This window comes from Artemia sp. Qi Xiang Cuo, chromosome 11 (genome assembly GCF_049724085.1).
Source record: "Artemia sp. Qi Xiang Cuo chromosome 11, ASM4972408v1, whole genome shotgun sequence".
Classification (NCBI taxonomy): Eukaryota; Metazoa; Arthropoda; class Branchiopoda; order Anostraca; family Artemiidae; genus Artemia; species Artemia sp. Qi Xiang Cuo.
In genome coordinates this window covers 24,196,189-24,334,594 of record NC_142804.1, presented here as the reverse complement: position 1 = coordinate 24,334,594, position 138,406 = coordinate 24,196,189, and the positions used below count along the sequence as shown (strand labels likewise).

At 38.2% G+C, this 138,406-nt stretch overlaps 2 protein-coding genes across 2 annotated transcripts in view; both read left to right on the top strand.

The window, feature by feature from the left end:
• Pex23 (tectonin beta-propeller repeat-containing peroxin 23) overlaps window positions 1-5,201 on the top strand; it is a 112,016-nt gene extending 106,815 nt beyond the window's left edge. Inside the window, exon 22 of the mRNA XM_089096602.1 lies at window positions 3,339-5,201. Coding sequence (XP_088952728.1) covers window positions 3,339-3,380 — 42 coding nt within the window. The 3' untranslated portion in view covers window positions 3,381-5,201. The remainder of the gene's footprint in view (window positions 1-3,338) is intronic.
• Window positions 5,202-26,644: 21,443 nt separating this feature from the next.
• Window positions 26,645-114,548, top strand: LOC148946785 (peroxisomal membrane protein 4-like). Its single transcript, XM_089097143.1, has 5 exons — window positions 26,645-26,930; window positions 65,213-65,348; window positions 70,414-70,476; window positions 88,608-88,806; window positions 114,235-114,548. Exons 2-5 carry the CDS (start codon window positions 65,254-65,256, stop codon window positions 114,481-114,483), a joined length of 606 nt encoding a protein of 201 aa, XP_088953269.1. The 5' UTR covers window positions 26,645-26,930; window positions 65,213-65,253; the 3' UTR covers window positions 114,484-114,548.
• Window positions 114,549-138,406: the final 23,858 nt, after the last annotated feature.

The window sequence follows — 138,406 nt, the reverse complement described above, 5'->3', positions numbered from 1 at the left end:
GAGTTTCTGGACATTTCTTATTCAAATTACCAAACACAATTTTTGTGTATCATTGCCTGCCCCTGATAAATTTCTGCTTACGTGACTGAATGCAATTTAATGATATGTTAAAAAAATTAGTCATTTTGAATTAGTCATTTTGAAAATTAGTCTTTTTTAATAAGTCATTTTGAAAATTAGTCAATATAAAATAGAAAATTAGTCATTTCGAATTAATCATTAGCCAAAAACTTAATTATTTGAAATCAGGAATTTGCATAAGCTAGGGTCACTTCCCCGAAACGTCTCTTGAAATACCTGAAATCCTCTAGACCAAATAGCCGAGCTCTTGACCAAACCCTGAGTTCAGTAATGTATAACAAGCCTACCAATCTTCGAATGTTTATTAATAAATCCTTCTATGTAAAATAAATGATTCTTCTCACCTTGATCCCTTGCCCCGGTGGCTACACGGATCGTGCTACCTTTGAAGAACGTTGTTTTTTACATTTCAATCTCCGATGAAAATGGCTACATTGAAGTTTGACGCGACGAAATTTGTTTCCGTGATTGGTTCCGAGAAAATGGGGTGGAAGGATGCTTAGTTGCCCCTTTTCACTTTTGGCTCTTATAAAGGGTACTAGAACTTGCAATTTCCAGTCAAATAAGACTTCTCCTAAAATTCTTCTACAATTCAGCTAGATATAATCACCCCCTGATGAAACAAAAAGCAAATAAACGTGCTCGCATGATGAAAACACAAAATCTTATAGATTAGTAGTTAGAAGATTGAAAATTCTCTTGCGGATGTTCCTAGGCATTCAGAATTTGAGGATGTAATTTACATCAGGATCGAATCCCTCTTGGTGGGACTTCCTTTTTCTGAAATTATGCAAATTTACTTATTCTACAAACTTTTTTGGAACTTTCAAACTTGACCATTTGTTTTCACATTTGGAATGAGCAGAAAGTGGAGATTCTTTTGAAGTATATATTGTTTCTAAAATTCTATTTTTTAGAGTTGTTGTTACTATTACATTTTTTTTTACCTCTAACTGTTTGACTAGCAGTGAACATGGCTTAGCAGAGGTTAATGAAACCTTTCACTGGCTGTAAATATTTCTCGTTTGAATTTTTCTTTTCTTTTCGCGAATCGTTTTTTTTTTTTTGTCCAGTAAAATCTGGCCAATGTGGTTTTGAATTTTGTTTCTTGTAATTTATGTTACCCCTGATAAGGACGATTCGTGAAAATAGCTGTGGCTATACCGTTTGGTAAATATAACTTACTTGTTTTACCCTACCAGCGTATTACAGCGCATATGGGGAATTGTTTTTTCCCCAGTACATGTCAACGAAAAATTGCGGTTTGGTTATAATGTGTTCTATAAGATATTACGTTCGGAAAAATTAGGGATAGTCATATTATTAATCTTGGGATGCTGTCACTCTAAAATAATTTGTAGTAGACGCGTGCCTAGTTAAGAAATTACATATTTTGATGTATATGTTTTCCTATGTCACATATTTATAACCTTATGTTGTTTCTCGTTTTTTCACTGACAAAGAAGCTCATGTAATGATGTTGTTTGGTTTTACTTGGGTCAATGCAGAGCTTTTTTACTTTGACTTTTTTGTGTTTCTCCTAGGTTTAATGTGACGACATCAATAAGCTTTCTTTTCTGTTAAAAGCTTACTTGTTGGCGGAGACGCTATTCCATTTCTTTTTGTAAAATTTAAGAGCCAAGGATTATGCTTGGGGCCCCCACGCATAATCCTGGGGCCCCCAAGCATAATCCCCCCCCAAGTTGGGGGGGGGGATAAGATTACAGAAATTTTTTTCTATATATTTTTATTTATCGCATGATCTGAATAATATTTTGGACAACAACACACTGGCTCTCTCCAAAATATTGTTCAGGTTGGTCCACCCTGGTTTGGCTGCTGTTGAGCTTTAAAGGTACAAATATATAAGAACATTTGGGTCTTTTTTCCTTCAGTTTTACATGTTTAGCAACTCCTTATTAGTAAATAGTTATGATAAATATGCATTCTTTTTTATTCGAAGAAAGCTCTTCGAATCATTTTTTATTATAGCCCCCCCCCTTACCCAATTTTTTTTATACCCCCCCCCCCCCCCAGAAAAATGTCTTTACCTGGCTGATGTGGGTGTTAAGAATGTAGCCGACTAGTGTCAGCTGCTAGCCAATATTTAAACCTTTTTTTTTTCAGTGTTAAAAAATAGATGTCAAGTGAACTATAGATATTTGAAAATGAAGCTAGAATACAAAGAAATGGTTCAATTTTTATTTATTTATTGTTATTATTCCTACTCTACAGAGCGGCTTAAAGCAAAAGAGTATTTCTTGACTTTGTTGATTCTGCGAGTAAAATGAGACACTAAAAACCCTAGATGTTTCGGGCTTTCCGGGACCAGAACATATCAATACATAATAAAAACATAACAGACTATATCTAAACAACACCAATAAAAAAGAAAAGCCTTAGGAGGTAGAAGGGAAGATTTTCTTCATTTTCAGCCTTCGATGCCTTAAGGCACTGATGACTTTGTGGTAGTAGTCTACCTGAAACAGTAATTCGTTCAATTCAATAATTTAAATTTTCATCATTTTGTGAAGCGAGTGGATGGAGGCAGGGTACTCAAAATGTAAAAGTTTGTATGACTTTTAGCTTGATAGTTCATATGAGGTAAGGGGTATGTTCAATTTTGATAGAGTTTTGAATTGTAACTTTTCAACAAAAATTCGTAGTTGTGTAAGTATTGTGAATTTTCGTCTTTTTTACTCAACCAGTTCGTATAGATGTCGGTTAAAACTTTATGAAATTAATCTACACCTATGCAGAGGGGGAGGGAGGCTAGAAAATATTTTTTTATAAACACGAGGCAGGGGCGTCCCAAGGGGGACGGAGAGGGGCGTGCCGCCCCCCATCTTTTTCGGCATTCGGTAAAATTTTCGCCGAAGGTGAAATTTTCGGCAGAAAATTTTGCAAAATCGGCCGAAATTTAGCAAAATTCTTGATCTCTGCAAAAAATTCGGCATAAATCAGCTAGCGATTCGGTAAAATTTACGAAGAGCCCCCCCCCCAATAAAATGAGCCCGGGACGCCCCTGACACGAGGTGATTTGGATATTGCATGGTAAGAATGTACAAGAGTGGCTATTTTGAAGACGAACGAGAACCCAAAGGATAATAAGATATTCCTCATTTGATCTTTGTCTTTTAATTTGTATGTATAAGTCTGCATTAAATATCGTTCAGAGGTACATTAGAGCCTGATCGTTCCGCAATTGACTAACCGAATTAACTGTAAAGTCCTCAGTATATTCTTTTCTTTTCCAGGGCTACTGGACTGCTATTTGCACGAAAGGTGATATTGTTTGATTACCTGGTCTACTTTGCCTGAAAATTAGGCTTGACATCTATAGCTGTTGCCTTTGGGAATTTTGTTTACTGGAGCTGTTCAATTTTGAAGTGCTCTATAATTTTAATCTTTGTTTGCAGTTTGTTGTACTCTATACTTTCCCACATTGCTTGAGCTCTTTTTTTTCATTTTTGAATTATTACGGTGAAATTTGGTTTAAACTAACATTGATTCGTACAATATTAATTCTTTTTCTTATTATTTGATGGCGTCGCCATTCTCTAAGTTATTTCTCTATCAACTGGGTTTAATTCTGTTTATTTCGGGAGTGAGGGGGGGTTGATGGTTACACTAGCCCAAACTCAATTTGTATTGATCAATATCAATTTCGATACTGGCTCTGGTATAGAATATGCCTTCATAAATGCTATGGCGAGTAATATTTTCATATGGTTCAAATTCAATTCTAAACTAAAATTAAAATTTAATTCTGAATTAAAATTAAATTCAATTTAATTGCTGTCTATAAGCTTTTGTGTGTCCTCCCTATTTGAAACGAAAAGCGATACCAGTGGAGTGACGACCGGTTTTACTACATAAAGATTAAATTTAATGAACTTTAAAAAGAACCAAAACATTGATAAGACACAGTTTTAAAATTTTACAGAAGAAGCTGCTGCTCTTAGAAAAAGTGTGGTTACAGATACTAAAGTAGTGTAAAAACAAATATGATTAAGCATAATGAGTAGTTAAATTTGATTCTATAAAAGAATAAAAATGCCCAAATTCAGCAAAAATAGAGTTTTAAACAATTTTTGTGGAAAAATTTGGTTGTACTTAAATCAACGTAAAACTGTTAATTAAAGTTTAAAAAATATGTTCAAACTCACTGCTTAGCGCTATTAGTAAAGGAATCTTTTTTTTATTGGTAACAGAAATGTTGTACTTGTGTTATGTATTCCATAAAATTTCGGGAGATAGTGTAGAATCATACTTCCGTTGTTTCGGTGTAGCTCATTGCCTATGAACTAAGTTCAAAAACCTTTTCTAGTCTTTTTATTTCTGATTCCATTGTCATTTTATTGCAGCTTTATGTCCTACGCTATTACATTTCATTGATTTTTTCTTTTATTTAAGAGTATATATTCATCTACTTTATTTCGCTAGCAGTTTGGAAATTTGATTTGTTTTAAATTGTTTCTTTACCTAAACTGTTCTTGATGTCTGTCTGCTTAATATATTAAATCACAGCCGAACTTATTTCCTTTTTCAGGTAGAGAAATTTTTTAGGACACACCTGACCAGCAAGTCCAGATATGTTATTTACCCGCTTTACCCGGCTCACATCCATCGGGTGCCAAATGAAAATCATGTTGTCTCCGAATGGGGTTGAAATATTTCTGTAGAAATAATTTAAAGGAAGTTTGAACTTCATAGGCGAGGGCATAGAGCGAATCTTAATGGATTGGGTTGGCCTCTGATGGGTTGGTGTTGCGGTTGGTTGTTAGGAGTAGTACTAGTAGCAACTGGTACTTGAGAGTTTTTGATATTTTGAACAGTAAAAAATAAGAAATAATGTTCAGTACAGGTCTTAAGAATTTTTTTTTTGTTTACTAACTTGAAACTTTGTTGGTAATTTTTATTTGTGCAACCTTAGCATAGTATCTCCCGAGCAGAGGAAAAAAGTTGACTTTTGTAAAAAAAAAAAAAAAAAATAATGAACAGAAGAGAAAAAAAGCAAATTTTTAGATTTATTCTCTGAGGAAATGAACAGATTGGCTATTCCTTTTCATAGGCTAGGAGTTTTGCTGAAGGAAGAAAAAACTGCAAATCACCTAAACCTTTATTCGCACAAGATTTATTCGTCTAAACCTTTATTCGCAAACTTTTTTTGTTAGTTTCTGTAGAGATGATGTATAAAAATTCATTTTGATTTTTACCTTATCAACAGAATAAAAAGTTTCTTCCAGTTAAAAAATTGAGTTTGTATCAAATTTTGTTTTTATTTCCTCGCTGTCTAACCTAGTGCTTTCTAACCTCGCTTTCTAAATGTTTTGTTTTTGAAAAATAGATATAGCGTTTTTTTTTTGTTTTTTTAAGCTGAAATACGCAGTGGTATTGTCTCAAAAATCGGGAAAGCATCGGGCTCAACAATTACCATAAAATTTCTTGTACATTTTCGAGTAAACCTTGGGGAGGGGTATAATTTCATATTTATGATGACTTCGGAGAGAAGCGATTACCTTTGTGGACTATTGAGGGATTCAAAAAACTCGATTTTCTTTCTTGGAAATCAACAAATTTCGAGGACTCTCTGAAAACTTGGGGGTGGTAGAAGCACTAATCTAAATTCTGGGTCCGTTTTCATTTTTTAGCAATTGTGCAAGATAATCTACATCATAAAGCTCCTTAGGGATACATTAGAACTTGATTGTTCCTATGAAAACCAGCCAAAGTGACTGACAAGTCCTCAGAATGTTCTTTCATTTTCTTGGAGGAAAAGTGGATTACTATTTGTAGGATAGGTGACATTGTTTGGTTATGCATCCGTCTTTGCCTGAAAACCAGTCTTGACATCTTTAGTAGTCGCCTTGTAGAAATAGAGAGACGAAATGAGAAACAGCAGTGTCGAAAAAAACAAGAGGAAAAAACAAAGGTTTCTGAATGTTCCTACGGTATGTCTATGCTTAAAGATAGCAAACATAAAAGACAATTTTTAACAATAGCCGGGGCAAAACATAGTTGAAAACATACTTGGGGAATAACGGTAGAATGACATAATGGGATAGATTTTATTTTTATTTTTTGAAAGGCTTGTGCCTTAACTTTGTGAATAAGAATAGAATAATGATTTTTGGTAAAATTCTAGTTTAGGGCCTGTTTACTATGTTGAAATAAAACTCTCAGGAATGTCTCCAGAGTCTTAATGATTATCTGGGAATATATTTTTAAGCACCTATGTCCACTCATTCTTCCTCCAGAGGGTATTGGCCTTTCATGACCTTTAAAAGTCGTTGTGTTATAAAAGTATAGATGTAGACATGTAATGTATGCAGTCTTCTAAGCCGTAGAACTCGGAAGAGGGCAAACATAGCAGCTCGACAACAGATCCCTGAAGTGTATTTTTGGACATGGGTTCATTCCTGAAAGTTTCATTCGCTTAACTCGACTGTTCTTCAAGATAGCAAGTAGCCGCTAAACTAGGATTTTACCATGAATTTTTAATGAGTTAATAATTATTAACGAGAAGTGATCAGTAAATTCATACTTTCCGCAGTCCAGTTACTTGCACTCTGAAAATACTTGTGTGTCGAAGGCACTCTTTTTGGGCATCCAAAAAGATGCCCAAAAAGAGTTCTCGGGTTCTTAGGGCATCCAAGAAAAGTCGCCTCATCACTGCGGCCGCCCAGACATCCTCCTATTCAGGTTGAAGTAGATGCTTCGGTAGCTGCTTTGCAAGGTGTTTTTTAGGCGGCCTTTGGCAGTTGAGTTTTGGGCATGTGAATCACATGGCTGATGTATCTTTACTTCCGGTATTTGATAACTTCAGTAATCAGTGCAGGGTTTCCACCCCTAGTGATTTATCACTATTTCTAGTGATATTTTATATTGCCTAAACAAAAAAAACGACTAAATCAACAAGAAAAATAACTAAAATCTAGTAATTTTTTTCCTCACTGGGTGGCGACCTTGAATCAGCGACTGATGCATCTTGTGTCGTACAGTAGTGTTCGTTATTTTTTGGGTCCAATTGACATTTAGAATACGCTTTAAACGCGTATTTTCGAACGCTAAGAGCTTACCTGTTAATAATGAAAGGTCTTAAAATAAGTATGCATATATATGTTCCCTGTTTCATCTATCTTTATCCTAGGTATGGTAAGTTGCATTCACAATTTAAAGAAAAAAACATATACGAACAAATAGCAACCTAGTTTGGTACTTCCTATTCAAAAACTAAACTAAACTGCATATAAGATGACAATAAATCGAATATTCGTTGACTGAATACATGGAGATTATTTTATCCCAAAGCTATTAAAATTAATGTTCAAACTACCCATTAAGATATTATTTTGGCGGATAAAATGTACCGGAAGACGAAAGAGAAACAACGGTTCAAGGGAAAAATAATAGTTTTCATAAAAATTAATGCTAAGTTTGAACATTTTAATCAATAGCGATGATAAAAAAAAATAAAAGTTTTCGAAATATAGTCATAATCAATGCAATAGCTTTGAATTAGTAAGGGGCGATGTGCTTTCCAATATATTTTGTTTTCTTGGTCCCTCGGAAAATGACAAATACTCCCATTTATAGTTGGTAACGAAAAAGCTCCTGATTGCTCTTGCCCCTACTCCTTTTCCCGGGGCGCTCATTGTCCATATGCAACAAAGGCTTCATAGATATAGTATATTTCAGAAGATTAATTAAAAAAACTTTCCGAAAAAATAAGTTTTTCAAAGAAAAGTAAAGGTAATTTTAAAATTAAGCTCAGAAGATAAAAATACCTTTTAAAATTAAAACTCTAAACGACCAGAAATTACTATTAAAGAATAAATGAAACCCAAAACGAACAGAAATTAAATAAACAATCATAGCAAAAACATACAATAAGTAATGATATATATGAATAAATAGATCTTAAAGCGAGTAATGCTTAGATTGAATATGAAAATCAAGGTTAAAACGAAAAAAATATTTTCTTATTGAAGTACAAATGAAACTTAAAACGAACAGAAATTAAATAAACAATAAAGCAAACAAACATACAATAGATATTAGTGTAAAGTAACAAATAAATCTTAAAACGGGTGAAACTTAAATTGAATATGCAAGTTAAGCTTGAAACAAACAAAAATCACCACAAACAAGAGTTTGGGTATGACCTTCTCTCACTGTAAAAGTCTAAAACCTACTGCGTCATTGGCGCTTCACTAAAAACCAATTTTGTGACAAATATTTTCTTTTGTACTTATCTCTGAAAATAAACATTAAAATTATAGTAACATTTTGAACTGATGGGCTTTCAGCAATTAATATCATTATACATCAAATATTCAGTTTAATTTATTAGTTCTTTTTAAAGCTGTTAAAGACAAATATAGTTTCTCTACAAACAAGTGATTGGATACTGCCTCCTTTCCTGACTGTAAATAAAAACCAAAAGCCTACTGCGTCATTGGCGCTTAACTGAAAACGGATTATATTAAAAATACTTTCTTTTCCTGTTATTACAGCATTGAAAATACAATAACAGCGAAATAAATTCTTGAACTGATGAATCTTTCAACAACTAATATCATTATACATCAAATATTCAATTTGATGTTGTTACTACTTTCCAAGACTGTTCAAGACGCATATAAATTTCAGTAAAGCGCCAATGACGCAGTAGGTTTTAGACTTTTACAGTGAGAGAAGGAGGTCATACTCAAACTCTTGTTCGTGGTGATTTTTGTTTGTTTCAAGCTTAATTTGCATATTCAATTTAAGTTTCACTCGTTTTAAGATTTATTTGTTAATTTACATTAATATCTATTGTATATTTGTTTGCATTGATTGTTTATTTAATTTCTGTTCGTTTTAAGTTTCATTTGTACTTCAATAGGAAAATATTTTTTTCGTCTTAACCTTGATTTTAATATTCAATCTAAGCATTACTCGCTTTAAGATCTATTTATTCATTTATATCATTACTTATTGTATGTTTTTGCTATGATTATTTGAAAAAAACTACGTTTTCGAAAGAGTTAAAGAGGCTGAGTCACAAGTTCGAACCTTAAAACGTACAGGGATTAGGAGGTTCAGTTGGGAGGCTGCCGCAGAAATCAAGGCTGCCGTCCCCCAAACCCCCCGCTTTTGCAGCCTCTTTTGTTAATGTTTTTTTTAAGTCCTGTAGCCTGCAATCAGTTTGTCGTACCAACACGAATGAAACTGTTTCAACGGCATTTTTTTTAAATCTTCAGAGAATTTGGCAATGACAACTCAGTCTAGACCCTGGCGCCGCGCCGGCGGATCGACCGAACGCTGCCGACGAGAGGCCTGGTCGAACGCCGCCGAAGTGTCGTAACGCCGTCGGCGCGCCAAAGGCGCGCCGCCGCCGCCAGAGGCGGCGGAGTTCGGTCGACTTTAAATTAATTGTTCGGCAATTCTTTATTGCCTCGACCGCAAAGTCAGAACTTTACCTTCTAATGTGGTTTAGTATTTCGATTTTCTGGATTAGAAATCAAGCAGGGCTTGCACTATTTCCGAATTTTCGAGTATTCTACCAATAATCTGTGCGTTACCCCGAAAAAAAAATTAGTTCCCTGAAAATCACCCAATCACGGTGACACCCCTAGCGATTTATCACCAGTGACTTTCCCTGCCCAATATTTCTTTGCATACCATAAATATTCTCTACTCTCTTGTTCATTAATTTTCGTCTCTTTTGTTACTTTGCACAAAAACCAAACTTATGCAATATGAAATTGCAGATATTGCAATATAGACAGTTCTTCGTATGCTGACAAAAACAGTATCGTCTTTATTAAATGAGTTTAAATCATTTCGAATGCAGTTTCCCAATCGCTATTTCTAACATCGTTCGTAGTCAAGAATTATATTTTCAAGTTGAATATAATTATAGAACGAATTCACTACTATACAGCTTCAGCCTTCATTTGTACTTTGAAATTGACAGCCGACATAGTGTTTCTACACCTTAATTGTAAGTTAGCAGATTTTTTTTTTTTTTTTTTGCTGTTTTTAGATAAGATTTTCTTAATGTTTAATACTCAATTGTTGAAGGCCTGAATGTTTAATACTCAATTGTTCGGAAGCAACCCCAAAAATATGACTCATAAATAAATTGTAAATTATTGCCTATTGGGGGATATAGGGGGCTATCATTTTTAAGTGATAATACCTTTTTTTTTTATTGAAAGCAGGGATGCCAAAAGGATAATTATTTTTTTCATTTAAAGTGGAGACAGAAGAAAATGATATCAAAGTCCCTGGGAAACCATTGAAATATTCTGATAGACCCAGGGCCCCCATTAAGGCGTGTTCATTGTCTTGGGTATTTTGCAATTTTTCATAGGCTACTGGGCTAATTTGGATTTTATGTGTGCTCCCTTTAAATTAGATTCTTTGTATCTTGTTGAATGCCATGGCGAATCTATGACTCAGTTTTTCAATAATTTGAAGTATATCTGAATAATTTCGACATTTTTGTTGTCTTTGTACCCCTTTACTCATACCCTCAATTTTTTTCGAGGAACACAAAGCTGTTTAACGTTATTTTGTGTGTTTGTTTGAACCATATGAACCATATGTTTGTTTGTGACCTAGTTAATTATTAAGTAACTTATTTTTCTAATGGCATCTGAGACGGTTTCCTATCAAGGTGGTATCCAGAGGGGGGGGGTTCGGGGGGTATTACATTTAAATGATAATATCTCGAATTTTTTTTTTTTTGAAAACAGGGATCCCAAAAAGTTTTTTTTTTTAATTTAAAGCAGAGACGGCATTTTATCAAGGTGGTATCCAGGGAGGGGGGGGGGTAGTGAGCTATCATATTTAAATGATAATACCTCGACTTATTTTTAAATCAGGGGTGCCAATAAGTTAATTATTTTTTTTTTTTTTTAAAGAAGAGACGGTGTCCTATCAAGATAGTATCCATAGAGGGGGGGCCATAGGGAGTTATTATATTTAAGTGATAGTACCTTGATTTTTTTTTTTTTGAAAGCAGGGATGCCAAAAATTTGAAAAGTTGACACAAATAAACAAGATTTTCGTGAGTTATACTTGATACAGCACTTGCATGGTTTTATCGGCCAAAGGAAAAGGGACATATGCGTCCAACCCGTTTTTTTTCCTTATTGATGAAGCGGGTTTAATTTGAAAACATTCATTCATAAGTACCAGGCAGATTCACACTAAAACGAATTGGTGTGACGAAAGCGATATCGACATCCCCACCTAACGTTGCGCTCGAGTGACAATGGCGCCCTTGGTACAGTGCCCAAGTTACATTAAAAGGCCAGGTCATATTAAAAGCTTTCAATTTGGGAGGCTCATGGAGGAGTCTTTGACAGTCTTATGACCTCAGGGTACTAGATGTTGCAACGTTCATACGTATCTACATTGGTTTAAAAAATTCGATCACCGCACAAATGATTACCAAAAATATGCACAAATATAAAAAATGTAACATTTGGAATATTATAACTTTTTTTTAAAGCTTTGAAGAAAAGCAAAAAAGGCTAAATACCCCTAATTACGCTTTAAAGCTATTTTAAAAAGAAAATCTTTGGAGATTTCCATGGAAATCACCATAACAGAAGCTTTGAGCCTGGGTGGGAATCTAAGAGGAGTTTAAGTATTTTGACGACAGGTGACTTATTGTTGCGACTTTCTTAAAATTTGGTAATTTTTGCAAGCATTTGGAAATCAAAGCTTAAACTCAACAACTGATACTAAGTTTCCAAACATTTTGCTTTAAATAAAAGGGACGAACTAGGAGAGAAATCTCAACATCTTCCTGGAGCTTCTTCAGTCTGCATATTATTTCATTTAATTACAATAAGAAAAGATACATTTAGAGCTTTTCATTTTTTACCAGAAAATAGCTGGCATTTACTTTTTCTTCATACCGAATAAACTAGTAAGTGTTTTTTGGTTCATTGTAATTGAAGTGTTCTCACGTGGTGTTTATCATGTATTTTTCAATTTGATATATTTAATCATTTTAGATGCAGTTTATAATTTGACTGATATTAAATATTTATGAGTTTATAGTTTGGAATGAATCCCCAAAAGAAAAAAAACGAATAATATCCAAAAGAGCAGAAGTTCAGCCTTAGCCTACATGACACATATTCTATAAAGAAGCCAAAAAACTTTAAAATGTTTTTTTTTTAAATTGTAATTAAAAACCAGTTTTTAATACAAGAAGTCTTTTTAAGAATCCAAAAGAGCAAAAAAAACAATCAATATCAAAGTCGACCATTTCAACTGTTTTAAAGGGGACAAAACAGATTTAGGCAAAGGGCATTAAGAAAAAACTAAGCTAAGTTCAAAGTTATACTCAAAGTTTTTACCCATGATAACTGAAGAATTTTGTGATACGGTATTTGAAGTTGTATATGCAGTAATGCTCGATGATAAAACTACTAATTTTGATAATTATTTATGTTAAGAATACATAACTAATAGATAATTCAACTACTCGTATTATGCAAGGGTTTTGAAACGCCACAGCCATTTCGTTTCTACCACATTTCTACTTCTCTCGATGAGTAACAAAGAAGACCAGTTTCCAGCCAGTGACTTGTGCATTTTTGAACTCATGAATAGGGTCGAATCTGCTGTAAATTTAAGCATGTGATTTCAGAAAGTCTTAAGAAAATATTAATGTTTGAGGTTAGCATTGATCGTGCCAGTGTCACGCCGACGCCCACTTACCGGCGGCGCGGCGCGGCGTGCTGTTTTTGGCCCCGCCGCCGCCGGTCTTCCCTCATCGGCGCGGCACCGGGGTCTAACTCAGTCTGTTACAGTTATAACTACAAACTTGTCTCTGTGCAAGGTATAGTTATGTATTCAGTGTGATTATGTATGATTAAAAAATAGATGAACCTGAACCTACCTGAACCTAAACTGCTTGTTTATGCTGAGCCCTTCTTCTGTTCCCTGTTTTTTCTGTCCAAAATTGTTAAGTTCATCACATTATAGCTTGTTATCGGTTAGGGAAAAATCTCCTGTAAAAAATCCAGCAAATAGGCTCAGTACTGTTTCTAATCAAAGAGATGCAATAGGATGTTCTTACGGTAAAAAATTCAAGCAGACTTCGTTCGTGTTGCAAAGCATTTCTTTACAAGGGAAAAAGCGGGGGTTGAGGGGGGCGGCAGACCCCCAAAATAGAAATCGTAACAAAAGAGGCTGCAAAAGCGGGGGGTTTGGGGGGCGGCAGCCCCCCAACTGTACCTCCTAATCCCTGTACGTTTTAAGGTTCGAACTTGTGACTCAGCCTTTTTAAATCTTTCGAAAACGTAGTTTTTTTCAAATAATTTGTGCACGTTTTTGTACAGTTTATTACTTATTATTGCTTGACTAACTGTTAGCTGATCGAGTCGGGAGTTAAAGTTGGGGGGCTTCCGCCCCCCAAACCCCCCGCTTTTGAAGACTCTTGTGTTAAGGCTTTTAATTCCTGAATACTCAAATCAAATGCACAGTAAGATTTTCTTTTTTCAACTTTTCTTCGAGCATGCGTGCATACGGCATGTTATCAAAGCAGTGGAGACTTACCTGTAAGCTGAAGGCCGACTGTGATATTCTTCTGGAGACGTCTGTTGAGCCAAAAGATTTAATAGATTGGATTTAAAAAAGGAACTGAGTTTCTTTTTTAAACTTTAAATTTAAGAGATACTACTTTAAATTCAATATATAAAAAATTTACTCTGACGGGGAATTCAACGCGGGTCTTCCGCATGACAGACAGCAATATTGACCACTGTACTATCAGAGACTGTTGATAAATTATTTTTAGTCTCTGCAATGTATTTTCGACGCAAGCAAATACAAAGCAATATTTTCGTTTTTCGACAAAAAAAATTTCTGGGAAAGAGCTGGAATTTTTGGAAGCTTGCAGTCGGTCTTGTCAGGTTAAGAGGACTATTTTGATCTAATTTAATAATGAAATACCATGCTATTAGGAATTTCAAAAATTAACCTGGGCTCTTATAGGAAAACGAGGTTTTTCATAAATGTAAATTCGGGGGATAATTTCGGTCTGATCAAAAGGCCCTAACAGGTCGAATTGTTGTTCGAATGAGTCCTCATTCACCCGGATCCGTTGCCAACTGTGGCCTGTAGGCGTGGCTGATAAAAAAAAAAACTTGATGAACATTAAGTGGCTATATTTGGTTTTTGGAAAACAGGGAAGGAGTGATCGGATTGAGCTGAAATTTTGAGGATAAGCTCCCAGGTCCTAGGAAAGCTTATCCTCTAAATTTCAGTCCGATCAGACAACGTTAAAGGGGGGCTGTGGTGAGAGGGTCGAAACTTTCCGCCCACTTTCCTCCATGAAGAACACGTCGGAGGGGGGGGGTGAAATTTGGCATGTTTCTTAGTTTGAGCTTATGCTACAAAATGCGATAACCGCCGTCTCTCTGCGACCGCTAGGACCGGAAGCCGCTTAACATTGTGGTGGGTCGCCTCTTGAAAGAGGCACAAGTGTGCCTCCTTGATTGTTTATTTAGTTTCTGTTCGTTTTGGGTTTCATTTATTCTTTAATAGTAATTTCTGGTCGTTTTAAGTTTGAATTTTAAAAGGTATTTGTATCTGCTGAGCTTAAGTTTAAAATGGCCTTTACTTTTCTTTGAAAAACTTTTTTTCGGAAAATTTTTTTTAATCAATTTTTGTTTGTTTTTTATTGCAAAAAAATTCAAGTTTTAAAAAATCCTTTATTTCAAAATCAAACTTTTTTTTAAAAAATCAAATATTCATCAAAGTATCAAAACTGATATCAAAGTAACAATATCAAAATGAAAAAATGGGTTTGTGTCAACCTCGGATTTGTTATTATCTGATGTTGGAACTATTTTTAACAAAATTACTATCTCAAAATTTTTATCGGATGGGTTTGGGGAAAAAGGGCGTGGGGGGACTAGTTTAAGCTTCGGTCTCTTTCGACTCTTTAAAAGTGAACTAGAACTTTCTATTTTCAATAAATTGAGCCCTCTCTGAAGTTTATACAAGTACCCCTTCTAGAAAAACCATATAAATCCCCAAAGTATAAGAGGCCCTGGGAGGTTGTGTCGACCCTGGAGTTTCAATGTCTGATGGTTGAACTATTTTTAACAAAATGGTCATCCGAAACTTTTATCTGATGGGTTTATCCATCCGATACGCCCAAAGGCATGGAGGGTGGGAGGCGCTAGCTGCCCTCCGATCTTTTTCACTCTGAGAAAATGAACTACAACTTTTATTTTCCATTCAAATGAACCCTCTCTGAAGTTTATACGAGTATACCTTCCATAAGAACCATATATGCCCCCAGAGCAATACTTAAACCCCCGGCCCCGGCCCTGGGGGGGGGGGGTTGTGTCGACACAGGAGTTTTTTTTATCTGACCTTTGAACTATTTTTAACGAAATGAACGTACGTAAAGGACTTTTGTTATATGATCTTTGAATTATTTTTAACAAAATGGCTACCTCAAATTTTTTATCAGATGCATTTGGGAGAAAAGGGCTTGGGGGGCCAGTTGCCCTCTGATCACTTTTGACTCTTTAAAAGGGCTGGATTTCAATATCCAATCAAATGAGCCCTCTCTGAAGTTTATAAGAGCATCCCTTTCATACGAACAATATATGCCCAAGGGCATAACTTACAACGCCTGCCCCCAGGCCCTGGTGGGTTGTGTCAACATCGGAATTTTTGCTATATAATCTTTGAACTATTTTTAACAAAATAGCTAACTTAAAATTTTTATTGGATGCTCTTGGGAAAATAGGGTTTAGGGGGGGAGCTGGATACCCTCCGATATATTTTGACACTTACAAAATGAACTAGAACTTTCAATTTCCAATTAAATGAGCCCTCTATTAAGTTTATAAGACAATGTAGTCTATACAAAACCTTATTTGCCCCCAGGGCAAAACTTACAACCCTTGCCCTAAGGGCTGTGGAGGAGTTGTCATCCTCAAAGACCTAATTTCCAGAACTTAAAACTATGTTTAATAAAAAGGCTGTCTCAAAATTTTGATTGGATGTGTTTGGGGAAAAGGTGGGCGTGAGAGGGGGGTTAGTTGCCCTCAAATCACTTTAGATTATTAAAAAGGGACTAGCCCTTTGAATTTCCAATCGAATGAGTCTTTTTTGAAGTTTCTACGACACCGCCTTCTATAAAAACCTTATATGCCCCCAGGGCATAACTTCAAACCCTTGGCTTGAGGGTTTTGGGGGAGTGTCCTCCTCAAAATCATAATTTCTATCAGGAAATCAACTACGCTGAGAAAAATGGCTATTTCAAAATTTTGATTGGATGTGTTTGGGGGAAGGATGGGCGTGGGGGGGGGGGAGGCTAGTTGCCCTCCCATCACTTTTGACTATTAAAAACGGCACTACCCTTTGTACTTCTAATCGAATGAGCTTTTTTTTTAGAAGTTTCTACGACAACAAGTTCTTTAAAAACCTTATATGCCCCCATGGCATAACTTAAAACCCTTGCCTTGAGGGCTGTAGAGGAGTGTCCTCCTTTAGAAAAACCTATTGTCTATTTGGAAATCAACTACGCTGAACAAAATGGCTATCTCAAAATTTTGATTGTATGTGTTTGGGGAAATGATGGGCGTGGGAGGGGGGGGGGCTAGTTGCCCTCCAATCACTCTCGACTATTAGAAAGGGCACTATCCCTTTGAATTTCCAATCAAATGAGCCTTTTTTAAAGTTTCTACGACAACGCCTTCTGTAAAAACCTTATATGCCCCCAGGGTATAGCTTAAAACTCTTGCCCTGAGGGTTGTGGGGGAGTGTCCTCCTCAAAAATATATTTTCTATCTGGAAATCAACTAAGCTGAACAAAATGGCTATCTAAAAATTTTGATTTGATGTGTTTGGGGGAATGATGGGTATGGGGGGGGGGCTTGTTGCCCTCCAATCACTTTCGATTTTTAAAAAGGGCACCAGCCCTTTGAATTTCTAATCGAATGAACCATTTTTGAAGTTTCTACGACAACACATTCTATAAAAAACCTTACATGCCCCCAGGGCATAACTTAAAACCCTAGCCCTGAGGGTTGTGGGGGATTGTGTTCCTCAAAAATATTTTCTATCTGGAAATCAACTACGCTGAATGAAATGGCTATCTCAAAATTTTGATTGGATGTGTTTGAAGGAATGATGGGCGTGGGGGGGGGGGGCTAGTTGCCCCCCAATCACTTTCGACAATTAAAAAAGGCACTAGCCCTTTGAATTTCCAATCAAATGAGCCTTTTTTGAAGTTTCTACGACAACGACTTCTATAAATACCTTATATGCCCCCAGGGCATAACTTAAAACCCTTGCCCCGAGGGTTGTGGGTTGAGCGTCCTCCTCAAAAACATATTTTCTGTCTTGAATTCAATTACACTGAACAAAATTGCTATCTCAAAATTTTGATTGGATGCGTTTGGGGAAATGATGGGCGTGGGGGGGGGGGCTAGTTGCCCTCCAATCACTTTCAACTATTAAAAGGGCACTAACCCTTTGAATTTCTAATCGATTGAGCTTTTTTTGAAGTTTCTACGACAACGCTTTCTATAAAAACCTTATATGCCCCCAAGGCATAACTTACAACCCTTGCCCTGAGGGTTGTGGGGGAGTGTCCTTCTCAAATATATATTTTCTATCTGGAAATTAACTATGCTGAACAAAATGGCTATCTCAAAATTTTGAATGGATGTGTTGGGGGGAATGATGGGCGTGGAGGGGGGCTTGTTGCCCTCCAATCACTTTCGACTTTTAAAATGGGCACCAGCCCATTGAATTTCTAATCGAATGAACCTTTTTCGAAGTTTCTACGATAATGCATTCTATAAAAAACCTTATATGCCCCCAGGGCATAACTTACAACCCTTGCCCAGAGGGTTGTGGGGGAGTGTCCTCCTCAAAAAAATATTTTCTATCTGCAAATCAACTACGCTGAACAAAATGGATATATCCAAATTTTGATTGGATGTGTTTGGGGGAATGATGGGCGTGGGGAGGGGGGGGGGCTAGTTGCCCTTCAATCACTTTTGACTACTAAAAAGGGCACTATCCCTTTGAATTTTCAATCGAATAAGCCTTTTTTGAAGTTTCTACGACAACGCATTCTATAAAAACCTTATATGCCCCAGGGCATAACTTAAAACCCTTGCCCTGAGGGTTGAGTGTCCTCCTCAAAAACATATTTTTTATCTGGAAATCAACTACGCTGAACAAAATGGCTATCTCAAAATTTTGATTGGATGTGTTTGGGGAAAGGATGGGTGTAGGGGGGGGGGGCGAGTTGCCCTCCAATCACTTTCGACTATTAAAAAGGGCAGTAGCCCTTTGAATTTCCAATCGAATGAGCCTGTTTCTAAGTTTCTACCACAACGACTTCTGTAAAAACCTTATATGCCCCCAGGGCATAGCTTAAAACTCTTGTCCTTAGGGTTGTGGGGGAGTGGCCTCCTCAAAAATATATTTTCTATCTGGAAATCAACTACGCTGAACAAAATGGCTATCTCAAAATTTTGATTGGATATGTTTGGGGGAATGATGGGCGTTAGTTGCCCTCCAATCATTTTCAATTATTAAAAAGGGCAATAGAACTCTCGATTTCCAATCGAATGAGCCCCCTTTGAAGTTTCTACGACGACCCCTTCTGTAGGTGTAGGGGGTCCTACACCTTCTGATACCCCCCCCCCCCCGTATACACGAGTCCTGTGCTCAGCTTTTCTAGACATCTTGGAGTCCTGATCCATTCCTAGATAGGATAAGTTATCTTTCAAACAAAAATCATTCAATAGTTCCCTACAAATACTCCGTGGCCTGTAAAAGAAGAGGATCATGAAACAAACTTTTAAACATTAAACTATTGATTTAAACTTGTGCTTTTTCAAGAATTTACTCATAAGAAAGAACAGAGGGAGAGGTGAAGAGTTCATTTAATTATAACAAACCTACAACTTGAATCAGGCGATGCAGAACTCAGATTGAAAATCCTTCCATTAGTATTATTTCAATAAGATGTGGCATGCCACTTATTTGTTACTGGAGGGGTTTAACGTTTACTTAACGTCTTCTATTTGGGAAAAATTATTTAGAAAACTTTTATTGAATCTAATGGAAATTTGCCTGTTGATTTTGGATTACTTCAAGTTTTAATTCTAGGTCTAATTTTGGTTTGCAGTTTACATTTCAAACTAGTTGGTTGTGCCCAGTATACATTCAAATAGTGACCACGTAACAATTATCACTATTTTGTATATATTCACAATTTTAAATGCTCAAAATATTTTTAAAGTGTTTTGCTATTTTAAAGATTTTTAAATTTTTATAAAAACATATTTTCTATCTGAAAATCAACTACGCTGAACAAAATGGCTATTTCAAAATTTTGAATGGATGTGTTTGGGGGAATGATGGGCGGGGGGGGGGGGGGAGGCTAGTTGCCCTCCAATCACTTTCGACTATTAAAAACGGCACTAGCCCTTTGAATCTCTAATCGAATGAGCCTTTTTGAAGTTTCTACGACAACGAGTTCTATAAAAACCTTATATGCCCCCAGGGCATAACTTAAAACCCTTGCCCTGAGGGTTGTGGGGGATTGTCCTCCTCAAAAACATTTTTTATACCTGGATATCAACTACACTGCACAAAATGGCTAACTCAAAATTTTGAGTGGATGCGTTTGGGGGAATGATGGGCGTGGGGGGGGGGCTAGTTGACCTCCAATCACTTTTGACTATTAGGAAGGGCACTATCCCTTCGAATTTCTAATCAAATAAGCCTTTTTTGAAGTTTCTACGACAATGCCTTCTATAAAAACCTTATATGCCCCCAGGGTATAACTTAAAACCCTTGCCCTGAGGGTTGTGGGGGAGTATCCTCCTCAAAAACATATTTTCAATTTGGAAATCAACTAAGCTGAACAAAATGGCTATATAAAAATTTTGAGTTGTTGTGTTGGGGGGAATGATGGGCGTGGGGGGCGGCTAGTTGCCCATCAATCAATTTCGACTATTAAAGAGGGCACTAGCCCTTTGAATTTCTAATCGAATGAACCTTTTTTGAAGTTTCTACGACAACGCCTTCTATTAAAACCTTATATGCCCCCAGGGCATAACTTAAAACCCTTGCCCGGAGGGTTGTGGGGGAGTGTCCTCCTCAAAAATATATTTTCAATCTGGAAATCAACTACGCTGAACAAAATGGCTATCTAAAAATTTTGAATGGATATGTTGGGGGGAATGATGGGCGGGGCGGGGGGGCTTGGTGCCCTCCAATCACTTTCGACTTTTAAAAAGGGCACCAGCCCATTGAACTTCTAATCGAATGAACCTTTTTTGAAGTTTCTACGACAATGCATTCTATAAAAAACCTTATATGCCCCCAGGGCATAACTTAAAACCCTTGCCGTGAGGGTTGTGGGGGATTGTCCTCCTCAAAAACATATTTTCTATCTGGAAATCAACTACGCTGAACAAAATGGATATCTCAAAATTTTGATTGGATGTGTTTGGGGGAATGATGGGCGTGGGGAGGGGGGGGGGGCTAGTTGCCCTCCAATCACTTTTGACTACTAAAAAGGGCACTATCCCTTTGAATTTTCAATCGAATAAGCATTTTTTGAAGTTTCTACGACAACGCCTTCTATAAAAACCTTATATGCCCCAGGGCATAAATTAAAACCCTTGCCCTGAGGGTTGAGTGTCCTCCTCAAAAACATATTTTTTATCTGGAAATCAACTACGCTGAACAAAATGGCTATCTCAAAATTTTGATTGGATGTGTTTGGGGAAATGATGGGTGTAGGAGGGGGGCTAGTTGCCTTCCAATCACTTTCGACTATTAAAAGGGCACTAACCCTTTGAATTTCTAATCGAATGAACTTTTTTTTAAGTTTCTACGACAACGGCTTCTATAAAAACCTTATATGCCTCCAGGGCATAACTTAAAACTCTTGCCCTGAGGGTTGTGGGGGAGTGTCCTCCTCAAAAATATATTTTCAATCTGGAAATTAACTACGCTGAACAAAATGGCTATCTAAAAATTTTGAATGGATGTGTTGGGGGGAATGATGGGCGTGGAGGGGGGCTTGTTGCCCTCCAATCACTTTCGACTTTTAAAATGGGCACCAGCCCATTGAATTTCTAATCGAATGAACCTTTTTTGAAGTTTCTACGACAATGCATTCTATAAAAAACCTTATATTCCCCCAGGGCATAACTTAAAACCCTTGCCGAGAGGGTTGAGGGGGAGTGTCCTCCTCCAAAAGATATTTTATCTGAGGAAATCAACTACGCTGAACAAAATAGCTATCTCAAAATTTTGATTGTATGTGTTTGGGGGAATGATGCGCGTGGGGAGGGGGGGAGGGGCTAGTTGCCCTTCAATCACTTTTGACTACTAAAAAGGGCACTATCCCTTTGAATTTTCAATCGAATAAGCCTTTTTTGAAGTTTCTACGACAACGCCTTCTATAAAAACCTTATATGCCCCAGGGCATAAATTAAAACCCTTGCCCTGAGGGTTGAGTGTCCTCCTCAAAAACATATTTTTTATCTGGAAATCAACTACGCTGAACAAAATGGCTATCTCAAAATTTTGATTGGATGTGTTTGGGGTAATGATGGGTGTAGGGGGGGGGCTAGTGGCCCTCCAATCACTTTCGACTATGAAAAAGGGCAGTAGCCCTTTGAATTTCCAATCGAATGAGCCTGTTTCTAAGTTTCTACCACAACAACTTCTGTAAAAACCTTATATGCCCCCAGGGCATAGCTTAAAACTCTTGTCCTTAGGGTTGTGGGGGAGTGGCCTCCTCAAAAATATATTTTCTATCTGGAAATCAACTACGCTGAACAAAATGGCTATCTCAAAATTTTGATTGGATATGTTTGGGGGAATGATGGGCGTTAGTTGCCCTCCAATCATTTTCAATTATTAAAAAGGGCAATAGAACTCTCGATTTCCAATCGAATGAGCCCCCTTTGAAGTTTCTACGACGACCCCTTCTGTATGAAGTGCCTCTGGGAAAAAACAAATAAAACATTGGAGCCGTATGGCCTTTACTACCGGCAACGCTACTGCTTTGCCTATAGTAACGACCCCAACGCAACGGCCCCAAGCGAAGATATGGGGGTCCTATACCTTCTGATACCCCCCTCCCGTATACACGAGTCCTGTGCTCAGCTTTTCTAGACATCTTGGAGTCCTGATCCATTCCTAGATAGGATAAGTTATCTTTCAAACAAAAATCATTCAATAGTTCCCTACAAATACTCCGTGGCCTGTAAAAGAAGAGGATCATGAAACAAACTTTTAAACATTAAACTATTGATTTAAACTTGTGCTTTTTCAAGAATTTACTCATAAGAAAGAACAGAGGGAGAGGTGAAGAGTTCATTTAATTATAACAAACCTACAACTTGAATCAGGCGATGCAGAACTCCACAAACCCAGCCAAAAATAATATAAAGAAAAAACACACACACATATATTAAACCACCCATAATTGGTCGAAGGTCAGTTAGAATGAGGTAAGGTCTATCTAGAAAGGGCTTTAAGAATTTTACTAGCTCTAGTCAAGTGTGCATCCATTAACAAATAATTATCCTTGATTGCTATGGAGAGGGGGGGAGAAACAGATTATTGCCCACTTATTAAATGTATTTCAAATAAAATTAGGAACTTTAAACTAGCTTGAGAAAAGAGAATAAAAAAGCGGATCCCCATATTTGGCCTCCGATCCTACAGATTGAAAATCCTTCCATTAGTATTATTTCAATAAGATGTGGCATGCCACTTATTTGTTACTGGAGGGATTTAACGTTTACTTAACGTCTTCTATTTGGGAAAAATTACGTATTTAGAAAACTTTTATTGAATCTAATGGAAATTTGCCTGTTGATTTTGGATTACTTCAAGTTTTAATTCTAGGTCTAATTTTGGTTTGCAGTTTACATTTCAACTAGTTGGTTGTGCCCAGTATACATTCAAATAGTGACCACATAACAATTATCACTATTTTGCAAATATTCACAATTTTAAATGCTCAAAATATTTTAAAAGTGTTTTGCTATTTTAAAGATTTTGATTTAAATGTTAAACTATTTTTATAAAGCATGTAAGTATTAAATAAAAATAAAAAAAAAAATCTAGAAGAATCTTTGCTGAAAAAAGTAAGTTTGCCAAACCTATGAAAAATAAATGAATTGTACCGAAAATGGTGGGAAAATCGTAACAATAAAGACAATTGGGAATACATACTAGAAGAACGTTTTACCCCATCTTTCTTATGAGGCTGGTAACGTCTGTTGCTGATTTTAGGACAGAAGCTTGCAGATAGTAAAATTGTTGCATCGATCAATTTGTTTATTTCAGAAAATAAAATTATAAACAAATTAATTATATTGCCACCTTCCACAAAGCTTCATAGCTCCACTTCCTGCCTTTTTTGACTCACAATCATTTAGAGACTGCTTAAAGAATGGTTTAAAACTATTGAATATTTTATATAAAAATCATGAAGATCGAAGCATGGATGTCCAGATCAAAAGATATTTAGTATATATTTCAGAAATAGTGCTTGGTATTCATCATTAGTATTGTTTAAAGGCTTTTGAGCTTGCTGATTGTAAAACTGATTACAGTGTCAATTCTAGCATAGAAAAAAAATTCAGAAGCTTCAAGTGCCTGTTCAAATAATGGAGAAATCATATGTTAAAATCAGAGTCAAGCAACATAAAAGATTTTTTGCATTAAAAGAGCGTCCAAACTGGAATCCTAAGACCCACTGGTGTTTGTGGGCTTGCTGATTATCAATCTGACGCTAAAGGTGCAACATTTGTCGACGCCTATCAGAACACATTAAACACATATTATCCAAAACAGTCTGATCTTAGCCAAAGTAGGTATGCATGTATATCTGAGCTTGTTGGTCACACACATATAAAAAAAGGTAAAGGAATCGGCATTGGATTTTACAATCCCTACCGGCAGTGCTGATCTCAGTTTGATAGCCCTTCAGCCAGGAAGTGCAGTGGGGGCCAGTCATCCTCTGCTTTGGCAAACCCTTCCTATTTACCTTCCCCAGGTTTCTCCAGGTACCTATTTGAAGCTGACTGAGCTTAGAAAGTCATGCCACTGACCCCCGTTCAAACCAAATAACCAGACCAGTACTCGATCCCCTGTCCTCTCGGACAAAAGGTCTCAGGTTTAGTGTGCTATCCACTCGGCCCGGCCAATATCATACGGTAAATAAGCCAGCTATTCTGTAAATGGCAGTTGATTTCCACCAATTGTGTGTTTAAGGACTTTTAATGTCTTTGAATACGTATATGAAGCTAATATTCCAATATAGAGGTCCTAAACTAAAATAGAGCAATTATTTAAAGATTGTTTATTTTCCCCAAAGCGAAGATCACCTTTTCTGCTCCTACTACTACTACTTCTTCTATAGCTGCTCACAATCTGATTTTTCGGAATGCGACTACTTTTATTACGACTATCCTAGCAAAAACGTTCTGTCACGACTACTACTACCAAATTTCTACTATTGATTATTATACTGCAGGTGTAACACTTTCAGTTTTTTTCTTAGCCATCGATGAATGCCATATTTGTTAATACCTCAAATCTTCAAAATGGAGTGACTCAAGTTGAAATTTTCTTAAAAAAAAGAAAAAAATATAATGCCACGCTCCTGAAGAAGAGTCTCAAAATGCGCTCTATATTCAAAACTAACTTCATGCTCTGTTTAGTGACTCCCGATTCATGTCGTTAGTTTTTAAATGCATACGTGCGCAAGCTAAGGCCTTATAGCTTAGTTTTAGGACATAAAACCTGCCAAAACCTGTGTTGTCATCTCTAAAATTTCACTATGTGAAAGCTAGGGTTCTGCTAGTTGGCTCAAACCGTATTATGATTAATTATTTTCTATGTAATTGATGACAACAATAATCTGACTACGTGTATCACCGAATGATTGCCACATACATGCTTACTAACAAGGCAAAACTAGAGACTTTTTTTGTGTAACCACTAGCATGAAGACCAATTTCCCCACCCTAAAATGTATCGTAAACTAATAAAAGGCAAATTATTTTTTAAGAGTATATAATCCCACGTTCCTGAGGGTGAACGAGGCTTACGATTCTTGCTTTCAAGTCACTTTTTGTTCCCTACGGAAGGCAGGTGAGATTCAGAGCTGATGAAATCTCTAAAAATTAATCAGCTCTGTTCCCTTGGAGCAAAATAACTTATCCTTTGTGCTTTAAGGAGATTACAGGTGGGAGAAGCAGAGTACACCTCTAAATATCATCATCATCAAGTCCCATTTGGTCTGGACACTTTTTATGTAAATTTCAATCAGGTCAGTAAAATCGAAAAAAAAAATAGAGTAAAAAGAAAATGCCTGCCTAAATTTCTTCTGAAAAATTTATGGTGGTACGCGGTCTTGGAGATATTAAAGGATCCTTTGTGCCTCAAATCATACAGCCAAAGTTTCATGTCTGATTCTTCTGCAAATGGTACGCAACATGCAAAGTTATCCGCCAAAAACCTGGTATTTAGAGTGAAAGGGCTATTCAAGGGGTTACAACCTTTTTATCTGCCTCAAATTATTTAGATTTATAATTAATGCTTGTTTTTGATTTAACCAAACCACAACATTCCTATCTTTCACTTAAAATCTTTGAATAAAACCTTGAAGACTTCATCTTCAAGAGCCGAGCTGCCAAGAGAGCTGACAGACTTTGTCTTTGATAAATCAATTCTCCTAAGTTCTCTCGCAGGGTGAATGTCACGATCGGGTCTGATCCTTCTGCGTAAAAAAAGCTGGTTTCAATTTTGAGTTCTAAGGCCTGTTACCGTTTAGCCTGATTCCTCTTCAGTACAAGTCATGCATTAAGTTTATTATTTACTTTATACAGGGCGCCCATTCTTATACCCCTCCGGAGGATCCAAAATAAGGCCTAAAGGGCAAGTTATAATATCCATCTAATACCTTTGCAACCTCTAAGTAAGAGAAAACTTTGCGGTGTCTATGACTGTTTCTAGAAGTACATCTCCCGCCCTCCTTCTGATGAGCTATCTCTAAGCGTAATATAAATCAATACATCGGCTAATTCAAAAAAGCAAACACACAGCAAGATGATGTGATACGGCTGGATTACCCATTAGAAGTTACACCCCTCATCTAGTGCTTGAAAAAGAGATTTATAAGAAGCTGTACCTCCATTTTGAAAGATCTATCAAATAACACTATACCTGGCCCCGCCTATCGATTCCTTCAAAAGAAATTTCAACAAACATACTTTTTTTTTGGGGGGGGGGGAATTGTAATTGGTTAAGTAGAGGCATATCAACCCCTAAAGCATTAGCGGACTAGCCTGTTAAAATTATCATTTAGAAAAAAACAGAGTTAGGTGGAGAGGGGGGGGGGGGGGTGCTCGAGGGAGTAGCATAGACGTATTATTAAGAATTATAAAAAAAAACTGAAAATTATATCAGCTAAAAAGTTTTCTGAAAAAAAAAGTTTTCTAGACAACGCCGAATGTAGACAGGGGTTAAAGTGGTTAAACTATTTAAAACACTTTCAATACTATACTATAGCTTTTTTAACACTTTTCAATACTATAGCTTTCCACTTTGCTTCAGTATTCTGTGTTCGTTTTATAGGGGATAGAGACAAAAGCGTACCCTAAACCCTACCTGTTAACCTCAACTTAACACGCAGAGACTTTGAATATGCAAGGTGTGCATATCAGGCCTTCTAACAATTTTTAGTATAGGCTAGGTCTATTTTAGTGGTTATTGAGAAGGAAGCACATTAAGAAGACAGTTCTTTTAAGGTAAGATGTTGTTTTGTCAAAATTTCAATAGGTATAGACCTGTCATGTAGGCAAATTTCATGACCCTCTAGAGGGAAAGAGTGGAGGTAGGTAGGCTACTTCAAAATACCTTCCCAGGACATACTTTAGCCTGTAGGCTAGATCCATCCCTAAAAGTTTCATTATCCTAATGTAACCCCTTTCTAAGATAGCCTAAAGTAGAATTTTACCATGGTTTCTATTTAAAAAAATATTGAATCCAGATTGCTGAACAACCAACAATTTCTATGGAATTTGTGAATCAAACTTGATGAAATTCTAATTTAATGGCTTCTTGCTATCTTAGGAAATAATTGAGCTAGGTGAATAAAGCGTTCAGAATCAATCTAAGGCCAAAGCTGTTCCATGTGGGAAAAAATTACCAAGCCACCCTTCTATATTTATATATTTTTCTAGGGAGTAGAAGATAATAAGTTTTTGAATTCAGTGGTTATTGAAATGGCTATGAAATAACATACCTTCAGAATCAGAAGTTTATCTCCAATCAAAATATAACATTTATTTCTGTTAAAAATTTATTTTACCTGCTTTACTCATCAGATATATACCCTGAATTGTATAGCCTATATGTAGTAAATTACCCATCATGTTGATAAAACACCATAAAATCAATTTGATGAAAATAGTGATGTATAGGATATAGATATATATAGATATAGATATAGGATATAGAATTGTATATAGGCTATGCAGTATATTGCCCATCACTTTGATAAAATACCATAAAATCAATTTGAAGAAAATAATGGTGTATAGGCTATGTCTGACCATAACAGAGGGGGTGAAGTAAATTTGTGATCAAAATAAATATTAAATTTGAATGTAGGGCAAAATCCTGATTCTAAAGTTTAAGCATATCTATTTCTTAGCTATCCAATAATCTGTGAATCAAAAAATTTACCCAGACAAATATATATGTGACCTATTTTTATCTTATTGATAAAACTGATAAAAATTACTTTACCTTAATTTTGAGTTTCTAATCTTTTTCATTGGCTTTATTTTTTCAGAGTGCAATGCATGTTGTTTCAAAATTTGAACTAGCATCACCTCAACAGTCAGTAAAATCCTTGAAGGAATTGTGAATACTGCTGTTATGAAACACCTGATTGACAACAAACTACTTACCAATAGCCAACAGGGATTCAGATCTGGATGCTCAGTTGAGAGGCCCTACCAATGTAAAATTTTACTCATGTGGGAAATTTTACATTGGTAGGACCCATCAACAGCTAGGTGAATGTTTGCATGAACACATAATTTCAATAGATAAGTCCCTGAGATTGAAAAATAACAATGAAAACTTTGATTCAGCATTGGCCCTGCATATTTTCAAAAATCTGACCCATCTGGTTCTTTTTGACAAGGCAACCTTAATATCTACTGTAAATGGCCTACCACAAACTTTTAAAGAGGTAATTGAGACAAAAAAAAGTACATAAACCAAAATTTAGCAATAAATAGAGATACTTGAGACATTTCATTAAGTCTAATTTATGACAGTTTAATTTTGAAGGACTCAATCAATATTTTTGCCCGGTATAACTTGAGAGAACCTATTTGCACATCAAATGATGAACGAATTTGTATACCAGCTAAAGCAAAACAAAGGATTATTGCTTAATCATCTTGATAGATTTCTTTTTTATTGATTCCAACCTGGTTCCTATTTAGTTTTTGCTCTGTTGTTATCAAGTAAACTTTGAAAGGTTTGATTTTTGTTGGTTTCTTTTTTCTTTAGCACTGAGGACGACTTGGCAGAGGTCCTTCTTCTTATTCTATTTCAAACAGGCAGTCTTTTCAGTTGATACTATTTAGCCCTTTTCTTTTGCTTCACTCTGTGGGCTACAGAGCTACTGGATTGTTTGCCTCTTACTTATTAGATATCCTCAGATATCTTTCAGTAGATCTTTTGACTCAAGGGGTTCAAATATAAGATGATAGATATTGATTTCTGTGCTCTGTGTGCAGGTACAGTTGGCTAGGCTCTTGGCTGATAGTGAGATTTTGTGGTGTTTGAAGCACTTTAACAGTTTAGAATGCAAGGTATGCTGTGCAGACATCAGCATATTACATTCAAATAGGCAGTGGTCAATTCTTTCATTATTCATAATACAATACTGTACCTGCAAAGAGGGGACAGGGGAACTGAACCACTTGAATTAGGAAACTGAGAGGAGAATGCAAGAAAATTTAGTCCATTTGTTCCAGAACAAATTCTATGATAAAGTTTAGAAAAATCCTTATTGGGAAAGGGGGAATGAATAGGATTGTTCTTATTAAACATAATATCTGATAGTCTCCATTGATAAATACCTCTAATGGGGATTGGTCTCCCACTTGGCTGGTCAATATGTATAGCATTTTTTGCTATTTCATCAACCTGATGATTACCACTTATACCAGAGTGGCTAGGAATATACTGAAGACAGGGCCATATCCAGGATTTTTGTTTGGGGGGAGGGGTTTGCCTGATTTTTTCCTGTGGACTTTGTCTAACATCCCTAGGCATACTTTTGTATCTTTAAGGGGCATTTGTTTTTGTTATTATTAACACAAAAACAAGACAAGTATTTAAATACAGTTAAATACTACAAGCTGATTTTTTTTTTTTTTTGGAGACAGCAAAAACAGTTAATGCAAAAAGAAGCCAAATAGTATAATTAGTGTATATATTTTTAGTTTTTTTTTTTTTTTTTTTTTTTTAGATAAAAGTAAGGGCGAATATCTATAAAACGAAATACAGGTGACGATTTTTATTCCCTGCAAAAATGTCGATGACCTTCTCAGGGCAGATGTCAACATCCCTATGGACTGCAAGGAGGGCTAAGCCACTCAATTGTTCTTCTCCTGTTGAATTTCTCAGCCAGGTTTTGAGCCTTCTGAGCATTGAGAAACTTCTTTCCAGAGTAGCAGTGCTAACAGGTAACACCAGCCAGCAGAAGGAAAACATTTGGAAAAAAGGTGGTGTTGCATGCCTGAAGTGAAGACACAGCACAAGTAGGCCTCTCTGATATCAGAACATTCTCCCACTTCATGTGCCATAGCTCAATTTCTTGCTTCAGACAGTCTGGCTTGGGAAGAATATTGCCATACAATTCAACTCCACGTTTAATGCCTTCAGATCAACAGAAACAATTTTGACAGGAGAAAGGATGCTGAGATTTGACAGCAGTTTCTGGTGAAGCACAAATTGTTGTTTCAGCTCAGAAGTGAAGTGGTCCAGGAAAGGAATAAAGAGCGAGGTTCTATAGTGGTTGAGAAGGTCTGGATCGTTTGCATGCATACTCCGGCCACCTCTTGTCCATGGACAAATCATCTCCAGTCCTAAGTTGCTGGCAAAACGCTGAGCTTCATCGAAAATAGACGTGAAAGCAGTAGCAGCCTTTCCTTGCATTTCCTTTGTTTTTGAAAGGACAGTTTCCATGTGCCTTCATGCAGCTGCCAAATCACAGTCAACTGACTGAAGAGTCTTGCACAGTGGAAGCATAAGGCAGAAAAGCTCTTTGACCACATGGAGACACACAACAAATTGCGGCTGGTTCATCATGTCCAGCAACTGCGCCACTTTTGCAGAAGTTTCTGCATTTCCGTTCTGCTACAAGAGCTTCCTTACAGCCCCAGGATGTGTAAAGAAGTCTTTTTAGTATACTTGTTTTTCTATAGCATTTTTTTATTGTGTTTGAAATGTGGAGGTGGAAGTTAAGTTTTTGGTCAAGCATATGACCTAGGTAATTAATATGATTATCTTCTGGAATAGTTGTTCCATTAGGGTTTGTCTTACATTAACATGATTTTGCTTTTGGTGAAACTGGATTATTTTTGCCTAGGTGGGTCCATATGACCATAGTACCAGATCATCGGAATATTGTAGATTCGTGTGGGGGAAGTTCATGTCCTTCATGCAGCTGCCAAATCACAGTCAACTGACTGAAGAGTCTTGCACAGTGGAAGCATAAGGCAGAAAAGCTCTTTGACCACATGGAGACACACAACAAATTGCGGCTGGTTCATCATGTCCAGCAACTGCGCCACTTTCGCAGAAGTTTCTGCATTTCCGTTCTCTACAAGAGCTTCCAGGGATTGCAGGATTGGTTGGTACAGCTCAAGAAAACACACAACTGAATCGTGACGTTCCACCCATCTTGTTTTGCAGAGTCCGGTTAAAGTATGTTTCCTCAAATCAGGTAGTATTTTGTTGATTTTCTCTTTAAATTCTGTGTCCTGAGTGGGGAAGTATGGTAAAAACTGCAGACTTGTGACAAGACCCCAAAGAAATGCTTAAACGCCAGAACAGAGTATACAGAAGAGATGACCAAGTTGAGACTGTGCACACTACAATGGACGTAAAGCGCCTTCGGATACTTTTCACATATAAATTGCTCTTCTCTTATCCAAGTCCAAAATTGAACTGAACTGAACTGACAATCTTGCACTCTCTTATAACATTTACCTGGAGCCCCCATTAATCCTAATTTACTATGCAAGGTCTGACCTAATTAAAATCCTAATTTACCTCAAGCCCCCATTAATCCTAATTTACTATGCAAGGTCTGACCTTGCATAGTACCCTGTTTGAGTGACCTCAAACAGGGTAACCCCCCGCCCCCCCCGGGATACAGCCTTGACTAAAGTTAAATTCTTGTACCACTTGAAGCAAGATTACCTATAATACTAAGACAATGATAAGTTGTCAATATCCAACTTATACTGAGGAGCTGAAGACAGCAACTCAAGGCTTGACAAAGAGTCAGAATAAACTTTGACATAGCAATCAATGGTTGATTATTCACAAGATGTTCTAATGCCATGATTATAGCACTTAACTCTGCTGACGTTATAGAGACATTATGAAATAGTCTCTCACCCATTGCAATATTGAGGTGAGGAAGGAAATCACCACTTGCTACCTTCTCATTCAGTTTGGACCTATCAACAAAAATTTGGAAATGGTTTTTATAAGTAATTGTATTAAGTTCAGCGAATTTTTCTGGACAAAAGCAATGGGGGTTAAATCTTCAGTTCAATTTGAGAAATCAGTATTTATTATGGGAATTGACCAATTCCATGGAGGGTATTGGGGGAAAGGAGGTGCAATAGACTTTGCGGGTACAGGGAACTTCTTCTGAATATTGGTATACTCTTCTTCAATGCCTCTATACATGGCTGGATTTCTTAGCCAATTATGTAGAGTGTGTAAGCTATTTGCTTCAATTTTTTGAGATATATTATCAAGAGAAAGCTATGTCTCTCCCTTATTGTTGTTAATCCACTCTCCATAAGCAGAAACTTGGTGCTTGTGGGTTTCCTAAGACCAAATACGAGACGTATTGTATCATTTTGTATTGTTTCAATTTTTCGCATCTGGGTCTTTGCACATGCACCGTAGTTGATGAGCCCATAGTCAATATGGGGTCTTATATGTGACTTATAAAACTGGAGTAAGGTTTTCTCCTTACAGCCCCAGGGTGTGGAAAGAAGTCTTTTTGGTATACTTGTTTTTTTATAGCATTTTTTTTATTGTGTTTGAAATATGGAGGTGGAAGTTAAGTTTTTGGTCAAGCATGAGACCTAGGTAATTAATATGATTATCTTCTGGAATAGTTGTTCCATTTAGAGTTTGTCTTACATTAACATGATTTCGCTTTTGGTGAAACTGGATTATTTTTGCCTTGGTGGGTGCAATGGGTAAATCTGAACATTGAGAAATTTTTTCAAATTGTAAATGTGACTTTTGCAGCTTTGACTGTGCAATCTCATAGGTGTTGGCATATGACCATAGTACCAGATCATCGGAATATTGTAGATTCGTGTGGGGGAAGTTCATGTCCCAGATATATAGGGCAAAGAGGAGGCAGTTGAGGACTGCTCACTGAGGAAGGCCTTTGGTTATTGTCTTTTGGGGTGAAGAGGCTGAACCCACACAAACAATGAAACTTCGCAATTCTATGAAAGATTTTATAAAAGACACTAGCTTGGGGGGTAGTCCAAGGTTTGCAAGTTTAGTTGAAAGGATTTGGTGGTTCAAATTGTCATATGCCCCTTCAAAATCTAGGAAAGCTGCAACTAGGACATTATTTTTTGAGAATGATTCATTTTTTGCATTTGTTAACAATATGGAAGCATCTGTTGAGGAATGGTGTTTCCTGAAACCAGTTTGAGTGTGAAGGATCATATATTTTTTTTCAACAAACCAGAGGAGTCGACAATAGATCATTTTCTCCATTATTTTTCCCATCACAGGAGTAATCATTGGTAGGAGGGACGAACATTTCCAGATATTGGGGAACATAGATGAAGCCCAAGCATGATTATAACAATTCAGAAGTTCCTGTTTGTATGAAGGGGTGAGATTCTTTATCCATGTAGGGTGTATATTGTCATAGCTGCTGTTAGTCTTGGTCCTAATATGATGTATTGCATTACTCATTTCCTGGATTGAAAATGAGCTGGTTATATACTCGGATCCTGGGCGAGGTTGGTAACTTGGGTTCATAGGAATTGGAGAGGTTTTGCTGCGATTATTTGATGTTAGCTTATCATAGGCAGCGTGCTAGCGCTGCCTGAGTAAAGAACAATGTGGGCACAACGTGTTTTTTTTGGTTCTCCATAAGCGAGCACTTTGTATCAAAGGAGTTGTTGTAGAAACTTCGAAAAGGGCTCATTCGATTGGAAATTGAAATGATTAGAGCTATTGGAGGGGCTAGTGCCCTTTTTAATAGTCGAAAGTGATTGGAAGGCAACTAGCCCCCCCCACGCCCATCTTTCCCCCAAACACACCCAATAAACATTTTGAGATAGCCATTTTCTTCAGCGTTGTTTATTTCCAGATCGAAAATGTTTTTTTGAGGAGGACACTCCCCCACAACCCTAAGGGCAAGGGTTTTAAGTTATGCCCTGGGGGCATATAAGGTTTTTATAGAAGGCGTTGTCGTAGAAACTTCAAAAGTGGCTCATTCGATTGGAAATTCGAAGGGATAGTATCCTTTTTAATAGTCAAAAGTGATTGGAGGGTAACTAGCCCCCCCACGCCCATCATTCCCCCAAACACACCCAATAAAAATTTTGAGATAGTCATTTTGTTCAGCATAGTTGATTTTCAGATAGAAAATATGCTTTTGAGGAGGACATTCGACCACAACCCTCAGGGCAAGGGTTTTAAGTTATGCCCTGGGGGCATATAAGGTTTTTATAGAAGGCGTTGCCATAGAAACTTCAAAAAATGCTCATTCGATTGAAAATTCAAAGAGCTAGGGCAACTAGCCCCCCCCCACGTCCATCATTTCCCCAAACATCCGATCAATATTTTGAGATAGCCATTTTGTTCAGCATAGTTGATTTCCACATAGAAAATATGTTTTTGAGAAGGACACTCCCCCACAGCTCTAAGGGCAAGGGTTTTAAGTAATGCCCTGGGGGCATATAAGATTTTTACTGAAGGCGTTGTCGTAGAAACTTAAAAAAGGCTCATTCGATTGGAAATTCAAAGGGCTAGTGCCCTTTTTAATGGTTGAAAGTGTTTGGAGGGTAACTAGGCCCCCCGCCCCTCATTCCCCCCGACACAACCAGTTAAAATTTTGAGATAGCCATTTTGTTCAGCATAATTGATTCCTGATAGAAATTATGTTTTTGAGAAAGACACTCCCCCACAACTCTCAGGGCAAGGGTTTTAAGTTATGCCCTGGGCGCATATAAGGTTTTTATAGGAGGCGTTGTCGTAGAAACTTCATAAAGGCTGTTTCGATTGGAAATTCAAAGGGCTAGTGCCCTTTGTAATAGTCGAAAGTGATTGGAGGGCCACTAGCCCCACCCCCCCCTCCCATCATTCCCCCAAACACATCCAATAAATATTTTGAGATAGCCATTTTGTTCAGCGTAGTTGATTTCCAAGTAGAAAATATTTTTTTGAGGAGGACACTCCCCCACAACCCTCAGGGTAAGGGTTTTAAGTTATGCCCAGGGGGCATATAATATTTTTATAGAAGGCGTTGTCGTAGAAATTTCAAAAAAGCTCATTCGATTGGAAATTCAAAGGGCTAGTCGAAAGTGATTGGAGGGCAACTAGCCCCTATTTTTGAGGAGGACACTCCCACACAACCCTCTGGGCGAGGATTTTAAGTTATGCCCTGGGGGCATATAAGGTTTTTATTGAAATCTTTGTCGTAGAATCTTGAAAAAGGGCTCATTTGATTTGAAATTCAATGGGCTAGTACCCTTTCAAATAGTCGAAAGTGGTTTGAGGGCAACTAACCCCCTTGTCATGCTCACCTTTCCCCCAAACGCATCCAATCAAAATTTTAAGCAAGGGTTGTAAGTTACACCCTGGGGGCATATAAAGTTTTTATTGAAAGCGTTGTCATAGAAACTTCAAAAGGGCTCATTCAATTGGAAATTGAAAGGGTAATACCGTTTTTTAATAGTTGAAAGTGATTGGATAACAACTAACGCCCCTCTCACGCTCACTATTTTCCCAAACACATCGAATTAAAATTTTGAGATAACCCATTTTGTTCAACGGAGTTGAAAGTTCTGGAAATTAGGTCTTTTAGGATGATAACCCCCTCAGAGCCCTCAATGCAAGGGTTGAAGTTATGCCCTGGGGCATATAAAGTTTTTTATTGAAAGCGCTGTCGCAGAAACCTCAAAAGAGCTCAGGCAATTGGAAATTGAAAAGGCTAGTGCCTTTTTTAATAGTGGAATGGTATTGGATAGCGACTAACGCCCCTCTCACGCCCACCATTTTCCAAAACACATCCAATCAGAATTTTGAGATATCCATTTTGTTCAACGTAACTGAAGTTTCTAAAAAATAGGTATTTTAGGATGATAGCCCCCTCAGAGCGCTAAGTGCAAGGGTTGTAAGTTATGCCCTGGGGCCATATAAGTTTTATATAGAAATTTGTTGCATAAATCGTAGGCAGCGCAATCGCGCGGCCTAAGTAAAGAACGGGGAAACTCGAGAACGAGACAAGAAACGGGGACTAAGTAGAGAGGAGGACACTCCCCCACAGTCCTCAGGGCAAGGGTTTTAAGTTATGCCCTGGGGGCATATAAGAACGATGTTGGCACAATGTATTATTTATTAATTCTTTCCTTTAGAGCAGGGCACTTCGTATTGAAGAAGTTGTCATAGAAACTTCGAAAAGCGCTCATGCAATTGGAAAATGGAGTGGCTTGTGCCCTTTTTGATAGTCGAAAGTGATTGGAAGTTGACTAACACCCCTTCCACGCCCACCATTTACCAAAACACTTCCAATCAAAATTATGAGATAGCCATTTTGTTCAGCATAGTTGATTTCAAGATAGAAATTATGTCTTTGAGGACAGTTCCCCTTAGGGAAAGGGTTGTAAGTTATGCCCTGGGGGCATATAAGGTTTCTTATAGAAGGCTTTGTCATAGAAACTTTAAAAAAGGCTCATTCGATTGGAAATTCAAAGGGCTAGTGCCCTTTTAAATAGTCAAAAGTGATTAGAGGGCAACTAACCCGCCTTTCACACCCACCTTTTCCCTAAACACATCTAATCAGAACTTTGAGATAGCCATTTTGTTCAACGTAGTTTTAAGTTCTGGAAATTAGGTCTTTGAGGATGACCACCCCCCCCCCCCTCCCACAGCCCTCAGGACGAGGGTTGTAAATTATGCCCTGTGGGCATATAAGGTTTTTATATAACGCACTTTAATAGAAACTTCAAAAAAGGCTCATTCGATTGTAAATAGAAGTGGCTAGTCCCCTTTTTGATAGTCGAAAGCGATTGGAAGGCAATTAACACCCTTTCCAGGCCCACCATTTCCCCAAACACATCCAATAAAGATTTTGAGATAGCCATTTTGTTCCACGCAGTTCAAAGTTCAGGAAATTATACCTTTGAGCAGCACATTCCCCCCACAGTCTTCAGTGCAAGGGCTGTAAGTTATGCCCTGGGGCTATATAAGGTTTTTATTAAAATCTTTGTCGTGAAAACTTGAAAAAGGGCTCATGCGATTGAAAACTGAAAGGGCTAGTGCTCTTTTTAATAGTCGAAAGTGATTTGAAGGCAACTAACACACCTCTTACGCCATTCTTTTTTCCAAACACATCCGATCAATATTTTAGGTAGCCATTTTCTTCAGCGTAGTTGATTCCCAGATAGAAAATATGTTTTTGAGGAGGACACTCCCCCACTACCCTCGGGTCAAGGGTTTTAAGTTATTCCCTGGGGGCATATAAGGTTTTTATAGAAAGCGTTGTCGTAGAAACTTCAAAAAAGGCTCATTCGATTAGAAATTCAAAGGGCTAGTGCCCTTTTTAATAGTCGAAAGTGATTGGAGGGCAACTAGCCCCGCCCCCCACGCCCATCATCTTCCAAACACATCCAATCAAAATTTTTAGATAGCCATTTTTAGTTATGCCCTGGGGGCATATAAGGTTTTTATAGAAGGCGTTGTCGTAGAAACTTCAAAACATGCTCTTTTGAGCATGTTTTGAGCATTAGGGGGTTTAGTTGATTTGAAGGCAACTAAACCCCCTCTTACGCCCATCTTTTCATAGGCAGCACGCTAGTGCTGCCTAAGTAAAAAATGATGTGAGCACAATGTGTTTTTGTTTTTTATCCATACCCGGGTATTTCGTATCGAAGGTTTTTATAGAAAGTGTTGTCGTAGAAACTTCAAAGCAGGCTCATTCGATTGAAAATTTGAAGGGCTAGTACCCTTTTTAATAGTTGAAAGTGATTGAAGGGCAACTAGCTTCCCCCACGCCCATCATTCTCCCAAACACATCCCATCAAATTTTGAGATAGCCATTGTGTTCGGCGCAATTACTTTCCAGATATAAAATATGTTTTTGAGGAGGACACTCCCCCACAGCCCTCAGGGTAAGGGTTGTAATTTATGCCCTGGGGCAAATGAGGTTTTTATAGAAGGCGTTGTCTTAGAAACTTCAAAAAAGACTCATTTGATTTGAAATTCAAAGAGCCAGGTCACTTTTTTATAGTCGACAGTTATTGGGGGGCACCTAGCCCCCCCCCACGCCAATCCTTCCCCCCAACACATACAATCAAAATTTTGAGACAGACATTTTATTCAGCGTATTTGATTTCCAATTATAAAATATGTTTTTGATGAGTACACTCCCCCACATCCGTCAGGGCAAGGGTTTTAAGTTATGCCCTGGGGGCATATAAGGTTTTTATAGAATGTCTTGTCGTAGAAACTTCAAAACAGGCCCATTCGATTTGGATTTCAAAGGGCTAGTGTCCTTTTTAATAGTTGAAAGTGATTGGAGGGCAACTAGCCCCCCACGCCCATCATTCCCCCAAACACATCCAATCAGAACTTTGAGATTGCCATTTTATTCAGCGTAGGCTAGTTGATTTCCAGATAGAAAATATATTTTTTACGAGGACACTCCCCCAGAGGACACTCCCCAACAACCCTCAGGGCATGGGTTTTAAGTTATGCCCTGGAGGCATATAAGGTTTTTATAAGAAGGCGTTGTCGTAGAAACTTCAAAGCCAGCTCATTCGATTGAAAATGCAAAGGGCTAGTTCCCTTCTTAACAGTCGAAAGTGATTGGATGGGAACTAGACCCTCCCGCACGCCCATCATTCACCCAAACACATCCAAACAAAATTTTGAGCTAGCCATTTTGTTCAGCATAGTTGATTTCCAGATAGAAATTATGTTTTTGAGGACTGTTCCCCTTAGCGGAAGGGTTGTAAGTTATGCCCTGGGGGCATATAAGGTTTCTTATAGAAGGCTTTGTCATAGAAACTTTAAAAAGGCTCATTCGATCGGAAATTCAAAGGGCTAGTGCCCTTTTAAATAGTCAAAAGTTATTAAAGGGCAACTAACCCGCCTCTCACGCCCACCTTTTCCCCAAACACATCTAATCAAAACTTTGAGATAGCCATTTTATTCAACGTAGTTTTAAGGTCTGGAAATAAGGTCTTTGAGGATGACAACCCCCCCACAGCCCTCAGGGCAAGGGTTGTAAATTATGCCAGAAGGGGAATATAAGGTTTTTATATAACGCGTTGTCGTAGAAACTTCTTAAAGGGCTCATTCGATTGGAAATTGAAATGGCTAGTGCCCTTTTCAATGGTCGAAAGTGATTGGAAAGCAACTAACATCCCTTTCACGCCGACCATCTCCCCAAACACATCCAATAAAGACTTTGAGAAAGCCATTTTGTTTAACGCAGTTCAAAGTTCAGGTAATTATACCTTATGAGCAGGACACTCCCCCCACAGTCTTCAGGGCAAGGGTTGTAAGGTTTGCCCTGGGGCTATATAAGGTTTTTATTAAAATCTTTGTCGTGAAAACTTGAAAAAGGGCTCATTCGATTGGAAATTCAAAGGGCTAGTGCTCTTTTAAATAGTCGAAAGTGATTTGAAGTTAACTAACCCCCCTCTCACGCCATTCTTTTCTCCAAACACATCCAATCAATATTTTAGATAGCCATTTTGTTCAGCGTAGTTGATTTCCAAAAAGAAATTACGTTTTTGAGGAGGAGAGTCCCCCAAAAGCCTAAGGGAAAGGGAATGAGGTAATGCCATGGGAGTATACAAGTTTTTTATAGAAAGCGTTGCTGTAGACGCTTAAAAACAATTCATTCGATTGGAAATTCAAAGGGCTAGTGGCTTTTTAATAGTCGAAAGTGATTGGAGGGCAACTAGCCCCCCCCCCCACGTCAATCATTTCGCCAAACACATCCAATCAAAATTTTGAGATACCCACTTTGTTCAGCGTAGTTGATTTCCAGATAGAAAATATGTTTTTGAGGAGGACACTCCCCCTGCATTAGGGGGTTTAGTTGATTTGAAGGCAACTAAACCCCCTCTTACGCCCATCTTTTCATAGGCAGCGCGCTAGCGCTGCCTAAGTAAAACTCATCCCAGCACCAAGCCGCTAGAGGCCAACACAGCTACGCACGCTCCTCCTCCACCCCAATCTATTCAAAGCCTCCCTTTTTACACCCGCCCACGAAGTTCCCATTTCCTTTAAATCTTTCTTTATGACGTCCTCCCACCCCAGACGGGGACGACCTGCTTTCCGTTTAGCCCTAGATGGTTGGCCGAAAAGAACAATCTTCGGCAATCTGTCATCCTTCATCCGCACAACATGCCCTTACCACCTCAACCTTTCTTTCATTATAGACCTAGAAAGCGGTATTGAACCACATTTTTCGTGTAGCCTATTGTTTGAAATACGGTCAGTCAGCCGGGTACCCAGAACAATCCTTAAGCAATTTCTCTGGAAGACATCTAGCAATTCTTCATCCGCTTTTCGGAGCGTCCATGCTTCAGAGCCATATTTGACCACTGTCATCACTGTAGCTTCTAATATTATAATCTTGGTTTGCAGACTTATCTTCCTATTCTTCCAGACTTTTTTTAACTGTGAAAAAACATACTGAGCCTTGGCTATTCTACTTTTAACATCTTCACTACTCCCACCATCTTTACTAATAATACTACCAAGGTAAGTGAAGCTGCCCACCTGATCAATCTTTTCATTACCCAACGTCACCTTTTCATCTTCACTTATTCCTAGCCTTAGTGACTTAGTTTTCTTAACATTAATTTTTAAACCAATACTAGCACCCTGAACTCGCAAAACCTCTAAAACTTCATTCATTTTGCTCAAATTTTCATCTAGGATGCTTAAATCATCAGCATAATCCTAGTCCAGGAGACTTTTTCCTCCCCATTTGATTCCGTGGTCTCCCATTGCCTTTCCTGTGCTCCTTAAAACAAAGGCCATCAAAATAATCTATAAAAAGTGGGTGGTACACAATCCTACTTAACTCCTTATTCAATACAAAACCAGCTGCTAATCTTATTTCCTACCCTATCTGTAGTAGGATTATTCTCGTACTTTTCACTAATCACTTTAATATATTTGTTTGGTATACCATACAAGGATAAAACCTTTACTAAAGCTCCTCTATATACAGAATCGAACGCTTGCTCATAATCTATAAAACTGAGGACCAAAGGTGTTTGAAAACTTAGGCACTTCTCAATTATTAGTCTAAGAGTGAAAATTCGGTCAACACATCCTCTACCTTTTCTAAAACCGCACTGCTCTTCTCTTAAAACTTTGTCTACGGCATCTCTCAGTCTAAAAAGTATCATATTACTAAGCAATTTGCTACCTATAGAGACCAGACTAATGCCTCGATAATTACCAGACTCACTTTTATCACCTTTCTTATAAAGTGGCTTATTTAAGGTTTTCCTAAAATCGTTAGGTATTTCTCCTTTTTCAAAAATAACATTCATAATCTTCAATAACTTATTTCTAATCTCTGGTCCACCATATTTAAGAAACTCATTTACCACACTATCTGCACCAGGAGCCTTATTATTCTTTAATCCTTTTAGAAGTGTTACTAATTCTTCCTCACAAAACAACTATTCCTTCACATCCAAGGTATCACAAATTTTTTCATGTTCCTCTATATTTTTTCCTGCAACTCTATATCGGTTTAGCAAGTTCTCAAAATATTTTACCCATCTCGCTATAGCTTTTTCTTTGTCGCTAATTGCCACCCCTTTCCTATCTTTAACTGGGACAAGTCCGGATTGACAACTACCTCTCAATTTGTTAACTTGCCAGTACAATATTTTACTATTATGCCGTCTAGCTGCTTCTTCTAAATCCTCGGCAATATTATCCATGGCTTCCACTTCACACCTTCTTAGTTCATATTTCAATGCTTTCTCCACTTTCTTTACATTTCTTTTGTTTTCATGCGATCTATCACTCAGATAATTCTTGTACAAGTCCTTTCTCCTTTCTATTAAACATAAAGCTTTTTCACTAATATCCTTAGCTGCAGTTCTAGCTTTCTTCCCTAATACACCTTCAGCAACTTCACAAATTATTTTTCTAAAATTATTCCAACCATCTTCCACATTATCAAATTTTAAACTCTCAAGTTTAGTATTCAACTGTTCCTGGAAAGTTTCTCTCAAATTCTCATCCTGGAGTCTACTAACATCATAACTTTTCGGGAGGTAATTACCGTTCCGATATTTCAGCTTTAAATTAACCCTTGACACTACTAAATGGTGATCTTTACTTTTAACATCAATAACAGCACTCCTATATGCCCTAGTATTTTGTATTGATCCTGCCAGTCTTCGGTTTACTGTAACATAATCAATAAGGTTTGCTGGCCTACCATCACGTGAATATCATGTTAACTTATGAGCCATTTTATGACCAAACACCGTATTGGTTATAACTAGATTGTTATACCTACAAAATTGCAAAAGTCTGTATCCAATACTGTTTTCTTTTCCTACACCAAATTTACCTAAGCTGGGATACCATCTATCCTTATTTCTACCAACCTGGGCGTTAAAATCTCCCAGTAATAACATCATATTTCTACCTGGGACCTTGTCTATTTGCTCCTGTAACTGTAACTAAAATTCATTTGAGTCCCTAGTAACTCCGTCAGTCGGTTCTACAGGGGCGTATACTACTATAACTGATGCCCTAAACTTATTAGTTATAAAATGAGCCATTATTATTCTATTATTAATGCCTTCCCAGCCTAAACAAGTCTTAGCAGTTTCCTTATTCATCATGCGCCCTACTCCCTGTCTATGTACCCCATCCTTCCTGCCTGAGTAAACAAATTCTATCTCACCTAATTTCATGCTTCCTACCCCTGGGATATGAGTTTCTGAAACTCCGAATAAATTCAGTTCGAATCGTCTGAATTCGTCAGTCAAAATGTCGAGACGATAGTCATTTTTTAATGTCGTAACAGTCCAAGTGCCAATTTTCATGTTCTTTAAATCATTGAAATTATTTTGGCCTCAGGAAAAGCAATGATACCGGATACCAGTGCAGGACGGGGATCAACATATCTTCTCAAGTCTACACCGAAGCGCTTAAGCCAGCTTAGAACTGGACAGCAGGCAGTCCCTGGGACCTCCATGAATGGAGGTTTTGTGCAATCCTGGGCCCATCTTGGTCACAACATGCTTTTTAGTACTTGGCGATGCTCTTCTATTAAGAAGAGAGTCGAAATCATGCACAGACAATCTCGAACCTATTACCTCCGACTCTTTATAAATTCATACTTACAAACATTATGCTGCTGCGGGGTGGAAACCCGTAATTGATAAATTAGCTAGGAATAGGTTTTTCAGCCCAAGGACGCCCATCAAAACATACCAATCCCAGAAGAATTGTCCATTAGTCAGAAACCCATGCGAAAGCTGTGTCATTTACTAGGCTCTAATTTTCTCGAGGGGCGCCACTCCTCAAGTAGGAATAGAGTTGACCGCAAGGTCCCCAGTCTTGCAGGTATCGCGAAAGGGTTGAGGCAGCCCTTTGCAGAGGCTGTTGTCCATAGATCTGGATCTTACGTCCTGCCACAGTTGTCCTCCTATAGAGAATCCTCCCGTGATCGTGTTCTGCATCACCAAGCAATTTAACCCATTACTGGGAGAAGGTTTGCAACTCATGGAACTTGTGGACAAACCAGTGGTCCCTTTTGAGTGTACATTTGAGGGGCCTTCTTCCTCCTCCGCCTGTATTTATGACCCCGGGCGAGGGTGCCTAAGATTCTATTATGGACCCCCAGGGACAAGGTCCCCCCTTGGTCCGAGCCTCCTATGGAGGTACCCTAAATATCTGTAGAGCGTTCCACTATCACAAACTGGGGACACGCTGAATGGCCTAGGGGAGGCCAGATAAATGGATCACTTTTGTTTTGTAAAGACAATAACTCAGTGACAAATTAAGCTTACTACCTATAGATATACATAAATCACTGACTAGGCCTATATAAGTTATATACAGCAATATATAACTCAGTGACATATTTAACCTACTACTTATAAATATGTGTAACTCACTGACTAGGCCTATATAAGTTATATACAGAAATATATAACTCAGTGACATATTTAGCCTACTACTTATAAATATGTGTAACTCACTGACTAGGCCTGTATAATTTAAATACAGAAATATCTAATCTAATCTTTAGAGACAAACTTACAAAGTGCAATATTATTGAAGAAAATCCTATTTTCTTGACGCCCTATGAGCCATCAATGGCTCTAGAAGATCTTTGTCCTTTTATCCATGAGAATTGATACAGAAAATCGTACAACCAATTATAAAGGTGAGTAAAAGAGTGCCTTGCCCTAGACCTTAAATCTACGATGTGAGCACAATGTGTTTTTGGTTTTTTCTCCATACCCGGGTATTTCGTATCGAAGGCTTTTATAGAAGGCGTTGTCGTAGAAACTTCAAAGCAGGCTCATTCGATTGAAAATTTGAAGGGCTAGTACCCTTTTTAATAGTCGAAAGTGATTGGAGGGCAACTAGCCCCCCCCCCCCACGCCCATCATTCTCCCAAACACATCTCAGCAAAATTTTGAGATAGCCATTTTGTTTGGCGCAGTTACTTTCCAGGTAGAAAATATCTTTTTGAGGAGGACACTCCCCCACAACCCTCAGGGCAAGGGTTTTAAGTTATGCCCTGGGGTCATATAAGGTTTTTTTTAGAAGGCGTTGTCGTAGAAACTTCAAAAAAGACTCATTCGATTGAAAATTCAAAGGGCTAGTGCCCTTTTTATTAGTCGAAAGTGATTGGAGGGTAACTAGCCCCCCACGCCCGTCATTTCTCCAAACACATCCAATCAAAATTTTGAGATAGCCATTTTATTCAGCGTAGTTGTTTTCCGGCTATAAAATATGTTTTTGAGGAGGAAATTCCCCTACACCCCTCAGGGCAAGGGTTGTAAGTTATGCCCTGGGGACATATAAGGTTTTTATAGAAGGCGTTGTCGTAGAAACTTCAAAACATGCTCTTTTGATTGGAAATCCAAAGGGCTAGTGGCCTTTTTCAAAGTCGAAAGTGATTACTAGCACCCCCACGCCAATCATTCCCCCAAACACATCCAATAAAAATTTTGAGATAGCCATTTTGTTCAGCGTAGTTGATTTCTAGGTAGAAAATGTTTTTGAGAAGGACACTCGCCCACAACCCTCAGGGCAAAGGTTTTAAGTTAAGCCCTGGGGGCATATAAGGTTTTTATAGAAGGTATTGTCGTAGAAACTTCAAAACAGGTTCATTCGATTGGGATTTCAAAGGGCTAGTGTCCCTTTTAATAGTTGAAAGTGATTGGAGGGCAACTAGCCCCCCACGCCCACCATTCCCCCAAACACATCCAATCAGAATTTTGAGATTTCCATTTTATTCAGTGTAGGCTAGTTGATTTCCAGATAGAAAATATATTTTTTAGGAGGACACTCCCCCAGAGTACACTCCCCCACAACCCTCAGGGCAAGGGTTTTAAGTTAAGCCCTGGAGGCATATAAGGTTTTTATAAGAAAGCATTGTCGTAGAAACTTCAAAGCAGGCTCATTCGATTGAAAATTTAAAGGGCTAGTCCCCTTCTTAACAGTCGAAAGTGATTGGATGGGAACTAGACCCTCCCTTACGCCCATCATTCACCCAAACACATCCAAACAGAATTTTGAGATAACCATTTTGTTTAGCGGAGGCTAGTTGATTTCCAGATAGAAAATATGTTTTTTAGAAGGACACTCCCCCACAACTCTCAGGGCAAGGGTTTTAAGTTATGCCCTGGGGGCATATAAGTTTTTTATAGAAGGCGTTGTCGGAGAAACTTCAAAAAAGGCTCTTTCTATTGGAAATTCAAAGGGCTAGTGCCCTTTTTAATAGTCGAAAGTAATTGGAGGGCAACTAGCCCCCCTCCCACGCCCATCATTCCCCCAAACACATCCAATCAAAATTTTAAGATAGCCATTTTGTTCAGCGTAGTTGATTTCCGGATAGAAAATATGTTTTTTAGGGGGACACTCCCCCACATCCCTCAGGGCAAGGGTTTTAAGTTATGCCCTGGGGGCATGTAAGTTTTTTTTTAGAAGACGTTGTCGTAGAAACTTCAGAAAAGACTCATTCGGTTGGAAGCTCAAAGGGCTAGTGCCCATTTTAATGGTCGAAAGTGATTGGAGGGCAACTAGCCCCCCCCCACGCCCATCATTCCCCAAAAACATCCAATAAAAATTTTGAGATAGCCATTTTTTTCAGCGAAGTAGATTTCCAGATAGAAAATATGTTTTTGAGGAAGATACTCCGCCACGGCCCTCAAGGTAAGGGTTTTAAGTTATACCCTGGGGGCATATAAGGTTTTTATAGAAGACGTTGTCTTAGAATCTTCAGAAAAGGGCTCATTTGATTTGAAATTCAAAGGGCTGGTGTCCTTTTTAGTGGTCCAAAGTAATTAGTAATATTTTGTTGTTCTTGTTGTTGTTTAGACCAGGGCACGTCATATCGAAGGAGTTGTCATAAGAACTTCGAAAGGGGCTCATTCAATTGAAAATAGAAAGGATTGATGCCCTTTTCAATATTCGAAAGTAATTAGAGGGCAACTAATCCCCCTTCCACTCCCACCCTCCCATTGGCCCAATATGTTTAAAAACTAAATACTGCCTTAAGTTTGAATCAAAATGCACTGTGATAATACTAATTCCCAATAAGGCATCTCAGCAGTATCCCAAGAATGACTAAGGGTATTATGTTCAAACTTTCCAGGCTACTTCTGCTCTTAAAATTTAGCCAAATCAAAATAGTGTAAATGTATCCAAGCTATCAAAGAAAGTAAACAGATTTTTTTGCGAATGGTATTAAGTTTTCCATTTCAGGTCAACTAGAGGAGGCTTGAAACTAAATTAAAAAGTACTATTTGTGTCCAGATTTTTAAAAGGGTGTATGTTGTTAAAAATTGCTGAAAATTTTCCTCCAGCTTACAAATAGAAGGCCAAACTATAAAGTCTTAAAAAACAAAAAGATTTAAAGTGTTATTTTCTTTTTCCCTGGAAAGACTATGTCAATGTAAAACGAACAGAAATTAATTAAAAAAACTTTTTCCACAAAATAAGTTTTTCAAGGAAAAGTAAAAAAATTAAACAAAAAATGAGCAAAAATAAAATCAAATAATCTACCAAGCTCGAAATTACCCCAAATCAGCATTGATAAATAAATGAAACCCAAAACGAACAGAAATTACAATAAATAACTAAGTGAAACTCAAAAGGAGCAGAAATTAACATAAGTTGGGCGCAAAACCCCTATGCCTTCCCAAGGCCAGAACAAAATTTGCACTTTACTGAAAAAATACAAATGAATGTGCATTTTAAGTTTAATATACATATACTGATATTTAGTAATCAAAATGTTAAAATTATTTGATTTATTAAAGTTATAAAAGTAAAAACATTTATATTTTTTCATGTGAGCTTTGTGATAGTGAGCTTGACCAGCCAAGATGGGGCATGAATGGATCAATTTCATTAGTATTTGGGGTGGGATCCGGGGGACTTTTTTTAGGGGGAGTTCTTTGCATTGCCTATTGAATAAGCTTTAAGCTAAACAAGAAAGGATATTACTATGATACCAGAGCGTCTGCACTCTACTGTGGGGATACTTCACCATCCACAAAAGAAACACCACAGTATGACCCTGAGGAGGATTTTGAGCACGATTGGTTCGGTACAACTACTGATAAATCGAGACAAATAATTCACAAGAAATTTCATTGTAAATTTCTTAAAGTGTTGCTGTTGCTGAGTCTTTGTCGAAATATTTGCATATTTCTTCTTCTTCATGTTTCGCCACTGGCTGACAAAATCCTCATTTTTTCACCTTTTTTGATTTTATTTTTCATTTTGTTATTTTCTTTCCTCTCTGAGTTTCATTTGTCAATTAGTTCTTTGGCAGTTTGAAAATATTTGGGAATAGTTGTCAATGAAGAATTAAAATTTGACAAACACACACATACAGTGGTTGCCAAAGCATCTCAGACCCTTGGAATAATTAAGAATACAGTACATAGCAGATTATCCAAAGTCATGACAAAGCTGTATAAGAGTCTTGTGCAACAATTGCTGGAATTTGGGATGTGTGTTGCCATGCCCCTGAATAAGGGCGAAAAACAGAAAATAGAGTTTGTTCAAAGGCATGTAACCAAAGCTGTTGATGGATGCAAGAACATCAACTATCCATCTCGCCTGAACAAACTACAGCTCCCAACACTCGTCTACAGACAACAGAGGGGCAATGTCATCATGGCTTACAAGCTACTGTATGCTGATTCCTCTACTCAGAAGCCTTTCCAACTTGACAAATCATCCAGGACAAGAGGGCATAGTAAGAAGCTGCTCCAGAAGAGAGCTCACAGCAGACTCTGCAACCACTATTTCTCCAATAGAGTGGTGGCCCCTGGAACAGTCTTTCCAATGCAGCTGTCACTACCCCCTCTGTCAATGCACTCAAGATTGCTGTTGATAAGAATTGGTCCACCAAAAAATGGGAAACAGAGTGGGATGCTGCTGAATCAATGACTCCCCATTGTCACTGACCAGCTACTCTACAGTTTTTTTTCCTTATTTTGCTGGACAATGCAATTAAAGGTAATGTCACTTAATTTGAATTCATTGCTTTTCACCCTCTGGTTGGATTATTCCCAATCACATGTAGAAATTAATTTCCAATTTGCCTATGTCAAAGGTAATTGTTAAAAGGAAATCAAACTAAAAAAAAACAATGAGAGAAAATATTTTATGGTGAATTAACAATTGTACAAAACTCAAAGATCTAATGCATGAGTTGTATCCATGATACTTTGAAACTTCTGCTTAGTTTTCATACAAATTCCTGTTTCTATGATTTTTTGTTTTACCAAGCTGTTGATTATCAAAAATTGTTTTCATCAAGCAGTAGGATTTTGATGCTTGCAAACTTTATTTACAAGAAAGATGACATTAAAAGCAACTATAATACCTCTTCTGGTACAGCTGCATACCAGTCCCACCACCTCATGGGTCCAGTTGTAAAGTAGCCTAATGGATCTTTAGCCAACTGGGTCACTGCCTACCAGGGGCTATCTTACCCATATTTTTATTATACCTAAACGAATTTATTGGATATTCTTTCTTGGATATTGGATATTATTGGAAGCTTTAATTATGTGTTTTTCCCCCTTAGCATAAGTTCAGAATTTAAGGGCCTTCTTTTATGAAACAACATCAGTACTAAATGAAGTCTATCATTAATCAAACATTGAAATGCAAGTTTTAGGAATCCAGAATTCTGATACACTGATGGCATCTACTTTAGAACAATTAAAAATTATGTGATATCATTTTGTGTATTAATATTGTAAATTTTCAAATTCCTCAGTGCGTCAATTTTGAAACAATATGAATTCCTTGAATTTTAGTGCTCTGTAACTTAGCCTATTTATAATTACCTTACCTTACCTTAAATCGCATGTCCAGCGAGATAAGGTGGTGTTGAGCCTCCTGTAGAAATCTCGCTTGTGGTGTTTCAAGGTTATGATTTGACATCCCGGTTCAGCCTCCATTTGACGTTGGCCCGGTCTTGATCAACTCCTTTCTTGAAGGCATCTAGGGTTTTAGATTGCACGGTGGCTTTAAATAGGCTGTTCCAGAGTGGGACAGAACGGACTGAGAAGAACTGTTGGCGCTCTCACTTGATGCAACGGGGGGCCAGCTGCTTCTTGGTGTGTCCTCTTGTGATAGTCGAGAGGGACAGGGAAAAGACATGACTTAATAGGTCATTTTCTAGCAACTTACAAGTTGCTATTACGTCTCCTCTTTTCCTACGTTATACTAAGGTAGGGAGTTTGAGCGAGTTGAGGCGTTCCTTGTAGGATTTGTCTTGCAATGCAGAGGTGCTCTTCTTTGGACACTCCCAAGTACTTTTACATCCATCTTATAGTAGGGAGAGGCTACGGTCATGCCAAATTCCAGGTGTGGATGGACCATGGCTTTGTACAGTTTCGTAATCACTCCTGACTTCCTGGTGGTAAATGTTTGCTTTATGAGGGCAAGGGCTTGGTTTGCTTTTGCAACTTGAGCTTGTGTCTGGCAGTGAAACTTCAGCTCATTGTCAACAATAACCCCCAGGTCCTTCTCCTCACTGACTGCCTCAAGCTGGGCGTCTCCTATGGGATATGCAAGTTTTGGATTATTGCGTCCAAGATGTAAAACTTTACATTTTAAGGCATTGAACTATAGACACCAATCCGATGACCATCTAGATAGTCTGTCCAGATCTTCTTGTATAGTTGACAGATTTAGGTCGTTCTGGGCCAGTCCTAGGAGCTTGCAGTCATCAGCATATAGCGTCAAAGGATTCTTTAGGTTTCTTGTACAGTCATTGATGTACATGCTGATTAATGTGGGCCCCAGGATGGTGCCCTGTTGCACTCCACTTGTGACTGGTAGCGGTTCAGAATAGACAGCATTGCCATTGCTGTTGTACACCAACACCCTGAGTCCTGCCAGTTAGAAAGGCTTCTATCCAAGCTACTATATCTTCATGCACTCCTTATGCCTTTAATTTCAAAATTAGTAGTTGGCGTTGAACTTTGTTAAAGGCTTTGGCTTGGTTGAGCAATATGACATCCACTGGCTGACCAGTATCTAAAAGTCTAGTCACAAAATGATATGACTCAATTAGATTAGTATCAATTGAATGGCCTTTTCGAAAACCATATTGGTTTTTGCTAACCAATTGTTTTTTCTCGAGGTGGGAGACCAGTGCATTGTTTATGATGCCCTCAAGTACTTTACATACAACTGGTGTGAGAATTATAGGCCAATAATTACTAGCAAGATCCCTTCTTCCTTTCTTGTGTATTGGCTTGATGTTGGCTTGCTTCCAATCATTTGGAAGTGAGTGACATCTCAAACATAGCAATTTGTTCGGCAAAGTATTCAGCAGTTTCTTTAAACAGTCTTGGGCGTAGGTTATCGGGTCCAGCAGCTTTGTTAGCCTCAGTATTTTTTAGCCTCTTCTTAATGTACACTTTACAAATAATTGGCATGACCATTGGTTCTGGGATTAATTGTTCTGGTAGAGGAGGTGGTGTGTTGGCTATGGGTAGGGCAGAGAAATTGGTACTAAAACTGGAATTCAGGTGGTATGCTTTTTCTTTTGTATCTGAAGCTTTTTTACCATCCTCTCTCATTAGATCTGGGATATCTCGTCTAGACGAGTTAGCTGCAGAGACATGACGCCAAAACATCTTTGGGTCCTGTTTTGAGTCAGCTGCAATTGCATCTTTGTGGTCCCTCATAACCTTCCGAGTCAAATTTCTTAGTCTGTTTCTACATTTCTTAAACCTGTCATGGTGGTTATCACATTTACATTTTACATACTTGGCCCAAGCTCTTTTCTTTTTCTTCATTGCTCTTTTTACTTCTTTTGGCAGGTATGGGAGTGTTTTAGGCGGTAGACACCAATATTCTTGGGTGTTTTTCTTTTCAGTATCTAAGACTGTTACCTTAAACGTTTCCCAGCTTTTCTCAATGTCCCCACTATTGACTATACCCTCCCATTTAATCCTGGATAGGTCCTGCCTTATCTGCTAGTAGTCTGTAAAGGATTTCTTTATCATGTTCTCCTTCTTGTTGTTTATCTGTATCTCAGTCAAGATACAGCCATGGTCACTGCTTCCTAGAGCAGGATGGTAAGAAATAGAGAGAACTCGTTCAGGATCATTTGTGATAACTAAGTCAAGTAAGGAGGGTTGTTGTTGGTGCCTGAACCGTGTTGGTTGGTCTACAATCTGTATCAGTAGGTTGTCAGAAAGGGAATTGTTGTGACACAGGATGGGCTACTTTCAGGGGAGTATCCTATTCCTTCAAACCAATCAACATCAGGCATATTAAAATCTTAAAACATAAAGACAGTTGAGTGCTCATTGGTACTCATTCTAGACACCAGGTCAGATATGGATAGATGTGAAATAAATTGATCAGGGGCTGATAGATTCCGGTACATTACACCTATCATAAATGATTCAGATCCAATATGGAGTTTTAAACAAACATTTTCAACCCAACTTCTAGTGGAATGAATAAGAGGGTAACTCACAGTTTTAGCTTTCAGTCCAGTTCTGCAGTATATTGCCACTCCTCTACGACATTCAGAGTTATCCAAATTGCTACACAAGTTGAATCCAAGGATTTGAATGTGAGATTCCTCCAGCTTGTGCACCGAGTTTTGTGGGTAAATTTCACAAACACAAATAATGTCCACATTAAGATCAAAATAAAAAGCTTTCATGTCAGTAACTTTTGGGGGCAAGAGTATCAGAATTTGTGTAAAGCACACGAAATGCTTTTTCGGATTTATTTATCTTTGTAGCACTGTTGCCAATACCAGGAATTTCGGTTTCAGGCGTTCATTTTCGGAAATGATTTTGCTTTCACTGTCCGAATTGACACTTAGAAAAACGTCATTGGTCAATTCCAGTGATTCTGTGCTTTCATAACTTGTTGAGTCTGTGGAACTTCCAATGCTCTGTTGCTCCCTATTTACACTATTTATATGAGGCTGTTCCAGATTTAGTGCTCCATCTGTTGTGATTGCACAGGGACTGGTAATCCCGAAGGTGCCTTGTTTTTTAAAACAATGACCCCGTTTCTAATTCCTAGATTCCGCTTGCCTGCAGCAGCACGTCTTTTTATCTCATCCACTAGTTCCTTTTTTCTGGCGGTCCTCTTTGGAGGTATCTGCGTAAAAGGCTATGTCGCCTTTTTTGGTGCGGGAGAGCTTAAGGATTTCCGCTTTCTGCTTACTTGAACTAATAGAAAACAATATGGGATCAGGCCTCGCAGCGGCAGGGGTTCTAGAATCTGCGGAGTTTTAAGCTTTTGGTAAGCGTTGAATGTTCGTGATGCTGTCCACATCGACCTTGAACTCATTTTTTAGGAATTTTCGTATGGATTGTTCATCTTCTGCTTGAGGCGGTACGCCATACGCAATAAGGTTCAGGTGTCTGTTGTATCTGTCTTGTTCTTGCCTGACAATTTTACGAACATTGGTTTCTAATTTCTCAGCGACAACACAACCCGGTATGTCCGTGGCTTCAGATACAGACACTTTTGTCTTGACACTCTCATTGAGATCTTGAATTTTGGCTTTAACAGAGTCCAAAGACGCGCTCACGTCCTGTTTGAGTGAGCCAAACAGGTCCCGCATTTCGTCTTGGTGCTCATTCAATGCGGTTTATAGAACATCTTGAACACTTTGTTTGGCACTACTGGCCTTACACATGGGCACACCCAAACACTTCCCAGCCTAAGATTCATTTTGGTAAAAATGTCATATTCCACGTCTGACATCAAGAGGCACTCGGCGCAAAGCCACTCGTCACATTGATCGCACTGAGACTCTAGAGCTTTCATCTTATGCACAGCCATCTACTGCGCATCTGTCAGAGCCTTTTTTTGGGCGTTGCTGTTTTTGGCCGTTTAGTGGCGGTTTTTCCGGTGTTTTTCGGTGGCATCATGAGATCAAGGCAACGCTGCTGGCAAGGAATTCGCTCGAGAGATGGCGGCAATGGAATTGAGGTAAGTGTCCAACTTTCACCGAGGATTTTTTTCTGGAAACAATCAATATCACATGGGGTTAATAATATATTCTGAAAGTTCAATTTTACCTCCTTTCATCAATACTAATCACTATAGAAGCAGCTTTTGTGAGCCACTGAAGAATCCAGTTTTCACTGATCAAGCTAAACTAGGTGTTCGCACCGAGTCAAACTTAGTCAAACACATCTTTTTTTTTACTGCTTAATAACATTTACATTGTCTTAGCCCTGGTCTGTGTGTAAAATTTTGTTGATTTTGTGTGTTTGTGATTAATTTTTGTGATTAATTTCTATCAACAGTTGGCTCATAGTACCCAATACAGCCAATTAAAAAACTACAACAAACATCATGGCTCTTGAGTGTTAAAATTAAATAAAAAAACGAGTTTTTTTTAAACTTAAAGTAAGGAGCGACATTAAAACTTAAAACGAACAGAAATTATTCCGTATATGAAATGGGCTGTCCCCTGCTCAATACCTCGCTCTTTGCGCTAAAGTTTGAATCTGTCACACAACTTTATTTTTTTAAAAAATAAAAAACTTTAGTGTAAAGAGCGAGGTATTGAGGAGGGGACAGCCCCTTTCATATACGGAATAATTTCTGTTTGTTTTAAGTTTTAACGTCGCTCCTTACTTTCAGTTAAAAAACTAGTTTTTTTAATTTAATTTCTGAACGTTTTTGAATTAATGTAGCTTTGCTTTTGGCTCACCGTACCTCATGAATAATTAAACGAAATTTGCATATTAATATTACTTTTTTGGATAAATGGCTTTCTCGAAATTTTGTTCTGACATAACTTACGAATTAAATTTCGTAACGAACTTCTATATTCATATCTTTTATTACGTATATTAGGGAGTTTGCCCCCTAGTCGATACCTTGCTCTTTACGCTAAAGTTCGAATTTTGTTCGAATCACAAACTCCTGAATAAAAAAGACCGGTTAATTAGAATAAATAGCTCTTTTGAAACTACTAAAAAAAACTTTAGCGAAAAGGGCGAGGTATTGACTAGGAGGCGAACTCCCTCATTTACGTAATAATTTCTGTTTGTTTTAAGTTTTAATGTTGCTCCTTACTTTCAGTTGAAAAAACTAGTTTTTTTTATTTAATTTCTGATCGTTTTTTAGATAATGCTTGGAAATCCAGCGCCCCCTTCATAGAAATGTCCCTTCCCCCCAGGAAACATCCTCCATGGAAGGGTGACTTTGGGAAAAAAATGAGCGTGGGAGGGGGCCAAGTTGCCCTCCAATTTTTTGGTCACTTAAAAAGGACATTAGAGCTTTTAATTTCCGTTCAAATGAGGCCTCTTATGATATTCTAGGACTACTGGATCGATACGATCACCCTGGGGAAAAAAAACCAAATAAACACGCATCCATGATCTTTCTTCTGACAAAAAATACAAAATTGTACATTTTTTCAGATAAGAGCTTGAAACTTCCGCAGTAGGGTTTTCTGATACGCTGAATCCAATGGTGTGATTTTCATTAAAGTTCTATGACTTTTTGGGGGTGTTTCCCCCTTTTTTCGTAAATAAGGCAAATTTTTTCAGGCGCGTAACTTTTAATGGGTAAGACTAAACTTAATAAAACTTATACATTTGAAATTAGCATAAACATTTTATTCTATTGATGTATCTATGAGTATCAAAATTCTGGTTTTTAGAGTTTCAGTTACTATTGAGCTGGGTTGCTCCTTGCTTACAGTTCGTTACCACGAACTGTTTGACAACTAACAATTGGAGGAAATTTCTTGGAAAAAACTTTTCCTTGGAAAAAATGTGGGATTTCTTTGTAATTTCTTTGTAAATATCAGCTTTCAAATGAGTCTTTAAACAGCTCCTCTTTGATTTTCAGCGTCACACACAGAAGAAAACAAAAATTAAAAAGGAAACACAAAAAGTCATGTTCCCTGTTGCTTCAAATGCAAAACTGAAACTCTCTCCTATGTGGGGTTTTTAACTATGGTGATTCGAATAATGCGGTTTTCATTTTGATCAGAAACCATTTTTGAAGAATTTCAAGATATTTTTCGAAATTCCCGCAATTTGTTTTCGCAATAAAGTTTTACATTTAAGATTAATCAAAATGATAGTTACCATTTCTGAAGCAGGTGCTAATGGTGACTCTTCTTCACTTGACACTTTTTTCTCAAAATATATTTTAAATTTTCAGTCAATATGGCCTAGATTTGGGTCTTTACTAAGTTGCAGCCGGTGCCACAACCACGATACATCTCAGGATCGACACCAGTAGCGGTTTTAGACATGATAATCTGGGGGGGGGGGTAAACCATGGGAGCGTAAAAATATGAAATAAAAGGAACTTAATGTCAGATGTCGGAAAAAACTGTCCAGGCCTCGAACCACCACTGATTGACACGATAACATAAGTAAATATTATTTTTATAAATAAAAGTCTTTTTTTATAAGTAAAGACAGTGCCTAGCATGTCTCCCAGGTTGAGTACAAAGGAATGTTCAGGAAATCAGAGATTGTATAAGCCCTGTGCAACCCAGTCTCCGTACTTGCTAGTTTCATTCAAGTGATCTGTGGAAGAGCCAATGAATTTGGCGGAGTCCTTGGGAAAATGACAAAGCCTCAAAGAAAGAAAAAAGGATCTAGCACATCTTTCAGGTCTACCAGAGACAAAAGTCCAAGAAAATAGCAGATCCAGCAAACTTTCTAAAGCCTAGACTCTGTTGTTGTTGAAAATAGTAAAGGAATTACCATGTATAAAACTATAAATTGCCTTATCATAGGCAGCGCAATCGCGCTGCAAAAGTAAAGAACGATGTTGGCACAATGTATTATTTTTTTCCATACCAGGGCACTTCGTATCGAAGGAGTTATCGTAGAAACTTCAAAAAGGGCTCATTCGATTGGAAATAGGTTTTTGAGGAGGACACTCCCCCACAACCCTCCTGGCAGGGGTTTTAAGTTATGCCCTGGGGGCATATAAGAACGATGTTGGCACAATGTATTATTTATTTTTGCCTTAAGACAAGGGCACTTCGTATCGAAGAAGTTGTCGTAGACACTTCGAAAACGGCTCATCCAATTGGAAATTGGAGTGATTTGTGCCCTTTTAATTAGTCGAAAGTGATTGGAAGGCAACTAACAACCCTTACACGCCCACCATTTCCCAAAACACATCCAATCAAATTTTGAGATAGCTATTTTGTTCAGCTTAGTTGATTACCATATAGAAATTATGTTTTTGAGGAGGACACTCCCCCACAGCCCTCCCGGCAAGGGTTGTAAGTTATGCCCTGGAGGCATATAAGGTTTTTTATTGAAGGCGTTGTCGTAGAAACTTCAAAAATGGCTCATTCGATTGGAAATTCAAAGGACTATTGGCCTTTTTAATAGTCGAAAGTGATTGGAGGGCAACTAACCACCCTCTCACGCCCAACATATCCCCAAATACATCCAATCAAATTTTTTAGATAGCCATTTTATTCAACGTAGTTTTAAGTTCTGGATATTAGGTATGTGAGGATGAAAACCCCCCACAGCCCTCAGGGCAAGGGTATATAAGGTTCTTATAGAAAGTGTTGTTGTAGAAACTTCAAAATGGGCTCATTCGATATAAAATTGGAATGGCTAGTGCCCTTTTTAACAGTCAATAGTGATTGGAAGGCAACTAACACCCCTTCCACGCCCACCATTTCCCAAAACACATCCAATCAAAATTTTGAGCTAGCCATTTTGTTCCACGCACTTTAAAGTTCAGGAAATTATACCTTTGAGCAGGACACACCCCACACAGTCTTCAGGGCAAGGTTTATTTTTCTTTTTTTACAATTGTCCTCTCCCTTCCAAGGAAAAATAAAATCATTTTTTTAATAATATGACCTCAGCAAACTCGCTCATTCATCAGCAGTAAAAAAAAAAAAAAAAACACCAAGTGTGTCACTTTCCATTTTTTTCTGCTTCCATCTAGGTATAGGCGTTAAAATAAACAATTGTTTATTTCTCCCTTCATTTATTGCAGTGACAATAGATGGCTATTTGAAAAATTAAGACAATGTAACTGTGATATGGTAAGTGTGTAAGTTTTTGTGTGTGTGTAAGTTTTGGCGTGTGTGTGTGTAAGTTTTTGTGTGTGTGCGTAAGTTTTAGTGTGTGTGTGTGTAAGTTTTTTTGTGTGTGTGTTATTTTTTGTGAGTGTGTGTAATTTTGTGTGTGTGTTAGTTTTTGTGTGAATGTAAGTTTTTGTGTGCATGTAAGTTTTTGTGTGTGTGTGTTTGTTTTTGTGTGTGTGTGTGTGTCAGTTTTTGTGTGTCTTAGCTTTTGTGTGTGTCAGTTTTGATGTGTGTGTGTGTGTAAGTGTTTGTGTGAATGTTAGTTTTCATGTGAATGTGTAAGTGTTTTTTTTTTTGTTTGTGTTTCTTTTTTTTTTAGTTTTTGTTTGTTTGTTTTTGTTTTTGTTGGTTTTTGTTTTTGTTTGTTTGTGTGTTAGGGCGTGTGTGTATGTGTGTGTTTGCGTGGGTGTAAGTTTTTGTGTGTGTTTCTAAGTTCTTGTGGGTTTGTAAGTTTTTGTGTGTGTGTGTAAGTTTTGTTGCGTGTTTTTTAGTTATTTTGCGTGTGTAATTTTTTTTGTTCTTATCTGTTGGTGTTTGAATGTTATTTTGTTAATGTGTGGGTTAGTTTTTGTGTGTGTGTGTAAGTTTTTTTGTGTCTTAGCTTGTTTGTGTGGGTTTAAGTTTTTTTGTGTGTGTTTGTAAGGTTGTGTGTGTGTTTGTGTGTGTGGTTTATTGTTTTTTGTTTTTCTTTGTTTTTGTTTTTTTTTGTTTTTTTGTATGTGTTTGTTTAAGTTTTTGTGTGTGTAAGTTTTGGTGTGTGTGAGTGTTTTTTCTAGAGTGTGTTTGTAAGTTTTGTGTGTGTGTGTGTGTGTGTGTGTGTGTGTTTGTAAGTTTGTCTGAGTGTGTGTGTGTGTTTTTTTTGTATTCATGTTTAAGTTTTTTTTGTGTGTGTTTGTGTGTATTTTTTTTTTCGTGTACTAGTTTTTGCGTGTGTATGTAATTGTTAGTGTGTGTGTTTGTTTGTGTTTTTTTTTTTTGTGTGTTTGTGTGTGTGTGTGTGTAAGTTTTTGTGTGCTTGTAAGTTTTTGTGTGCATGTAAGTTTTCGTGTGCATGTGTAAGTTTTTGTGTGTGTGTGTGTGTGTGTGTGTGTGTGTGTGTGTGTGTGTGTGTGTGTGAGTGAGTGTGTGTGTGTGTGTGTGTGTGTTTGTTTGTGTGTGTGTGTGTGTGTGTGTGTGTGTGTGTGTGTGTGTGTGTGTGTGTGTGTGTGTAAGTTTTTGTGTACATGTAAGTTTTTATGTGCAGGCAAGTTTTCGTGTGCATGTGTAAGTTTTGTGTGTGTGTGTGTGTATGTTTTTGTGTGAGTGTAAGATGTTGATTGTGTGTGTGTTAGTTTTAATGTATGTGTGTGTGTTATTTTTACTGTGTGTGTGTGTTATTTTTTATGTGTATGTATGTGTAAGTTTTAGTGTGTGTGTGTTAGTTTTAGTGTGTGTGTGTAAGTTTTTGTGTGTGAGTGTAAGTTTTTGTGTGTGTGTAATTTTTTGTGTGGATTTAAGTTTTTATGTGAATGTAAGTTTTCGTGTGCATGTGTAAGTTTTTTGTGTGTGTGTGTGTGTGTGTGTGTGTGTGTGTGATTAAGTCTTAGTGTGTGTGTGTAAGTTTTTGTGTGTGTGTGTAAGTTTTTGTGTGTGTGTGTAATTTTTAGTGTGTGTGTAAGTTTTTGTGTACATGTAAGTTCTTGTGTGCATGTAAGTTTTTGAGTGTGGGTGTTAGTTTTTGCGTGCGTGTGTAAGTTTTTGTGTGTGTGTGTGTGTGTAAGTTTTTGTGTTTGTATTCTTGTGTGTGTGTTAGTTTTTTAGTGTGTGTGTGTGTTAGTGTTCGTGTGTGTGTGTGTGTGTGTGTGTGTAATTTTTTGTGTGAAGAAAACTAGCTCAGAAAAGACAAAAATAGCAAACCACTCATCTCAATCATAGGTTTCAGTCAACACACACCTATGAAAGGCTAATAAATCCAGCACAGAAAAGTCAAAAATAGAAAACTACATAATCCAAATCATAGGTTTCTGAAAGGACACACCTATGAAATGCTAAGAAACCTAGCTCAGAAAAGTCAAAAATACAAAACTAGTCATCTCATACTATAGATTTCATACAGCACCCCCATATGAATGTCTAAGAAATCTAGCACAGAAGATTCGAATGAATCAATCACCAAATCCCGTATCCTATATTTCCGTCAACAAGAAACACTAACAGACTTAAAAAAATAGCATCGAAAAGCACGACCTATAAAAGTACATCTCACAAGTAAGGGGAGTCAGACCAAATTAACCACTGTCAAGCTAAGCAAAACTTACCACAGACAGGACCATTAAATCCCACTAGAAATCCCAAACACAGGTTTCAGATAACAAACACCTATGAAAGGCTAAGAAATTCAGCTCAGACAAGTCAAAAGTAGCAATCAACCCATCCCAAATCATAGGTTTCAGACAACACACACCTATGAATGACAAAGAAATCCAACTCAGAAAAGCCCGAAATAGTAATTTACATATCCCAAATCATAAGTTTCAGACAGCATTCACCTACGAAATACTAAGAAACCTTAGCGTAGAAAAGTCTGAAATAGCCAAGTACTCATCCCAAACTCGAAGTTTCAGACAACAAACACCTATGAGTGACTAAGAATCCTAGCTCTGAAAAGTCCAAAAAGCAAACTATATCTCCCAAATCATAATTTTTTGAAAGGACAAACCTATGAAAGGCTAAGAAATCTAGCTCAGAAAAGTCAAAAATATCAAATTAACCATCCCAAATCATAGGTTTCAGTCAACACACACCTACGAATGTCTAAGAAATCCTGCTCAGAAAAGTCAAAAAATAGCAACCCACTCACCCAAAATCATAGGTTTCAGACACCTCTCACCTATGAAAGACTAAGAAATCCGGGTATGAAAGGGCAAAAATAACAAATTACATAGCCCAAATCATAGGTTTCAGACAACACTCACCTATGAACGGCTAAGAAACCTAGCTCAGAAAAGTCAAAAATAGCAAACTAGTCATCCAAAACAATAGGTTTCAGCCAACAAATACCTATGAAAGGATATGAAATCTAGCTCAGAAAAGTAAGAAATCGCAATCAACCCATCCCAAATCATAGGTTTCAGACAACACTCACCTATGAATGGCTAAGAAACCAAGCCCAGAAAAGTCAAAAATAGCAAACTAGACATCCCAAACAATAGGTTTCAGACAACAAACACCTAGGAAAGGATATGAAATCAAGATCAGAAAAGTCAAAATTAGTAATCAGCCCATCCCAAATCATAGGTTTCAGACAACACACACCTATGAAAGACTAAGAAATCCAGCTCAGAAAAGTCAACAATAGCAAACTACATATCCCAAATCATAGGTTTCAGTCAACACACACCAACGAAAGACTAAGAAACCTAGCTCAGAAAAGTCAAAATAGCAAACTACTCATCCCAAACTATTGGTTTCAGACAACATTCACCTACTAAATACTAGATAACCTTAGCTCAGAAAAGCCTGAAATAGCAAACTACACATCCCAAATCATAATGTTCTGACAACACATACCTATGAAAGGCTAAGAAACCTAGCTCAGAAAAGTCGAAAATAGCAAATTACACATTCCCAAATCATAGGTTTCAGACACCACACGCCTATGAAAGACTAAGAAATCCAACTCAGAAAAGCCCGAAATAGTAATGTACATATCCCAAACTATAGGTTTCAGACAGCATTCACCTACGAAATACTAAGAAAGCTTAGCTCAGAAAAGTCTGAAATAGCCAACTACTCATCCCAAACTCGAAGTTTCAGACAACAAACACCTATGAGTGACTAAGAATCCTAGCTCTGAAAAGTCCAAAAAGCAAACTACACCCCCCAAATCATAGGCTTCAGTCAACACACACCTACGAATGGCTAAGAAATCCAGCTCAGAAAAGTCAAAAATAGAAAATTAACCATCCCAAATCATAGGTTTCAGTCAACACACACCTACTAATGGCTAAGAAATCCAGCTCAGAAAAGTCAGAAAATACCAACCCACACAACCTAAATCATATGTTTCAGACACCACACACATACGATAGACTAATAACTCCTTTTATGAAAAGTCTTAAATATCAAATTACATATCACAAATCATAGTTTTCAGACTACACTCACATATGAAAGGCTAAGAAACCTAGCTCAGAAAAGTCAAAAATAGCAAACTAGTCATCCCAAACTATAGCTTTCAGACAACAAACACCTATGAAAGGCTAAGAAATCCAGCTCAGAAAAGTCAAAAGTAGCAATCCACCCATCCCAAATCATAGGTTTCAGACAACACACACCTATGAAAGACTATGAAATCCAGCTCAGAAAAGTCAAAAATAGCAAACTACATATCCCAAATCATCGGTTTCAGTCAACATACACCAACGAAAGACTAAGAAACCTAGCTCAGCAAAGTCAAAAATAGCAAACTACACATCCCAAACTATTGGTTTCAGTCAACATTCACCTACGAAATACTAGTAAACCTTAGCTCAGAAAAGCCTGAATTAGCAAACTACACATCCCAAATCATAGGTTTCAGACAACACACATCAACGAAAGACGGGGGCACGGGGGGGGGCCCCGGGCGGGGCTGGGGGGGCCCGGAGGGACATTTGGGGCCCGGGGGGCCTTTGGGGCACAGGGTGGGCCTTTGGGGGTCCGGAGGGACAGTTGGGGGTCGGGGGCGGGCCGTTGGGGGTCCGTTGGTCCTTTGGGAGCGCGCGGGGCCGGGGGGGGGCCCGGGGCGGTCCTTGGGGGGTCTGGGGGGGCCTTGGGGGGCGCCGGGGGCCCTTGGGGAGCTGGGGGGGCCTTTGGGGCACAGGGCGGGCCTTTGGGTGCCTGGGGGACATTTGGGGACCGGTGGAGGGCCTTTGGGACCCGTTGGTCCTTTGGGAGCTCGATGGGCCTTTGGGGGGGGGCCGGGGATGTTCCTTGAGGGTCTGAGGAGGGCGTTTTGGGGGCTGGGGCTCTATGGGACCTTGGGAGACCTTTGGGGCCGGTGTAGGGCCTTTGGGACCCCGTTGGTCCTTTGGGAGCTCGATGGGCCTTTGGGGAGCCCGGGGTTGGCCTTTGGGGGTCTGAGTGGGCCTGGGGGGGCACCGGGGGCGGGTGGGGCACACAGGGGCACATGGCACCCGTTGGGGCGGGCCTCGGGGAGCCGGGGGGCCCTTTGGGGGTCCGGGGGGCCCTGTGAAGACCCGAGGAGGGCCTGTGAGGGTCTGAGGAGAGCGGGTGGGTGGCTGGGGCTCTTTGGGAGCTTGGGGGACCTTTGAGTACCGGGGGCTTCCTTCGGGGTTGAGGTGGGGGATCGGAACCCTTTGGGGTTGGGGTAGAGGACCTCACAACACTGTTCAAATGGAACTTGTGTATTATAACGACCACAGAGTTTCACCCTCAAATTCTCTTCTAAAACCTTTCTTAAAATCTTCTTTCAAATGGCTCAAACTGTTTCGCCAAAATAATCCCATAAAATGGATAAAAAGGTTTCACCCAAATAATCCCTAAAAGTAATTTCAGCGTGTTCCTTTTGTTTGGTATCTCTGCGCTAACGCATTTCAAATTTCTAGGAAACCCTTTCCTACGTTAATCTCTTCATCTCATAAATTTTCCTAGCTAAACTATTAGGGTGTCGTTAGAATATCAATTTATCTCTCCGACTTAAAGCTCCGTGAAGCCGTATTTAAAAATAGAATTTCTATCTCTTTAGACTCCCGCATAATTCCAAGATAACATGTGATGTCAATTATAATTCCTGACACTAAAGATCAATGAAGCCCTATTTAAAAATAGAATATTAATTTTTCTCTCTGTCCTAAAGAATGTTTATCCCTCAGACCTAAGATTAAAGAAGCCTTAATGTTTCTTAATTCTCCCCATCGTGAATCAATAATTTCCCCTAGCGATTATGTAAATCAAGTTCACAGGTGCTATTTCTCAGGTTAAGCTAACCAAACAACAATGAAGCCATGTTTGTTTCTTAATTCCCCCTTCCTCAGACCTAAGATTAAAGAAGCCTTAATGTTTCTTAATTCTCCCCTTCGTGAATCAATAATTTCCCCTAGCGATTATGTAAATCAAGTTCACAGGTGCTATTTCTCAGGTTAAGCTAACCAAACAACAATGAAGCCATGTTTGTTTCTTAATTCCCCCTTCCTCAGACCTAAGATTAAAGAAGCCTTAATGTTTCTTAATTCCCCCCTTTGTGAATCAATAATTTCCCCTAACGATTATGTAAATCAAGTTCTCGGAAATCCACTTCCCCTTCGATTACGCAATCAAGTTCTCGGAAATCCACTTCCCCTTCGAGTCCTAGATCAATAACATTGTTCCCGTTAGAATTCAATGCGCATGTGCAACCTTCGCCCCGGAGCTATTACACATAGAAACATCAAATAAATCGACCTTGGAAAAAGAGGTCATTGACCCCATTACGTAATCTTTCTCCCTAGGGAGACTATGCCCTTATTTGGGGTGCAAAAAAAGTTGTAGGTGGCAGCAGGGGTGAGCAATGGGACTCAATAATGCATCTCTACTATAATAATCATTCCTATCGGAAATTCAAATTTAAGCCATTTTTGAGCTCTTGAAAATGACAAAAAATAGGGTGTAAAAAGGCTAATATAGGGTGTAAAAATGCTTAAAACATTTGTTTTAAACTTACTGTTTCATAATAAATCCTTATTTTAATCCACAAGCACTGACTTTCCATGAGTAACTTGGATAATCACAAGTATATAAGTTCCAAAAATTCATTTTCCAAATATTATGTTTTTTTTTCTTCCTTAACGCCGAATGTTCAAGAATGCGTTTTCGACGAAACTTCGAAAATATTAAACCTAACCAAACCAAACCTAACCAAACCAAACCTAACCTAACCTAATCCTTTAATATTTTCGACGGTTTGTCAAAAACGCATTCTTGAACATTCGGCGTTAAGGAAGAAAAAAATACATAATATTTGCAAAATGAATTCTTGGAACATATTTCCGATAGGAATGATTATTATATTCGTAATCAGCATAAAAAAAGGCATCGAATGGTGTATTCACTTTAGTCATAACTCAATAATATGATTTCGTATATATTGACCAAAAAAGTTTACCTAGGTTAGGTTACGTATTTAATATATGCTATGCTTTACCCTTGCCCCCCCCCTAATGCGTAAATATATAGCCCAAATTTTTTTCTAAACTGTTATATTTTCATCCTATTTTGTTTTATTTCATTAGCATTAAACTTCTCTTATCGCGTGTTTACTGGTTTCTAGACAAGTACCGTTTTGGTTACTATTGAGCCGGGTCGCTCCTTACTTACAGTTCGTTATAACGAACTGTTTGATTATTACATTGTAGTGAAGAGCACAGAAAAAAGTGAAAGATAATCTAAAGTCAATAGTAGACGAGAAAATTCAAAAATATTTTGAGAGAAATCCAAAATTTTTGAATACGCCATTGAATAGTGGATTTTGCCTTATATTTGTTTTTCAGTAATCTCAGAACATAATTCGACGCTAGAAATTTTCGGCGACACACTGACGTCTTTGCGGCGGCGATGTGTGGATTTATTTTCGGTGGTGGGGCTTTGGGGAGTACATAGAAGATATTTTTTCATGTTGCATCAGATTTGACTAGCTTACAGGTATTGCAGGTTAATAACATCAATTTTAATAATTTTGTTTTTCTGCAGATAAAATTTTCCTTGTGACGGTATTTTTCTGCAAATGAAAAATGGAAGTTTTGGAGTTCATTAGTCATATTATCAAGGAACCAGGGCCCTATCAACCTATTCTGGGTATAATTAAGGGTTTCAGGAATGGAGCTGTGTAAGTATAATTTGCCAAAGCGCGTTTGGTCTTTCCAGATGCTGATAAGAAGAAAAAAATCACTTTAGGATGACGATTTTAGAATGAACAGAATAACATTATATTTCCCTATAATTTCAATTAAAAACGTTTTGATAATTCGCTTATAACTCTTTTATAAACAGAAATGGAGTAACACAAAGAAATTAAAGACATAAGAAATAAATCAACATTCCCTACGACAAAAGTAAATGCATCAGAAAAGTCTAACAAGAGGATAATCAGGATCTAGTCACAAATGAGCTTGTTTTAATTTCGAATCCAATTTTTATCAGAGACCAAGATATTAGTAGCACTATACTTACGAGGAATCATTCGGTTTTGCCAAAAACCATCCTGGTGGCAAAAAACAATAATTACATCCCATAACGAAACTAGAAAACTGGTCAAAGGGCTCATCCCTATTTTACTTCTTTTGGTCCTAAATAATTCGTTGATAATTTAAGCGGTAAAGTATTTGGACAGTTGACAGTTCAAATATTTACAGTAAAGTATTTGGACACTTTGAAGTTAGAAAACAATTCTTACTTTGTAATATACATATTAATTGTAGCTAACACATTTGCATGTAGACCCACTATACTTTACCCCCCCCCCCCTAATGTGCGCGTATAGCCCAAATTTGTTTCTAAAGTATTATATTCTCATCATATTTAGTGGTATTTCATTAGGATTGAGCGCCAAAGAAACACTTTCTAATTAAATGAAGCACTTGAGCGAGTGGCGTATAATACACAAGTGGCCTAGTTTTTTTGCTGTTTTATATTTATCAGTGAATTATTTAGGACAAAAGAAGTGATATAATGATGATAATATTTTTAACAATCTTAAAAACAGAATAGGAAAATTTCAGCTCAATTGCGGCTCTGCCTTAGTTAAATTATCATAATCATTAATGATAATTTCGCTGATAAAATTATCATAATCGTAATCATTCGCTGGTAATCTACTATCGTCAAACATAAGGGTTTCTTTTTCTTCAAAACACAAGGATGTTTGGATACGGAGTAAAATACCAAATGAAATTAACGAATCCGTTTCTTTTCTGTCATTTAAATAAAATGAAAAAATATTATTTTATCAGGCTTCAGTAGTTTAGCTTGTAAGTTTTTTTATCGTTGTAGCTGATGCATTGTTATTTCTGTGAATGCTTTTAACTGATAGTGTTTTTAAAGCATTTGATCTGGACAGTTGTTCTAAGTGTATTTCAAAGGTATTAAGTCTCAGGATTCTATTTGGGCCGAATGACCTGTTTGTTAAGCCTTTGACTCTTTCGTAATCTATCTTTTTTTTGTGAAATAATATGAGTTTGAAGTCTGATAAAAAGCCTGATATTTGAACTAAGATCAGTAATTTGTATTAAACACCAAATTTTCACATTTTCAGTTTTACCTGATGGTCAATTTCCTCAAACGAAGTAGGAAGAAGCTTACAGGATTTAGCTAAGCTAACTCCAGAATGGCTAATTAACTTCAATTCATCAGCCAACACGCGTACAATGGTTTAGTTTAATTTGACAAACTCGATGTAATAATGCGTGGAACACACAAACAAGACAATCACTAAAGAGATGGTGTAACAGACACTCCCCTTCCATTGTCAAACGTCCAGACCAGATTGGAATATTACCGAAAGAGGCAGTCTCACGACCAGAGTTGAATATATAAATTAGAATATATATATAAATTGAATATATATATAAATTGAATATAAAATGACTATATAAATTGAATATAAAATGAATATATAAATTGAATATACGAAAAACGGAGAACTAGTATTACAGACGAATTTACTTCAAGTGGATTAAAAAATACCATTATCGGCCATGACCACAGTTTATATAATTATCCAGTAAGTTTATCGCAGATCATTTCTGGTCTTCATTCTCGGTACGAACAAAAAGCTCCTCCCACTTTTTTCTGCATTAGCGGGTTAGTCTGTTTCCGATTGTTTCCAACAAAGTGCATTATTCGTAATAGCGGGTTTCCACTTGTTTCCGATTCGATCACAGTCTGACTTGTCTACCCATGAAAAGATCTGATTCCGCTTATGTTTCTATCTGCAAAAACGTTCTCTGGAGCACTCGCACCTTGGTCCGGGTTTTTATAATGGGTGAGATAGGGAAAGATCATACTGGATAATTATATAAACTGTGGCCATGACAAACCAAATAAATCGCTTTTGAGACTGTCAACGAACATAAACACGCTTCAGAGCCATCTATCTATGCCTCTAATTATAATGTATGACGCAATAAGCTTTTAGACAGAGAAATTTAAGAGCAGTAATTTCCAGTGATTAGTTCTAACGCCTGCAATCTTTTAAAAGAACTGTCAGTTTTATAAACTATAATTGTGAAAATTAGCAATAATCAGAAATTGTGTGATATAATATAATATTGTCAAATTTGTCCCTTCCGATATTTGCTGGGACATGCATTGATGTGACCAAGACTGGATCAGAGAATGTATTTCAGTAGAAATGTAAAAATAATGTTCTACCTTTGCACTTACTTGGCATTTTCAACCCCTCCCCCTTCACTCCACTGGAAAAATATTCTTAACCCTGTCCTTTAAATTTTTTTTATGTGTGCCAACGTCTTCAATTAGTGTTACATATTAACTTGAACATATTCTACTAAACTATTCCCAAGAATTAAAACTTCATGGCCTGGTTAAGTCTATTCTAAAAGGATTTTCTGGGTAGTATCTAAGACTATTTTGCTACCAAATTTTTCATTTCTTGATAAATAGTGACAACGATGAAAAATAAATTAGAAAAGATCTCATTTTCGGTTTCTGGAAGTTGGAACGTTATTTTTTTTTGTGTTTCTACTATGGGAAAAGTAAATTATCTGCTTGGTTTTGGAAAATTTATATCTCTCTCATAAGCATGTTTTTTTTTTAGAATATGCTAGCTTTGAAATCTCGTAATTATCATGGAAATATTCATTGTTGAGCGTCAATAAGTTTTATACCCTTTTAAGTTTTCATCTTTTTCAGATTTGCCTTTTTTTTCTTTTGATTTGCTAAGCTATCCAAAGACGATAATACTAACAAAAGGCTGCACTATTTTGAACTTTTGGGAGAGAGATGAAGGGGGAAATCGTATAAATTTTCCTGCGAGGGAGAAGGGTCAATTCGGATAAAGTTAATTATTAACTTTTACTATATAGGCCACTATATCCCAATTTTACAGCAGAGGGGTCCTTTGGACTAGATTTAGGGAGAGAGACTGTGTGTAGGTGTGAAGATGATTACATAAAATATTACCAGTGGGAGGGGGGTCACTACAACGCTGTAAAAGTGGATAAAAGCTGAATCAGTGGTATATATTTAAAAAGTTTAGCATGAAATTTTTAAGACAAACGATAAATTGCTAATTTAATAATCTACTGTGCTCTTCTAAGGAAAATTGTAAGTGAACATTCGTTAAATGTCTTTTTTCGGGGAGGGGGCATGGGCCATTACAATCAATCTTAGGGCAGTCCTTTATCTTTGTGCAGATTAGGTGGTATCAAAACAGTATTAAATTTGTTTATAAAGCAAATTTTATCTCGTCGTAATTTTCGAATAATCTTTCTCTTAAAAGTTAATCATTTGAAAGGTCAGAACAATAAGACAAGTTTACATAGATCGATTAAATGTTTTTATCTTCTAATCTTTCCCAACTTTTTCGAAATGATTCTTTTCCAACTAACTTTTTCTAATTGATGATTTTTAAGTTTTAGAAATAAGGCTTCCCCGTCATGTTTTTTTTTAGTTAGACATGAAATAGAATGTGAAAATAACACATTGATGAGAAAATAAGGGTTATCTTTTCAATTTTTTCTAAGAAACAAAACTAACCTTTCCTATTTTTGACACAATCCAGCACAGATAGATGTTAAATCATTTTCCAGAAATACATCCAGTACATGTTTCTTTCATACTGACATGGGTGCATAAATGTTTCTGCCAACATTTCATTTTTTTTTATTTTTAAGGGTGAGTCCTATGGACAAATTGTAGGTTTGGGTCCTCTTTATCTCTTCGGTGTGTTTATTCTGATACCAGCCTTTAGTTGAATTTTGCAGAATAATACGAAATATATATATATATATAGCACTATTTTAGATAGCTTAGCTTCCCAGTAATGTTTCACTTATTTTTTAAATTAAAAAAATGTATTTCTGGAAAATGAAAAAAAACAACTACCATTACTATTATTTTTCTTTTTTTTTAAGGCCATCATCTATATGTTCTATGCTTTGTTGGTTATAAATGAGTTAATTAGAAGTAACACATTATAGGACCAGCCCATTAGTTTTGGTGGACAATGATATTATTTTCTATTTAGTCCTGCTAAAGCATGGATTCTCAACCTGTATAATTCCCGTTATTTTTTTTGTACAATTCATAATTGTACAATGTATAATTCCAATTAGTTTTACTTTTGAGCAAATATCGAAGAAAATTTATTTGTGAAACATTGGTTGGTTTTTTCCATTCCAACTCAATTTTTGATGTTTGAAATCTCTTGGCTATTCCAACTGTGCAGTTAATCATCCCAATGCTTATTTCTCTGGTATACAAATTTTAGAACCATCAGTAAACATTAATATATCTTTGCTAGAGCAAAAATACCTGAAGGAATAAAAAGTAGTGATATCCAGCATAATGCAGCTGTAGAACAATGTGAATTATATAAATTACAAAAACAACTGCCATTGGCATAGAAAACATATTACAAAATGACCGAAAACATTTTGGTCTTTGACTACATTTTTTTAGATAATTTCTTATACCAGTTAGACTATTTCCCTGCTTAAAAAACTAAAACGTGCCGTATATTCTTATTACTCAAATACCTTAATAAACAAAAACAGATGGTGAAAAAAAAAATTCCACCAGGTGTTTGTGTATTTAAATAAAAACTAGCAGCTCCCTAATAATTGTTTATGTATTCCATTTGATCTAGCTTCTGAACATTTTCAGGGTTCCTGATATGGATAATGGTTTCAAAGTTGTTTCTTTATTTTTAGGTACGGAGCAAAGATTCGGGCCCCTCATGCTTTGGTTATGACATTCCTTTTCAAAACTGGAAGGTATTTAAATATTTTGTTTAATTTTGAAATACTTAGTCAGATATCCTTGCTATAGGGCTTGAGTTTCATAGTAATCTGATTGTACATGGTTTCTTTTTCAACGATTAAGATATTGACTCTTATGTATACAAAATCGTTGGGTGTGATCTTCCTAGAACTACAAGTGAAGTTTCAAAGGCAAGCATCAAATTTCACTTTCTGAAAATTATTCCCAAATTTTTGTGACTTGGGTTATTTTGTCTTAGTTTGACTTTATTGAATATAAACACACAAATAAAATACAACTCCAGGGACTGATCATTGTTCCCTATGACCTGAATGTAGCAAAATTGAACTCATTACTTTATAGACAGAAGGTGCAGCAGTAACAGATATTTCTGTAAAAAAGGGGTCTAACATTTTAGATTTCTGCGGAAGTCTAAACAAAATTTAAATGAATTCAGGGGGGGGGGCACAACAAGGGAGCTTGTTGCTCTTTCCAAGATCTGATTCAAGAAACCAAATTTTGCACATCAGCCGTTTTTATCCCATAAAAGAGGGAAAAACAAGATTATCCAAACAGAATATCTAATCGGAGAGATGAATTTAAGGGGATAGGGGGATAAATTTAAGGAAAACTTCCGAAGCAACACTAGACAAGCATGAGTTTTGTAAAACAGCTTGCTGACAAATTTATGCGAATTCAGGAAATTTATTGTATTCTCCAAATTTGGGAGAGCACAAATCTCCAGGGAGTGATCGGAGTGATGTAGAGACCTACATGAATGTTAACTGTTGCTTATTTGGAATTTTTAAAAAAGAACAGAAGTTTTTTTTTTCACAAATTCTTTTTGGAAGCTGGTTGAATTTTTCGTTAAGACGGACTGCATTCATTTCCACCATAAAACTCTTCTAAACTTTCCTATTAGCCCTCCCTCCTAAAAACTACTGCTTTTTCCTTGTAGATATATGTAGATACGAGCCCTTGTAGATTATAAATACATAGCATTTTATTGCCATTGCCATATGAAATTGGAAAAGGTAACTTCCAAGAGCTCCCTGAAGAGGTTTGACCCTTATAAAGGTTGAACAATTAGCTAGAATTTACTATAGCGTTTGCAGAACTTCTTTTTTATGAAGCTCGTGGTTATGCGAATTTTGCTTTGTCAAGCATTTCTTCATCAAATTTCACTTTCCAGTTCCTTCGAGGTTTAAATGAGTAGAACTTTTCATAAATTTTTTTTTTTAAAAATATTGCTGTTTTCGAAAATCCGACTGCTTTCTTCGTTGGAGAATTTGAATATGTAGGGTTCTATGTAAAATTATCATTTGCTTTGTAGTTAATGCCTTGTGTTAATGTATAATGTTTTGGGATTTATTTGAAAGTGATTAAAAAACCAATGTTAATTAGAGCTTTGGGACCAAAACTCTGTGAAGTATCGACTGTGTACTCATGCAACTGTGCCTATATTTTATATATATAAAAAAAAATATATATGTTCTTTTTCCTGTTAGTCATTTTCCATAGAATTATTTAGCTCCAGAAATAAGTCTTCCAAGCCTGAGGCAGCAATAAAACGGGGACACCCAATAGTGTCTTTAAAGGACCTTTGTGTATATAAATCGTTTGTAAGATTACCTTAGTGTCTGCCTTGATGATTTTCTGTTGCCATGGACTATCTGTAAAACGATTGGTTATTGGATGGGACAAGCTTCATGAATGGGCATGGGTCTTCGGCTCTCAAAAATGTACCCTAGATTTTAACGCCTCCCTCTGCTCGCTTTGCATTATTTTTTCATAATGCTAGTTTGATTAGTTTAGCTTATTTTTCAGTGCCAATAACTAAGTTTACGCACTCAAGAACACTCACGCCTGCGGTAAGGTCCACTTCATCTGCTTGTGAGATTATTTTGATTTGTATTGGTGTTTTTATGCTTAATATTGTTTTGTATGTTTTTTTTTGTTATTCGACTTTATTGTAATGTTAGTGAGTCAAGAATAAATTATTATTGTTATACTTGATTGGGTTTATACTATCAACAAACAGTAATATTGACATTTTAACTGACGAATCCAGTCGTTTTGAGCTGGACTTGTTAGGAGTTTCAGAAACTCATATCCTGTGGGTAGCAAACATGAAATTATGCGACATAGAATTTATTTACTCTGGTAGAAGGATAGGGTGCATAGGCAGGGAGTAAGACTCATGATGAATAAGGACAGGTAGAAATATAGTATTTTTATCAGGGGATTCTAGTGCCTAGGTTGGTAGAAATAGGAATAGATGGTGTTTTAGCCTAGGTAAATTTGATGTAGGAAAGGAAAATAGCAACGGTTATAGACTGCTGCAAGTATTGTCATCAACTTTATTGGCTATTTTCTTGTAAAACAAAGACTGGCTGGATGGATACAAGATTATAGGGCATATAGGAGTGCTGTTATTTATGTTAAAAGTAAAGATTACCATCCAGTAATGTCTAGTGTTAATCTGAACCTGAAATTTTAGGAAGGGTAACTACATTCCGGTAAGTTATAACCTTGGTAGACTCCAGGACGAGAATTTGAAAGAAAGTTTCCAGGAAAAGTTGAATATTAAGCTGGACAGTCTAAAATTTGGCAATGTAGAAGTTGGATGGAATTATTATGGGAAAATATTTTGTGAAGTAGGATGGTGTTTTAGGGAGTAGAGTTAGAAATGCAGCTAGGAGTACTAGTAGAAACGCTTTAAGTTTGGTAGATAAGAGGAGTTTTTTGTACAGTAAATATTTCAGTGCTACGTATGAGAATATGAGGAATGTAAGGAAAGTAGAGAAAGTATTAAAGCATGAATGAAAGAGGTGTGAAGTGGAGGCTGTCGATAGAATTGCCAAGGGTCTGGAAGATAAAGCTGGACGGCATATAGTAAAATATTGTACTAGTATGTTAATAAATTGAGAGGGAAGAGTCAATATAAACTTGTTCCAGTTGTAGACAGGAACGAGGCCTCAATTAGTGATAAGGAAGGAGTTAAAGAGAGATAGGCAGAGCATTTTGAGAATGTGCTTAACCGTGATAAAGTTACAGGAAATGATAAAGAAAAGAATGAAGAAGTTTGTTAAAATTTGGAAGGCAAGGAAGATATATTTTGTGAGGAAAAATAAGAGACAGCACTACAAGGATTAAAAAATGATATGGCATAAGGTGCTGATAGTGTGGTAAATACTTTTTTGTAATATAGTGGTTGTGAATTTAGAGACAAATTACTGATGATCATTAATATGATTTTTTAAAAAAAGGGAAGTACCTAGCGACTTTGGAAAAACTTTATTTAAACCTCTTTATAAAGAAGCTGATAAGAGTGAGTGTGGTAATTATAGAGGCGTTAGTTTGGCTTATCTAGGAATCAAATTACTTGGTAGGATTATACTTTTTAGACTTAGAGATGATCTAGATAAAGTTTTAACAGAAGAAGAAGTGTTTTATTTTTAAGAAGGGGATAGGATGCATCGACCAAATATTCACTGGTAGATTAATAATTGAGAAGTGCCTGAATCATCAGACTTCTTTAGTAGCTCGGTTTTATAGATTATGAACAAGAGTTTGATTTGGACGATAGAAGAGCTTTAGCTACGGTCCTATCTTTGTACAGCGTACCAGATAAAGGCGTATAAGGGATTAGTGCTGTGTACGAGAACAACATTTCTGCGCTCAAGGTAGGAAATGAGGTTAGTAGGTGGTTTCTTATTGAAGGGGAGGTAGGAAATGAGGTTAAGGTAGGAAATGAGGTCAAGGTAGGAAATAAGGTTAGTAGCTGGTTTTGTATTGAATCAGGAGTAAGCAGGGTTTTATTCTATCTCCATTTGTATTGATCATTTTGATGGACTCTGTCCTAAGGAACTTGGAAAAGGCTATGAGAGTGTATGGATTCAAATGGGGAAGTAAACTCTCCTAAGCTTAGATTATGTTGATGATTTGAGTGTCATTTATAAAATGTCAGCAAAATGAATGATTTTTTGGAGGTTTTAAGATTTCAAAGTTTGAAAACATAAGTTTTCAAATGTTTTCATATGCACATAGCACCTTATGCTGTGTGCATAAGGTGCAAACATAAGTTTGAAAATTAATGTTAAGAAGACCAGGTCGCTGAGAATCAGAAGAAATGAAGGTTAAGAGGTTATGTTGGGTAACGAGAAGGTCGATCGAGTAGATGGTTTGACTTACTTGGGTGGTATTATTAGTAAAGATGGTGGATGCAGTGAGGATGTTAAAAGTAGAATAGCCAAGACCCAGGGTGTTTTTCACAGTTGAAAACTTTTTGGACGAATAGGAAAATAAGTCTTAGAAACAAGATTAGAATATTGAAAGCTACATTGATGACATTGATCAAGCATTGTTCTTTGGAAGACGGACGAGGATATGCTAAATGTTTTCAAGTGGAATTGTCTACAGATTGTTTTGGGCACCCGTCTGACTTACCGTATTTCAAACAGTAAGCTGTACGAGAAATGTGGTTCTATTCCGCTTTCTAGGGATATAATGGGAGAAATTTGAGATGATTAGGACACGTTTTGCGAATGAAGGACGACATATTGCCAAAGATCTTCCTTTTCGGCCATCCACTAAGGGCCAAACGAAAAGCAGGTCTTTCCTGAAGGGCGAAGAAGTCGCAAGAAAGGATTTTAAGGGAATTGGAACTTCTTAGGAGGGTGTAAAGAGAGAAACTCTGAGTACACTAGGATAGAGAAGGAGCCTGAGCAGCTGTCTTGGCCTCGGGAGGCTTGGTACTGCATTGAGTTGTTAGTTGCAGATAAGTATATGTATATGCTGCTATATAGGAAAACAAGACTTTTTCTGCCTTTTCTTACCTCCCTCCGCTCGTGACCGTCGGCAGCTCGGGTCTTCGATCCTTGTTGTCATGGTGTTAAATTTGCTGTTGGTTTTTTAGTCTATTTTTCAGATTTTTCTGGAGTAAACCCATTTTATGGTTTTAAAAGTTTTCTAAATAAATTTACACGTTGATAGTTGGATTGGTTTAGTTTATTTGAGCGTGCAAGGAAAAAGTTTGCTTACACACACTTGATTTTATACATTGAGTTCAGCATGAAAATGACGGATTGAGCCTATATTGACATTATTTGTTTTTACTTTTGAATTTGCCTTTCTCTGCCAATATAAAAACTTTGTACCAATGAAAACAGTAAGATTTAGTAATACGAATCCCATAATAAAGCTCTTGTTTAAATATAAATATTTAAATTATAAAATGTATTAGTTCACAATTCATAAATGGCAACAATGTGCCATACGAGTATTTTATTTATAACTGTTTGAAGAACAACATATGCTATCATTTTCCATGCAACGTATTAATTTTAACCTAAAGTTGCAGCAAACCGGTTTTGAATGTGTTGTGATTTTGGAAGCAGGGTTGCCAACTGGACACATTTTGTCATAAGAACACATTCCAATGTGCCAGGACACAATGACATAAAAGGGCAAAAAAGTGACACATTTATAAATTTGGTTCGTAAAAGGGCAAAAAGGACACATTTTGTAAATTAATGACATAAAACGAAATGTTTCCCAACTGGATATATATTTAGGTACAAAATGTCACTTCTCACGAAAGTGTGCTTCTCGTTTTTTTTGGAGCATCCGGGTTTTTGCCAGAGATGTTTTTAGTAAAAGATTTACTCTAAAATAAGGGATTTACATGTTTATATGAATTTCGTTCTTTCACACTAAGCCATTTTGTATAAATGTTATATATGGATTCTTTTTCGTTTTCATTATATTTGATGTTAATTGGCCGCTTTGAAAGGGGTTTACAAAGCGTCTTTTGGTCAATAATACAACTTGTAAAAAAAATAACCTCTAGTTTTTGGGATTTCAAGATGGCCACATTTTAGGTAAAAATGATGCATTTTTGGATGCTCAGGGGACATGTTCATAGACCGAAAAGTTGGCAATCCTGTTTGGAAGTCCTTGTTGTATAATTAATCTTTGGCCATGTCATGGAGACTAGTCTTTTTAGTGTTATTTCTTTTTATTTAAGTACTTTTGGTCCCATCACGGTTAAGCCATTTCTTTTTTCTTACCATTTTCTTGGATGTTTAGTAGCCTATCTATGCAACGACGATGTCCTGCAGTTTCTAATCTTAACCGTGTTCATTTCTACTTTTTTCTTAAATTAATCCTTTGGTTTCTGAGAGAAGTATCCTGCGATGTTTTTTTTTTTTTTTGCTTTTCCTTTTCTTTAAGTCGTGAGTTACAATTTAAATTTATGATTCCGAATGAAAATTAAGAAGCTAGTTGATAGGCTTTATTCTCGGATTTTTTTTCTCCGACATTATTGTCGTTCCTTTTTTTATCTCAATTTTTTTCTGTCGTATTGAGAACAAACCTACTTATCAGTTATAAGATACGGATAAAAAATGAGGAAAATTATCAGCAGGCTAAAGAACGTCGAAAGTTTGGGAATAACTTCTAATATCGTCTTCCGTGCCAAAGAAACATAAGAATAGGAAAGATTAAAGGAAAAAAAAAGTTAGAAACAGAGAAACTTGAACGGCGAAATCGAGCAAAATGGAAAAACAAAGCAAAATAAATCATACGTGGACAAGAATCATACGCAGCGCGCTAGAAAGAACGATGTGGGCACAATGTGTTTTTTTTCTTCTTCAGTCAGGCACTTTGTATTGAAGGAGTTGTCGTAGAAACTTCGAAAAGGGCTCATTCGATTGGAAATTGGAGTGGCAAGTGCCCTTTTTAAAAGTCGAAAGTGATTGGAGGGCTACTAGCCCCCCCTCCCCACGCCCATTATTCCCCCAAACACATCCAATCAAAATTTTGAGATAGCCATTTTGTTCAGCGTAATTAATTTCCCGATAGAAAATATGTTTTGAGGAGGAAACTCCCCCACAACCCTTGGGGCATGGGTTTTAAGTTATGCCCTGAGGGCATATAAGAACGATGTTGACACAATGTGCTATGAATTATTTTTTTCCTTTAGATCAGGGCACTTCATATGGAAGGGGTCGTCGTAGAAACGTCAAAAACGGCTCATTCGATTGGAAATTGAGAGTTCTAGTGCCCTTTTTAATAGTCGAAAGTGATTGAAGGGCAACTACCCCCCCCCCCACGCCCATCATTCCCTCAAACACATCCAATCAAAATTTTGAAATAGCCATTTTGTTCAGCGTAGTTGATTTCCAGATAAAAAATATGTTTATGAGGAGGAAACTCCCACACAACCCTCCGGGCAAGGGTTTTAAGTTATGCCCTGGGGCCATATAAGCTTTATATAGAAGGCGTTGTCGTAGAAACTTCAAAACAGGCTCATTCGATTGGAAATCTCGAAGGGCTAGTACCCTTTTTAATAGTCAAAAGTAATTGGAGGGCAACAACCCCCCCCCCACGCCCATCATTCCCCCAAACACTTCAATCAAAATTTTGAGATAGCCATTTTGTTCATCGTCGTTGATTTCTGGATAGAAAATATGTTTTTGAGGAGGACAGTCCCCCACAACCCTCAGGGTAAGGGTTTTAAGTTATGCCCTGGGGGCATATAAGAACGATGTTGACACAATGTGCTATGTATTATTTTTTTCCTTTAGATCAGGGCACTTCATATGGAAGGGGTCGTCGTAGAAACTTCAAAAAAGGCTCATTCGATTGGAAATTGAGAGTTCTAGTGCCCTTTTTAATAGTCGAAAGTAATTGGAGGGCAACTACCCACCCCACGCCCATGATTCCCCCAAACACATCCAATCAAAATTTTGAGATAGCCATTTTGTTCAGCGTAGTTTATTTCAAGATAGAAAATACGTTTTTGAGGAGGACACTCCCCCAAAACCCTCAGAGCCAGGGTTTTAAGTTATGCCCTGGGGACATATAAGCTTGATATAGAAGGCGTTGTCGTAGAAACTTCAAAACAGGCTTATTCGATTAGAAATCTCGAAGGGCTAGTACCCTTTTTAATAGTCGAAAGTAATTGGAGGGCAACTACCCCCCCCCCCCACGCCCATCATTCCCCCAAACACTTCAATCAAATTTTTGAGATAGCCATTTTGTTCAACGTAGTTGATTTCTGGATTGAAAATATGTTTTTGAGGAGGACAGTCCCCCACAACCCTCAGGGCAAGGGTTTTAGGTTATGCCCTGGGGGCATATAAGGTTTTTATCGAAGGTATTGTCGTAGAAACTTCAAAAAAGGCTCATTTGATTGGAAATTCAAAGGGCTAGTGCCCTTTTTAATACTCGAAAGTGATTGGAGGGCAACTAGCCCCCCCCCCTCCACGCCCACCATTTCCCGAAACACATCCAATCAAAATTTTGAGTTAGCCATGTTGTTCACCGTAGTTGATTTCCAGTTCTCAATTCCGTTTTTGAGGAGGACACTCCCCCACAACTCTCTGGGCAAGGGTTTTAAGTTATGCCCTGGGGGCATATAAGAACGATGTTGGCACAATGTACTATCTATTATTTTTTTTTTCCTTTCGAGCAGGGAACTTCATTTGGAAGGGGTCGTTGTACAAACTTCAAATGGGGTTCATTGGTTTGGAAATTGTCTTCTAGTGCACTATTTAATAGTCGAAAGTGATTGGAGGGCAACTAGCCCCCCCCCCCACGACCATCATTCCCCCAAACATATCCAATCAAAATTTTGAGATAGCCATTTTGTTCAGCGTAGTTGATTTCCAGATAGAAAATATGTTTTTGAGGACACTCCCCTACAACCCTCGGGGGAAGGATTTTAAGTTATGCCCTGGGGGCATATAAGGTTTTTCTTTACAGAAGGCGTTGTCGTAGAAAGTTCAAAACAGGCTCATTCGATTAGCAATTCGAAGGGCTAGTACCCTTTTTTATAGTCCATCATTCCCCCAAACACATCCAATCAAAATTTTGAGATAGCCATTTTATTCAGCGTAGTTGATTTCCAGATAGAAAATATATTTTTGAGGAGGACACTCCCCCACAACCCTCAGGGCAAGGGTTTTAAGTTATCCCCTGGGGGCATATAAGGTTTTTATACAAGGCGTTGTTGTAGAAACTTCAAAAAAGGCTCATTTGATTGGAAATTAAAGGACTAGTGTCCTTTTTAATAGTCGAAAGTGATTGGAGGGCAACTAGCCCCCCCCCCCACGCCCATCATTTCCCCAAACACATCCAATCAAAATTTTGAGATAGCCATTTTGTTCAGCGTAATTAATTTCCACATAGAAAATATGTTTTTGAGGAGGAAACTCCCCCACAACGCTCGGGGCAAGGGTTTAAGTTATGCCCTGGGGGCATATAAGAACGATGTTGACACAATGTACTATGAATTATTTTTTTCCTTTAGAGCAGGGCACTTCATATGGAAGGGGTCGTCATAGAAACTTCAAAAAGGGCTCATTCGATTGGAAATTGAGAGTTCTAGTGCCCTTTTTAATAGTCGAAAGTAATTGGAGAGCTACTACCCCTCCCCACGCCCAACAGTCCCCCAAACACATCCAATCAAGATTTTGAGATAGTCATTTTGTTCAGCGTAGTTGATTTCCAGAGAGAAAATATGGTTTGAGGAGGACACTCCCCCACAACCCTCAGGGCAAGGGTTTTAAGTTATGCCTTGGGGGCATATAAGGTTTTTATAGAAAGTATTGTCGTAGAAACTTCAAAAAAGGCTCATTAGATTGGAAATTCAAAGGGCTAGTGCCCTTTTTAATACTCGAAAGTGATTGGAAGGCAACTAGTCCCCCCTCCACGCCCATCATTCCTCCAAACATTATCAATCAAAATTTTGAGACACCTATTTTATGCAGCATAGTTTATTTCCAGAGAGAACATATGTTTTTGAGGAGGTGACTCCTCCACAATCCTCGGGGAATTGGTTTTAATTTATGCCCTGGGGGCATATAAGAACGATGTTGGCACAATGTACTATCTATTATTTTTTTTCCTTTAGGGCTGGGCACTTCATATGGAAGGGGTCGTCGTAGAAACTTCAAAAGGGGCTCATTCGATTGGAAATTGACTTCTAGTGCCCTATTTAATAGTCGAAAGTGATTGGAGGGAAACTAGCCCCCCCCCCCCACGACCATCATTCGCCCAAACATATCCACTCAAAATTTTGAGATAGCCATTTTGTTCAACGTAGTTGATTTCTAGATAGAAAATATGTTTTTGAGGAGGACACTCCCCCACAACCCCCAGGGGAAGGGTTTTAAGTTATGCCCTGGGGGCATATAAGGTTTTTATAGAAGGCGTTGTCGTAGAAACTTCAAAACAGGCTCATTCGATTAGAAATTCGAAGGGCTAGTACCCTTTTTAATAGTAGAAAGTGATTGGGGGGCAACAAGCCCCCCCCCCACCCACGCCCATCATTCCCCCAATCACATCCAATCAAAATTTTAAGATAGCCATTTTGTTCAGAGTAGTTGATTTCCAGATAGAAAATATATTTTTGAGGAGGACACTCCCCCACAACCCTCGGGACAAGGGTTTTAAGTTATGCCCTGGGGGCATATGAGGTTTTTATAGAAGGCGTTGTTGTAGAAACTTAAAAAAAAGGCTCATTTGATTGGAAATTAAAGGACTAGTGCCCTTTTTAATAGTCGAAAGTGATTGGAGGGCACCTAGCCCCCCCCCCCACGCCCATCGTTTCCCCAAACACATCCGGTCATAATTCTGAGATAGCCATTTTGTTCAGCGTAATTAATTTCCAGATAGAAAACATGTTTTTGAGGAGGAAACTCCCCCACAACGCTCGGGGCAAGGGTTTAAGTTATGCCCTGAGGGCATATAAGAACGATGTTGACACAATGTACTATGAATTATTTTTTTCCTTTAGAGCAGGGCACTTCATATGGAAGGGGTCGTCGTAGAAACTTAAAAAAAGGCTCATTCGATTGGAAATTGAGAGTTCTAGTGCCCTTTTTAATAGTCGAAAGTAATTGAAGAGCTACTACCCCCTTCCCCCCACGCCCATCATTCCCCCAAACACATCCAATCAAAATTTTGAGATAGTCATTTTGTTCAGCGTAATTAATTTCCACATAGAAAATATGTTTTTTAGGAGGAAACTCCCCCACAACGCTCGGGGCAAGGGTTTTAAGTTATGCCCTGGGGGCATATAAGAACGATGTTGACACAATGTACTATGAATTATTTTTTTTCCTTTAGAGCAGGGCACTTCATATGGAAGGGGTCGTCGTAGAAACTTCAAAAAAGGCTCATTCGATTGGAAATTGAGAGTTCTAGTGCCCTTTTTAATAGTCGAAAGTCATTGAAGGGCAACTACCCCCCACGCCCATCATTCCCCCAAACACATCCAATCAAGATTTTGAGATAGTCATTTTGTTCAGCGTAGTTGATTTCCAGATAGAAAATATGTTTTTGAGGAGGACACTTCCCCACAACCCTCAGGGCAAGGGTTTTAAGTTATGCCCAGGGGGCATATAAGCTTTATATTGAAGGTGTTGTCGTAGAAACTTCAAAACAGGCTCATTCGATTGGAAATTTGAAGGGATAGTACCCTTTTTAATAGTCAAAAGTAATTGGAAGGCACATAGCCCCCCCACCACGCCCATCATTCCCCCAAACACATCTAATCAAAATTTTGAGATAGCCATTTTGTTCAGCGTAGTTGATTTCTGGATAGAAAATATATTTTTGAGGAGGACACTCCCCCACAACCCTCAGGGCAAGGGTTTTAGGTTATGCCCTGGGGGCATATAAGGTTTTTATAGAAGGTATTGTCGTAGAAACTTCAAAAAAGGCTCATTAGATTGGAAATTCAAAGGGCTCGTGCCCTTTTTAATACTCGAAAGTGATTGGAAGGCAACTAGCCCCCCCCCCCTCCACGCCCATCATTTCCCCAAACACATCCAAACAAAATTTTGAGATACCCATTTTATTCAGCGTAGTTTATTTCCAGATAGAAAATATGTTTTTGAGGAGGACACTCCCCCACAACCCTCGGGGCAAGGGTTTTAAGTTATGCCCTGAGGGCATATAAGAACGAGGTTGGCACAATGTACTATCTATTATTTTTTTTCCTTTAGGGCTGGGCACTTCATATGGAAGGGGTCGTCGTAGAAACTTCAAAGGGGGCTCATTGAATTGGAAATCGAGTTCTAGTGCCCTTTTTAATAGTCGAAAGTGATTGGAGGGTAACTAGCCCCCCCCCACGCCCATCAGTCCCCCAAACACATCCAATCAAAATTTTGAGATAGCTATTTGGTTCAACATAGTTGATTTCCAGATAGAAAATATGTTTTTGAGGAGGACACTCCCCCACAACCCTCAGGGAAGGATTTTAAGTTATTTCCTGGGGGTATATAAGGTTTTTATAGAAGGCGTTGTCTTAGAAACTTCAAAACAGGCTCATTCGATTGGAAATTCGAAGGGCTAGTACCCTTTTAAATAGTAGAAAGTGATTGCAGGGCAAATAACCCCCCCACCCACCACCAAGATTACCTCACAAACATTCAATAAAAATTTTTAGATATCCATTTTTTTCAACGTTGTTGATTTCCAGATAGAAAATATGTTTTTAAGGAGAACACTCCCCCACAACCCTTAGGCCAAGGGTTTTAAGTTATGCCCTGGGGGCATATAAGGTTTTTATAGAAGGCTCTGTCGTAGAAACTTCAAAAAAAGGCTCATTCGATCGGAAATTCAATAAGCTTGTGCCTTTTTTAATAGTCGAAAGTTATTGGTAGGCAACTTGCCCCCCCCCCCCTCCACGCCCATCATCTCCTCAAACACATCCATACAAAATTTTGAGATAGCCATTTTATTCAGCGTAGTTTATTTCCAGATAGAAAATATATTTTTGAGAAGGACACTCCTCCACAGCCCTCGTGGGAAGGGTTTTAAGTTGTGCACTGAGGGCATATAAGAACGAGGTTGGCACAATGTACGATCTATTATTTTTTTTCCTTTAGAGCTGGGTACTTCATAAGGAAGGGGTCGTCGTAGAAACTTCAAAAGGGGCTCATTCGATAGGAAATTGAGTTCTAGTGCCCTTTTTAATAGTAGAAAGGAATTGGAGGGCAACTAGCCCCCCCACGCCCACCATTCCCCCAAACACATCCAATCAAAATTTTGAGATAGCCAGTTGGTTCAACGTAGTTGATTTCCAGATAGAAAATATGTTTTTGAGGAGGACAATCCCCCACAACCCTCAGGGAAGGATTTTAAGTTATTTCCTGGGGGTATATAAGGTTTTTATAGAAGGCGTTGTCTTAGAAACTTCAAAACAGGCTCATTCGATTGGAAATTCGAAGGGCTAGTACCCTTTTCAATAGTAGAAAGTGATTGGAGGGCAACTAGCCCCCCCACCCACCACCACCAATCCCCCAGACACCTCCAATAATAATTTTCAGATAGTCCTTTTATTCAGTGTAGTTGATTTCCAGATATAAAAAATGTTTTTGAGGACGACAATACCTCAGAGCCCACAAGGCAAGAGTTGTAAGTTATGCGGTAAGGGAGTATAAGATTTGTTAAGAAGGCGTTGTTGTAGAAACTTCAAAAAAGGCTCATTAGATTGGAAATTAAAGGACTAGTGTCATTTTTAATAGTCGAAAGTGATTGGAGGGCAACTAGCCCCCCCTCCCCACGTCCATCATTTCCCCAAACACATCCAATCAAAATTTTGAGATAATCTTTTTGTTCAGCGTAGTTGATCTCTAGATAGAAAATATATTTTTGAGGAGGACACTCCCCCACAGCCCTCAGGGCAAGGGTTTTAAGTTATGCCTTGTGGGTATATAAGGTTTTTAAAGAAAGTGTTGCTGTAGAAACTTCAAAAAAAAAGGCTCATTCGATTGGAAATTCAAAGGGCTAGTGCCCTTTTTAATATTCGAAAGTGATTGGAAGGCAACTACCCCCCCCCACGCCCATCATTCCCCCAAAAGTACAATCAAAAGTTTTAGATAGGAATTTCGTTCAGTGTAGTTGATTTCCACATAGAAGATGTATGTTTGAGGAGGACACTTCCCCACAACCCTCACGGTAAGGTTTCTACGTTATGTCCGGGGGCCATATAAGGTTTTTATTGAAAGCGTTGTCGTAGAAACTTCAAAAGGGCTCATTCTATTGGAAATTGAAAGGTCTAGTTCCTTTTTTAATAGTTGAAAGTGATTTGATAGCTACTAACGCCCCTCTCACGCCCACCATTTTCCAAAACACATCCAATCAAAATTTTGAGATATCCATTTTGTTCAACGTAGTTGAACTTTCTGGAAATTAGGTATTTTAGGATGATAATCCCCTCAGAGCCCGCAGTGCACGGGTTGTAAGTTATGCCCTGGGGGCATATAAGGTTTATATAGAAAGTTGTTGCATAAATCATAGGCAGCACGATCGCGCTGCCTAAGTAAAGAACGGAAACACCCGAGAACGAGACAAGAAACGGGGACTAAGTAGAGAGGAGGACACTCCCCCACAACCCTATAGGCCAGGGTTTTAAGTTATGCCCTGGGGCATTCAATTGGAAATTGGAGTGGCTTGTGCCCTTTTTAATATTCGAAAGTGATTTGAAGGCGACTAACACCCCTCTCACGCCCACCAATTCCCCAAACACATCCAATCAAAATTTTGAGATAGCCATGTTGTTTAACGTAGTTGAAATTTCTGGAAATTCGGTTTTAGAGGATGACAACCCCCCTAACAGACCTTATGGTAAAGGTTGTAATTTATGCCCTGGGGGCATATAAGGTGTTTATAGAAAGCGTTGTCGTGTCCAAAAGGGCTCATTCGATTTGAAATCGAAAGGCCTAGTGCCCATTTTAATAGTCGAAAGTGATTGGAGGGCTTGAGATTTTTATAGTAAAGATTGATGTGGGTATAATGTATTATTTTTTGTTGTTTTTGTTGTTTAGACAAGGGCACTTCGTATCGAAGGAGTTGTCGTGGGAACTTCGAAAAGGGCTCATCGCGATTGAAAATAGAAAGGGCTGATGCCCTTTTTTATAGTCAGGAGTGATTTGAGGGCAACTACCCCCCCCCTTCCACTCCCACCCTCCCACGCCCATCCTCCCCCGCCAACCCTCCCATTTCTGCTCTTAAAATTTAACCAAATCAAAATAGCGTAAGTGTATCCAAGTTATCAAAGAAAGTAAACAGATTTTTTTGCGAATGGTATCAAGTTATCCATTTCCGGTCAACTAGAGGAGGTATGAAACTAGATTAAACAGTACTATTTGTGTCCAGATTTTTAAAAAGGTGTATGTTGTTAAAAATTGCTGAAAATTTTTTCTCCAGTATACAAATAGCAGGCCAAACTATAAATTCTTTACAAACGAAAAGATTTAAAATATTATTTTCTTTTTCCCTGAAAAGACTATGTCAATATAAAACGAACAGAAATTAATTTAAAAAACTTTTTCCACAGAATAAGTTTTACAAAGAAAAGTAAAGAATTCCATTAAACAAAAAATGGGTAAAAAAATCTAATAATCTACCAAGCGTGAAACTACCAGAAATCAGCATCGATAAATAAATGAAACCCAAAACGAACAGAAATTACAATAAATAACCGAGTCAAACTCAAAACGAACAGAAATTAACATAAGTAAAACCCCTATGCCTTGTTAAGGCCAGAACAAAATTTGCACTTTACTGAAAAAATTATAAATGTTTTTACTTTTACAACTTTAATAAATCAAATAATTTTAACATTTTGATTACTAAATATCAGTATATGTATATTAAACTGGCAATGCAAGCCATATACACGACAATGACTAGCCATATAGCTAGTATTTGTCCGCGCAAAAAAATGATTGTGAAAATTATATCTTTTATTGTGAAATCCTTCGACACCAAGGTTGACTATAATGCAGGCTGTCGTTGACTGTATAACAGGTGCATCCACGTTTGGTAACCATATCCGCAAATTTTGAGCTTCGTAAGTGCTACAGGGAACCTTTACTCCCTCCTGCTGTTTCATGTTGAGAATAAATCTACATGTCTACTACTAACAACCACTAACAACTCACTGCAGCACCAGGACGCCTGAGACCAACACAGCTACGCACGCTCCTCCTCCATCCAAATATATTCAAAGCCTCCCTCTTTACTCCCTCCTAGGAAGTTCCTATTTCCTTTAAATCTTTCTTTATGACATCCTACCACCCCAGACGAGGACTACCTGGATTCCGTTTAGCCCTAGACGGATGGCCGAGAAGAACAATCTTCGGCAATCTGTCATCCTTCATCCGCAGAACGTGCCCTAGCCATCTCAACCTTTCTCTTATTATAGCCCTAGAAAGTGGGATTGAACCAAAATTTTCAGACAGTCTACTGTTTGAAATACAGTCAGTCAGCCGGGTACCCAGAAAAATCCGTAGGTCATTTATGTGGAAACACACCCAGCAAATCTTCCTCCATTTTTCGGAGTACCGATGCTTCAGAGTCATATTTGCTCACTGTAATCACAGAACCTTCCAATATTCTAATCTTAGTTTGCAGACTTATTTTTATATTCTTGCAAACTTTTTTTTAACTGTGAGACCTGAGTCTTGGCTATTCTACTTTTAACATCATCACTGCTCCCACAGTTCTTACTAATAATACTACCAAGGCAAGAGAAGTTGTTCATCTGATCTATCTTTTCGTTACCCAACGTCACCTTTACATTTTCACTTGTCCCTAGCCTTAGTGACTTAGTCTTCTTAACATTAATTTCCAAACCTATTCTAGCACCCTGATTTCGCAAAACCTCTAAAAGTTCATTCATTTTGCTCACACTTTCATCTAAGATGCTTAAATCATCAGCATAATCCGCAAGTCCAGGAGCAAGTCCATTCATCAGCAAGTCCAGGAGAGTTTTTCCTCCTCATTTGATTCTGTGGTCTCCCATTGCCTTTCCTATGCTCCTTAAGATAAAGTCCATCAAAAAGATCCATATAAAGGGGGATAGGACCCAGCCCTGCTTAACTCTTGATTTAATACAAAGCCAGCTGCTAACCTCATTTCCTACCTTAACCGCAGCAGTGTTATTCTCGTACATAGCACTAATCACTTCAATGTATTTGTATGGTATACCATACAGGGATAAGACCTTTGCTAAAGTTCTTCTATCAACAGAATCGAACGCTTGCTCATAATCTTGAAAACTGAGGATCAAAGGATTTTGACAACTCAGGCACTTCTCAATTATTAACCTAAGTCACCTTAATGTCAACTTAAAAAAAAAAAAAAAAAAAAAAAAAAAAAAAAAAAAAAAAAAAAAAACAAAGACCGCAAATGAATAAAAAGTAATAGAATTCAACGAATAATAGAGGGCGAGGATAATCGAAGTATCATAAGCTTCGTTTTCTGGCCGTTCTATATTTAAGCCGAACATAAATAGTTAATACAAAATTTGTTAGCAATAGCAGGCTGAAATAGCAGGAACTAATAGGTTCAAAAGGAAAACAAAGAACAATGCCGAAGAAATAAAACTATGCTTGAATATCCTGTACATCGTTAATTAAATTCTAACGTTGGTACAAATATATATCATTGCTTTCCCTTCAATTAAAGCACCGTTTGTTTAAGCAGAGCCATATATTTTCTTCGGAACATCAACAACTATTGATTGGTTTTAGGCTATTACTAGCAAAACAGGCATCTTCGCTGGCTTATAAGCGTATTCTTGTCTCTTATGCTGTTTTATCGCCTTTATTTACTCGATTGGGCTTGCGTCCCTCGCAAGTAAAGCCCAATTTTGCCACCCTTTGCTCACTGCGCTCACTACAGTTATGCACTCGGGCCTTTCGCCCTCGTGAATATTGTTTTTTCAGCGCAATGGAAAAAATGTAATTACAAACGAAAACACACACACGCCTGACTTTACGTTTATAGATATGGTTGGTTCCAATTACAAGCTGTAGTGTTTGCAACAATGAAGAACCTTTAGCTGTGCAATGAACTGTGACACAAAACTAAAAATGACTGTTGGGTGAAAGCTATGATTTGTAATAACTTTCAGAAGTACTTTTAGGGCTAGGTAAAGGCTGAAGCGTAAGGCTGCACTAGGAAAATATTATTCATAAAGGTTACTTGAATTAATATTTGGATCCTTTAAAGTGAACCTTTATCCCTTAGGAAACCCCCTCCCCCTATGAAACTTATTATAGCTTTCTTCTTCTTCTATGACTCAGAAGTTATGAGTTATGAATGTAATTGTTCTTTGTAGTTTAAGGAGTAAAATTTGGTCGATTTTGGAAGCAACTTACCAACACTCCAGAAACTTAGCATTCTTTGTGACTATATACAAGACAATTACCAAATTGTTGCGGTTCTTGGCTGGTGAAAAAGAAAAGAGACATTCGTTTGTTGCTGCCTTTATTGGGGGTTACTTAGTTTTTGGTGAGAATAACCGAATTAATCAACAGGTATGTGTGACGAAGTAAAGTTCGACTTACCTTTTAGGCTATGGTAAACTGAGTTTAAATTAAGCCATAAAGCTCTTTTTTTTTACAGTTTCCTATGTTCCATTCTTCGCAATTACATAGAACTGATTGTTGCTCAAGGGAAAGGGAAAACTTTTAAGTGATTTGAAGCTGAATATCGTATCTCTGTCTTTTAGATTGTTTAACGCACGTGATGGGCTCAGAACTTTGTAATTTCATATAAAAGCATTCTCCGCACTGAAAAAATCTACCTGGCGGATGGTAGGGTACATTTTAGAAAGACCTGGCATAGTCTCTTGGTTGTGTATTTAGAGTGACCTACTTGCTTGTGACAGTTCGTTTGATTCAAGGGTAGACCTGTATTAATTACATTTTTGTGATGTTTTTTCTAAGATAAAATTATTTTTAAGATAAGATAATTTAATTTGACAAAAAATACAGAACATATTTGTTGCACCTGCTAAGAATACCCCTAAGGGCTTGTTGGCAGCAGGAGGGAGTCTTCTATCCTAGATATTCTAAAAATTCTTTTGCAAGGAAAAATCTTTTGGCTGTGGCCTTGAAGGTTACCAGATGACTTACATTTCGTAATTATTTTTCATTGGCAGATAGCAAAATTTTTTATTACAAAAGAAGGTCTAGTCGTTTTTCTAAATTGATGTACTAGATTAGATGCTCCTCCTATATCATGACTATGGAGATCCCTATTAATGGAAAAAAAAATTCGAAAGAAGAGGGAAGTAAATTATTAAGAAATTTATATGTGAAAATACTAACTTGATGATCTCTAGTTTTTGAAATATCAAGAAGTTGATTCTGAATGTAACATTCATTAATATTTTGAGCAATGAATATTTTATGTGACAAAATCTTATCAGCTTTATTTTGAATTTTGTTATAACATGACACAAAATTACTTGCTCACATAGAGCAACCATAGGAAATATATTGGTAAAAAATAGCAAAACAAAGTAATCTAAGAATTTTCTTTCTAACTAAGTTTTTAACCCGGCGAAGTAAACCCAGAGATCTTGACAATTTTGAAGGTTTAATAGCAGAGTGTGTTTTCCACGATAGATTTCTATCAGTCATAAAATCCAAATAATTTGTAACTCTTACTCTTTTCATTTGATTACCATTTACTAGTAATGTTGAATTAGTTTCAATTCCAGATGTCTGAGAAAATAAAATATAATTAGTTTTGGTATAATTTAATGTCAAAAGTTTAAAATATGCCCACTCAATAAGCTCGATCAATGCCTTTCTGATTTAACAAAAAGTAAATTAACTGATGGCCGAAGAACATTCTAAGCAGTATTTAAATTATAATTAAATCAAGTGTATTAAATAAAAACAAAAGAAAATTTTTCTGAATATCAATTAAGTTGTTGGTTTGCTACAAGGAAGTAGTTGGGCTCATATTACCTGAGATTTAGCTATTAAGACCCTTGTGAATAAATATAGTTTTTTGGGTAAATGTCGCTTCAGTTTTTAACTTAAGACCTATAGTCAAAGTTAAAGTTAACTTTTCCTTTAGGAAAAGTTAAAGTACACTAAATTCATCTAACTCTGAATTGGAAAATTTACATTCCATATTTTGATCTTGGATGGTCTACCGGTTGGATGCCATACTTTACTAATTGTGTTTCTACTGAAATCTCTATTCGTTAGTTTGTTTTTAATACAAATAAAATTAAAGCGAACCAGGTTAAACCTGGCTAATTAAAGCGAAACGAAAATATATAATAACATGTAAAATTCTTTAGCAGAACAGTAAATATAAACAAGTAAAGCCTTTATTCAAAAATAATAATAAAAGTTTGAATATTTCGACTTAACATCCAGAAATCTTTATCTACGGGAAAAAAGGGAAGTTAAAAAAAAACCACTATGTAAGCCTATAAACAGAATAAAAATGAAAAAGAACTCACTTATAAACAATGTCCAAAATGCGTAATCAGAAATACTATGCAACGGGGCAAAGATGTCCGTTGTCTTGTATGTCAAGTATCGGTCTATCAAAAAAGATCTTCTAGTCATTTTGGATTTAAAAGCAATTCTTATATTGATTAGGTTCAGAGGTCCCTCTACCCTTGATGTGGTTCTCAGCAACGGCAGCGATTGTTTTATTTTTGCGCTATTGTGAGAAGCTTTTTGTACTTCTGAGTGGATCGCCTGATCCTATTGATTTTCTGCTGACTTCGTCACCAATTGCTAAGCGTGCATAATAGAGTTAATAGGCGATAGTAAAAGTCTATTTTTGAGCAATGTCTTGATGTTTGATTACGCCAAAAATTGTCTTTTTTAGCTGCAATAGAACGGGGAAGTTCGTATAAATCCGTTGTAAAATGGAACAGGTCACCATGCTTTGCTTTGCCTTGTGGGTTTTTAAGACTAGCGAATGATTTTAAAAAGTAGAAGGGGGTGAATCACTACCAATGATTTTACATATCTCTGCCTTATCCACATAGGCCATCAACCATTAGGTTTCAATAAGTTTGCGTGGCTTTTCGATCTCAGGTTCTAGATCCCCAAGAAGGCATGAGAAACAGCCTGTCTTAAAACAAGGACTATGGCTAGAGGAGAAATAGAAAGCATTGATAGAAAAATGATCTTACATCATGGTTCTTTGCTAAACAAATACAGAACCTTTGTTTCTATGTTCTACGCATAAAAAGTTCACCTGTTGAACAGCTTTTCTAAACAATTGACTCGTCTACTTCGAACTTTGAATTCCCGCAAAACCATACGCTTTTCATGCAAATATTTTTCTTTGGTGCAGTCTCAATAATAATTTCAATTTGAAAAGCACTTATGTCATGTATTACCTGCTAAGTACATATTTTAAGTGACTTATATTGAAAAAGCCCAAAATGTTTCATATAAAGTGTCATTTTCATAGAGTGCCATAATTTGGCCCAAAAGTATGGAAGGTGTCACATACCTCAAAGAGTGTAAAATGACATCAAACATAGGCAATGATGCTTTGTATACCCCCTTCAAGAGGTCCAGGATAGAGTGTGGGTGCCAAACTAAGGCCTTTTGTTGTTCCTCCGAAGCATTTGCATCATCGACCTCTAAGTGCATCAACATCGGGCAAAAATCAGGGAAAACCCTCAGTCACTTAAGGAGTCTCTTGACGCTGCAATAATTTCAGTATTTGGCGAGTAAATTTATTACCCTATTGCAGAATAATTTTGAAAAATGATTTCTACTATAGCTGTGCGACGAGAATAATTCGACGCAACATTGATCTAATGACATCTTTACCAGGATACGATTAGGGGGGCAGATTTGAGGAACAGTTCCGTCCGACGACCAGTTGGCATGTGAAATTAGAGTAGAACCCTATCAGGAGGTACAGAACGAACACCGTGCTGCCATCTACAATTTAGTTTAATGCTGACGGGACATAATTTATTCAAGGATTATCGATCGAGTCTAATGGGGGTCAAGGTCAATCGATCTGTTGTTGTTGTTGTTTGGCCACGTGTAATGGCATGAGGAGTGATTTACATAATCGATGGGGGAATTATTGATTCACGTGCGTGGGGAATTATGAAACAATATGGTCATAGAGTCCCTAGGGAGAAAGATTACGTAATCGCTCAATGACTTCTTTTTCCAAGATCGATTTATTTGTTGTTTCTATGTGTAATAACTCGGGGGGCGAAGGTTACACATGCGCATTGAATTCTAACGAGAACAATGTTATTGATCTATGACTCGAGGGGGAAATGAATTTCCGAGAACTTGATTTGCGTAATCGATCGCGAATGTCATGGTGTCCAGAAATAGAATTTGTTGTTGTTGTAAGTGCACGCTCTCAGCGAATGTTATGATCCAGAAATAGTATTTGTTGTTGTTTTGGTCATGTACATGCTCGAGGCGAATGTCATGGTGTCCAGAAATAGCATTTGTTTTTGTTGCTCTCACCAATGTTATGACTTTCCCGGAAACAGTTAGATCACATGTTTCCTTCTCAGCCAATCAGCGTGTCGGATACATCCTCCTTCTCAGCTAATCAGAGGCCTGGTTACATATGATTTCCCCGTTACATAACAATTCACCATTGAGATTTCGTATATAAATGGCATGCAATGTGATTAAATTATCAGAAAATATTTTGACGCTGTGTAAACAACAATGGATAATATTGATGAATTAGAAGCCGTGGCAACTTCAATTTACCATGTAATTAAATTTTTTTTTTTTTCAAACGAATTTTCCTTGGTCCTCGTCTCGTTTATTCAGCTAAAACGTAAATATTTTCCTTTCCCCCAACCCCCCCCCCCCCACATACAATACAAACATCACTTTACAATCTTTATACTCACTAGGAAAACATAAAATATATTCTTTTTACCCTAACCTCATCCCCCATTGTTTTACAATCAAATTCTCGCAAAAAGAAATAATTTTCTTTTCGTTAAAGTTTGACTTTTCTCTATTGTGATTTAGTGTCTACTGACTTCTGTCAATTTTTAATGTAAATACCGTTCTGTTTTGACACAAGGCTCTCCGGTGCGAGGCATATAATTAGCTCTGACCCTTTTTAGAGCATTTCCTGCTCATTAGCAGTTTAGTTTCCAAAGATTTCACAGATTCAAAAGGACACGACTAAAAACATGTTTTTATTTATTGGATAACTGAAAAAGAATCATAGCTCAGATCAATGCTTCGATGTTTGACTAAATATACACATTTTCAACGTTTAGTATTAGGAGGGGGGATTTTCTTCAAACAAATTAGACCGGCTTTTGAACGGCTCTGTGAGCTGTAATTCTCAGATTCAAAAGGATGCGATATCATTCGCTGTGGGGAGGGGGTATTGTCCCATGTCTGTTCTCAGGGGTTATTTTCCGTGGGGTTGATTTTCCGGGGGCTGTTTTTTCTGGGGGGGGGGTAAATACCAGCTATCGTAAAAGGATATGGAAAGATAAAAAATAGCGTTAATACTTTAAATGCATCACACAAGGCATACTCAATACAGATTAAAACCAGAAAAGAACAGAAATGCCTAAAAATAAGAAACTAGGCTGACTTATATAGGCCGGCTTTTGAACGGCTCAGTGAGCTGTAATTCTCAGATTCAAATGGATGCGTTATCTTTCGGGGTGGGGAGGGGGTATTTTTCCATGTCTTTTCTCAGGGTTTATTTTCCTCGGGGTGTTTTTTCTGGGGGTAGGGTAAATACCAGCTATCGTAAAAGGATATGGAAAGATAAAAAATAGCGTTAATACTTTAAATGCGTCAAACAAGACATGCTCAATACAGATTAAAACCAGAAAAGAACAGAAATACCTAAAAATAAGAAACTAGGCTGACTTATATAGGCCGGCTTTTGAACGGCTCAGTGAGCTGTAATTCTCAGATTCAAAAGGATGCGATATCTTTCGCTGTGGGGGGGGGGGGTATTTTTACATGTATTTTATAAGGGGTTATTTTAGGTGTGGGTTATTTTCCGTGGGCTGTTTTTTATGGGGGTAGGGTAAATACCAGATATCGTAAAAGGATATGGAAAGATAAAAAATAGCGTTAATACTTTAAATACGTCAAACAACGCATGCTCAATACAGATTAAAACCAGAAAAGAACAGAAATGCCTAAAAATAAGAAACTAGGCTGACTTATATAGCCCGGCTTTTGAATGGTTCAGTGAGCTGTAATTCTCAGATTCAAAAAAGGATGCAATTAGTATATTTCACGAAATTTTTTACGTTGTGCTTTCTTAGTGATAAACTATACAGAATTATATGGATGAGGGTACTAACTTTCTTTCCGTGAAAAGGGGGCAAATTATTTTGATACTAATTTTTTCTCTTCTTTTTAAGGCCAATTATGAAGAATGTATGGCACCGCCACCCGCTAAGAAAGCCAGAGATGACAAGACAGCCCCATCAGTGCCAGCCCCAATGCATCCTGGGTTTAAGTTAAAGAGAGAGTGGATGGCTTCTTATAATATGGTGAACCCTGCCGAAGCTATGCAAGATCGTGAAATAGCCAGCCCAGTCGCACAAGAATATAGCGACGTCGCCCCGTCCACCCTCCAGCATGCACGACCTGGTCCTTCGGGTGCCCAAGTGCAGCCGGGATATGCAAATGTAAGTATTTTTTCCTACCTTTCTATTTATTCATTTTTCAGTCCTTTTCAATCCCAATATAAACTTATCTCTGTGAGATATTAAGCCCTCGCCCCAAACCATTGTTTTAAATTTATCTCCCTCTGAGATATCTAAATGTAATTTTTTACAATGAAACCACTCTTTTCTCTTCTCCCCCCTCCCTCGGAGATATCTAAATGTAATTTTTGCAAAGAAACCGCTCTTTTCTAATCTTTGCTATCGCTTCGATATCTCATAAGCGAATATTTTTAGGTAATTTCTATTAATAATCACTGCCTTTGAAACTCAAAATGCTATTTTTTCTAATCTTTGATATTTTCTCTGTTACTATTTCTTCGCCGTTATCGCATAAGCGAATATTTTTCATGGGTAATTTCAATTAATGCTCACCATTTGAAACTCAAAATCCCCTATTTTTCACAATTGATTATCACATAGTTTCAAGAGAATGAACTGAGTGAGATTATTCACATTTATCTATTTGTCACATATGGATCCCCTAATTTGCGCTAGGGTATTTTAAAATAACTTTCAATCTTACAAAGCCTTGCCAATATTTTAGTGATGTGGAAACATTGTTGAATTAGAATTAACGGTTCTCGAATTTAATTGTACTGTTTCCCAGAGAATACGCATGGAAACAGAATAGTCACGCGATTAAAAATAATCTAGGCTCATTTGGAGTAATAGACAACCTGTACGGGGAGTAGGCGAAACGACTTATGCCGCCTAACAATACGGTTTTTTGGGGCATTAGGTAAACGGCTGGGAGCAGCGGAGCCCGGAATGCGCCGATGGGTCCGGGGAGTGCTGTGGGGGCATGGTTAGGGAAGTGCCGGGGGGATGCGCCACGGGTCAGGGAAGTGCCACAGGGATGCGCCACGGCCCCGAGAAGCATCGCGGGAAGCGATGCGGGGGCCCGAAAAGCGCCATCGGGATGCGTGGTGGCTCCAAAAAGCGCCATGGTTGGTCCGGGACGCACTGTGGGACACGATGAGGGGGGCGCGTGGGGGGGAGCGCCAAAAAAATACCAATTGAAAACTTTGAAAGTAAACGACAACCTTGTTGCCGAATATGTCATACCTTAGAATGTCTTAATACTAATTAGCAGAATGCTAATAATAACAAAGTGTACAAAATTAAAAAACAGTAGTAATTTTTTTAGCTCTGAAAAGAAACTATTTTTCATTTATAGGTTGTCATGGTTCCATACTCCCCATCTCCCCCCTGCTGGTCAGTTGGAGAAGGAGAGGAAGATGCACATGTGGAGCTCCCCAACAATTCACTATGGGATGATTTACATCAAATTCCAGATAATATTGATGAGTTTCTAGATGATTTTTTAACTAATTTATATAATAGCATAGTTGCATTGGGGGACTTACCTTTGCTACTTCAAAACACATTCAAAATTTTCTATGTTTTTCCCGGGGATTAACCCGGGAACCCACAAACCTCCGAACCCAAAACGACTCCACTTCGAACACCTGAAGTGGAGCATTCGCCAGTTATTGTTGAACAGCTTGGGGGAGGGGGTAATATACAAGAGGGGGAGGGGGGGTACAACTCTCCCAGACTTTCAGCTGTCCAACAGAATTTTAAATAATATAGTTGTTTTCACTGCAATGTTTGGTGACCCTTTTAATTCGTTTTTTTGTGGTAATTTTGTCTTTGATCCTATAAAAATTGTACACAACTATGTATACAAAGGTAGTGCGCGTTTGGAGAACCGACTTCAATTGGGGGGGCGGAGGGATTCAATGAATTTTTCTCTTTTTCTAAAGGTTTTTTATTTACCTGAGTTAAAAAGCGAAGTTTACTATCATTATGTACAGTACGAGCTGCGGTGGGTTTATCAGAATTTGTACAATTGTGAGGGTGCTTTTATAGATTGGGTTGATCAAATTATAACACCATTCGAGAACTATAATGAAAATGGTATTGGATCTCAAGTTCTGTGTGTGGAACAATTAAGCATACATATATGTAAAAATAAGACAGATGTGATACTCAGAGGGGGGGCAGGGTCGGAGAGGGCAGTAGTTTTAAATAATAATACAGATCTAGAGGGTTGTAAAGGTGTCCAGCGGATTTATTTTGAAACAGATCAAAAGTGTTTCAGATATTCTTTCCTCATATCAGCATTCGAGCCTCTAGCTCAGGACGCTACCAAGAAGAATTTAGACAATTGGGCTGTACATGGGAAGGAAGGGCCCGATTTCCCAGTTGTAGATTTTTCTTGCCTAGAAGGAAAATACCCAATGACGCTAAGATCTATTGACATGATTGAAAGGGCTAATGCCCATTTGAATATTGGCGTTACCGTGGTACAATATGAAACAGAATTTGAAGATGGGACTCGCTCTGAAAAGAAAGGGGTGGTTTTCCCCGTAAGGGGCCCGTCAGTTGATTTGGTTAAACACTGGGTTTGGATGTTATACACGCCACCTAGTCAACCGAACACAATCGGTAATTTTAATCCTATCACTGACATCAGTAGAGTTCTGGGGGAGGGTAAGACTAGGGGGATACGTTTCTACTGTCCAACATGCCTCTCTAGATAATGGACTGAACTAAAGTTACAAAATCATATAAAGCATTTTAGCAGCCATGGCTACCAGACAGTGGAAACGGTTTCAGGGGAGAGGGCAATTTCTAAGCTTTAAAAATGTCCAGAACACCCTCTTCCAGTGCAACACAAGATCTGTAGATTGTGAAGTTAAGCTAGTGGAGGTGAATGACCAACAATTCTCGAACCGAATCAATGAACACCTGACCAATTCAATTTCCTACGTCCACGCACAAAGAGATAATTCTAACAACATGCAGTTGGTAGAAATAGTTGTAACATTGGATGAGGGGGAGTGCATGTACAAGGCATTGACTAAACTGATTGGCACGGCTAATGGTGCTATTTCTCGTGTGAGAAATACCCATTATCCACTGGTGCTGTCTGCAGAGGATCGTCTCGCTATTAAAAATCAAAAAATCGGTTGGGTTTGTTTGGGGGAGTGTGCAGAGGTGGAGACGGGGACGACCGGGACCCGGGGGGGGAGGGTGACAGTTAGAGATTATGACGCTTTGGGGAAGGCCAGAGCCTCGGGGGGAAGTAAGTTTAGAGGGGTTGCGCATCAATCGTGTAATTTAAATGTTAGCCAGCAGTTTTTTATCCCTTTTTTTATTCATAATTCCAATTATTATTTAAAATTTATTTTACCGGCACTGGCACGTATGCATAGGGAGGGAGGGGGAGTAGATTGTCCATGGGTAAATAGTTCATTTACCTACAACATAATTCCCAAATAAGCCGAGAAGTTATTGCTTCTCGAACTGAAATGGCAGGCAGTGGATAATGGGCATACGTGTTTGAATAAAATCAGGTTTTTAGATTCCTTTAGTTTTTTCCCCAAGGCATTGAGTCAATTGATTCAAGTGCAAAAAAGGCGACAATTTTGATAGCTTTCCCTTGCTTAAACAGCACTTTCCAGACAGTGAAATGTATGACCTGTTGACCTGCAAAGGTATATATGCATACCATTATTACTGTTCTGGCGAACGCTTAAGTGAGGGTAAACTACCTCCAATTGAGGCTTTTTACAAGTCACTGACCAACAGTGAATGCACAGCCGAGGAGTATGAGTTTGCCAAGAAGGTGTGGTCCAAGGGGGATTGTAAAAATGGGTGGGATTATTGTAGACTGTACTTGGCCAGTGACGTTCTAACTCTGTTGGATATAATCTCTAAGAACACAGACCAAATCTATTCAGAGTTCGGGTTAGATATAGGCTACTATTATTCTACACCCTATTTAGTGATGGATTTAATTTTAAAAATTAGCAGGGAGGAAATAGGTATAATCACCAACGTAGATCAGCACCTTTTTGTAGAGCGTTCAATGAGGGGAGGGTATGTTTTTCATGGGAACCGCGTCTTATCAACCGATCCGAGCGGACAAAGCACCGGTCCAAAGTCAAATGCAGTGTTCTTGTACATGAACTCATTGTACCCCTCGGCAATGTCACACTACTCTTTGCCATGTGGGAACTATCAATGGCTTGAGAATCCTTTTGAGTTCCCCTACATTACCACCTTCAAGGACAATGGGCCACAAGGATGGTTCTTTGAAGTTGACGGTCACATTCCGCTGGCGCTTCACGACTCAGTCAAAGATTTTGTCTTTCCCTGTATCAATCGACCGGTGAGCAGGGACTCTCTGAGCCCCTACAATCATTCATTGGTTGAGGATAAGGGGATGCATTGGACCCCCTCCAAACAGAAACTGATTGCTGATTTGGACCCTAAGGAGAATATCGTTGTTCACCATGTGCTTTTGCACTGTATGGTGAGCAACGGTTTCAAGATCACTAAAATACATAGGGTCATACAGTTCAATCAGCGACCATACTTGAAAACGTTTATCGATACCTTTGTCGATGAACGCTCTAAGGCAAATTCAAAGGTGGAGAAGGAAATGTATAAGCTCATTCTAAATTCAGCGTTTGGCAAAATGTGCGAAAGCATACGTAACAGATCTCGCTGTGATGTCGTGACTGACCCTCTAGAGTGTGCACGACTTATTGCCGACCCCAATTGTACATCGTTCACGAGCATAGATGCTGGCATGGTTCTTCTACACAGGAAAAAGCGAAATGTAGTACTGAACAAGAATATTGCAGGCGGCAGTTCAGTACTGGAAATTTCAAAGAAGCTCATGTTGTCGTTCTTTTACAATGTGTGCAAAGTGCAATGGCCACGGGAGGGGGAGGTTCAAGTTTATTATGGTGATACAGATTATCTGATGTTAAAGGTAAATGGGAGTGAAGATTTATTGGGTGATTTGCAAAATGGGGAACACATCAGCTCGCGGATGGATTTCACCAACTGGAATCCATCACTCTACCCCGAGCTGGTGAAACGTCAAGCCCCCAACCAACTATTAATGTTAAAATCAGAGACGGGGAGTGATTTGATATCCAGGGGGGTGTTCCTGGGTCCCATAGTCTAGTGAGTTGAAACACATAGTAAGGAAGAAAAGAAGGCATTTAAAGGGGTGCCTACACACTTTTTTAGGAGCAAATTTAACATGAGTGTGTACGGGGACTATGTAGAAAGTAGCCTAGTGCCAAGAACACAAGTACTTGTAATTCGCTCTCTACAATATAGACATTATGCTGTGAGAGTGGAAAAAAATGCAATGTCATGTATATCCGACAAGGTGTATGTGCTCGAGAATGGTGTGATTGTCCTACCCCACGGCCACTATCGTATTTCAGACCGAGTTGAATGCGTAGACTATCGCAATCAACTTGTTCTGGATAAATTAACCTAATCTGGATAACCATCACCACCCCTCAACCATTAATAAATTAACCTAACTGAATTGTTCATCTAACCCAAGCACTAATCACCACCACCATCACCACTAACCCAACCACTAACCTGTAGCAGCCGCAGTGATGACAACTATTCTTTTTCACCCCGCGGCCCCCGGGGGGGAGGGGGGGGGTCCCTTCCCGCGGCCGCCCAGGGGGGGGGGGGCCTGCCCATGGCCGTCGAGCCCGCACTCCCGTGGCCCGGGGGGGGGACCCCACCATTAAATTCAGCCTGTTCAACGGTGCGATTAGCAATTCTCCTGAGTGTGTGTCTCTATTTTCTGTTGTACAAAAATTTTTATTGTATAGAAAAGTGTTTAAGTTGACAAAAAGTGTTGTATAGAAAAATGTTGTTGATGATTGACAAAAAGTTTTTTTTTTTATTGTACAAAAAGTATTGTATAGAAAAGTGTTTTTAAAGACAATAAGTGCTTATTTATAAATTGTTATCATTGCCCTATGTTCATGTTGAACAAATAGAGTTTTCATTTTTAACACCGGAGAAATTTTGTCAACTGTTCTTGTTGAACAAGTGTTATTATTTTTATCGTTGTTCATGTTGACTGCAAATATTTGTTTTGATGCGGTGTCGAAATAAATGCTGCCATGAAATATTGTTTTTGTTGTTCTTGAATAGATAGATCTATGGGGGAAATTATTGCTACTTATTCATTGAGCACATATGATTTACAGTTAGTTGTAGTTCGACTGTTGTCCCCAGCATGTATCAATTTAAAACACCCTTCCGATCGGGTATGTGTGGACCCTCACGGTCGTGGAAAACAACACTTTTAGCTAGAATAATTCAAAATTTTGGTAAAAAGTTTTTGGCGAAAAAGAAAATAATCTACTTTTGCTCTAGTCTCTGGCAGGAGTCATAGGATAAAATAAAAGTTCTTGCCACATGCACACCAGTACAATTCATACGAGCACTTGATGTTTTCAAAAGTATTGAATCAAACTCGTGGTTGATTATTGATTATTTGGCTGAATCCATTGAACAGTTATCACAGGAAATGCTACAACTGTTCACCGTTTGCTCCCATCATGAACACAGTTCCGTTACCCTAGTTATAAACAATCACTTTCATCAGAGCAAATGTATGCTAACCCTTGCATTGAATTGCACCATTTATATTATCTCTCGAGTCGTCAGTGATTCTAGCTCGCTCAAAACTCTCAATAAACAGATATATCCCCGCGCCCCTCCATTTATATTGTCGGCATACACTCAGGCGACTATCAAGCCCTACGGTTAAATTTTATTGGATCTTAATCAGAGCACGCCCGAGGATCTACGTGTAGTCACCGACATTTTCAACAATGAAATTACAGTATATCTTCCGGTGAACAGTAGACAAGACTATTAGTCGTCATTATGACACTGAAGAAACTACAAGAACAACGGCATCTGTTTTCCGTTTTAAGCACTTCAAAACCATTGCTTAGGAAGACTATACTCAAACATGGGGTTGACAATGATTTCATTAATCTAATATCAGAACTTTGTTTAAATTTAACTGAGGGCAATGTTCAACTGACAGATGTTTTTAGAAAACATACAAATCAACATCTTTCCACATTCCGCGCCTGGTATTTTAAAAACAAGGTACAAAAATTTAAAAGAAAACGGCTCCTTCAGGCTGGGGGTAGCTTTTTCACAATTTTACTACCGATAATTGCAGGACTTGTAAACAGTTTTCTCTAGTGAGAGAGAATGGCAAAACCCTATAAATTGACACCATTTGAACTTCTCCTCTCGCCCATCGAACATTTTGAGGACAATCGAAGCAAATTTATTAATGACGAGAATCTTGCCGGTTACAAAAAACTGCTTTTACTTCAAGATGAATTGCAACGTGTGGACATACAGAAATCAGCTCGTGAGAGACCTGCCACCGTCACCACTGATCCTTCTACACAGGAAACATCTCCTCAATATTCTGCAGCACTGCACTCAAAGGAGAAGGAATTGAATTCAAGTGTATTGAAAATTGGAAACCTATTGCCAGTGACCTATCGAGAACAGAGTAAAAGAGTATTATCTTATCTCATGTTGGAAACAAGGCGATCATGGCGGTGATCAAGTTCAAGTCGAGAGCACCGGGACACGAATTATAATTCAGGGGAAAAGTTATAATCTAGTTGATTTAATTTGCGATATGGTGTCGAATCGTAAAGGACTCTTATCCTTTGACGATAATCTATACACCTTTCTGTGTGCAATAAACTTTCCCAAAAGTCTTATTGGCAATAAGCAAATTCTAAAGAAACTAAGAGAATATAGTCCACCAACACCGACATTTAAAAAAGAAGAAGATTCAATATTTGAAGATACTATCAGCAGCAGCAATGATTTTACAACACCTGTGGCTGCTAGTCAAAAGCGAAGACGAATTGATTCGCCCGCCAGTGTGCAAAAGGGGAGTGGACATTACACTACGTGTTTACGTTCAAAATGGATGAAGTTTTGAAAGGTGTCTATGAAAATATTGGCGAAGCGGGAAGTTTAAGTTCCCCCAAAACACTTTCCAAAGCTGTCTCCGGCACCACCACCACATTAAAAAATGCAAAAGGTTATCTAGAAAATGAACCAAGTTACACACTACATCATAATCATAGTCTTCGCAGTAAACAATATCGACAAACTAAAGCCTTTTTCCCCCTGCACAAAATGAAAATGGATCTTTTAACTTTTGACGTACTTCAACAGTGTCACAATACGCCCTACAAATAGATTCTAGTGACAATCAGTATATTTAGTCGCTATGCATATGCCATTCCACTACGGTCAAAGAGAGGTGTAGAAGTTGCTCGGGGCATTGAAAGTATTCTAGAACAGGATTCATATATAAAAATTCAATCGGATCGTGGCAGTGAATTTTTTACTCCCCATGTGCAAAAGGTTCTTTTGAAATATAATACAACACTTTATCACAGTAACAGCCAGATAAAGGCTGCATTGGCTGAACGATTAATAAGAACGATTCGAATATTAATTTCAAGATATTGCACTTTGAAAAATATACCGGATTTTATTCATTATTTATATAAAATCATGTTTATTTATAATCAACGACCCCATCGATCTCTGTCCAACTCAAGCCCTCGGGAGGATCATTATAGTGAAAATACATTTGATGCTTTTCTAAGGCAATATTCCAATGCTGAAAAAGAGAAGAAAAAGAAGAAATTCAATGTTGATAATACTGTTCGAATTCATAAAACCAGCAATATTTTTGAAGAAGTGAATTATTTATTGAGCACCGAACTTTTTAAAGTGTCCAAAATCCTGGACTCTAAACCCAAGATATATCGACTGCAAGACATAAAGGATTATAAAATTCTCAGTGGTTTTTATGAATATGAACGGCAAAAAGTTAGAAACACTAGTGAAATGTATCAAATTGAAAAGATATTAAAGAGTCGTACACGCCATGGTAAGAAACAGTTGCTTGTTCGCTGGCTAGCATACAACTCAGATTTTGATTCTTTGGTCAGTGTTGAAGACATTGTCAATGCCCAATGATTTCTACGTAACTTTCATGTCCAATGTCTCCGATCCTCTCTACAAGAATCTGAATAGAACATGTTATTTTTGGACAAGACTCTCTCCCATCATCAATTTCGATAGACAGTATGAAGTGGCTTTTGTCGACTGTATTCTCAAAAATACCTATGACATCCTGAGAAAGGATCGTAAATATGAAATAAAAATTAGACCCTATGATTGGCCGCCACCTCCAGGTGATCAAGAACAAATTCAAAAAATCAATTGGTTGGATTATCCATATATTGAATTACCCTACGAGGAACTCACCTGTATGAATGATTTATGTCGTACTATCAATAAAAGAATTTCCGCTCGTAAAAAGGGTGCTTTTCATTTCAACTATTCAAAGGAGGAGGCCAAGATCTACATTTGTTCACCCATTGCCAGTGAAAAGGTTATTCTCAATGATAATCTAAAGGATGTTCTTGGCTTTAAGCTCAATATAATCAATGGTAAAAGTGCCGGAAACAGTAATTTCATTTTCGCTGACTACCCGCCTGCCTTCTCCACGGACACCTGTATATTTCTCTACGCTTCATTTGTGGAAACATTTCGAGTTGGTAGTTCAAATATTCCCCTCCTACGACTTCTTGAACGAAAAACCAATCAAGAACATATTCATCACTAAAATATAAAGCATCTTCAGTATAGTCCCGTAAACACTTCCTATCTGGAACTCTGTCAGTTAACACTAAGAACTGAATTGGGGGATCCAATAGCAATTTCAAAGGGTTTGGCTGTGATTACATGCCATTTTCGTCCCATCGTTCAACAACAAGATGTGTCATAGAAATGTGGCATTCACATTTCCTGATATAGACTGCTATATTAATACTCTTGTCCCAAGAAAACATGGCAATGAAATGGACTATAACACAGAACGCACATCCGTGTCTTGTTATATGCGCGGTGGCGCGATTTATAAGCTCATTTAGTCTTCGCTACCTCTGGCTAGAAAATATATTTTACTGGCTGTGACAGATTTTGCATCCTCTACACTATACAATTGGGGCTCTGGCAAGGATTTTAAAAAAAGTGCTACAGAAAATTTGAGGTCCAGTGCGCGAGCCGTTGGCGAGAGATTAAAACAGAACGGTAAAGGCTTAAAAAGGTCAAGAAACAACCCATCCCTCAACAGTCTCTACTCAGGTCGGAAACGTAAGACATCCCTTTTGTGAAAGAAAGGACGAACAAAGCTGACACGTAGTGTAACCAGAAGCCCCAGGACGAAAATTATCAGATCGAAACTAGATATCTTCTCCTAAAATGTCCTACCTACCGCATAAGGATTCTCAGCCTTCAATCACCGCCTCATTGAATCTATTCAATGCTGAAAATGTTGATGTGAGTGTCAAGCATGGATACTATGAACAATTTTATCCACAACAACCCCTCTCCGATAATATCCACTTTCAAATTTAGTCCAATGAAGACTACTTTATGGACATGTCTTCAACGTTTATATATTTGCAAATGAAAGTCCGGAAATCCGATAATTCAATGCCGATTCGGGCCGATGGAATATCCTATGAAAATTGTATATTACATAATTTATTTTGTCAAATTAGTGTCTACATCTATGGCACGCTGGTGAGCACAAGCAACGATCTCTCAAATTATACAAGCTATATGCGATTCATGCTGATGACACCAAAGTCATATAAGGAATTGAGAGGCACCTCCAATGGATATGAATATGTTACTAATACTGATAGTACAGATGCACTTATAAATACTACAACTAGTGAATTGCATCTAGTTGGAAAAATATATCATGAAATATTTAATATACCCCAATGGCTGCCGCCCAATGTTAAAGTGGATATAAAACTAACGCTTGCACCCTCCAATTTCATATTCAGAAAAGCACTTGCTGCCAATCCTGATGTAAGTCTCTCCCTCACCTCGGCAATACTTCATGTACGCAAACAACAGGTCATGAGTTCTGTTGCTTTGGCCGTGGAAAAACTGAGAGCCAATGGCAACAACATTAAACTACTTGTTCCTCATACAATCACCAATTAACGTCATATCGCAATGGGCTCACGCACCTTCACCGATTGATCATTTGTCGATGGCGAAATTCCGGCGAAATTGGCTTTGACATTTGTAAAAAGCGCCAGGGCAATAGGGTCATGGAGTGAATGTCCACATAAATTCGAGATGTTTGGACTTTCATCTCTTGTGTGCAAAGTAAACGGCATCCCACTCTACAATCTATCATTTGATAAATCCTATAGAACATTGTAGGAGTTGACCATGCAAACCCTAGATCATGACTCTCAACTATTTGAAAATGGTATAACCGAAGATATGTTTGCTAAAACACATGGAATCATTGTACTGGATTTGTCGGGTACACAGGATATGAGTATAGTACGTACAGGGAGTGTGCGTTTAGAGTGTACATTTGCCGACCCATTGGCTGAGATTATTGTCCTACTCTCACTAAATCAATATGAAACCTATTGGGAAATCACTCCCGAAGGCAGTGTTCTACTAGACTTGGCGCCATGAACACCAGTCAAATAATCAAGGTATTTAAAATGTACCTCTACATGTCTTAGTACAAATCCTATTTTCTGCCCTCGGACTTTCTTGAAAAAATTCAACGTGTTAACAATACCTTGATTACTGTTAATAGCAGTCCGTCGACTGTGCTGATAGGCCATTGGCTGTGCATCTTTCAAACAATAAAGACGATTGAATTTTTTGTTCCTCTTGGTCTACCCTATACATTCTACACACCTCACATCAGCAACTATATTGAGAGCAGTGGGAAAACTATTATTCAAAATCGAAAGAGGGTACAGGATCTAACGACTAAAAGCTGTGGCTTCCATGCACTACTATATTTTGTGTTCCGATGTCGCGGCTATACTTACAAGCAGTTTCTCCACATTTATGCTGACAATCCACGTCTGAATGACTTTCTAGTGGAAAGTATCCTCTCAGACCTATATAGTATTGATTTCAGTGCCCTAAGAGTAAAGTGCTTAAAAAATGTTTGTGAATTTGTTTATTAATAAAATGCGTATACATATATACAACAATGTCTTTAAATCTACACTTTAGATTTCTTCATCTTCGGTGTATAGGCAACTATCGTGAACCACTAATGTCGATAAATCATTTGGATTCACTGTATATTGATCTTGATTGACTGCAAAGTCAGGGTCACATTTTCTACAGTACAATGTAACTTCACTCTTGTCATATCTCTTTGTATAGTCAATGATACTATTTGCATTCATATTATGAAATTCACGAGTTTCAATCTGTCTATTTGAAACAATATCACATACAATGTTTTCAAATGGTGAATCACATTCCGTCACAGCCAAATAAAAATCACTTGGTTTATAGTCATAGTAGGTGGTGTCATCACAACGATGACGTAGAAACCAAATTGTCCTGTTACCCCAACAGTTGAATCGTAGACCAGATTCCTCTTCCCAGAATAATTTAAATCCGCGACGATACCAATCTCGTGGAAATAAACTGAAATCACGTTTGGGATTATTTCCAATCATAGCGGGGTAAGTATTCTCCCACTGATCACATTTATCATAGTGACAATTGGAGCACCGGTGCCCTCTAGGATGAGAGTCACACACCTCCTCAAGACATGAATTACATCCTTTAATTTGTACTGCATAGCCTCTATGTAATTTACAAGGATTACATAATTTACACTTTTCACTATAGTCATCAATAATTGTACAATTCTCACATTGATTCCAACTGCCAAGAGTGTACATGCACAATGGACATATATAGAACATTTTTCGGTTTCCGATGTCGACTCACTCACAGCTAAAACGAAACTGATCCTCTTCGTTCGATAAATTCAACGAGATGGAAATGGTGGGAGAGAGGAGTAGCTATGTGTCGTTACCCCTTTCGGATGATGGGGGAGCCATCTACATTGAATCCATTGGCAATATTTTCAAAAGTATATCCACAATATGATTCTGCTTTGTTTCAATTAATATATCAATAAATTGAGTATAAGCATTTGAATCACATTTTGAAAGTTTCATACAATAGTCCAATGGGGGAGAATCACTCCTCATTATATCGTCAAGTGCTCCCTGACAAGAGAATATCCTGCGTTTAAGAGATAGCTCGAGAAAATCATCATCCAAAATCAAATGTTTTTCCATAAACACTAGATTTGATCTAATTCTCTCTTTCTCAAATTTATTCACTTTGCAGTCCTTTCACTCCAACTGCTGACTCTAGACTGACCCTGGTTCGTTAGCCCTAACCAGAAAAGAAAGAGAACATTTTCGATTTCGAAATAATTTTATTGAATAATTACAACAACAACATCAATAATACAGAGCATGTACAATCAGCGATACTGTTTATTGTCTTCAATATGTTTCACCAATGCACTTAAAGCACATTGAAGTCTATTCACATGTGCTATATCAATTTTAGCGGCGAAACATAATTGATCCTCCATTTTAAATTTGCTCAAGGATATCACATATCTTGCATATACTGCATCCCATTCCAGACAAAGCCGTGATCCTTTCGTGATTTCCACCGCAATGTTTGGTGCTCTTGTACTATTACCATCAACTCCACTATCAACTTCTATTAGGGTAAACATTCCACTCATCGCCATCGTCAACACACACAAATATATATCCAAATGAATAAAGTCAACCTTTTCTTATTCTTCTCACTCCTTTTAATTATATTCACAGACTAATAAAACTATCGAAAAAATCCATTCCTTATATGCCCCCCGCCGATAATCTTTAACCAACTCACTGATTGGTTGAGAAGGAGGATGTAACCAACTCGCTGATTGGCTGAGAAGGAAACACGTGATCTAACTGTTTCCGGGAAAGTCATAACATTGGTGAGAGCAACAACAACAAATACTATTTCTGGACACCATGACATTCGCCTCGAGCATGTACATGACCAAAACAACAACAAATACTATTTCTGGATCATAACATTCGCTGAGAGCGTGCACTTACAACAACAACAAATACTATTTCTGGACACCATGACATTCGCGATCGATTACGCAAATCAAGTTCTCGGAAATTCACTTCCCCCTCGAGTCCTAGATCAATAACATTGTTCTCGTTAGAATTCAATGCGCATGTGCAACCTTCGCCCCCCGAGTTATTACACATAGAAACAACAAATAAATCGATCTTGGAAAAAGAGGTCATTGAGCGATTACGTAATCTTTCTCCCTAGGGACTCTATGACCATATTGTTTCATAATTCCACCCAGACGTGAATCAATAATCCCCCATCGATTATGTAAATCACCCCTCATGCCATTACACGTGGCCAAACAACAACAACAACAGATCGATTGACCTTGACCCCCATTAGACTCGATCGATAATCCTTGAATAAATTATGTCCCGTCAGCATTAAACTAAATTGTAGATGGCAGCACGGTGTTCGTTCTGTACCTTCTGATAGGGTTCTACTAATTAGCTCCCAGAATAGATAACTTCCAGGAAACCGCCTTTAAATTTATTTATAGAGGAGTGTTTACCATAGTTTGAAACACACTAAATTCCACGACTAGTTGAATATAATTGCCAAATATGGTGGCACTTTTAGTTTTTATGTAAAGATGATAATAACGCATTAGTCAACTTTGTGCCTCATAGTAACTAGAAACGCGAAACGATGATGAACGATAAGTTACCTTCACTATAAACAAGGATCGCTCTATACTTGTTTTTTCAGGGCAGTAAACCGTGTCTGTGGCCCGAGGTTGTACAGGATCGTAAGTTTTTTTTTGAAAAAACATAGAACATCCTTATGGAAAGGAAGAAACTAAGACGAAAGGAAAAATCAGATAATCGCTTTTATTTTCAATATGTGAACATCATGTTCTGTGTATACCATCTTCGTATTTTGCATATACTTGCGACATTCAAAATTGATCAAATTAGTTTAAAAAAAGAATCAGTGTATGTTTATCTATATTTTTTATTGTTTGGTAAACATAACTCGTAATGCCTTGCACATCAAGGATATCAAACATGCCCTTGTTCTTTTTGCTTAGCTGTTACTAGAGGTTTAAGACGTCTCCTAAACCTTTATTAAATCAAAGGAAAGGATTTGATGGCTTAGCTTCTAAGGGATGAATCACATCACCCGAATCATCCTTCTTTTTCTCTTGCAAATGATCAAACTATCCAATTTTAAAAGTTGAGAAATCACTACTTCTATTTCTTAGCTATGAACCAAATTGGAACACTTGACAAAATTAGCAAAGAACTCAGGAGAGAATACAATAGCTTGTTTCGTAATTTGCAAGGAATAAAAAGCAACTACTATCAAAACTTTTCTCAATTTCAAATCCTTTTGGCACCCTTTTTTTTTTAGAATACATTTTTTTTAAACACGTGACTGAAAAGATTTTGGATCGAGTTTTATGGAACATCCAGAATGTATTGTTTGATTGTACGACAGGACTTTGGACCCTGCAAATAGCTCCTTATTTTCAAAATGTGGGGGGGGGACTTATGGTTTGCTTGAAAACCAGTAAGAGATTGATGTTTTTTGAAAACGGCTAGCATGGACATACTAGACGGACATATAGTATGTCTTATAGTTTTTATTATTGGTAACCTCCTATTTTTGTTCCACTTAAAACGAATAAAGCTAATAAAAAAAGAACAAAACATCCACATTTGTATCTAATGGAAGGGAAAAGCGTAGTCAAGGGTTTGATCGATTAAAAATTGCTCTATGATTGAGACAGATCTATCCTCCTCTTTCTGTTGCATATTTTCAGATTAAATTAGCAGTTTGCTAAGACGAATAATAGTCCCGGAACACAATTAATCAAAACACAAAAGTCAATTAGTTGTGCTCTAAAATCTAAGCTTACCAGGGCATGTTGTAATTTTAATAAGAAAAATTTAATTGGCTTATTTTCAAAACAATGGGAAAGAACCTTATGTTCATGATGTCGGTTTCATCGGAATTTTACTTGACCTTGAATAGAAATAAACAAAACTTATACCGTTATCAGTTTTATGAGGGAAGAAGAAAAACAAACACTGAGCATCATATATATCTAAGTTTTATAATTCTTTTTTTAAAGACTGTTAACTTGTGAAGGGCTTTCATAGGCAGTGCAATCGCGCTGCCTAAGTAAAGAACGATGTTGGCATAATGTACTATTTTTTTTTCTTTAGACCAGGGCACTTCGTATCGAAGGAGTTGTCGTAGAAACTTCGAAAGGGGCTAATGCGATTGGAAATTGGAGTGGTTTGTGCCATTTTTAATTGTCGAAAGTGATTGGAAGGCGACTCACACCCCTTCCACGTCCACCATTTCCCCAAACACATCCAATCAAAATTTTTACATAGCCATTTTGTTCAGCATAGTTGATTTCCAGATAGAAGTATTGTTTTTGAGGAGGATGCTCCCCCACAACCCTCAGGGCAAGGGTTGTAAGTTATGCCTGGGGGCATATAAGGTTTTATAGAAAGTGTTGTCGTAGAAACTTCAATAAAGGCTCATTCGACTGGAAATTCAAAGGGCTGGTGCCCTTTTAATTGTCGAAAGTGATTGGAGGGCAACTAACCCCCCTCTCACGCCCACCATTTCCCTAAACACATCCAATCAAAATTTTGAGACAGCCATTTTGTTCAGCGTAGTTGATTTCCAGATAGAAGTATTGTTTTTGAGGAGGATGCTCCCCCACAGCCCTCAGGGCAAGGGTTGTAAGTTATGCCCTGGGGGTATATAAGGTTTTTATAGAAAACATTGTCGTAGAAACTTCAAAAAAGGCTCATTCGACTGGAAATTCAAAGGGCTATTGCTCTTTTTAATAGTCGAAACTGATTGGAGGACAACTGACCCCCCTCGCATGCCCACCATTTCCCTAAACACATCCAATCGAAATTTTGAGAAAGCCATTTTGTTCAACGTAGTTGAAAGTTCTGGAAATTAGGTATTTGAGGATGATACCCCCCCCCACAGCCCTCAGGGCAAGGGTAGTTATGCCCTGGCGGCATATAAGGTTTTTATAGAAAGTGTTGTCGTAGAAATTTAAAAAAAGGACTCATTTGATTGGAAATTCAAATGGCTAGTGCCCTTTTTAATAGTCGAAAGTGATTGGGAGGCAACTAACACCCCTTCCACGCCCACCATTTATCCAAAAACATCCAATCAAAATTTGGAGATTGTCATTTTATTCAAAGAAGTTGAAAGGTCCGGAAATTATATCTTTGAGGATGACACTCCCCCCACAACCCTCAGGGTAAGGGTTGTAAGTTATGCCCTGGGAGCATATAAGGCTTTTATTGAAAGCTTTTTCAAGGGCTATTGAAAGGGCTAGTGCCCTTTTTAATAGTCGAAAGTGATTTGAGGGTGACTAACCCTCCTCTCACGCCAACCTTTTCTCCAAACAGATCCAATCAAAATTTTCGTATAACCATATTATGCAGCGTAGTTAAAAATTTTATAAACGATGTGTTTAAGGATGATAACCCCTTCAAGGCTCTTGGGGTAAGGGTTGTGTGTTATGTCATGGGGGCATATAAGGTTCTTATATATAGTGATGCTGTAGAAACTTCGAAAAGGGATCATTCAAATGGAAACTAGAAGGGCTTTTGCTCTTTTTAACAGTCGAAAATGATTTAAGGATAACTAACACCCCTTTCACATTTTTCCAAACACATCTAATCAAAGTTGTGAGAAAGACGTTTCGTTCGACGAATTTCCGAAATCCAGACATCATGTTGTTTAAGGATGACACTCCTCTCAGAGCCCTCAGGGCAAAGGTTGCAAGTTATGCCCTGGGGGCATATAAGGTTTTATAGAAAGCGTTGTCGTAGAAACTTCAAAAAAGGGCTCATTCGATTGGGATTTGAAAGGGCCAGTGCCCTTTTTAATAGTAAAGTAATTTGCACTTTTTCAGTAAAGTGCAAATTATGTTCTGGCCTTGGGAAGGCATAGGGGTTTTGAGCCCTAACTCGTGTTAATTTCTGCTCGTTTTGAGTTTGACTCGGTTATTTATTGTTCTTTCTGTTCGTTTTGGGTTTCATTTATTTATTGATACTGATTTGTGGTAGTTTCAAGCTTGGTAGATTATTTGATTTAATTTTTGCTCATTTTTGGTTTGATGGAGTTCTTTACTTTTCTTTGAAAAACTTATTTTGTGGAAAAAGTTCCTTTTAATTGATAAGAATAAATAACGTAAGTGTAGCTTACTCTACCATTTAAAAGTAAAAGTACGTGTATGATACGCTTTTGTACTTTCAGAGTAATTAATATCGGCATATTGAATGTAATAAGTGGAACCGAACGGCATATATGGTTAAAACTCAATCAATAAGAAAAATAGAATGCAGCGGAAATAGGTATCTGAATGAATTTCTATGGTTTTCAAATTTAAGAAGTACATGTCAAGAGCTCCGTACAAAATGTTAATGCGTCGAATGAGTCTCAAATGGTGGGAAATTCATTTGTGTTTTGGTGAGATTCAAAACTGGAGTTGCTGTTAGATTAGGATGGAAATGTCACTGAAGATTCCGTATTTAAAGGGCCTCAACACTGAGGCATTGCACAAATTAGGACTCTTTTAAGTTTATATTTTTTCCATCTTTTAATGCAGGTCTTCGCCTATTTCGAACAAAAGTTCAAAATCCAGGCTCAATTTCTAAGTTGCATGGGTTTACAGTATTAAAAAGACTTTGGACTGAAAATTTTTGTAAGTGAACTTATCGATTTTTTGTAATTGAACTTCTTGTAAAGAAATTTCCGTATTGTAACGCATAAACTGAAAAATTTTGACAATTTTTGAATTCCTAATTTTATTTGACTACTGAGTCTGTTTTAAGAATTAGTAAGATTCTGGGTCTCCCTCATTGAGCCTCTGTATAATTCTTGTATTTCTTGGGATTATAGCAGGTGAACGTAGCCTACATATATTTTTCTTACGGACGAATTCATTCTCATGGTTCATTAATCTTAAGTGATGCAAGATTAGGCGATTAGAGCTAATTTGGTGTTAGGGAAAAGAAGAAAAAAAAGAAAGCCATACAGCGCTCATACAGCGCTTTTCCAGTTTGGTTGTAAGTCTCCTTGTTTTTTTGTTTTTTTTTTCTTCTAGAAAGAGTTAAAGTTAAACTAATAGTATGTACTTATTATAAAGGGGGGAGATTACTAGTAGTTTTTAATCCCAATGACAGTTTTGCATCTCAAAGTGACTGAAGAATGTTCATTTTTAATCTTTAACTATATTAATGAATGTTCCAAATTTTCCTTTTCATAATTAGAAATGTATGTATATATTCAATGTATTGTAGTACGCGGCAAAATTTAAATTAAGAAATTATTCTGTTTTCAGATCAACTTTTATCTTCTCTCTCGGATTTTAGTAGGATTGGCTAAACTTGCTGTTGAAAAAGGATATTTTCATGCTCCTAAAAGCGATCCTTTCCCATATTTTGCGGCCATTGTTTGGGGAACAGTGTTATGGCTGTTCGAGCATGAGAGGCATACTTTACAGGATTCTTTGAGAAGTTCCATGGTGTATCTTTACGATGACAGTGAAAAGTGGTCTTCATTCTGGAATTTTCTGTGGTATAACAAATGATTTTTTATGATACTTTTACTTGGGATTTTTTTATTATGTTTGTGCCGGACAATAAAATCTGTATCCATATATTTTTATTGTATACTTATGGTCGAAGCTAGGAAGGCAGTCGGATTATTCAAAGACATTCCAGTTGCGACTTTGTGACCCATCTTACAGAAGGGGGAAGAGATAACTTTGAAGCATGTCAAGTCTTTTCGGAAAAAATTGACGTAACAGTAAAAAGCTGATGACCTGCAAGTTTTGCCTGTCCTCCTCTCACTTTTGATTTAGATTCAAGTCTAAATATTTTTTCACTTGCATCGCACTTGTCCTGCATGGACAAATTACGTGCATCTAGAGTAAGGATTTTCCCAGGATTAAGAATCTGCTAATATTATTCAAACCCTGCAACAGACTAGGTTAAGCTTATTTGGGGGTAACTTTGCTGTTGTTGACCATATCTAAAAGAAGCATGCTAATGAAATGAAAGTAATACCATTAGATTCCTTATTTTATGATCTTTCCAAACATCATTGTTTGTTTTTTTGGCAATACACTCCCCCCCTGATGGTCCCATATATAGTTCTAGGATATATATATATATATATATATATATATATATATATATATATATATATATATAAACAAAAAAAAACACTAAAACAACACAATTCTTATTCTATAATTGAAGCACATTTCTATTAATCAGATTATCAGGCTCCGTTTCATTGTTATCCACATTTTAAAATCATTTCAAATAATGTTTTTATTCAACTGTTGAATTGAAATTTCTTGGAGGAAAGTTTTTCACCGGGTCAAGAATACGAAAAAATAGGTTAGGTTAACAAAGAAGTCACAACGTATCCCGATATACAAAACAACGGATAAATATACTATAAGGGTTATGTCTTGGACCATCAGGGGGGGGGGCTCTTTAGAAGTTTGATCATAAAGTTTGGAAAGAGCATAAAATAAGGAATCTAATGGTACTACTTTTATTTTATTAGCATGTTTCCTTTAGATGTGATCAACCACAGGAAATTGACCGAATGGGGTTGAGTTGACTTAAACGGAGGTTGTATTGAACGGGATTGAATTGAATAGGGGATGAGTTTTCTGTGGGTTGAATTAAATTGGGCTGAGTTAAACGGGGATTGAGTAAAACGAGGCTTGAATTTAATGGGGGGGGGGGTGGAGTTGAACGAGGGATGAGTTAAGGCTGTTCGACACCTTAATGGATCACCATATCTCGTCCATTACAAACTTTTTTAGATTTTGTAGTCAAACTATTTTAGATTTTGTGGTCAAACTATTTTTTAGTTTATAAAAAAATAATTTTTTTTTATAAAAAAAATTTTTTTTTAATAAAAAAATTATTTTTTTTTAGTTTATAAAAAACTATTTTTTAGTTTATAAAGTTTATATAACAAACTTTTTTAGATTTTGTGGTCAAACTATTCAGAACTGATTGGGCGGTCTTACCGTAACTGGTATAGCTTTGATAAGTGGTCCGAATAAACGACAGACAAATAAAAGCCGACTTCTACTTTCCTGAAAATCTTAGAAAAACCATTTAACTTCTCTTGTTTTGTGCCAGAGATAGAGATATTCAGAATTAATGAAACTTACATCATTAGAAAACATGAATTTTTTTTTTTTTATTGAACGGAGTGGATTTTCCTTTTTAAAGCTAAGGAAAGGGTAGTTTCTAAAAAGATTCTCGTATACCTGCTTGGAAAACGTTAAAAATCAGCTCAAAAGAAGTATGATTGAATAATTTGACACCTTAGGAAGTTTTGCGTTGTGCTAACTGTTTGATCAAAATCTTTGCGGACGCAGGATATACATTGTTTGTGTTATATCCAAGGCCGTACCAAGAGGGGGGTTTGACCCCCCCCCCACAAAAAAATGTTTGTCTGACTCGTAAAAACGTAACAAAAATGGTTATAAACCAATTTTGTATGCGTTTTTTGAGTTTTTTTTGTGTACTTCCCCCCCTGATTTTTTTCTTTTAGTAAAACCTCCTCCTAAAAAAAATCCTGGGTACGGCCTTGGCAGTATCTAACTGATTATACAGCGTTTTGCTTAACAACTAGTAAGAGATAATAGTTTTTCATTGTTTTAAACTAGCCTCTCGTTTGCGTTTCGAACAGGTTGACACATTTAACGTACCCGTTCATTTCATAGCAAAATTAATTCGGAAGTTCATTGTGGTGCTGGAAAAATTTATTAATAGACCCTTTGTCTTTGAAACTGTCAGCCGACGCTGAGACTCGCAAAATAAGATTTATGGTATAGAATGTCCTTAAATAGGCTGCTGTGGTGAGTTGTTGGTATTAGTAGTAGTAGTACTTCCAAATTGTCGAAGATTTTTTCATGCTTTTCTGCATCATGTTCTACGACTTTATCACGGTTGCAAAACTACGTCATTGCCTTGTATTATTATTTATAATCGTAGTGTAATCACTCGCATACAGACAAATTTCCCTACTCTAAAATGTGTGTGGAAACGAATAAAAGGTAAAGCAAGAAGTAAAAGTATAGAGCCCGGAGTTCTTGAGGGTGAGAAGCTTTAAGATTCTTACTTGCAATTCACTTTTTGGCATATACGAGAAATCCCTTAACATTGAAACTTTAAAGTCTACTAGGGTCTGTACTGTAAAGTATAATTGTCTCTCGATTAACGTCGCTTTGGCTTTGAATACTCTCCTACCAAATTTCAAACGAATGCGGATATGTTAGTGTGGAAGGTAAGTGGGACTCAGAAGAGGTAGACACCTCTGAAAATTCGTTTGGTTGGTTTCCTTGGGCCGAAATCGATTGTACTATACATTTCAAGCGGATTGGAGGTCGGAAAAGCGGGGTATACTAGCCTCCCTCTCTAGGATCCAAAGTAGGACCTTAAGATTAGTTTTATTGCTAATCTAGCACCTTTACAACCTTCAAGGGAGAGGCTTGATGTGGCGTCTATGATGGTTTAAAAGGTAGATCAATTAATCTTCTGATGAACTATCTCTAGTTGAACCTTTGTTTGGCAAGTCATTGCAATAAACACAGAGAAACAAGGTAGGACTGGATTACCTTGAAAAAAGAGACATCCCCCATCATGCACTTGAAAAACAGCTTTGTAAGACACTGCACATCCAGTTTGAAAGATCTTCCAATGGAGATGTATCCATGAGAACTCGCCAGTTGATTCCTTTAAAAAGAAGTTAAATAGGAACAACTATAGGGAAAAAACCTAGGGGATTGGTTGACTATTGGCATATCAGACCCTAGGATTTTAGCGGCTGGTACCATACAAATTTTCATCTAAAAAGCTGGAGGTAGACGAAGTGGGGGTATTGAAGGGGCCAAGGGCAAAAATTTTGCCTCTGACAGTAAGTATTGAAAATCATAGTGTGATTGTCATTAAAACGGGGTGCATCATGTTTACCTATTTGCTGGGAAGGGCTGTAGAGGGTGGGGATTGGGTAGTGTTGTGACTGCCTCGTTCATACAATTGGACATCCTTGCTATATAATGATTCGAAAAGGTCCATGATGCCTATCTTTCTGCTAAAAAGTGTGTATGTGTAGGGAGATTAGATTGAAGGATCAATGACCACCCTTTTGCCCCCAGAATGCTTTTGCGACGAATCTTAGGTCATGATTAAGGACAGTCGTTATCCAATGCTTTATCGATGCGCACATAAACAAAGAAGATGTCATTCCCTCCAAATTTTCAAAATAGTGTACCTCACGAAGGAGTTTTTGTACAAAATTTGATGCAATGTACATTCATCATCTCTTTAAGAAGTATTGATTTGCGCCGAAAAGAATTTTTACCTTGTTTAGTTTAAATGATTATTTTCTTCTTTTGGGTCAACTCTCCAATATCAAACAGTTCTTGGTAACGAACTGTAAGTAAGGAGCAACTCGGCCCAATAGTAACCAAAACACTAGAAAACGGAATTTTAATAAAAATTAACGGAAAGTTTTAATAACAGACAATAGATTGCTATGAATCTATTGATAACAATAGATACATCAAAAGAATTGGCTTTTTATGCTGGTTTCAGATATATAAAATTCATTAAGTTTAATTTTACCGATCAAAATCTACAAGCCTGAGAAACTTCGTGTGATTGTCGAAAAAGAGGGAAACAACCCCAAAAGCTCAAGCAATTTAAATCGCACCGTCAGGATCAGCATATCAGAGAACGCTATTGTAGAGTTTTCAGGCTCCCATCTGCAAAAATGTGGAAATTTGTATTTCCTTTTTGCCAGAAGAAAGATCACGAATATTTGTTTTTTACATGTTTATTTGTTTTTCGCTTGGGTGATCGTAAATATTCAATGGCCCTAGAAGATCGGGAGAAAACTCATTCTAACGGCAATTAAAGTTCTATTGCCTTTTGGAAGTGACATACAGATTGGAGGACAACTATCCCCCCTCCCGCGCTTCCGACATCATGCCTCTGGAGATGACATGACGGTGGCCGGCGTTTACCCCCCCCCTCCTGGCGATTACCCCCAGGAAAATACCCCCCTCCCTCGCGGAAAATACCCCCTCCCCCGCGGGAAATACCCCCCAGAAAATACCCCCGCCCCCGGTAAATACCCCACATCCCCCCTTGGAAAATAAGGTTTTCGAAATTTGAGAATTTTATTTGAGTTTTATTTTTTTAATTTCTGTTGGGGGAAGGAATTTTGGCACTTGTGTATTGTGCGTCACTCACTCAAATTTACGCTGTGTAAAATTCGAGAACACATCGGTTTTTTCGTTAGTTTCTTTGTTACTTTAGAAATAAATTTGGGCTATAAATTTGCACATTAGGGGGGAGGGGAGGGGTAAAGAACAGCGGGTCTGCATGCAAAATGTGTTTGGTACAATTTTTCTGCATATTACATAGATAGATAGATAGATAAGTGTATTTTAAAGCCAAATATACGGCCATGAACACAGTAAAATAACATAAATGAAAGGCACAAATAACATAAACTTTGATCAGCGATCATCATAAAATACTTAAATGAAATACTATATTAACCTGATAATAGCAATTAATACTTGGAAAAACGGTCATTGAAAATAAAAACATTTAACACTTGGAAAAACACTTAAATGAAACATTACATTTACTTTATATTGTTTTTTTTTTTTTTTTTTTTTTTTTTTTTTTTTTTTTTAAGTTAAAAAAATTTCCAGATACCTCGCTATTCTTCTGTAATTTTTATTGGCCATATATCTAGAAAGAATTGTTTTCTGACTTCAAACTATCCAAATAATTTTTTACTTCAAACTATCCAAATACTTTACCCCCGTATGTGCAAATATATAGCCCGAATTATATATTTCCCATATATTCTTGCAATTGTCTTGGTCTTGTCTCGCGCTAAGCTGAAAGAAACTAACGAAGCAAACTTTATACTGGTATTTTTTTTTTTTTTTTGTTATCAAAATTTCCAGATACCTCACTATTCTTCTGTAATTTTTTAGTGGCTGTACACCTAGAAAGAATTGTTTTCTGACTTCAAACTATCCAAATACTTTCTGACTTCAAACTATCCAAATACTTTACCCCCCCCCCCCCCGTATGTGCAAATATATAGCTCAAATTATATATTTTTAATGTATTCTGTCCCTGGTCTTTGTCTTGTCTCACACTAAGCTGAAAAAAAATTACGGAAAAAACGGTTTTGTTCTCGAGTTTTACACAGCGTAAACTTGAGCGAGTTGCCCATAATAAACAAGTACCGACACTCCCTCCCCCTACGGAAATAAAAAAAATAAACTCAAATAAAGTTCTAAAATTTGGAAAGCCTTCTTTTCCCCGGGGGGGGGGGCGATTTACCGGGAGATAAAGTATTTGGACAGTTTGAAGTCTGAAAAAAATTCTTTCTAGGTATATGTCCACTAAAAAATTACAGAAGAATAGCGAGGTATCTGTAATTTTTCTTAACTAAAAAAAAAAAAAAAAAAAAAAAAAAAAAAAAAAAAAATCCCAGTACAAACTAAATATGATGTTTCATTTAAGTGTTTTTTCCAAGTGTTAGGTGCTTTTTTTCTTCCCCCTTCGGAAATTGAAAAAATAAAACAAATAAAATTCTAAAATTTGAGAGCCTTATTTTCCACGGGGGTATTTACCGGGCGTTATTTTCCGGGGGGCGGGGTAAACGCCTAGAACTGACATGACCCCCCACAGCCCCTGGGACAAGGGATGTAAGCTATGGAACTCACCTATTTATATATAGTACTTCTTATTGGGAAGTAAACAGAAATTTTCGGGGCGGGGGTATTTTCTATGGGGAGATGTCCCATCCTCAATACCTCGGTTTTTACGCTAAAGTTTGTCCTTTTGTCCCAATTATTTAAGAACGACTCCTGAAACACAAGGGCTGTTTAATTAAAATAAGAAGCTTTTATTTAAGTACTAAAAACTTTAGCCTGAAGAGTTGGGGATTAAGGAGGGGGCATACCCCTTCATTTATTGCATAATATCTATTCATTTTAAGTTTTAATGTTGCTCTTTAGTTTCAGTTGGAAAAGTATTGTTTTTTTTTCATTTAATCACCACCAAGAAAGGACCGAACAGGCACCTTTGGTTTCTTTAGGAATAAGAGAACTATGTAAATTCAAAAGACACTTTTTACGTCGTTTGCGTGCTTGAATCCCAAACACAGAAAATAATAAAAACGTAAAGTTAGCGGAAGTCACAAAAAGAAATGGCTTGTAAAAGCAGTTGGCACCGATTTTGTTCCTGTGGGAAGATGTTTCTCTTTTGGAGCTGTAAATTTTTATGTTTTTCTATGTAAGTGTCCTTAGAAAATGTATTGGCGATGAGGCTAGAGAGTCGTCAAACATTTTAAGCACTTCTGAATCTGAGTCTGACTTCAATTCGAAACTGCCGTCTGCTATTTTGACCAGTTAAACAGAGATTTCTACTCGAAAGCAGAATCATAGTTTAGAGAAATGGGAACATAGGAAACAACTTCAAATAGTATTTTCTCACATCTATACGTCTGTAAAATCGAATGTATGTCTGTCTCTGTGTGTGTCTTGTATGCATTACTATACTGTTCATCCGATCCATAAGAAACTTTAAAAAGTTGTTGAGTGCACTCTTGCAAAGGTCTTAAAAATCCCCCCGACGCCTTCTTAATATTTTTTGCGCTGATTGAAATTAGAGACCCCTCAGCACAAATACTTGACAGTTGCTTCAATTCCCATTATTCACATTTTCTGTATATTAGCTACACAACAACACCGGACGGGTAAGTTAATAATCGTAGCATAATTCCTCAAACACTTCTTAATTTAAAATATTATGATTATTTTACACTTGAGAAAAATTTTCAGGGGGGGGGGAATTTTCCGCATGGGGTGAATAACGGGGGGAGGATTTTTCGCAGGGATAAGTTCCCGGGGGGAAGTCCTTGAAGGAGGAGTTTCTCGTTAACTGAAGAATAGTCCGCGGGGTGAATAGTTCAAATACATTTAAAATCAAAAATACGACAGTTACTGACACATGGCAGGAATTATCCGCAGGGGAACAAATGCCAGGGGGAGATTTTCCGTGGAGGGAATTTTTCTTCAATTTTCTTTTTTTGAGATCACTGCAATGCGCAACTGGTAAGCTAGTCATAGGCAGCGCAATAGCGCTGCCTAAGTAAAGAACGCTGTTGGCACAATGTATTATTTGTTTATGTTTTTTTGGTTTGGTTTGTCTTAGACCAGGGCACTTCGTATCGAAAGAGTTGTCGTAGAAACGTCAAAAGGCTCATTCGATTGGAAATTGAAAGGGCTAGTGCCCTTGTTAATAGTCGAAAGTAATTGAAGGGCAGCTAACCCCCCTCCCACGCCCAGAATTTCCCTAAACACGTCCAATCAACATTTTGAAATAGTCATTTTGTTACACGTCATTGAAAGGTCCGGAAATTATGTCTTTGAGGATGACATTCCCCTCCACAACCCACAGGGCAAAGCTTGTAAATTATACCCTGGGGGTATATAAGGTTTTTTATAGAAAGTGCTGTCATAGAAACTACAAAAAGGGTTCGATTGATTGGAAATTGAGAGGGCTAGTGCCCTATTTAATAGTCGAAAGTGATCAGAGGGCGAATATCGCCCCACACCCATCATTTCCCCAAAGACTTCTGATCAACATTTTGATATAACCATTTTGTTCAACGTAGTTGAAAGCTCTGGAAATTATGTTTTTGAGGATGACAATCCCTCCCCCCCCCCACATCCTTCAGGACAAGGGTTGTAAGTTATGCCCTGGGCATATAAGGTTTTTATTAGAAAGATTGGTCTTAGAAACTTCAAAAAGGGTTCATTCGATGGCAAACTGACAGAACTATTGCCCTTTTCATTAGCCAAAAGTGATCGGAGGGCAAATGCCCCCCACGCCCATCATTTCCCCAAACACTTCAAATCAAAATTTTGAGATAGCCATTTTGTTCAACGTATTTGAAAGGTGTGGAAATTATGTCTTTGAGGATGACAAATCCCCTTCGGCCCTCAGGGCAAGGGTTGTAAGCTATGCCCTGGGGCATATAAGTTTTTTTTTTTTTTTTTATAGACAATGTGGTCATATAAAATTCGGGGCTCATTGGACTGGGAATCAGAAGCTCGAGTGCCCTTTTTAAGAGTCAAAGTGATATGAAGGCAGCTACCCCCCCCCCACACACACACAAACTCACGTTGAATTGTACCAAAATGCATCTATTAAAAATTTCAAGATCGCCATTTTATTCAAAATAGTCTAAATATCATATAACAAGGCCTTTAGGGTTGAAACAAACCCCCCAGAGCTTGGGGCGAGGGTCGTCAGTTATGCCCAGGGGGTATTTAAGATTTTTATGGAAGGGATGGTTGTATAAACTTTAGAAGCGGCTCATTTGGTTGAAAATTAGAAGTTCTAGTTCCCTATTAAGAGTTAAAAGTGATGGATGGCAGCTAGCCCCCCCCCCCCGCTCCGACTACCCCTCTTCACCAAACGAATCTGATTAAAATTTTGAGATAGCGATTTAGCTTAAAATAGTCCAAAGAACATAAAAAATAAGTCTAGTGTTGACGACCCCCCAGTGCCCTGGGGATAGGGATGTAAGTCATACTCTGGGATCATATAAGGTTTTTATGGAATGGATGGTCGTATAAACTTCAGATGGAGCTCATTTGATTTGAAATTAAAAGTTATAGTAATCTTTTTAAGATTCAAAAGTGATTTGAGACCAACCCGCCCCCCCCCCCTCGCTCGTCATTTCCCTAAAAATATCCAATCAAAATTTGGAGATAGCAATTGTTTATTGTAGTTGAAGGGTCCGGAAATTACGTTTCCTTACCTCGGTAGTTTGATCACCAGTGACAACAGTCACTCTAAAGACATTAAAAGACGTCTTGTCCTCGCGAGTTCCATTTTCAAAGCCCTTATACCCATATGGCAAAGCAACGACTTTTCTCTGCGGCTTAAGACACGACTTTTTGATACCCTGATCATCCCCATCGTAATCTACTCATGTGAAACATGGACGCTGAAGGTGGATGACAATCGTCGACTCGCAGCATTTGAAACTAAGTGCCTCCGCCGCATCGCCGGGATCACTTACTTTGATAGAATCTCAAACGTCGAACTTCTCGAGCGCCTTAAAATACAACAAACAATTCTCACGAAGATCCAGCTCCAGCAACTTCGATGGCTCGGTCACATACAACGGATGAGTTTGTTCCGTCTCCTGAAAATCACCTTCGAAGGCCAAATTCACGGTTCTCGTCCTCGTGGTCGTCCCCCAAAGAGGAGGAAGGACAACTTCGCACCTCACCGCCTCTCGGACCTTCTTCGCCTAGCAGAAGACCGCGAGGCATACATAAGGCACATCCACGCTATTACGAAGAAAGAGGTCCCAAGACGGCCTTGAAGGACGGACGGGACTTAAGTCAAGTAAGTCAAGAAATTATGTCTTAGAGGAAGACACCCCCACAGATCTCAGGGCAAGGGTTGTAAGTTATGCCCCGGGGGCATATAAGGTTTTATAAAAAGGGTGGCTGTATATATTTCGGAGGAGACTCATTGGATTGGTAATCTGAATTTTTAGCGCCCTTTTTGAGAGTCAAAGTGATTAGAGGGCGGCTCCCCCTCCCCTCCCCAACAAGTCATTTTTTTCCGAAGCACATCGAATAAGATATTTTGAGACAGTTATCTTATTCAAAATAGTCCAAAGATCATATAACAAGGCTTTTAGAGTTGACAAAACCACCAGAGCCTGGGGGCGAGGGTTGTAAGTTGCACCGCGGGGCACTTAACATTTTTTTTAAATGAGCGGTCGTATAAGCTTCAGATGGGGCTTATTTGATTTGAAATTGTAAGCTATAGTGCCTTTTTTAAGAGTCAAATTGGCTTGAGAGCATCCAGCCCCCTTCCCCTCCACGCTCATCATCCTTAACACCTTCAATCACAATTTGGAGATAACTATTTTGTTCATCGTAGTTGACGGCTTCAGAAATTATGTCTGTGAGGAAGACAACCCCCCGCCTACAGCTCTCATAGTAAGGTTGTAAGTTATGCACTGGGGGCAAACAAGGCTCTTATAGAAAGGGTGGTCGTATATGCTTTGAAGGGGACTCATTGGATTGGTAATCAGAAATTCCAGTTCCTTCTTTAAGAGTCAAAGTGACCAGAGCGCAGCACCCCCCCCCCCAATAGTGCATCCAATAAATATTTGGGACAGTCCTTTTATTCCAATTAGTCCAAAGATCATATAACAAGGCTTTCGAAGTTGATACAGACCAACAGAGCCCGAGGGCGTGTTGTACGTTATGCCCCTGGGGCATTTAAGGTTCTTATGGAAGGGATGGTTGTATAAGCTTTAATGGTGGCTCATTTGGTTTAAATTAGAAGTTCTAGTTCCCTTTTAAGGTTCAATAGTCATGGTGGTCAACTAGCTCCCCCCCCCCCCAACTACCCTTTTTTCACCAAATGTGTCTGATTGAAATTGAGCGATAGCAGTTTTGTTTAAAATAGTCCAAAGAACATGTAACAATGCCTCCAGGGTTGGCACAAGCCCCCAGAGCCCTGGGGCAAGGGCTTTAAGTTATACCTTTGGGGCATATAAGGTTTTTATGGAATGAGTGGTCGTATTAAATCCAGATGGGTGTCATTTGATTTTAAATTGGAAGTTATAGTGCCCTTTGTAAGATTCAACGTGATTTGAGAGAAACCAGCCCTCCCCCCCCCACCCACGCCCATCATTTCCCATAACAAACGTCCAAACAAAGTTTTGAGACATCAATTTTTTTAAGCATTATTGAAAGGTTTAGTAATTATGCGTTTGGGTATGTCAACCCCCCCCCTAGGGGGGGGTTGACAAAGTGTGTATCTCAAGAATTGATTTGCGTATTAAGTTGACACTTTTGGAGAGTACTTAAAGGGGAAGATCAATTGACAAAAAGGTAACACATGCATGTCACTAGTAACATTAATACCACTGCTACTTTTCCTTACGCTATTACTGCTACTAAACTACTCAAACTACTACTTCCTTGCAAAAACTTGAGAAGCTTAGAGTATTAAGGTGAAAAGGGTGTCAAAATCGCATTTCAGTAATATTTTTGGATCGGCTTAACGTGTCAAGGTGAAACTTCTGGGGCATCATGAAAGCGATGTTCAACTGACCAAAAGGCAATATGCAGGTGCTACTACCACTACTAATACTGCTGCTATTACTGCTACTACTACTACTAATACAACACAAACATTGCAACTACTTTTACTACTACCAAAACTGCTGTGATAATAGTGCTATTAAGGATAAGTCTATGAAGGTAAAATTTGAGAGAATATTGAATGCAAATTTGAACTAACAAAAGACACTATGTGCATTTATATTGTCAAAATAGCGTATCTTAAGAATTTATTTGTTTATTCAGTTGGAACTCTCAGAGAATACTTACAGGGAAAGATCAATTGACCAAAAGGCAGTATGTGCACATTACCACTAATGCTGCTGCTACTACAACATTTACTAGTTTTACTGCTACTTTTACTATTGTTCCAACTATTACTTCTATCACAACTACTTGTAAGGTTAAGATCATTAAGATGAAAATTTCAAGAAGTATATGAATATACAGGTTATCAAAAGAGCAAATCGACAATTTCATAGCAAAGGCTAATTGTATTAAGTTGAGTAGTTATACTACTGATTTGAGTACTATTGCAACTAGTCCCCGAAACCGCGCCACATCGACACGACGGCGGCGAATGTGTGATTTAGTCGGCGCGCCGCCGATTTCTGACCGACGGGGTTCCACGGCGCGCCGATTTTTCTGATTAAAAATGATAATAAAAATTCCACTTCACCAAGCACGTTCAACCTTAACTTGATCTTAGTATGGATTTTTAAATGGTTAGCTAAAAACGTACAAGAACAATATGACAAAACAGGAATTTGTTGGGCCGTGCGGAAAGTGTTTATGTTCACCGTCGATCAGACCAAGTAGAATTCTCATTTTTAGCTATTAGACCCAGGGAAACCTATGTTGTGTTTATGTTTAACATCGCATTGTTCCTATAAAATCCCGTGTCTAGTCATTTTCTTCTTGTTAATGATGTGGGCTAATGTGTGTATTACTTTCAAAGTTTGAAGTTCAAACATCTCCTGTTCATCAAATACATACGAAAAGGAAGTGAAAAAAATAAATAACAACATAAAAAAACACTGTATACAAGTCAGATACCATGGCTTAACAACAACAAAAATTTTAAATCAGCGGTTAGATCACTTCAGTTACAATTGATGTAACAAAAGTGAGTTTGTTCACTCTGCTTGGAGCCATTGATCTTTTTGCAGTCACTATCAGTCCTGTCGTACTAAAAAGCCGTTTAGCGGGTGCACTTGAGTAGAATGCTTATATTGAATTTGCTTGGCCCAATAGCAATTCCCATGTTATTTGCTTGGCCTATGTTCCTTCCATGCTATTCTATGTCCCTTCCATTGTTATTCTATGAGACCTCTACACGTGATTAAACACGTCATGAAACTACATGCTATTTGCTCATGCCCCGTTGATACCATTCCAAACGAGCAGGGATTCCCCTCCTGTTCCTAAACATTGCAAAAAAGATAACAGTATGAATGGGGATTCCTCGCACAAATTTGTTTCAACTCCAAGTTTTTCAACCAGACAGGTTTCTGGGTCAACTCTAAGTTTCTGGGCCTTTAAGTTCCATGGCACCTTTCCATGGCAGATTACCAGACTAGGAAAATCAAAAATACTCAGAATCGAAAATAAATTGGATATGCCTCAAGGGGAAGGCTCAGAGGCCCTTCATTCGCTCATTTTGATGGGCAGGGGAGGGGGGGGGGTCAATTTTGGAGGGGAAACAAAAATGCTCAGAATCGAAGATAATTTCTATTCATCTTAGTTTTTAACGATGCTCCTTATTTCTAGTTGAAAATGCTTATTTTTTAATGTAATTGGGAATGAAAAGTCAAACTCTAACATAAAGAACAAGGTATTTTGGAGGGGGTATTTGATGAAATAATTTAGGTCCTATGATAAATTTAATTTATTTTTTAATTCAATAGTTTTTCAGTAACGACACTCGATATCCTAAAAGTGTCTGATTAAAACTTTTACCTTGAGTATCGATGTTGTTAGCAGAATTTCAAAAAGGATCGCTTATGAGGGCTGGCGTATCTGATGAAATAATTTAGTTCGTATGATCAATTTAATTTATTTTTTAATTCAGTAGTTTTTCAGTAAGGACACTTGATATCCTAAAAGTGTTTGATTCAAACTTTTACCTTGAGCATCGATGTTGCAAGCAGAATTTCAAAAAAAGATTGTTTATGAGGGCTGGCGTATCTGATGAAATAATTTAGATCGTATGATCAATTTAATTTATTTTTTAATTCAGTAGTTTTTCAGTAAGGACACTCGATATCCTAAAAGTGTTTGATTCAAACTTTTACCTTGAGCATCTATGCTCTTAGCAGAATTTCAAAAAACGATCGTTTATGAGTGCTGGCGTATCTGATTAAATAATTTAGGTCGTATGATCAATTTAATTTATTTTTTAATGCAGTAGTTTTTCAGTAAGGACACTCGATATCCTAAAAGTGTTTGATTCAAACTTTTACCTTGAACATCTATGTTGTTAGCAGAATTTAAAAAAGGATTGCTTATGAGTGCTGGCGTATCTGATGAAATAATTTAGGTCGTATGATCAATTTAATTTATTTTTTAATTCAGTAGTTTTTTTCAGTAACGACACTCGATATCCTAAAAGTTTTTGATTCAAACTTTTACCTTGAGAATCGATGTTGTTGGGTCCCAATCCACCAGCCTGAATGGTGGGAATCCATTAGCTCAGTATTGGGGTCTCAGTTAACCAGCCTGAATGGTGGAAATTCACTAGGTCCAAATTGTTGTCTTAGACCACTAGCATGTATTTTTTACCTTCAGCTTATAAGTATTCTGGTCTCAGTCGAACATCCTTAATTTTGTAAATCCACAAGCTAAGTAGAGTGGTCTTAGTCAAACAGCATGAATTGTGTAAATCCTCTAGCCCAGAATTGGGGTCTTAGTCCGTGTTCCGATTGGAGCGTTGGGGTCTGACTATCTGGGCTTTATATGACAAGGTCTGAATGCTAAGCGATGAACATGAGCTCGATTGGGACCCCATTGTGAAAATGGAAAACAAAAAACTAAAATATATTGTGGGTATGTGTGTAGAGCATGGCATGGTTACCGCCAGGGCAACAGTCTAACCGTTGACGGTTTTAGGTATCCGTGAATAAGTTCTAAGGCTAGAGTGGAAGTTGGGACAAATTTTTGGAGGTGCCCACCTCACCTGCCCAGAGTCTCAGGCAAGTGAACCTAAATTTGAAAAAGTGGAAATTGGCTCAGATTTTCTAAACTGAGCTGAGACAATGAATAGATACTATTGGGAAAGTGATTGGAGATGCTGGGCATCCGTGAACAAAGGCTAAATTGAGAGAGGATTTTGGGACAATATTCGGGGGCGCCCACCCGCCCAGAGTCTCCGGCAAGTGACCCAAAAATTTAAAAAACACACAGAGACGACAGACACAAAGAGACGAATCACACACAGAGAGGACAAACACACAGAAATGACACATAGAGACGACACATGCACAGAGACGATACACACACACACAGAGTCAACACACACAGAGAGACGAGACATACACACAGAAATGACAAACACACATAGAGACGACACACACAAAGAGACGTCACACACACACAGATACGAAACACACATAGAGACGACACACACAGAGAGACAACACACACATACAAAGACAACATCCACACAGAGACGACACACACAGAGACGACACACTCAAAGTGACGACTTACACCTAGAGACGACACACACACAGAGACGACAAACACACAGAGACAACACACATAGAGAGACGACACACACACAGAGACGACACACTCAAAGTGACGACTTACACATAGAGACGACACACACACAGAGACAACAAACACACAGAGACGAAACACAGAGCGACGACACGCACACAGAGACGACAAACACACAGAGACAACACACACACATAGATACGAAACACATAAAGAGACGACACACGCACAGAGAGGACAAACACACAGAAACGACACACACACACACAAAGACGACACACACATAGAGACAACACAGACATAGAGATGACAGACACACAGATACGAAACACCCACAGAGACGACACAGGCACAGAGACTACACACACACACAGAGTCAACTCACACACAGAGAGGACAAACACACAGAGACGACAGACACAAAAAGACGAATCACACACAGAGAGGACAAACACACAGAAACGACACATAGAGACGACACATTCACAGAGACGATGCACACACACAGAGTCAACACACACAGAGAAACGAGACACACACAGAAATGACAAACACACATAGAGACGACACACACAAAGAGACGTCACACACACACAGAAACGAAACACACATAGAGACGACACACACATAGAGACAACACACACACAGAGATAACATCCACACAGAGATGACGCACACACACACACACAGAGACGACACACACACAGAGACGACAAAATCAAAGTGACGACTTACACATAGAGACGACACACACACACACAGAGACGACAAGCACACAGACACGACACACACACACAAACACAGACGACATACACATAGAGACAACACAGACACAGAGAGGACACACAAACAGAGACGACAACACATAGAGAGACGACACGCACACAGAGACAACAAACACACAGAGACACCACACACACAGATACGAAACACCCACAGAGACGACACACACACACAGAGTCCGCACACACACAGAGAGGAAAAAAACACAGAGACGACACACAAAAAGATACTAATCACACACAGAGAGGACAAACACACAGAAACGACACATAGAGACGACACAAGCACAGAGACGATACACACACACAGAGTCAACACACAAAGAGAGACGAGACATGGCGTATCTGATGAAATAATTTAGGTCGTATGATCAATTTAATTTTTTTTTTTAATACTGTAGTTTTTTTAGTAAGGATACTCAAGACAACACGCACACAGAGAGAACACACACAGATACGAAACACACACAGAGACGACAGACACACAGAGACGACATACTCAAAGTGACGACTTACACATAGAGACGAAAGACACACACACACACACATACACAGAAACGACAAACACACAGAGACGAGACACATAGAGAGACGACACACACACACAGAGAGAAGACAAACACACAGAGACAACACACATACAAAGAGACGACACACACACACACACACACACAGATACGAAACACACAAAGAGACTTAATTCAGTAGTTTTTTTCAGTAAGGACACTCGATATCCTAAAAGTGTTTGATTCAAACTTTTACCTTGAGAATCGATGTTGTTGGGTCCCAGTCCACCAGCCTGAATGGTGGAAATCCACTAGCTCAGAATTGGGGTCTGAGTCCTCCAGACTGAATGGTGGAAATCCACTAGCTCAGTATTGGGGTCTCACTCCACCAGCCTGAATGGTGGAAATTCACTAGCTCAGAATTGGGGTCTTAGTCCACCAGCCTGAATGGTGGAAATTTACTAGCTCAGAATTGGGGTCTTAGTCCACCAGCCTGAATGGTTGAAATTCACTAGCTCAGAATTGGGGTCTTAGTCAGTGTTCAGATTTGAGCGTTGGGGTCCGACTATCTGGGCTTTATTTGTCAATGTCTGAATGCTAAGCGATGGACTTGAGCTCGATTGGGACCCCATTTTGAAAATGGAAAACAAAAAACAAAAATATATTGTTGATATGTGTGTGTAGAGCATGGCATGATTACCGCTAGGGCAACAGTCTAACCGTTGACGGTTTTAGGTATCCGTGAATAAGTTCTAAGGCGAGAGTGGAAGTTGGGACAAATTTTTGGAGGTGCCCACCTCACCTGCCCAGAGTCTCAGGCAAGTGACCCTAAATTTGAAAAAGTGTAAATTGGCTCAGATTTTCTAAACTGAGCTGAGACAATGAATAGATACTATTGGGAAAGTGATTGGAGACGCTGGGCATCCATGAACAAGTGCTAAATTGAGAGAGAAATTTGGGATAATATTTGGGGGCGCCCACCTGCCCAGAGTCTCCGGCAGGTGACCAAAAAATTTAAAAAACACACAGAGACGACAGACACAAAGAGACGAATCACACACAGAGAGGAAAAACACACAGAAACAACACATAGAGACAACACATGCACAGAGACGAAACACACACACAGGTACAACACATACAGAGATACGAGACACACACACACATAAATGACAAACACAAATAGAGACGACACACACCAAGAGACGTCACACACACACGGATACGAAACACACACATAGAGACGACACACGCATAGATAAAACACACACACACACAGACAACATCCACACAGAGACGACACACACACACAGAGACGACACACACAAAGTTACGACTGACACAGAGAGACGACACACACATAGATAAGAAACACACACAGACAAGAAAAACAGATAGATAAGACACACACAAAGAGAAGACACACTCAAAGAGATGACTTACACATAGAGACGACACACAAACAGAGACGACAAACACACAGAGACGACACACAGAGAGAGACGACACTCACACAGAGACGACAAACACAGAGAGACCACACACACACAGAAACTAAACACACACACAGACGACACACGCACAGAGAATATAAACACACAGACAAAACACACACACAGAGAGACGACACACACAGAGAGACAACACAGCCATAGAGATGACAGACACACAGATACGAAACACACACAGAGACGACACATTCACAGAGACGACACACACACACAGAGTCCACTCACACAGAGAGGACAAACACACAGAAACTACACAAAAAGACGACACCTGCACAGAGACTATACACACACACAGACTCAACAAACACAGAGAGACGAGACACACACACAGAAATGACAAACACACATAGAGATTACAAACACAAGGAGATGACACACACACACAGATACGAAACACACATAGAGACGACACACCGACACACACATAGAGACAACACACACACAGAGACGACACACACACAGAGACGACACACTCAAAGTGACGACTTACACATAGAGACGACACACACACAGAGACGACAAGCACACAGAAATGACACACGCACACACACACACACACAGAGACGACACACACATAGACACAACACAGACACAGATACTACACACACACAAAGACGATAACACATAGAGAGACGACACTCACACAGAGACGACAAACACCCAGAGACAACACACACACTGATACGAAACACCCACAGAGACGACACATGCACAGAGACGACACACACACAGAGAGGACAAACACACAGAGACGACAGACACAAAGAGACGAATCACACACAGAGAGGACAAACACACAGAAACGACACATAGATATGACACGTGCACAGAGACGATACACACACACAGAGTCAACACACACAGAGAGACGAGACATGGCGTATCTGATGAAATAATTTAGGTCGTATGATCAGTTTAATTTTTTTTTTTTAATACAGTAGTTTTTTTTTAGTAAGGAAACTCAAGACAACACGCACACAGAGAGAACACACCCACACACACAGATACGAAACACACACAGAGAGGACACACACACAGAGACGACATACTCAAAGTGACGACTTACACATAGAGACGACACACACACACACACACACAGACGACAAACACACAGAGACGAGACACATAGAGACACGACACACACACACAGAGGGATGACAAACACACAGACACCACACGCACACACACAGAGACGACACACACACACACACAGATACGAAACACACAAAGAGACGACACACGCACGGAGTTTCTGACCATTTAAGATTTGATGTTAGTGTTGTCAGTCAAAAGCTATGAGCTTGAGAAAAGAGCTTGATAAAATTGCCTGATTATCGAAAAATGGGGAAACACCCTCCAAAAGTGGACAGGAATACCCCCCTCCGGCGCGCCGGTGGGGGGCCTCTTTTCTCAAGCTCATAGCTTTTGACTGACAACAGTAACATTAAATCTTAAACGGTCAGAAGCTCCGTGCGTGTGTGGTCTCGGTGTGTGTGTCGTATCTGTGTGTGTGTGTGTGTGTGTCGTGTCTTTGTGTGTGTGTGTTGTCTCTGTGTGTGTGTCGTACCTCTGTGTGTGTGTGTCGTGTCTATCTGTGTCTTGCCTCTTTGTATTTGTCGTCTCTGTGTGTGTGTTTGTGTGTGTCTGTGTATTCTCTATGTGTAACTAGTCACTTTGAGTTTGTCGTCTCTGTGTGTGTGTCCTCTTTGTGTGTTTAGTAAGTGTGTGTGTGTGTTCTCTCTGTGTGCGTTTCGTCTTGAGTGTCCTTAATAAAAAAAAACTACTGTATTAAAAAAAAAAAATTAAATTGATCATACGACCTAAATTATTTCATCAGATACGCCATGTCTCGTCTCTCTTTGTGTGTTGACTCTGTGTGTGTATCGTATCTGTGCACGTGTCGTCTCTATATATCGCTTCTGTGTGTTTGTCCTCTCTGTGTGTGATTCGTCTCTTTGTGTCTGTCGTCTCTATGTGTTTGTCCTCTCTGTGTGTGAGTGGACTCTGTGGGTGTGTGTCGTCTCTGTGGGTGTTTTGTATCTGTGTGTTTGTTGTCTCTGTGTGTTTGTCGTCTCTGTGTGCGTGTCGTCTCTCTATGTGTTGTCGTCTCTGTGTGTGTGTCGTCTCTGTGTGGGTGGTGTCTCTATGTGTGTGTCGTCTCTGTGTGTGTGTGTGTGTGTGCGTGTGTAGTTTCTGTGTGCTTGTAGTTTGTGTGTGTTTGTAGTCTCTATGTTTAATTAGTCACTTTGAGTGTGTCGTATCTGTGTGTATGTCGTCTCTGTGTGTGTGTGTGTCGTCTATGTGTTGATGTTGTCTCTGTGTGTGTGTGTTGTCTCTATGTGTGTGTCGTTGTGTCGTCTCTATGTGTGTTTCGTATCTGTGTGTGTGTGACGTCTGTTTGTGTGTGTCGTCTCTATGTGTGTTTGTCATTTCTGTGTGTGTGTCTCGTCTCTCTGTGTGTGTTGACTCTGTGTGTGTGTATCGTCTCTGTGCATGTGTCGTCTCTATGTGTCGTTTCTGTGTGTTTGTCCTCTCTGTGTGAGTGGACTCTGTGTGTGTGTGTCGTCTCTGTGCATGTGTCGTCTCTGTGGGTGTTTCGTATCTGTGTGTCTGTCATCTCTATGTCTGTGTTGTCTCTTTGTGTGTGTCGTCTCTGTGTGTGTGTGTTGTTTCTGTGTAATTGTCCTCTCTGTGCGTGTGTCGTCTCTTTGTGTGTTTTGTATCTGTGTGTGTGTTGTCTCTATGTGTTTGTCGTCTCTGTGTGCGTGTCGTCTCTCTATGTGTGTCGTCTCTGTGTGTTTGTCGTCTCTGTGTGTGTGTCGTCTCTATGTGTAAGTCGTCTCTTTGAGTGTGTCGTCTCTGTGTGTGTGTCGTCTCTCTCTGTGTGTCGTCTCTGTGTGTTTGTCGTCTCTGTGTGTGTGTCGTCTCTATGTGTAAGTCGTCACTTTGAGTGTGTCGTCTCTGTGTGGATATTGTTTCTGTGTGTGTGTTGTCTCTATGTGTGTGTCGTCTCTATGTGTGTTTCGTATCTGTGTGTGTGTGACGTCTCTTTGTGTGTGTCGTCTCTATGTTTGTTTGTCAGTTCTGTGTGTGTGTCTCGTCTCTCTGTGTGCGTTGACTCTGTGTGTGTGTGTATAGTCTCTGTGCATGTTTCGTCTCTCTGTGTCGTTTATGTGTGTTTGTCCTCTCTGTGTGTGATTCGTCTCTTTGTGTCTGTCGTCTCTGTGTGTTTTTTTAATTTTTGGGTCACCTACCGGAGACTCTGGGCGGGTGGGCACCCCCAAATATTGTCCCAAATTCCTCTCTCAATTAAACACTTGTTCACGGATGCCCAGCGTCTCCAATCACTTTTCCAATAGTTTCTATTCATTGTCTCAGCTCAGTTTAGAAAATCTGAGCCAATTTCCACTTTTTCAAATTTAGAGTCACTTGCCTGAGACTCTGGGCAGGTGAGGTGGGTACCTCCAAAAATTTGTCCCAACTTCCACTCTCGCCTTAGAACTTATTCACGGATACCTAAAACCGTCAACGGTTAGACTGTTGCCCTAGCGGTAACCATGCCATGCTCTACACACACATACCAACAATATATTTTTGTTTTTTGTTTTCCATTTTCACGATGGGGTCCCAATCGAGCTCATGTCCATCGCTTAGCTTTCAGACCTTGACAAATAAAGCCCAGATAGTCCGACCCCAACGCTCCAATCTGAACACTGACTAAGACCCCAATTCTGAGCTAGTGAATTTCCACCATTCAGGCTGGTGGACTAAGACCCCAATTCTGAGCTGGTGAATTTCCACCATTCAGGCTGGGGGACTGAGACCCCAATACTGAGCTAGTAGATTTCCACCATTCAGGCTGGTGGACTTAGACCCCAATAATCAGCTATTGGATTTTCACCGTTCAGGCTGGTGGATTGGGATCCAACAACATCGATTCTCAAGGTAAAAGTTTGAATCAAACACTTTTAGGATATCGAGTTTCCTGACTGAAAAAAACTCCTGAATTAAGTCTCTTTGTGTGTTTCGTATCTGTGTGTTTCGTCTCTGTCTGTGAGTGTGTCGTCTCTCTCTGTGTCTCGTCTCTGTGTGGTTGTCGTTACTGTGTGTATGTGTGTGTGTGTGTGTGTCTATCGTATCTATGTGTAGGTCGTCACTTTGAGTATGTCGTCTCTGTGTGTGTGTCGTCTTTTTGTGTGTTTCGTATCTCTGCGTGTGTATTCTCTATGTGTTCGTGTTGTCTTGAGTGTCCTCACTAAAAAAACTACTGTATTAAAAAAAATAAATTGAATTGATCATACGACCTAAATTATTTCATCAGATACGCCATGTCTCGTCTCTCTGTGTGTGTTGACTCTGTGTGTGAGTATCGTCTCTGTGCATGTGTCGTCTCTGTGTGTCGTGTGTGTGTGTGTGTGCTCTCTGTGTGTGATTAGTCTCTTTGTGTCTGTCGTCTCTGTGTGTTTGTCCTCTCTGTGTGTGAGTGGACTCTGTGTGTGTTTGTTGTCTCTCTGCATGTGTCGTCTCTGTGGGTGTTTCGTATCTGTGTGTGTGTTGTCTCTGTATGTTTGTCGTCTCTGTGTGAGTGCCATCTCTCTATGTGTTGTCGTCTCTGTTTTTGTTTCGTCTCTGTGTCTGTGTTGTCTCTATGTGTGTGTCGTCTCTCTGTGTATGTTGTGTGTGTCGTGTGTGTTTGCTTTTCGTCTCTGTGTGTGTGTCGTCTCTCTGTGTAAGTAGTATATTTTAGTTTGTCGTCTCTGTGTGTGTTTCGTCTCTCTGTTTGTGTGTGTGTGTGTGGTCTCTGTGTTGATTTTGTCTCTTTGTGTGTGTTGTCTCTATGTGTCTGTCGTCTCTATGTGTGTTTCGTATCTGTGTGTGTGTGTCGTCTTTTTGTGTGTTTCGTCTCTATGTGTGTTTATCATTTCTTTTTGTGTGTCTCGTCTCTCTGTGTGTGTTGACTCTGTGTGTGTGTATAGTCTCTGTGCATGTGTCGTCTCTATGTGTCGTTTCTGTGTGTTTGTACTCTGTGTGTGTGATTCGTATCTTTGTGTATGTCGTCTATGTGTGTTTTTACTCTCTGTGTGTGAGTGGACTCTGTGTGTGTGTGTCGTCTCTGTGCATGTGTCGTCTCTGTGGGTGTTTCGTATCTGTGTGTCTGTCATCTCTATGTCTGTGTTGTCTCTATGTGTGTGTCGTCTCTGTGTGTATGTGTGTCGTTTCTGTGTGTTTGTCCTCTCTGTGCGTGTGTCGTCTCTTTGTGTTTTTCGTATCTGTGTGTGTGTGTTGTCTCTGTGTGTTTGTCGTCTCTGTGGGAGTGTCTTCTCTGTCTGTGTTTCTTCTCTGTGTGTGTGTAGTCTCTGTGCGTTTGACTTATCTATTTGTATATCGTCTGTTTGTGTGTGTGGTCTGTTTGTGTGTGTCGTCTCTGTATGGGTGTCGTCTCTGTGTGTTTGTCGTCTGTGTGTGTGTGTCGTCTCTATGTGTAAGTCGTCACTTTGAGTGTGTCGTCTCTGTGTGTGTCGTCTCTGTGTGGATGTTGTCTCTGTGTGTATGTTGTCTCTATGTGTGTGTCGTCTCTGTGTGTGTGTGTGTGTGACGTCTCTTTGTGTGTGACGTCTCTATGTGTGTTTGTCATTTCTGTGTTTGTGTCTCGTCTCTCTGTGTGTGTTGACTCTGTGTGTGTGTGTATCGTCTCTGTGCATGTGTCGTTTCTGTGTGTTTGTCCTCTGTGTGTGATTCGTCTCTTTGTGTCTGTCGT

What these genes read in the sequence shown, in the direction of transcription:
- LOC148946785 (XM_089097143.1), top strand. Translation starts at nt 65,254, where the DNA reads ATGGAAGTTTTGGAGTTCATTAGTCATATTATCAAGGAACCAGGGCCC. An exon ending in GGTTTCAGGAATGGAGCTGT is followed by an intron (nt 65,349 to 70,413) that starts GTAAGTATAATT and finishes CTTTATTTTTAG; the next exon opens with GTACGGAGCAAAGATTCGGG. An exon ending in ATAACCGAATTAATCAACAG is followed by an intron (nt 88,807 to 114,234) that starts GTATGTGTGACG and finishes TTCTGTTTTCAG; the next exon opens with ATCAACTTTTATCTTCTCTC.